Source organism: Dipodomys merriami, unplaced genomic scaffold (assembly GCF_024711535.1).
Source record: "Dipodomys merriami isolate MVZ:Mamm:240054 unplaced genomic scaffold, mDipMer1.0.p SCAF_21, whole genome shotgun sequence".
Lineage (NCBI taxonomy): Eukaryota > Metazoa > Chordata > Mammalia > Rodentia > Heteromyidae > Dipodomys > Dipodomys merriami.
The window spans coordinates 5,095,995-5,240,173 of NW_027203493.1; the positions used below are offsets into that span (position 1 = coordinate 5,095,995).

General features: G+C 35.0%; 14 protein-coding genes and 1 pseudogene across 14 annotated transcripts; 9 read left to right on the forward strand and 6 right to left on the reverse strand.

The window, feature by feature from the left end:
- The first annotated feature begins 7,440 nt into the window (after positions 1–7,440).
- LOC138833639 (olfactory receptor 10AG1-like) lies at positions 7,441–8,397 on the forward strand. The gene has a single exon (XM_070031921.1). It carries the CDS (start codon positions 7,441–7,443, stop codon positions 8,395–8,397), a length of 957 nt encoding a protein of 318 aa, XP_069888022.1.
- An 8,613-nt stretch (positions 8,398–17,010) lies between these two features.
- On the forward strand, positions 17,011–17,991 carry LOC138834177 (olfactory receptor 10AG1-like). The gene has a single exon (XM_070032934.1). The coding sequence runs from the start codon at positions 17,011–17,013 to the stop codon at positions 17,989–17,991; it is 981 nt and encodes a 326-aa protein (XP_069889035.1).
- An 8,291-nt stretch (positions 17,992–26,282) lies between these two features.
- LOC138834178 (olfactory receptor 10AG1-like) lies at positions 26,283–27,248 on the forward strand. Its single transcript, XM_070032935.1, has one exon. The coding sequence runs from the start codon at positions 26,340–26,342 to the stop codon at positions 27,246–27,248; it is 909 nt and encodes a 302-aa protein (XP_069889036.1). The 5' UTR covers positions 26,283–26,339.
- Positions 27,249–34,212: 6,964 nt separating this feature from the next.
- On the forward strand, positions 34,213–35,154 carry LOC138833640 (olfactory receptor 10AG1-like). The gene has a single exon (XM_070031922.1). It carries the CDS (start codon positions 34,213–34,215, stop codon positions 35,152–35,154), a length of 942 nt encoding a protein of 313 aa, XP_069888023.1.
- A 5,705-nt stretch (positions 35,155–40,859) lies between these two features.
- LOC138834179 (olfactory receptor 10AG1-like) lies at positions 40,860–41,831 on the forward strand. Its single transcript, XM_070032936.1, has one exon. The coding sequence runs from the start codon at positions 40,917–40,919 to the stop codon at positions 41,829–41,831; it is 915 nt and encodes a 304-aa protein (XP_069889037.1). The 5' UTR covers positions 40,860–40,916.
- Positions 41,832–45,876: 4,045 nt separating this feature from the next.
- On the forward strand, positions 45,877–50,721 carry LOC138834180 (olfactory receptor 10AG1-like; annotated as a pseudogene).
- A 7,514-nt stretch (positions 50,722–58,235) lies between these two features.
- Positions 58,236–59,180, forward strand: LOC138833641 (olfactory receptor 10AG1-like). Its single transcript, XM_070031924.1, has one exon. The coding sequence runs from the start codon at positions 58,236–58,238 to the stop codon at positions 59,178–59,180; it is 945 nt and encodes a 314-aa protein (XP_069888025.1).
- Positions 59,181–65,442: 6,262 nt separating this feature from the next.
- Positions 65,443–66,378, reverse strand: LOC138833642 (olfactory receptor 5W2-like). The gene has a single exon (XM_070031925.1). It carries the CDS (start codon positions 66,373–66,375, stop codon positions 65,443–65,445), a length of 933 nt encoding a protein of 310 aa, XP_069888026.1. The 5' UTR covers positions 66,376–66,378.
- An 18,461-nt stretch (positions 66,379–84,839) lies between these two features.
- Positions 84,840–85,778, reverse strand: LOC138833643 (olfactory receptor-like protein OLF2). The gene has a single exon (XM_070031926.1). The coding sequence runs from the start codon at positions 85,776–85,778 to the stop codon at positions 84,840–84,842; it is 939 nt and encodes a 312-aa protein (XP_069888027.1).
- Positions 85,779–90,776: 4,998 nt separating this feature from the next.
- Positions 90,777–91,712, reverse strand: LOC138833644 (olfactory receptor 5W2-like). The gene has a single exon (XM_070031927.1). It carries the CDS (start codon positions 91,707–91,709, stop codon positions 90,777–90,779), a length of 933 nt encoding a protein of 310 aa, XP_069888028.1. The 5' UTR covers positions 91,710–91,712.
- Positions 91,713–98,386: 6,674 nt separating this feature from the next.
- Positions 98,387–101,568, reverse strand: LOC138833645 (olfactory receptor 5W2-like). The gene is made up of 2 exons (XM_070031928.1): positions 101,562–101,568; positions 98,387–99,324 (listed from the first exon to the last, which is right to left on the reverse strand). The coding sequence occupies exons 1-2, from the start codon at positions 101,566–101,568 to the stop codon at positions 98,387–98,389; spliced, it is 945 nt and encodes a 314-aa protein (XP_069888029.1).
- A 4,579-nt stretch (positions 101,569–106,147) lies between these two features.
- Or5i1 (olfactory receptor family 5 subfamily I member 1) lies at positions 106,148–107,092 on the reverse strand. The gene has a single exon (XM_070031929.1). It carries the CDS (start codon positions 107,090–107,092, stop codon positions 106,148–106,150), a length of 945 nt encoding a protein of 314 aa, XP_069888030.1.
- A 9,232-nt stretch (positions 107,093–116,324) lies between these two features.
- On the forward strand, positions 116,325–117,257 carry LOC138833647 (olfactory receptor 5W2-like). Its single transcript, XM_070031931.1, has one exon. The coding sequence runs from the start codon at positions 116,325–116,327 to the stop codon at positions 117,255–117,257; it is 933 nt and encodes a 310-aa protein (XP_069888032.1).
- Positions 117,258–125,661: 8,404 nt separating this feature from the next.
- Positions 125,662–126,615, reverse strand: LOC138833648 (olfactory receptor 10AG1-like; the record flags this gene model as incomplete). Its single annotated transcript, XM_070031932.1, has 1 exon — positions 125,662–126,615. A coding segment is annotated over one exon (954 nt), but the record flags the coding sequence as incomplete, so codon positions are not given.
- Positions 126,616–139,042: 12,427 nt separating this feature from the next.
- LOC138834181 (olfactory receptor 10AG1-like) lies at positions 139,043–140,531 on the forward strand. The gene is made up of 2 exons (XM_070032937.1): positions 139,043–139,998; positions 140,519–140,531. Exons 1-2 carry the CDS (start codon positions 139,052–139,054, stop codon positions 140,529–140,531), a joined length of 960 nt encoding a protein of 319 aa, XP_069889038.1. The 5' UTR covers positions 139,043–139,051.
- The last annotated feature ends 3,648 nt before the right edge of the window (positions 140,532–144,179 follow it).

Sequence of the window (144,179 nt, forward strand, 5' to 3'; positions counted from 1 at the left end):
GTCATGGATTATCCTGCTTGGGGCAGAATTATGATCTTAAGATCTTGGTAGCTAGAATTGCAAGCATGAGCCTGGCTTTAAAACAACTTTAGTGGATATTATTGTTATTGTAGTTTTTCTAGTATCTAAAAAAAGTGTTTGGATGATATTCTTGGCCCTTCTCACTTTGTGTTCACCACCTCCTTCCCACTAATTCTTACCCCAAACATTTCCCCCTATTTTACTCCTAGGTCATTCATTTTCTTTTTGATGTTTTCAAGTCTGTATTTTGCTTAAGACAGAGAACATGTGATATTTGTCTCTCTAAAACTGGCTTAATAACATAATTTCCATTTCTACCATTGCTACCTCCTCTTCCTCTTTCTTCTTTTCTTCCTTCTTTTCTTTCTTCTACTTCTCCTTTTCTTTTTTCCTCTACCTATCCCTTTTTATTCTGGGTAGTGAAGATTGAACTCAAGACTTCTTACTTGCTAGGTAGGCATTGTACAATGCTCCTTTTTGCATTGGTTACGTTCAGGGTAGGGTCTCACTTTTTGCATATCCTGGCCTGGACTCTGATTCCCATAACTTTGTTTCCCTCTTCCACTACTGGTTATTAGTTCTGGGGCACTGAATGTAACATTTTATCATCCCTGTAGGTGGGATAATCGTTGCTCCCCACTGCTTGGTGTCATTGATTTAGGTAGGATATCACAGACTTATTGTTTTGCCTGGGATGTCATCAAACCATGATTCTATGTCCCAAGTACCCAGAATTATAAGCTTGAGCTACTAAGTATGATAATGTATGCTGTGTCTTTATGAATTGAATAACACATCACTTTTACATAAGCACATAGTTTTTATAAACATATTTTAGAATAACACATATAATTGTATATAATCATTTATATAATAGTTCATGTAATGATCATTTTATGTAATAATTTATATAATCATCATTTTATAATAATACACATTTTGTAGGAACACTTTATTTTTCTAATAATGCATCATTTTTAGGATTTGTTCAAGTACTAGGCTTGAACTCAGGGCCTTGCACTCTAGTTTGGCTTTTTCTTTGTGCTGAAGACTGATACTCAATCACTTGAGCTATACTTCCAGTTCCAGCTTTTTGCTACTTAGTTGAGATAAGGTTCTCAAGACTTTTCTTCCTGGGATGGATTTGAGTTGTAGTCCTCAGATCTTAGCTCCTCCTTAGTGAACCTGGCTTATTTCTCATAACATGATCATCTCCAGCTCTACCCAATTACCTGAAAATGCCAATCTACTTTTTTGAGGTTGTAATACATTTTTAATTTTATTTTATTGTCAAAGTGATATACAGAGGAGTTAAAGTTGCATATGTAATGAGTACATTTTTTGTCCAATATTGTTACCCCTCCCTCATTTTGAGATTAGATCTTGTTGGGTAATTTACACTAGCCTACAACTTTCAACGTATGTAGAGATTAGGCTGGCCATTCCTTGTAGTCTTCCTTCATCAGTCTCCTGAAGGCCAGGATATCAAATCTGTCAGACCACTCTTATTCATTTGAAATGCATTTAATGTAATTTCTCTACCATTAGCTATAAGAAACAGAGACTCAATATAGTGTACTTTTTTTAAGCTCATGTATTTACCCCATATTTAATTACCTGAAAATAATTTCTTTCCAAAAGTGAATATAGGATTTTAACTCACAAACACTTCAGATTATATATGAACTCTTAATTTCTAAATTGTATTCTTTGGGGCTGGGAATGTGGCTTTGTGGTAGAGTGCTTACCTTGCACGCATGAGGCCCTGGATTCAATTCCTTAGTGCCACATAAGCAGAAAAAGCTGGAAGTGGCACTGTGGCTCAGGTGGTAGAGCGCTAGTCTTGAGCTGACGAGCTGAGGGACAGCGCCCAGGCCCAGAGTTCAGGCCCCACAATTGACTAAATAAATAAATAAATAAATAAATAAATAAATAAATAAATAAATAAATAAATAAATAAATAAATAATTGTATTCTTTGAGGTTAATAAATGATTTTGTTGAATGGTATTTACCAGGGTGAAGGGATTGGGAGTCAGAGAGAGATTTGAGAAAGCTGATACCAGATTGGGAAGAGTAATAAATTTAAGGAATCTGTTTCTAATAGTGTGTGTTAAATGTTTACACAATTATTTAGCTCAATTTAATCATTCTGTGTTGCACAGATATTCCAAAAATTCTGTGTTAGTCTACACAAATATACATATTTTATCAAAATATACATATACATATAAATATAGATATACATATGCATATTGTATCAAACATTTGTTTTATTGTTTAGTATTTCAAATGTAATGCCCCCAGATTTCATACACAGATTCAGACCAGTTTAGTCATTGTGACTAAAAGGTATGTTCTGTATTCTCTAAAGGCAGAGGTGAAGGGGAGAAAGGCAGGGAGGCATGGCCAAGAGACCAGGAGCTTGAGTCCTCAGAGATGCAGATGGCAATGAAGCGCTTATCCAATCAGTGGCAACTTGGATTATTTGCTTAGTCATCATTCCATAGATAGGTTATTCCACTTTAAAATGGAACATGTCCTGAAGAGAAATTAACTTACACTGAGAAAGAGGAACATTCCTACCAAGAACTCACCATAGTTGGCTTAAAAGTAAACATTGAATTTCCAAGGACAAAGAAAGCTGACTCGATTTATTTAAATAAGCTAAATGGTGAATTGTATAAGATCATTCTTTATAAAATTTCTTCACAATGTAAAATAGGTAAGTTGTATTTATTCACTCTGATTATTTTATTAAAGTCTGTTTTTATCTTAAGAAAAGAGACTGTTAATCTACCCTGAGCATCAGGAGCTAGGATATAAGGACACCTGCACTTCCACACTATTCACAAAAGCTAAGACAGGGAAACAATATAGATGCCCCACAATAGATGAGTGGATCAAAAAAAAGTGATACCCATATACAATTGAATTTCACCCAACCATTAGAAAGAATAAAATGTTGTCATTTTCAGGGAAATGATGGAACTAGAACAAAACATGTTAAGTTAGGTGAGCCAAGTTCAGAGCGACAAATGGTGCATGTTCTCCTGATATGTGGGAAATAGATCTAAAAGGCACAGAATATGACAATATACCCAGAATTCTAGATACCCACTCACAGTGGGACTAAAAAGAAGATAGTCTGAGGAGGCAGAATTGCCTGTTCATCTGTATATAAAATAATATACATACAAAAACAAGCTCTAAAGATACGGAAAGAAAGGACATTTTTGCTAATCTTTTTTTTCTTTTCTTGTTCACTCTGTATTCTTTTTGTGCATGCGTGTTTTCCTTTATTGAGATTAATTATATAAATTTCACAAAATTCACAATATTATGGTATATAGTGATACTTAAAGTCACAAACAGATTTTAACCTTTATTGTCATTATCATGGTCTATAAAGCTTATGGTCTCTACAAACATTGACAGTACAGCTATTTTTCCCAAATTGGGTTATATGTACATTTCTTTCCTTTTGCTTACTGTGAGCTGTTCCCTCTTTCTCACATTCCCTCCCTCCCATCGCTGACCCTGAGTTGCTTAGTTCATTTTCATCAATGTCCAGTGCAGCTGAAGGGCCTTTCTGTTGTATTTTTTCCCGTTTCCCTCTGATTCTGTGCCCTCCTCCCAGCTTCCCTCAGATGTGCGCATGTACATACCATATGTGAGGTCAAGAACATGGGGTCATCTAAAAATGATAGGACAAATTACAAAGAGGTCCTTTGTTTCTTGAGTCTTGTTTATTTTGTCATATCTCCTTGCATTTTGATTTTAACATCCACATATCAGGGATACCAAGTGTCATTTGTCTCTCTGATCTTGGCTTACCTCATATTTTTTATATAAAGTGTATTCATGTGTTCATCTGTGTGAGAGTGGAGGAAGGGCACATAATCAGAGGAAAGGGGGGGGGGAAGTGCAGCAGTGGAGCACATTGGCTGCACTGGACATTGATGAAAGAGAATCATGCAACTCATAAGTAGAGATAGGAGATAGGGATGGGAGAGAAAGAGGAATCAGCTGACATTATGCAAAAGGAAATGTACTCATTTCCAAATGTACAGAAAGGTAAACCCGCTATAGATCACCCCTAAAACAAAAATAAAGCAAATTGGAAAAAAAGGAAATAAGGACATTGAAGGAAATAGTCTCTTTCAATTCACATTTATGGTATAAATAGTTTTAATCAAAATATATATCCACTGTACCAATAAAAATAATTTCTAACCCATTATGTAATGATAATCGATATGTATGAATGGACTGAATTTCTTTTAAGATGTGGTTTGCTATTTCTTAAAAATTTCTTGATATTATTGGGAATATCAGTACAATTGTATTGAATTTTTTATAACTTTGAATTTTTATGTACTCTGCCACCACATTGCAGTGTTTGAATTTAGCTATGTTGAAGCTAGCTTGTACATGTCGAGAAAGTTAATAAATCTCTCGGGCTGCTGCTCATCATGTAAAATGTGAATACAATGACAGTTCCTAGTTCTTTCAAAATTCATTCATTGGAAGGAATCAAGTAACATCCTTAACACAGAGTCTGCAACATAGAGATGTTCAGGATAGCTCACCTAGCAGGTGCTATTGATGGTTCTCCACAGCTCTACTTGTCCTGTTCCTGATTTTAATCCACCAATAAAGAGTGGTGGATGAAAACAGTGCCTCCTTTTATGGATTGAGAACAGGCTACTCTAAAATAATATAAAATGTGAACAATATTTTAATGTAACAACAGCACAGGTTGAACTAGTAATCATACTTAAAATGAGCTCCAATGCTGGCACACACACACACACACACACACACACACACACACACACACACACACACACACACACACTTGCTCTGTTAACTTCACTAAGGGTACATAAATCTACTATATCTAATATCCATTTTCAGTTACTCACTGTTCTTTGGTCTATGAGTACTAGAATAAATCCACTTGTTGACATTCATTCAGATAGATCAGACATCTTTATTCCTGCCAGTCAGTATTCAGTCATAAATATTTATGAACCAGTCACTAGTAATGGCATCTCACTACTTCTCAAAATAGAAATCTGAGTGAGATTTTGAAGCCCTGTTATTGTTTTTTCCTTGGAGGAGTGCATTTCATTTTCTATATTTCATTTTCTGAACAGTAAAAATAAAATTACTCTCATATACATATTGACAAGTTTTCTCATATTAGCTGGAACTTTGTAAAGCAATGGTCTGGACACTAAAAACACTGGTAGTTTTCTCTATAAAGGAATACATATATAATACTATATCTGAAACCCATTTGACTTTATTAGTAGTCCTTATGATCAGCAAAGACAGAAACTGTGCCTATATAATTTATCCTGCCATTAATAACCTTAGTATTTGAAGGACAGATGTTAAATAATAAATTATAGGTTATAGATTGATTTATAATCTTATTCAGTCAATCATCCCTACATTATTTACATTAAATTCTAAGAATTTTATAGTTGGTTTTCCATAGGAATGACTTACGGTAAAGAATGTATATGTGTATATATGTATGTATGTATGTATCAACGTATTTATGTGTATACGGAACACTACATAAAGCTGTGAGAAGATGTAAAATGAAAAACTTTCTGACCAAGGCATGGAAATGAGAAGGGAAGAACAAGGCAGGAAGAAAAAGAAAGAACCATGTTAGAAATGGCAAGAAATTATTTTAGGCAATACACAGTTTCAGTTTATAGAAGGAACCATTTGAATTAAAAGCTTTCCCAGAGTCTGAAACCTCCTGTTGGTGACCCTGAGCTGTGAGCCAAGAAGGTGTGGAAGTGACTTTGAGTTACTGTGGGAGATTCCCATCACTCAGGGGGACCCACAGGACTAAGATGCAAGTGAGTAGCAAAGACAGAAGAAAGCAAAAAGCAAAACCAAACCAATAAAAACAAATAAAACTAATAAAACCACTCAAGCTAGTGACGTAGAAATGAGGAGTGTTTGTGTAATTTCAGATTTGGGATGGGGAGAGGATCTTGAGGTCTTAACAGAATTCATGAAGTTTATACTCTGTAATGAGTTATTTTGAATTTGTAATCTGGGAAATCGGAGAATGTATAAAACTCATGACAATGTTGCCTACTGGGATGGAAGCCACACTTTTTAATGAATAAAGGAAAAAAAGACAAATAGATATTCAATGTCATAACTAAGGTCTAGTGTAGTGGAGGAGATACTGAGAACTCTTGTCTAAAACACTTTTAAGTCTTGAAGTGTTAGGCTTAGCCAATACTGTATTAAGCACTACATTTTCTAGCATCTATCAAGAAAAAAAATGCTTAGAATACAAATATATATGACTGTTACCAAAATAACACCTAACAGTTAGTATATTAAATTTTATACAGATATACACATACATGAACACACATTCATACATATGTGTATATGTATATATACTTACAAACAAACACACTTAGATACTTTTCATATCCAGGAATTTATATTAGAGTTAGAGTCAAGGTGCACAAAGTTTTATATTTTGGCTTGCATCATGATTGAACTCAATCATATTTTCCTAATAATTATATATTACATGTAACTATAAAGTTCTAACCATTTCCACCAATGGCTTCATGGCCTAAAATTCAGAATACAAATACACTTGTCAAAGATTTTTGGGGGCTCTGATAAAATTAAGGGCCTATTATAAGAAAATGTCAATTTTACTTTATTTCACATTCTTAACTTCAAGTGAATATATGCTTTATTATATGTTCCAATGTGTGTTTGTATAGCTTATTGAATAAAATTTATCACTGTACTGTAGACAAGATGGTATTGACACCTATTTTCTATTAGTTTCTGAGCATATTTCCAAGGGAGTGAGTGGCCTACCTTTCTGAATCTGGGCAGTTCAGTGCTTATTATACACTTTGGATTTTTAAGATCTGAAAGGCCATTCCCAGGAAATACATCCAGAGAAATGTGAATTACAATATTATAAATGTAAATAAAAGCAGCAAACCATCATATTGATTAGGATAGAGCAGAATTTCTTGTTATAGAATGGCAGAAATTGACAGAAACACCATGTGTTAAGATTATGTGACAACATCGCTTGCTCTTACATTTTGGCTGTTGTCCTTTTACACACACACACACACACACACACACACACACACACACACACACACACACACACACACACTTCAAGTGAGCCAAAGGTCAGATTTTAAAATTACTGTGGTTTATTTTTTTTAACATCCTAGGAATTTACAACATTGAATTTGAAGTGGATCACTAAAAATGTAAAACAAGCCAACAAATACAACTAGACATCAATGTGGCATTAGAGGATTTAAGGCCAGTCATATATCCCACTTTGCAACTGAGTGCAGGGATCCAAATCCTGGAATCATTTTGTTCACAGATGGAGTCTACAATGCAACGCCCCCTACAGGAGAATCATACTTCATTGTTAGAATTCATTTTGACCGGATTTTCTGATGTTCCAAACTTGCAAGGCTTTCTTTTTGGGATCTTTTTGATCATCTACATCATTATTCTGATGGGAAATAGCCTCATTATCACAATAACCACAGTCGATCCTTCTCTTCAGACTCCAATGTACTTTTTTCTCGGAAACTTTTCTTGCTTGGAAATGTGTTATGTGTCGGTTGTCATCCCCAGATTATTACGAGATCTCTGTAGACAAGATAGAAGCATTTCCTTTATGGCCTGTGCTACACAAATGTATTTCTTTTTAATTCTGGGAGTAACTGAATGTTTCATTCTGACTGCAATGGCTTATGACAGGTATGTCGCCATTTGCCACCCACTGCTCTACCCTCTCATCATGAACAGCAGACTGTGCCTCCAACTGGCTGTGGGCTGTTGGACCAGTGGAGTTCCAATACATATCGGTTTCACCTACTGGATGTTCTCTCTACCTTTCTGTGGACATAAACAGTTGAATCACTTTTTCTGTGACATACCTCCAGTCTTGGCTCTAGTATGTGGGAATACATTTATGATTGAGATGGTGATTTATGTAATTGCTCTCATAGTTGTCACTATTCCGTTTACGTTGATACTTGGATCTTATCTGAAAATAATCTTAACCATTGTGAAGCTGCCTTCTGCCAGTGGGAGAGCCAAGGCCTTCTCTACCTGTTCTTCCCACCTCATGGTTGTGGCTTTATTCTTTGGGTCAAGCGCTGTTACTTATTTGAGACCCAAGTCCAGTCATTCTCCAAGAACGGACAAATTCCTTTCTCTCTTTTATACCATTGTGACTCCCATGTTTAATCCCATGATATATTGCTTGCGAAACAAAGATGTGATGGTGGCGTTGAAAAAATTCCTCCTGAAATGGATTGTGTTATGATTCAACACCCATGACTTTGTTTTCGTGTCACAGACTCCATAAATTAATTTTGTGATTATTTTAGTGAATATTTTCATCTGAGTATATTTTTATCTGAAAATAAGGATCTCAGCTTTGTTTTCTTTAGTTTGCCTCAGTGTGAAGGATCAAACCCAGAGCCCTGCAAATTCTAAGAAAGGGTTCTACAGAGCTCTATGTACTTTAGTCCCTAAATACTTTTTTGTTTAATAATATTAGATAAATCCATTAAGTTTACATTAATATAAAGCAATAATTTATGAAACTTAATATATGACACTGAAGTGTCTGAAATAGCATACTGGATTCTTAAATGCCTTTGTAGGTATTTATTTATCTATTTATTTGTATTTTCTTTTTATGCAGTACTGGGGTTTGAACTCATGATCTTGTCCCGGATGCAAAACCTCACCCCAAGGTCATTCATCTTTATGTCTCCAGAAAACTTAAATATATATGTATGTATATATACATACATGTATCCATATGTTAAGTTTTCTGGAGACATGTATGTATATATACATACATATATATTTAAGTTTTCTGGAGACATAAAGGTATATATATATACATACATACATATATATTTAAGTTTTCTGGAGACATAAAGGTATATATATATATATACATATATATACATACATATATGTGTGTATGTATAAATATATACATACATATATAATTTAATTAACTTTAATTTCATAACTTACAAAATAAGAATTAAATTCACATTTTTAGGCAAGAATGTTGAATAAGAAAATATTTAAGTATTAAACATTTCTTTCAGAATTAGTAATTTCTTTGTTATTAGGAAAAAATTATGTATAAAAGGGATCTGTGTCCTCTGTCAATAATATATTTAGTGAGTGTTGTAAATATTGAAATGATACATATTCTTATTAAAATCAATGATTGAAAACTCCTAATTGGAGCACAGGAGTTCTATTTGAAGAAAGGATGATCTTGAACTCTCTCTTACTGGTGAGGCAGATTTGTCAATCCAAATAGTAGAAATTTTGAGCCTTTGTAAATCTTCACAGGATATATTTTTATTGAGACATAGCAATTCTATGAACAGTTCAGAGGGTGCATTACAATAATGTATGTGATGGGTAGGGAGTACACAGGATCATAAATGTTCTCATCTTTTGAAACATTTTATGTGATAGATATTTCATTATCTTTTATATGAAATTTTAATGGCCCCTTTTGCAGCTAGCAGACCACAAGCTATTGAAATTCTGCAGATAGCTCTCATGAGAGAAAGACAGGGCTTAGCTAAGACACCTAACATTTTCTTCTCTTTTGGCAAGGAAGACGTTTAATTATTGAGGAAACAAAAGAGGAAGACATTAAGTATTTTAAGGCATGTTTAGTAAAGGATGAGTTAGAAAGACTGAATTATCAGAACTAAATCTGTCCACATTCTATGGGGAGGAGAACAAAGTGTTTTCAATAATTCTCTGCTTTCTTTGACTCTGGTGGTTTCCCATTAGAGAGGATGACATGTATTTGGTGGATAGGAAGTATCCAAGACCCCCTGGAGTTAGAAGAAATGAATTTTCCCTCTAATGTTCACTTTCATCACTTTCTTGAGTTGGTTAGGTGGCTCTCAAGTACAAAATAGGTAGACACACTGCATGGATATATAGAGAAAACACTTTCAGTTGGCCTCATGAAGGACTAGATCCTAGTTTCATGTTCTTAACAATGAGCCACAACTTTCATAGAGATTTGATTCTCTTTCATTCATTAGCTGAATCTGGCATTAAGAGACACAAGAATGATTGCAAGATAATCAGTGATCAGGGCACTCTGCTTCTGAAAACTCATTAATGTAGATGTTTGTATGGGCTTCTTCCTAGACTTGTTGTAATTTCTTTGAGCTGCAGTTAAGGTTGCATAAAAAATTTGAAGATTTGAAGGAGAACAACTTTTGTTCAACTGTATATATCCATCCAGTCTCTCACAAGTGAACAGTAATGGAGTCCATCTCAAAGACTGAGGTGAATAAAGAAACCTCTGATCTCTTACATCTAGAACTAAGAAAAGTAAATCACCTTATTATTATAGTAGAATCAACAATGATCTAAACAAATAGTTCATCTCTGAATTACAGAGTACTTTGAAAATAAGATATATTTTTAGTGGAAGGGGATTTGTGTTGAAGAAATTAACAGAATGTAATTTTTTATCACTTTCATATTTTTAAGCCATAATTTTCTCTATTCCAGACATTCTGTCCTCCTACTTGCTCAGGAATTCATCAGGACACACAGACACACAAGCCAGCTACACAAATGCTACCCTGCTTTTTCACAGGCTGGTTCAACTTATCTTCACTTTCTTTTTTCTACTTTTTCCAAATCTCATTTTAGCACTGATACCATTTCTCTACCATTGCTCTAAGCTTCCAGTTTTAGTTGTAACAAAATCCTTAAGCCACTATTCTATGCATCGTATGTTATATGCTATTTACATTACTTACAGCTAGCATTTTTCCTTACAATTTATGTAAACACCAGGAATACTGGCATTTACCAGGAGTACTTGGTTGATTGTCTAAAAAATATTTACCAAAAAGGATGAATGAATAAAGTCTATCAATGTCTGGAAGAAGAAAACATGTCATATTCATGTTAAATATAATAACCCAGAGTATTTTTATTTGTTTAATTTTTGGAGATGTATTTTTAAAGGGATGGAATGTGATATTTATAACAAAAAGTTCATTAAAATCATAGAAAATAGCTTGTAATTCTAGCTACTCAAGGGGCTGAGATCTGAGGATGGCAATTCAAAGCCAGTCCAGGGAGGAAAGTCTGTGAGACTCTTACCTTCAGATAACTCCCAGAAAACTGGAAGTTGTGCTGTGGCTCAAAGTGGTAGAGAGCTAGCCTTGAACGATAAAGGTCAGTGACAGTGCCTAGGCCCTGAGTTCAAGCCTCATGACTAAAAAGAAAAAAGCAGAACACTAGAAACTATACTTGTAAATGAAAAATATTTTGAGATTTGTGTGTGTGTGTGTGTGTGTATGTGTGTGTGGTATACTTCTAACTTTATTATTAAAATAAAATAAGTTGGCCAATTAAAACATTTGAAGCATTTATAAAGTCCTATATATAAAACAAATGTATACTCATTATTGCTAGTGATATTACTGACAATAATGACCTCCTCTTTCTGTGTGTGGGGTACTGAGGCTTGTAGTCAGGGTTTTATACTCTCTGTTGGCCTTTTCTGCTCACGACTGGAATGCTTTTCACCAAGAGAACACCCTGTGCTGACATCGTTCCACAAAGGTTTATTTCTAATAACTGATGAACCTCATTGTCACCCACAGTTCATATTATACATTTTAGTTCAGTCTGATGAACCTTGTTCATATTATACATTTTAGTTCATTATTGTATTTAAAAGTTATTTCTTAAGACAAACACTGTTTTCATGCCTGCAATGCTAGCTACTCAGGAGGCTGAGATCTGAGCATCACATTTTGAAGCCAGAGTGGGCAGGAAAGACCATGAGTTCTTTTATTTTTTTGTTTTATTTTTTAAACATTTTTATTATGAAAATAACATACAGAGGAGTTACAATTACATGGGCAAGATAATGAGTACATTTCTTATCAAGCATTGTTGCTTCCTCCTTTGTTTCCCCTTCCTGTCCCTTCCCATATCCTGTCCCCCCCATATCTCTCCCTTCCCCCCACCCTCCCCTCCAAAGTTGTAAAGTTCATTTTTCGACATAAAGACTTATACATCTCATTGTTGCAATGGGTCCACCTGAATCCCTATTTAAACGAGCGGGGAGGATTGGGTGGGAGGGACAGGGGGAGGTTGGGAAGGGATGGGAAGGGGAAACAAAGGAGGAGGCTCCAATGCTTGATAAGAAATGTACTCATTATCTTGCCCATGTAATTGTAACCCCTCTGTACAGTATTTTCACAATTAAAGAAAAAGAGAAGAGAAAAAGAAACAAATGGGGCAATGTCATTCATTCTGATTGAGGCATAGAATTCCATTGTGTGTGTGTGTGTGTGTGTGTGTGTGTGTGTGTGTGTGTGTGTGTGTGTGTGTGTGTATCACATTTTCTTGATCTATTCATCTACTGAGGGGCATCAGGGTTGGTTCCATATCTTAGCTATGGTAAATAATGCTGCAATAAACATCTTTATTTCTAATTAATCACCAAAAAAATCTGGAAGTAGAGCTGTGGCTAAAGTGGTAGAGCATTAACTCTGAGCACAAAAAGCTCAAGGACAATGTGTAGGCCCTGAATTCAAGACCAGAACTGGCAAAAAGTAAGTTACGTATTAAAAAATCAGTATATTTAATGTGCTGCCACATATAGAGCCACATTTATAATGAGTAAATATAAATTGAATAAGAAAATGGTTTCACTGTATTTGATGTTAGTATAATTTGTGGAGGAAGGGAAAAAACAAATTGTTTAAATAGGGATACAGGTGGACCCATTGCAACAATGAGATGCACAAGATGTTATGTCGTAAACAAACTTTACAACCTTGGTGCAGTGGTGGTGGGGGGGAAGGGATGGTAAGGGGAAACAAACGAGGAGGCAACAATGATTGAAGAAATGTACTGGTTACATTTCTCATATAATTGTAACCCCTCTGTACAGTATTTTCACAATTAAAAAATCATTACAAAAAAAAGAAAATTGTAATTTATCTTTCTTAAGACAATAATTTCAATGTGTAAACGGATTTTGGGACAGTAAAACTAGTGCGGAAAAAGAAGTAGTCGCAGGCACTAAGTTGTCTACGTAATTAACCCAGCAACTACAGAGCCCACTTTTCTTTCCTGCAGGTATTTCTCACACTTTCTTCACAGCACTCAACAGTCCACATTAAGCTGATATTATTATTATATTATTATTACTATATATTAGCTAAGAAAAGAAGGTGGTATATTATTCAATCATTTCCCCAATTCTCCATATCTGATTATTGTATGAGACAATGAACCTATGAGTTTGGGCCATGGATGTGGGAGACTTTTTTTGGGAGGGGGTCCGGTTGTGGGGCCTGACCTCTGGGCCTGGGCGCTGTCCCTCAGCTCTTCAGCTCAAGGCTAGCGCTCTACCACTTGAGCCACAGCACCACTTCCAGCTTTTTTCTTTTTCCTTATGTGGTGCTGAGGAATCGAACCCAGTGCCTCAGACATGCAAGGCAAGCACTCTACCACTGAGCCAACTTCCCAGCCCCAGTGGGAGACTTTTTATAGGCAAACCATAAAGATCCTTCCTTCTTGATGATGGAGATGTGAAAGACAAAGGAATGAAAAGGAGACGCAAAGTAGGAAATCCATTCATAAAGAATAAAGATCAAAATTGTACATTTTTGTTATTTATTTATTATGTGCGTGTGTGTGTGTGTGTGTGTGTGTGTGTGTGTGTGTGTGTGTGTGTTGGGTTTGAAGTCATTGCCTAGATGCTGTCCTTGAGGTTTTGTTGTTGTTTTTGTTGTTTTTGCTTCAAGGGTAGCACTTGACCATTGAGCCACAGCTCCACTAGTGGCTTTTTTTGGTGGCTAATTGGAGCTAAGAATCTCTGGATTTTCTGCTACGAACTATGATCCTGTGAGCTCAGTGTTCTCAGTAGTCAGGACTGAAGGTATGAGCCCTGGCAAGCAGCCAAAGTGGTAACAGTTTTGATAGTAGATACATTTTGGTAGGTTAAAGATGCAGAATTTTATTAACCACTGAAACAACTAACTTGCTGCACATAAAAGACAGATATAATAAAAAATATACAAATAATTGAATCAGCTCAAAATGACAGATAACAGAGTATAAGTGAAAGAAAATGGAAGAAATGGAAAATGGTAATATATTGGACTGATACTGATTTCTAAGGATTTAAGCATTCCAATTAAAAGTTGTACATTGATAAAAGTAAATACAACTCAACTAATATGGTTCCAAATTTACCTACTTGATGAATAAATAGGCATGATGTTTCATAATGAGTGAGAATACTTATGTGTATATGTGTACATCATTTGTTATTGTTGCTATTGTTCCTGCCAGTCCTTAGGCTCAAACTTCTGGCTTTTTAGAGTTTACTTGTAGATAAAAGTCTCGTGGGACTTGCCTGTAATGAAAGATTGACTTTAAACCAGGCTTCTCAGACTTCAGCCTTCTGAGTAGCTAGGTTGTGAATGGCCAGTGACCTATATGTGCATGTTTCTACTTGTAGAAGAGTAGAAAATAAGTCATAGCACTATTATGGTTGTTTGCACATTGAATCCACCAATGAAATGTTGACCCTGTATTTCTCAATGTGATTTTTCTCCACTTCTCCACAGAAGGACTTAGTATTCCACAACAGGATAAAAAAATCAGTTGTGTGACAGTTGATACATGAGTATAATGCACTTTGGTACTATTCATAACTATCCCCCTTATATATCCCTGTATCCATATTCTTTGCTTTCTCTTTTCCCCCATTACACCCTTCTCATTTATCATAATTTTCTTGAGAGATCTACACTCCATCGATGAGATAAAACACATTACTGAGTATAGATTGTTCCCCTTTCCAGAGAATGGCATATTCTGTTCTTCTGTATGACTCAATTTTACCTCATTGTGTGTGTGTGTTTGTGTGTGTATATGTATACATATATGTATATACACATGCATATATACATTTATATGTACATATAATATTTTGTTCATTTGTCCATCAAACCTGGTTATTATGAACTATGCTGCCACAAACATTGGTATGGAAGTCTCTAGTGTGTGCTGACTTTGATTTATAACATGTACCTAGATGACAACTGGATCCAATGATAGTACTATCTTTGAAATTTTGAACACCTCTACAGTGAGTACCATTGTGACCAGACTAAATTCCATTTCTATCAGCTGTATTGAAGGATTTATGTTTCTCTCATCCTCTCCAATATTATTATTGTTTGTTTGTTTCTTGATGATATTCATTCAGACTAGATGGACATGGAATCTCAGTGTAGATTTGTATATATTTGAACACCTTTTCAAGTATTTAGCAGATCGTTTATAGTTAAAATAAAAACAGTTAGTTGAGTTGCACAGTTTTTGAGTGTATTAATTTCTCTGGTTAAGTTTTGAGTTTAGTATATATTTTGGATTCTCATCCTCTGTCAGATGAATAGGTATGAATGATTTTCTCCCATGATATAGACTAACCAGCAATTCACTGTGTTGGTTCCTTGGCACTGCAAAAATATTTACCGCATCGAGGAAAACTAGTACTCCTCAAAGATAAGAAAACAAATTCTAAATATTCAAATGCTTCCACCAAGAAATTCAGTTCACTAAAAGGCATGATCATAAGATAGGTAAGAAATAAAATGTCTGAGTGTTACCTTATATTTTAAGAAAAGGAGCACTATAAACTATATTCCATGGAGAGAATTCAGAAAAAACTTGGCCTGTTATGCAGAGTTGATTGTAAAAACAGACTAATTGGGACCACAGACAGTGAGCTATGCAATTTAGATATGACAAGGGAAAAGAGATATCCCCACAGGAAAAACGTATTTCCTCTATAAAGAAGACTAGCTTTGCCCAAATCAAGTAGATTCGTTGGTTAAAAATCATGTAAATTTCTATCGTAATATTTACACTAAAGAAAAGGGAAAGAAACAATATGTGCAAAACTGGAACTAAAAGGTAACACTAAATATGTTAATATTTTTCAGAACTATTAATAAAGTTGAGAATCATAATATGATACAGTATCAGCTATCTAACACCATGATATTTAATAATATGTTCTTAAATATAATTTTCTAATTGACCATTACCACAATTTTCTAATCTACTTGGTTAAAAAGTTAACATCTTTCCAGAAACTGCAATATATAAATGCCTAACCAATTTGTCTGTGGTCAATAATTGTAATGGGTATGTATATATGTATGCATTTTCATTTGTCAAATTCAAACACTGGTGAGGTACTGGTGGCTCATGCCTTTAATCATAGCTTCTCAGGAGACTGAGATCAGAAGATCATAGTTTAAAGCCAGCTTGGACAGGAAAGTCCATGAGAATTCTTTACTCATTAAACACCACAAAGACAAAAGAGCTGCAAATAGTGTAATTCTTTAGGAAGACTAAGACAAAGCCTAACAAAATGAATACTAGGAAATGGGAACTTGCAGTGGGGAGGGTGTTAAGAGGCCTGGGGTAGAAGGATGAATGGGGGAATTGAGTAGCACGCAGGCAAGAATGAATTGTGTATGCCACACAACTGAGAAAAATAAGGGAAGAGGAGGGATGAAGATGTGGAAAGGATGACACGGATCAAGATGCGTTGTATACATGAATTGCATTGTTAAAGGGCAAAAATCAACACATAATTTAAAATAGCAGTATTATTACTAAGAATACGGATGCTCTAACATTTTAAATATATTTTAAAAGTTTTTCTTGATGAAATTGATCTGTTGTTGTATTTCGATGTGTCTATTTCACCTGGTTCCATTTAAAGTCTCCCAGAATAAAGATTTGTATGATGCAGAAGAAAACGTTAAAAATATAAAGAAAAACTCACATTCCAATCCACTTTGCGTACAGAAAAATGCAGTCAAGAAATGTGCGTCTGTGGGAAAGAGACCAATTGGAAGTTACAGGAACAAATTCTACTGTGATGACAGAATTTGTTCTCTTGGGCTTTTCTGATGTACCCCAACTGCATGGGTTTCTCTTTGGAATATTTTTCGTCATCTATATGATTATTGTGTTGGGGAATGGAATCATTATTGTGGTAACCAGAGTGGATCCCTCTCTTCAGACACCCATGTATTTCTTTATCAGCAATTTCTCTTTCCTAGAGATCTGCTATGTGTCCATCACCCTTCCCAGAATGCTCATGGACCTTTGGACCCAGAAGGGAACTATTTCTTTGTATGCCTGTGCTACACAAATGTGTTTCTTCTTGATTCTGGGAGCCACAGAGTGCTTCCTGCTAGCTGTGATGGCCTATGACCGCTATGTGGCCATCTGCCACCCTCTCCACTACCCTCTCATCATGAACCGCAAAGTGTACACTCAGTTGGTTGCTGCCGCCTGGGTCAGTGGAATGCCAGTGCAAGTCGGACAAACGATCCAGATTTTCTCTCTGCCCTTCTGTGACTCTCATCAAATCGATCACTTTTTCTGTGACATTCCTCCCATGCTCAAACTGGCCTGTGGGGACGTGTTCGTGAACGAGCTGGTGGTCTTTGTATTTGCAGTGCTGATCGTCACCGTTCCCTTTATATGCATTTTAGTGTCCTACGTGAGAATTATCTCAACCATTTTGAAGCTGCCATCCAACAGCGGAAGGTCCAAAGCCTTTTCCACTTGCTCTTCTCACCTTATCGTCGTGTTTTTATTCTATGGATCTGCCAGTGTCACCTACCTGAAACCGAAATCCACTCAGTATGAGGGGACGGACAAACTGCTTTCTCTGTTCTATACGATTTTGACACCCATGTTCAATCCCATGATATACAGTCTACGTAACAAAGATGTGAAGGAGGCCCTGAGAAAGTTCTGGCCCAAATTGGCAGCCTGGTGAAGCCATTCAAGTGGCAAAGTTTATTTTTATAGGTCTAATTTGTATATGTGCATATGACTAGAGTGTGATTCAATCTTGATTTCTGTGTGTGAATAAGCTGCTAGAATTAGTTCTTGGGTGGATGTATTCACTGTTAAGATGATTGGATTAATTAATTAAACATGTTATACTTTTTCAAACAGTCAGCCTTTGTCCTCACTGGATTGATAGCGGTATAAAGCTATTAAAGATTACATTATATATGCCATGTTATAATCTAGGCTTATCTTCTAAATGAACATCGTATATTGAGGAGACAAAGTATGTTATGAAAGTGTGAACTCATAAGGTTATATTCACAAGAATTAATTATATGCATATTATTATATGCTTACTGGAATCTTTATGATAATACTATTTTTCTAAACAAAAAATAGAACTGACTACTGATACTCAGATGCTTTCAATAAATCTGATGTATAAGTATCATACATGCAATTATAGTCTTTAGAAAGATAACATTAAATACATATTAATGTTCATAGTACATCTTTAGAAAGATCACATTAAACATACATATTAATGTTCATAGTACATTAGTCCTTACATCCAGGCAATTATTTTCTCTCCCAGGTTGTCTTTTGGGTTAACCTTGAAATTGGCTTTTGCCAATAGGATATTGCCAAACATGAATGATTACTTGGGCATTAGGGGCTTGAGATTTCTATCAATAGAAACCTTAACATTACTTATGCTCCCAAACCCACATTACTCAGGTTGCTGATATCTGAGGATCATGGATTGAGGTCAGCCTAGACAGGAAAAGTTGTGAAAGAATTATTTCCAATTAATTACTAGCAAAAGACACGAGTGGAGCTGTGGCTCAGATGGCAAAGATCTAGCTTTGAGCAAAAAAGCCAAGGGACAGTACCCAGGCCATGAATTTAAACCCCAGGACTGACAACCAAACAAACAACAATGACAACAACAAAAAGAACACTAGATCCATGATAAAGGAGGCACATCACATTACAACATAGACTGATAAAATCAGAACAGACTTAGGATACATTCAGTTTGAAAATTATTTACCAACACGTTTACTAGTTCTTTACCAGATATTGGAATGTGTCACTCACTCTGTTTTCTTAGTTCTGAGTATTGCCCTTGGCACTTGTGTATTCATAGCAAGCATTCTGCTGCTTAAGCTATACCCCAGTCCTTTTATTGTTATGGCTTCTTTGCAGGGGTGGTGCCTGGCTACTGTTGCCTAAATTAACCTCAAATTTATCCTCCCCTTGCCTTTTGCTCCTCAAAAGCTGGGATTACAAGTATGATTCACAACGCCTGGCTCTGATTCAGTTGTTATCAGAGATGCCTATCTGTGTCATGTTTTCTAATTCTTTGCATATGTGAAATTTTGTTCTACAAAATGACTCATTCTTTGAGATAAGTATTTATGTGCTGAAGATGGAAGATACTTATCTTGGAAAAGAAAATCATGACTAATAAAGTAATGACAATATAATATATTTATAGAGTGAATGGATAAATACTTTTGAACTAGCCTTTCTTTAAATACAATTTTCAAAACAGTAACTTATGCAAAGCTTCAAGATTGTATACATGAAGAAAAGACAAAAAGTTATACTATTAAATGTCTTTTCAACGACAGGGGCATAGCTAAAATCACTAAAAACTTGCCAACCCAGCAAAAAGCCCTGAATAATTCTCATTGCTAGTAAAAGAAAATCAATCTTTCTAATATTTCAGTATATATATTTATATATTCTCTGTCTCTATATATTCTCTTTACATATATTATTTTCTGTCTAAGATAGAGTTAAATTCCAGTTTTATATTTGCTTTGTGTGGTCTGAATAACTCCATTAGGAAATTTCTTGATGGTGGAAATGTTAACTATCTTAATAATGATAATAGTTTCACTGGTGTATACATATATACATATATATATCTGCATATGAATGCAGTTATATATATATATATCAGAAAAAGTTGTAAACTAAATATGTGTTCTCTATCCTTATTATATTCAGTTTTACATTAACAAAAATCTTCAAACATCTTCTGAACATTCAATTTGTTTTTTTTTAATTTTTTTATTGTGAAAATACTGTACAGAGGGGTTACAATTACATGGGCAAGATAGTGAGTACATTTCTTATGAAGAATTGTAGCCTCCTCCTTTGTTTACCCTTCCCATCCCTTCCCATCCTCCCTCCCGCCCCAGCAAATCCTCCCCCCCCCCAAGTTGTAAAGTTCATTGTTGACATGACAACTTGTACTTCCCATTGTTGCAACAGGTCCACCTGTATCCTTATTTAAAGGACTTGTTTTTCCCCTTCCCCTCCACATATTATACCAACATCAAATACAGTGAAAGCAGGGGTTATACTGTGGGGGAGGGACATACAAAGCAACAAATAAATCATCTTATAATTGCGTTAGAAACAAATGCATGAAAGAAAAAAACATTTAAAATACATATGTTAGGGTTCATTTTCCTAACATCACCGTATCTGACCTTTTCTGTTTAACTCATACATACACTAGATATTGCAAATAAGGGAAATCATGGGACCTATGTTTCTTTGGTCTTGGCTTACTTCACTTAATATAATTTTTTCCAAGTCTTTCCATTTCCTAACAAATGGGGCAATGTCATTCTTGATGGAATAGGAGAAACCCTAGGTCTCCTTGGCGCAGACCAAAATTTTCTTAATAGAGACCCAGAAACACAACAAATCAAAGAAAGTTTGGACAAATGGGATTGCATGAAGTTGCAGAGCTTCTGCATGGCAAAGGACATAGCTAGCAAGATCAATAGAAAGTCCACAGATTGGGAGAAGATCTTCACTAGCCATACAACAGACAAGGGTCTCATATCTAAAATATACTTGGAACTCAAAAAATTAAACCCCCCAACAACAAATCCTCAAAGAAACAATAAATAAGTGGGCTAATGACTTAAAGAGAAACTTCTCTGAAGAAGAAAGAAGGATGGCCAATAGACACATGAAGAAATGCTCAACCTCCCTAGCCATGAAAGAAATGCAAATCAAAACAACATTGAGATACCACCTCACCCCAGTTAGAATGGCAAAAATCAATAACTCTAATAATAACAGATACTGGAGGGGATGTGGACAGAAGGGAACCTTACTTCATTGTTGGTGGGAGTGTAAACTTGTTCAACCACTTTGGAAAATAGTATGGAGGTTCCTCAAAAGACTCCACGTAGAGCTCTCCTATGTCCCAGCAGTCCCATTTTTGGGCATTTACCCAAATGTTTACAAAGAAGACCACACTAAAACTACCAGCACAACTATGTTTATTGCAGCATTATTTACCATAGCTAAGATCTGGAACCAACCCAGATACCCCTCATGAACATTCACTTTGGAATATGCTGTTTTACATATACAGTGCTAGAAGCCCAGGTGGCAGAGATAGGGAAAAGTCAGTTTGTGTGAAACACCCACAAGACCCCATATCACCAATAAAACCTGAGCATGTTGGATGTACCTATCAGTCTGTATATAAAAATGAGGTCCTATTCGAAACATAACTAAAACCAGAAGTGCTGGAGATGGGCCCAAATGTTAGATCACCAGCATAACAATAACAAGGCCCTGCGATCAAACCCTAATACTGCCACCCCCAAGAAAGAATCAAATTTGAAATATTGGGACATTCAATAAAACTAAAAAAATAACATACATTGCATGCATACTTGATCTCAAAAAGATATAACAATTATTTAATTAAAAGTAGCTGAAGAAAGATGATCCTGGAGAACAATAACTATCTCAGATATAATTCATGGGTAAACCATAATGATTATATATTATTTTAATTAATATAAATTTTATACAAGTGCTCAGTGTGAACATTTGAACCTTTCTTAGTTAGATTTAAAATACAAATAAACCCAATAATTATCCAAACTATTTCATTACAGACAATAAGTTTTGTAAGTGGATCCATTCGATTACAAACAAACAAAGGCTATTAGTAGACATTTTTCGAGATATAGAAAATGTAGCCAGGTGCTCATGGACCACACTTGTGATCTTAGTCACTTGGGAGGCTGAGAATCAGAGGATGGTGGTCCAAAGCCATTCCAGTCAGACCATTTCCTATAGTTCCATACTCATGGTGTTCATATGACCCCATTCCCATGGAGGAAATCTGAGTTCCAGAGGATTCTGTATGATCCTGTGCTCAAAGACCAGCCTAGGTAGAAGAGTTCAGTATGCTCCATCCCCACAGATGCTCTGACAGGGGCTGTGATTCCAGCAATGATGAGAAAGTTGATGGACCAGTGCTTAGGCAATTGCACATAGGCTTTTTAGTTCATGAACAGAGGACAGAATAGCAGGTTACAGCAGCCTTATGATGATCATAGGGCATTATTGCTAAAAAGAAACAGAGGGAAAACTCTGTGGCTCCCAGAATAAGGTAGAAGCAAAATTGTATAGCAGAAAAAAAGAAAGCAAGAAAACAGAGAAGGAGGGAAGGAAGGAAGGAAGGAAGGAAGAAAGGAAGAAAGGAGGAAGGGAGGGAGGGAGGGAAGGAGAGGAGGGAAGGAGATGAGGAAAAGAAAATAAATATTTCCTTACTGGATCGAAATATATGTCAGCATTCTAGGAATAATGACAGACACATGATCAAGGGGAAAAAGCAGCTGATGAATAAATGCTAGAGTGAATTCCATTCTTGTTATCAGAATGTTGATGCCATTCTGCAAAAGGATAATCACAAATGACTAAGAATGTTCTGAAGCAGTTTGCTTGATTGCTGACATATTTTTCAGATGAGAGGATGGAAGAGCCTGGGCATCGTAGTGGGTAGAGCCAGTTGTCCAAATGCAAAAATGTGAGGAATTATGTCTCTGTATTTATGGTAGTTCTGACTCTCCTCAGTTAGCAACAGTGTCCCTATCAAGCACAATGGAGAATGGCCACACGTTCCTCTGAAATCTCACTCCTGTTCTGAGTAGGATTAAAGAAAAATCATCCATTGTGTTCACAGGATTCTAAATAGAAGGGGGTGGCTGACACCATACAATGAAATTCCAAATAATTAATGATCACAGATTTTGACAAATATAACACCATATGGCGAGGCTATAGATGTCTCTCCATCCGTGGACACAGTAACCACACTTTTAGTGGCCCAAAGCATTCAGGAGGAGGATCTTGATGGTTTACAAACTTGTTCTATTTCTTTGACCAGAGTTAAGTGACATTCCCTGGTCTTATGATGAATGTGAAAAACTCCATAAAATTCCGTTGCTTATGGTTTCTTCGTAAACAATCCAGCCATGAAACACTAGAGGAGAGAAAAAATGTAACACATGTAGGCCTTGGTTTATGGCATCTCCTGTGAGATTCTGATCTCCATAAAAGTCTGAAGTCAGTGAGTTTAGGTTAAAGGTGTTGACAGGGAAGTTTTTAAAATGTATTCTCTTCCCTTATAATCTTCTTTGCTAACAAAAATAATAGCTTTATAAATTATTTATATCTTTATACTTTATAACATAATTATTTTATTAGCAAAAATTTATTGCACGAAGATGCTTCATTCTGCTATTTACTGTGTGCTTACAATGTTCTTTAATCTTTTCTTTAGATGCTTATTTAAAATGCTTGTTCAAGCAAGCATCTTGGAGGTGGCTTGTATATTCAATCTGCTGTATTTCCTAAAATCTGAAAAAATAGAGCATGATGTGAAAAAAATTCTAAGTGTTTTTGTCAGCATGAATGACATTCCATAAGAGATAATTCAGGGCAAAATATCTAATTACCCTACATATTAAAAATATCAAATCCAACCTTTCTGTGTGAGAAAGCATATGATACATTGTCTGCATGATCTAGACATATACAAATTAAAGAAAACATAATAGGAAGGCAAATCTACATCAACGCAATGGCCTTAGGTACAATATCTAAAACAGCCTTACTTCTAAAAATAAAATGATATGTAAAATGTATTGTATTACGTGGTATTTCACAGTAATCAAACTCCCTTGTTGTAGGCTGGCTGTATGCCAGGAATAGGCTTCTGAGGAAGATGGGTATAAATAAAGAGCCATGTTGAGAAATAAAGTAGAATGATTGCCAACAATAGCAGTCTTCTAAAAAGTAAGAGATGATGAGAGAAAATGATCCCCAGGGGTAGCTCAAGGATTCATATATGAGGGCACTTGATGTTTAAAGCAAGTAAAGTATCATAGAATCAGTCTTACTTGCTGAGAAAAAGCTTGAGGTTTTTTTGTAAGTTAAATATTACTACATACCTTAAGACTACTTCATGCATTTCTATCAAGGTAAGCACTAAAAGATCTGACTAATTGATCTAAATTAGAACAAAATTAATAAAAGAAAAAAGCACACACTTCATATAATTTGCTGAAATGAGTTAGCTATATAATTCATATCACTTTTCTTCTTTGAAATTAAAGAGTTCTCTTCCAAAAAAGCCTAATGATATTCACAGTGAAAATAATCTAAGATTAACTTGAAAACTAATATAATGAAAATATTAAACTTTTATTTACCAAAGTATGGGGTATGAAGTCAATAAGAATGGTGGTTATGAAAAATAGAAAATATGTATTTAGATTTCTGGGCAAAAGCATTATGAAATATAACAGAAAAATTTTAAGTAAGGCTGACTTATTACAGGGTAATATTAACTAAAGGAGCAAGTGTATGATTTTTGTTTTGCTTGAGATTTTAGTCCTGTCGACTGCTCTGGTATGGTCAGTCTAAGTTACAGTGTTGTTTAATCAAAGTTTTTTTGTTTCTGTTTTTGTTTTTGTTTTTTGGTCATTCATGGGGCTTGAACTCTAGGCCTGAGCGTTGTCCCTCATCTCTTCAGCTCAAGGCTAGCACTCTACCACTTGAGCTACAGCACCACTTCCTGTTTTCTGGTGGTTGATTGGAGATAAGAGTTTCACAGACTTACCTGCCTGGGCTGGCTTTTAACCTCCATCCTCAGATCTCAGCCTCCTGAGTAGCTAGAATTACAGGCATGAGCCACCAGTGCCCAGCAAGTTATTTTTAACAAGTCATTAGGAAAGGAAAATAGAGAAAAGGAGTATCAGTTGATAATAAAGGTAGTATATAAGAATGGAAATTCTTACATGAAAAAGAAAAAAAATACCAAAAAATGGGTGAAAGATTTTTCATATTTGGCTATTAAGTTCAAGGTTAATATTTATCATGTCTTGGAGAGGAGGTCTGCATTGGAATATTTAAAGAAGAATATAACGAAGTATACTTCTTGCTCAAGTGGTAAAAAGCTAAAAACAGAGCTCTACACCTGAGTTCAAAAAGCACCAGCACAAAAATAATTGCATACCTGCCTGGTGCCTATAAGTCTAGCTACTCAGAAGGCTAATATCTGAGGATGTCTATTTGAAGTTAGCCCAGGTAGAATACATCTGTGAGATACTTATGTTCTAATTAATCACAAAAAGCTGAAAGTGTAGCTTTGGCTCACATGGTAGCGCTCTAGCCTTGAGCCTAGAGGTCAAGCCCCAGGACAGGCAAAAAAAGGTAGCATATTAATTAGTGTTTATCAAAATTTTTATAAGAGATGGGAGAATTGCAAAATGTAAAGGAATAATAATGGATCTATTTGTTTCTTCAGAAACAATGAATTAAGAAAATTGACTCTCATTTGGACTGTAAAAGGACAAATTAATACTCAGTATAAATAAGAAAGAAAGCCCAAAGAAAAGCTAAAAATAAAAAAACCCTCTGAACTCAAGGAAGATTAAATATTATGACCAAGGAAGAGAAAAACAGTTTTTAAATTTTATGTTGTTGTAAAATTGCTGTACCGAGGGACTACAGTTACAGAAGTAAGGCAATGAGTACATTACTTGTGGATCATTGTTACCCCTTCCCTTGTTGTTGTCCCTTGAAAAACAATTATTATACACAGGCAAAACCAAGGAAAAGCTTCTACTATAATTCCTAATTTAAGGTGAAGCAATGGAATGGTATTTCTTTATTACGTGTTCGAAATGGTAACATTCCTTTTGCAATATGCTTAGTATAATTGAAACAGACTCTAACGAGGCATATTATAACTTATTTCTTTAAATTGATTGAGTTTAATTTCATAGCATTTTAACCTCTGAGGTTTAAAATCTTATCAGAGACACACAGCCACTCAGTGCTGGAAAGAATAGATTATATAAAGACATTGTACACCCAATTCAGATAATACACAAATCCAATATAATTCAAAGGTGAATTATTAACCCTCTTGGATTTACCAAATCTGCAGATGGAGAGCAAGTTAGAACAGGAAAACCAAGCAATACTTCCATGATGGAATTTGTACTCGTGGGCTTTTCTGACAGTCCCCATCTCCAGTGGATACTTTTTGGGATATTTTTACTTATGTACTTGACAATTCTGTTATGTAACAGCCTCATCATAGTAATTACAAGGACAGATGCCACCCTCCAAACACCGATGTATTTTTTCCTTAGCCATTTTTCCTTTCTGGAAATCTGCTATGTAAATGTCACGGTGCCACGCATGCTCACGGATCTCTGTACCCAAAAGGGAAACATCTCCTTTTTCGCCTGTGCTACCCAGATGTGTTTTGTCCTTATGCTGGGAGGCACTGAATGCCTCCTTTTGACAGTGATGGCCTATGACCGTTACGTGGCCATCTGCAACCCGCTGAACTATGCTCTGGTCATGAGCCACAAGGTCTGCGTGCAGCTGGTGGCCGCCTCGTGGGGCAGTGTCATTCCAGTCGTGATTGGACAAACCTTCCAGATCTTCTCTTTGCCATTCTGTGGGTCTCACCGGATCAATCACTTCATCTGTGACCTACCTCCCGTCCTCAAGCTCGCCTGTGGCGACACTTTCGTGAATGAGATAGCAGTGTACTTGGTCGCAATGGTGTTTGTCACCATTCCCTTTCTGTTGATCATCGTGTCCTATGGCAAAATCATCTCCAACATCCTGAGACTGTCCTCGGCCAAAGGGAGGACTAAAGCCTTCTCCACTTGCTCCTCTCATTTGATAGTGGTGGTCTTATTCTATGGCACTGCTAGTATCACTTATTTACAGCCCAAACCGAACCAATCTGAAGCAATTGGAAAGTTACTGTCTCTTTTCTACACCATCTTGACTCCTACGGTGAACCCCATCATCTACACACTGAGAAACAAGGATATCATGGTGGCTCTGAGAAAACTACTAACTAAGTTACTACCATGAACAAACTATTGGATATTCAGAATTTTTTGTTGTTGTTATTGTTTCATTCTGTGTCTGTTACATAGCCTAAACAGAAAACTTAGCTTCATTCTTGGATTCTTCAGAAACAATTTTGTGTCCGTCAACAACCTTAGGTAAAGGGACCTCTGTTTTATGGAATTTAATTGTGTATCATTAGACTACAGATAAAATCAATAGCCTCTATCTGTTATCAGGTCAATATTTGTATTGTTAAATATTGAATTAAGACACTGTTTGAGTATAAATTTGTCATTGCAAGAACTGAAGGAAATTAAACATAGTTGTACAGTGTATTCCATGGGCGATTTCTTTTCTTTTCTTTTCTTTCTTTCTTTCTTTCTTTCTTTCTTTCTTTCTTTCTTTCTTTTCTTTCTTTCTTTCTTTCTTTCTTTCTTTCTTTCTTTCTTTCTTTCTTTCTTTCTTTCTTTCTTTCTTTCTTTTTTGGTTGTGGGGCTTGAACTCTGGGCCTGGGCACTGTCCCTCAGCATTTCAGCTCAAGGTGAGCTCTCTAACATTGCAGCCACTGTGTTACTTCTGTTTTTCAGGTGATTATTTGGAGACAAGAGTCTCACAGACTTTCTTGCCTTGCCTGGGCGGGCTTTGAAACTGTGATCCTCAGATCTCAGCCTCCTGAGTAGCTAGGATTACAGGCATGAGCCCCCAGCACCTGGCTCACAGGTCGATTTCTTTCCAAGGGTTCACCACATTATAGAGTGTACTTGCACAGAAAAACAAAACAAAACAGCAGACAAACAGGGGCAGATGGAAAGAAACTCAACCTCAGTAAATTTTCAACACTTCCCTTTCTTCTGTATACAGTTTGCAGTCTTGGTTCATATCTGTTGCCCTCTGCAAAAGAATCTCCATGTCTATAAGGTTCAAACCACCAAGAAGGAAGATGGAGTCTAATGTCTCTGTCATGTCATTAGGCCAGGGTAAACCCATTAAAACAAGTGCAAACTGCACAGGAAGAACCTTACTGTTGCCACCAGAGTTTCTTGAATTTTGCACAGCATCTTACTAAAGCTCACAGATCTTATATAGTAGGAAAACTATTTTAATTCACTTTACTGGCATAGTGGTGCTTTTTTGTGGTATTAGAAACTCTGGGGATGGTGGAAGAAAAACTGGGTGTTTAAAATCAGTCTGGGGAAAGACAGTTATTTGCTCTGAAATGAAACAAAACAAGTTAAAATAAAGTAATAAATAAGTATTTAACAAGAAGAGGACAGGAGCATAATTTAAACGTGGGAGGCTTGAACAAGCAAGGTTAGGATGACCTGTATCATCAATAAACAGTACCATAGTAAAAGAAACAAAGGGGAAAAAACACAAAAAAGCTAGCACTTGAACTACACAACTCATCTAAGCAGTTCCAGGGACGGAAACAGATTGTGATTAAAAAAAAAAAAAGGTAGAAAACTAGAGACACCTTGTTAGAAATCTCACACCACAAGTAAGATGAAATATCTCCAGGGCATTTGTAATCCCAAATAAGAAATGGAAGCAAAATCATTCTGAGAGTTCTGCTTATCATTATCACAAACACAGTACAAGGGCTATATTTTAGAATAGACATTTGTCATGGTGGGAAACACTGATGATGGAAACTGTGATGAAAGGAAGTGGATGGAATTTCCTTCAAAAAATCCACATGATATCTTGCAATTCCAGGTTTTAATTCTACTTCACATGAAGAGGAAGAAACACACACACACACACACACACACACACACACACACACACACACACACACACACACACAACTTACATACACAAAACCTCTACCAAAAAATTAACAAAATCTTCAATAAATATTGTACAAATGGCCAAGAAGAAAAAAATCAATAATAACAAGAAAACTGATTACAAGACATTATCATATTATAGGCGTTCATCTCATTGATAATTTTCCTACTGAAAATTCGACTTTAGAAATCAGTATAAACAAAGTGAAATGAATATCCCATTGGGATAAGAACTGGCCTCAATTAAAATAATGATAAAAAAATCTCTAAATGCCAGAAGCAATTGACATTCATTCAATTAAAGTCTGGGAAAGACCAGCTTCTTTGGGTTCACTTTTTCATATATCAGATTGATTCATTCCAAGTTTTTATTTTATTCTAACTATAGTATATTGCAAGAGTTGATTACAATTATGACACAGGAAATCCCATGAATGTATCCAAGCAACCCAGTGTTCAAATAAAAAAAATTAAGAATACAAAGGGAATAGTCTAATACAAGGAGATTGCATTTGGAACCTTAAGTTTATATATGTATATATAAACTTATATAGTCGGAATATATATGCTGATATTATTTTTATTTACTGATATTTATTTATATATAAATATTTATATTTATCTCAATCGCAAGTAAGTATTACCAATTTTGTCAATTTGGTTAATAATTACAAATATGTCTATTTTTGGTAGTCTCACAAAGTATTCTCAACATGTACAATATCCTGTACAATAACCATTGCTGTGTACTTTATTCTACAGAGAGCCTGAAGAGAGAGTATCTTGAGCAGAGTTAAGTGTTACCTTGTTTTTATAAAGAAACCAAATCAATAGATGCCAAAATGATATTTTTAACTGCAAAATCAAATTGCAAATAGGGAATGTCCCTAGGGAAGCCAGAAATACTTTTAAAAGTAGGTCCAGTATCTTTGATGACACAAGTGGCTTCATTTAAAGAAGTCAAAATATCTATGTACAGAACCCCTCAACAATAAGGAAGTATTTAACCTTAATCCATATAAGGCAGGTAAATATAAACTGTTTTGTTTTAATGTATTTAGATTACAATTACTATTTAAGATCTAGTAGAATGCTTTAATTAAATTGTTTTCTACACATCTTTCCTATGTAATGTACAGGTAAGTTTAAAAGAAGTTTAAGGATTCATGTTATTATACAGAAAACATACAATCAGAACTGAACGAAGCATAGATAGCTTTATATATATATATATATATATATATATATATAAGTTTGAGGATTATTACCGTTTCCTCTGAAAATGTTAAGAGTATGAGATAGCAGAGATATTAATTTAGAACTTAAATATCATAGCACTGTTTTATTGCTTTTAACTAATAAAAGACATAAGCATCTAGAGTAGTACATTGAGTGAATTTAAGCTCTTTGAACCTGTTTCTTTCAAGTATAGCATAAAAATAGGATAAATCTCCTTTTAAATGCATTAGTAATTCAATTATTAGAATTTGAAGTTGGACTATAGCAACTCAGGGAGAGCACTCAGCGTCTGAGTTCAAGGCCTAGTAACAGCACACACAAAAAAAATAGCAACTTTTATATGTAGAATGTAATAATTTTACAAACTTTTTTTTTTAATTTTGTTTGATGTGCACTAAGATAATAAGTTTCCTGAGATTGAATGAATTGTGTTGGGCAATTTTCACAATAGCCTAAGTGAAACTTTAATTGAATTTTAGCCCCTTTTTGGAAGAATACTGTTCCACTTCCACAGCACTGTTCATAGAAAACACGCATTGCATAAGATCCAAGTCACCAGGTTGGAAAATATAAGCCAAGATTGGAATTAACTATCAGATCTAAGACAATTTAGGGACAATATTTGAGCAGATTCATATTAGGCCTATGCAAGTTCTTGAGAATTGGTGAGTTCTTGTTTTCCATTGAAGGAGTCTCACTTAAATCCCCATATTGTGAAACTCAATGGAAGACAGAATGAAAGAAAGTAATTTTTCAACAAGTTAATCCATTAAATAAATGGATTTTATTTACAAAATACAAGAGTTAGAGCAATGAAAAAATTAGTGAACATAGTGGAGTATCTCTATTTTTATATAATTATAGCTATGGAATCATTGCTAGTAAACAATCACTATAAAATTGGTCAGAATTTTACCAACATTGCCTGAAGTCTCAAAAATAAAGAATCTTAGAATTGTTAGTTATTTATTATAGTTAATAAAAACAGAGTTAGGATCCAAACCCAAGTCCAATATAGACAAAATATGCATTGAATTAAAATAAGAAGACTATATCCAAATCAAATTATATGTGGCTATTTGGTCTCAATATCTTTTTTTTAATTTGAAAATCTGAAGGTTAGAAATGGATGAAGTGTTTCTTTGTGAGGAAAAACAAAGTGCACAGTTTTGCACAGTTTAATTGGTTAATGGGCTTTATTCTACATATTCCTAGGACACTTTTACCACATAATACCCTCCTTTATTTCCCATATAATATTCTACCAAAAGAGACATTTTTGCCCTTTGCAATTCATAAATTATTCTTTTTATTTTTAGACTCTTCTAGAAATTATTACCTCTATTGAAAAGTGGTGTTGTTCCAAATGAGTGATAGAAATGAAGAGTGAGGAAATGAAGAGTTGAAATGTACAAATATAATTTTACTATATGTTTAAAAATTCTAGAATTAAAAAAATGAAGAATCATTTTAGAAATTTTAATCAAAAAGAAATGATCTTTCCGGGCGCCTGTAATCCTAGCTACTCAGGAGGCTGAGATCTGAGGATCACAGTTCAAAGCCAGCCCAGGCAGGAAAGTCTGTGAAACTCTTATCTCCAATAAACCAACAGAAAACTGGAAGTGATGCTGTGGCTCAAGTGGTAGAGCACTAGCCTTGAGCTGAAGAGCTGAGGGACAACGCTCAGGCCCAGAGTTCAAGCCCCATGACTGACAAAAAAAAAATTAAATTAAATTTAAAAAAAAAGAAATGATCTTTGGAGGTACATGACATATATTTCAAGTTGAAGGACTTTTTTGCATAGTCTTTAAAATTAATCCTTTCTCAGATTTATATTTGCTTATGAAAGAGAAAGAAGTTGAACTTATTTCTTATTTTTATTAGAATAAAGTACCAGCAAAGTCATAATACTGAGGAAAGAGGAAATTGAGAAAGTTGAGCTTGAATATAGTTGTAGTTTTTTTGTTATCCTTTTGGAAGCTTCAGCAAACATCAAGAACAGTGATGGCTTTCTAGATTTATTTTAGAATTGTTTAGCTTTGGGAGCAATTTCATCTCTGCAGATTCCTTTGAAGACAAGGTAAAAGTATAAGAGAAAGGAATGTATATTAATTGAAATTTCTTTATGAGAAAAATTATCTCTAACAAATTCATGAAAAAATAATACATTATCAGTGATAATGGAAAATGAACAGAGGTCAGAAAAAAATCATTGACTTAATGGTGTTTATTCTTGTAGAAGCATTTGGTTTCTTGTATGTTTTGTGTGATAAATAAATACAAAACCATTCCTTTGTGTGACAATGCAAAATCAAAGTTGCTGGCCGTGTATTCCTAGTTGGCCAGTCAATATTAACAGAGTTCCATTAACTACAACTAGACACAGATTAGTAACCATAGAGGAAAGAGCTGGACAAAAGATATTCCACTGGGAAAGAAAGTGAAGTTATTTTACCTTTACCTGAACTGTTCTTCCGTCTTTTAGGCTTTGGGTTACCAGAACTAACTGGCTGGGTTTCTTGAATGATCAGGGATTTAATAATGATCACTTTTTAATTTTGGTTATTTCTCTCAGGAGTAATTGTCTTTTAAAAATACATGAAAGCAAAGAAAAAAAGATTTCATTACTGGGCAGAAATCATAGTGTTGATATTTTGGATTTCATTTACTTTTTAATCAAAATTGGAGTCAGCTTTAGAACCTACTGTTTACTACTATCCAGCTTCTCTAAGTATAGCCTTCACTTTGATATTTAAAAAAAAATGCCTCTAATCCTGTATTTTACAATGATAAATGGTTAACTTTTAATACATTTTAAAGATTATGCAATGTAAATATTGTAACAATGTAAACAATGTGTACATCCCGTATTTTTAAAAAATGGTGTTTGAAGAAGTAGTTATACTTAATCTGATGTAAAGATTATGCAGTGTAAACATGAATCAATGAGGCGGTAAACCATTGACATAGACAATCTTTATCTTTTTAGGAAGCAGTCCAGATAGTTTTAAATGTATGTGAGAAACAGTTCCATAACAAAGTGCCTGTAGAACATGATACAGAGAATCCGTAGAAGGGAAAACAAAAGTGATTCAGAGATTTGATCTGCACAGAGTACTGTTAACTATATAAAATGATGCAACAACTCTGTGATAGAAGATACCCAATCTGAGACACAAATACAACACAACAGATTTTTTTAACAAGCATAAAACACAAGATCTATAAGTAAACGTTTTGTAATTTTGTTTTATTACTAAGATCCAGCTCAGCAGCCATAGGTTAGATAATACTATTGACTTCTACTTGCTTGTATTTTTTCTGCAAAACCTTTTGGAGGACCTTAGAAATCATGAGATTAAACATGTTTTGGGGGTATTGTGAGAATCCAAGTAAGAGTTATAGCAACATCAGTTCAAATTGAAATATGCCCCAGGCTTATTCTCAGGAGAAAATCTATAAAGATCAGTTTTACTTGATCTGAAAGTCAGGACTCAGAGGTTTTCCCAGCCCTCTGTTCACAGACTGTGGTATTTGTAGTTCTGGTAACAAATAGCAGCCTGTCTTACCTGCAGTGCACCTTATGATATTAAAGTAAGGGTTTTTAGTCTAGTTTAGAATAAAACTATATAATAAAAAGTACAAAAATAAATCACAAAGTGTGTTTTATTTCCAGGAATTGCAAATTAGTGCAGTGTGGCCATTGACTTTGTCTGACCTCATCTGTCCAACTGACAAAAATTAATACTGGAAAGATTCTTCAGAAATGTCAGGGAATATATACAGTAATAAAGCCCATGATTTAAAGTAAGGAAATGAGAAGAATGTTAGTAGGGACATTTTTACTTTGGAAACCATGTGATCGGTTCATCCTGATGACAGTGTACATTTAGGGAACAGACTTTTATCCCTAGAAGTAAAGTGACAGAGTTGTGTGACATGTTTCCTTTCTGCAGATGATGCACTATCCAAAACCACCAGAAGAAAATTTAACTACACTAGTGGAATTTGTTCTTTTGGGATTTGCTGATGCCCCTCGTCTTCGGTGGTTTCTATTTGGATTATTCTTTGCCATCTATATGGTCATTTTGTTGGGGAATGGCACCATCTTAATAATAACAAAAGTGGATCCAAACCTCCATACACCCATGTATTATTTCCTTGGGAATTTTTCTTTTTTGGAAATCTGTTATGTATCAACTACACTCCCCAGAATGCTCCTGAATCTTGCGACCCAAAGAAGAAACATCTCTTTAGTTGCTTGTGCTGCACAAATGTGCTTTGTTCTGATATTAGGAGCCACTGAATGTTTCCTTTTGGCTGTGATGGCTTATGACCGGCATGTGGCCATTTGTCAACCTTTACACTACCCTCTACTCATGAACCCTAAGGTCTGCACCCAACTGGTAACTGGGTCCTGGATCAGTGGAATTCCATTCCAAATAGGTCAGACAATCCAGATTTTTTCTGTGACGTTTTGTGGCTCCAACCAAATCAACCACTTCTTCTGTGACATCCCTCCAATACTCGCTCTTGCCTGTGGAGAAATCCTTGTAAATGAAATGATGGTCTATCTAGGGGCTATGCTGTTTCTCTTTGTTCCATTCCTGTTAATCCTTGTCTCTTACAGCAAAATCATCTCTACAATTCTTAAATTGCCATCAGCCACAAGTCGGGCCAAAGCCTTTTCTACCTGTTCATCTCATCTTGCCGTTGTTGGGTTATTCTTTGGATCAAGTATTATTACATATTTAAGACCCAAAAGTGATCATTCAACAGAAATGGACAAAGTGCTTTCTCTGTTCTATACCATTTTGACTCCCATGTTCAATCCCATCATATATACCTTAAGAAACAAAGATGTCATATTGGCACTGAAAAAATTATTTTGTAAATAAAAACTAAAAAGCTATATATGTCTTATATTTGCATGCAACTAATCAAAGTATAAAAAGCCTGTTTTTTAGCTATATTTTAACTATCTATATAATTGTTTCCAGATTAAATAACATATGCTATTGAAAGTTGTTTAAATTAATTCAAATTAAATTAATTTACACTAATGTAAATTAAATTAAGGAAAAGATGAATGTGACTAAACAGATACTTGTTTGAATAGCACTCTGTAATATTTCAATGAAACACCAATCACAAGAGATCAGGGCCCTTTTAATTGACTCAGTAGTAACAAAGACTCTAAGATGTAATTTGCTGAATATTATGTAATGAATTTTCTAGATTTAAGGCAACTATATTAAAAATAGGTAAGTTATAGAAACAAAAGACAGAGAAACACATTTTCATTAGACAATGGCAATTTATAGATAACTCTTCTTAATAAAGGGTCTCATTTGGGGGTATTTAGCTAGTGATGATATAACCATAGCAGCAAAGATTAACCATGATTAAGATATTTATAGAACAGGATATGTGACTGAGGTTCTACTTTTGACAGAGCATTCACCTTTGAACATACAACAGTGCTGTCATCGTGATGTAGTTGTACATTCATGTTGGTGAGCCCACATCCAAGCCCTATGTACATCATCATGTTTTGCTGTGATAATTGTTTTATGAGTCCATGGTAACCATGGAAAGACTTAGCTAGTGTTATCAGTTAGTGACACTAACTAATGATAGTATAAACAAACACACACACAAACAAACACACACACACATACACACACCCCTTTTTGAGGCTCTTCTTTCAGTCTGCATTTAGATGTGGTACAGATATCGTCAGTGTATTTGACCATTTTGAAGAAATATTTACATATTTATGTATGACTCTCAAAGTTAACTTTCACTCTCTTCAACTCCATTCCTTCCAAATCTGTGAATATTTTGTCAAGCCAAAATTTTCAGCCAATGGATGAACACACATACACATAGATTGTTATAACAGCAATATTTCACCAATTAACCAATCATACTAATGATTTTAAAATGGAAAATATGGAATAAAATGCAAGATCAAGCCGAAGGAGAGGAATATTGAACATCAGAAATCAGTATAATCAAAATGTAGAATATAAGTATAATCAACAGTGAAACAATCTGGTACCTGACCTACTTTTGTATTTATTTTGCACTTACTAATTCTTTTACTACACTTACAATAGAATATACTGCATTTTGTTAGTCATTCTGGGGGGGTCCGGTCATGGGGCCTGAACTCTGGGCCTGGGCACTGTCCCTCAGCTCTTCAGCTCAAGGCTAGCACTCTACTGCTTGAGCCACAGCACCACTTCCGGCTTTTTTTTCTGCTTATGTGGTGCTGAGGAATCGAACCCAGGGTCTCATGCATGCAAGGCAAGCACTCTACCACTGAGCCACCTTCTCAGCCCCTTGTTAGTCATTCTGAAATCATTTTACAAATCTTTGTGATAGTAGTGTAGGATTTTTCTATTTTCTAACCTGCCTAATTTCTAAGCATGAATTTGCTCATATCATCCTATTCTTTTTAAAGAATGGCAGCAGGAACATGTTTTGGATCCAAACACATTGCCTGAACCTAAAATGCATGTTTTAAGAAAAGAAAATGAGGCTATATTTGATGATTTACTCTGGTAATTATGCATGAAATGCAGTGATGAATCTTTTGGAGGCTAGTTTATGAAGGCAAGAATGAGGATGAGAGACAGTGAGAGAGATGAGAGTCTGATCAAGATTTTGTGTATATTATATATATATATATGTATATATATGTGTGTGTATATATATGAGTAGATAATAAATTTATATATATCAATATTTAATATACAGTTTATACACACATATATACAATAGATAAGAAATATATATATATACAATTGATATATAATATATATACAACATATATACAATTTATACACTTATATATAATATATACACTACATGTGTATATATATATATATATATATATGTTAAATGAAACTCCTTTGTAAAAGTAATTGATGTTAATTTAGAAATGAAAATTAAAATCAAACCCCAGTGACAAGAATTTGTGATCTCACCTATGTGGGAGACATGGGTAAGAGAATGGCCAATAGCTGGGCCCCCACTAAAATACATTATTCTATCTGAAAAAATAATTAAAGCAAAGTCCTGTGGGTGTGCAAGAAATGATAGAGCAATGGCTTGCCAAGGGCAAGGGTCCAATTTTCAAAACCAGTTCCATTTTTCCAGTGTGCACTTTCAGGGGAAAAAATAAGATTTACATTGAAGAGAACACTCTTAGGAATCCTGCACACATAGGAATTTTTGCCTGTTTAGAGACTATGTATTTCTGAACTTGTCAATATTTATATTGCTCAGTAATTACAACTTAAAATTTTTAAATTTAAATGTTTAGATATTTTTACTTTATTTTTGTTTGGATTAACCTACTTTTTTGGTAGAAATAATAATTGTCTTCAGTTAAAATGTGACAGGCCCTAGAGGCTTAGGCCTTTAGTCCTAACTACTCAGGAAACTGAGATCTGAGGATAATAGTCTAAGCCAGCCCAGGAAGAAAAATCCAATGACACTCCAATTAAGCAGCGAAAAGCCAGAAGCAGATGTGTGGCTCAAGTGGTAGACGGCCAACTTTAATTAAAAAAAGACAAGCAGGACTGTAAAACCCCAGTTCAAGCACCAGGACAGGCATATATTAACAAGTGACATAAGATAGGATTTTTATCTCCATGGTAGAGAATACTTCACACTATAGGGAATATTTACTACAATGTTTTGGCCTCTATTTCAATAAAGATAAACCCTTAACTTTTGAAAAACAAAGTTCTTCATATTTTTATCTTTCACTGAAATCATGCATTAGCATTCAGTAAATTCAAAGAAGATGAAGTAATTTTTGCACATATTAGATTTAGTATTTTCATTTTTAGCATCAGAAATAAAATAAAATTAGAGAAAAAAGTGCAAAGAATCTTTTGTGGTTAATTTTCTTAAATTCAAAATATTCAGTGCTCTTATATTGCTTTAGTATTCTGCAACTTTTAATTGAGAGGAAATTAAAAATTAAAAATTACTTCAAAAATGGGCTAATATATTAAAGATAATTTACTGGCACCAATGACTCATTCCTGTAATCTTAGTTATTCAGAAGTCTGAGATGTAGAGGATCACAGTTTGAGGCCAATTTGTGTAGAAAAATCATTAACTAACCAGAAAGCAGCCACATTGGAAACCTGGCTTAGGTGAAAAAGTGCCATGTAGGAAACAAGCCAAGGAAACATATGATCCTGAGTTAAAAATCAGGTACTAGATAATCGAGATTAAAGTGTATAGAAATCTAATTATATATTGAAAGAGCAAAGCATTACATGTTCATTATTAAAGTGGTTATGCCACCTTGCTATGATTAAGCAAACTTTTGTGTATTTAAAACTAAGATCCATAATAAAGAATCTGAAAATATTAGGGAAGTGTTAACATGTTAACATTTTAAAATGTTAAAACCTTTCCCTTTTTCTTTAGTGTCATCCCTTGTAGAATATAACAGTCAAGATTATCTTCTTTAGTTTCCTATGTTCAGTATTATTTCTGAAATTTATTATGAATATCAGCACTATGTCTATTTTGATGATAAATACTTAATTCACTTCACATTTTTCATGAGATATACCTATCCAAACATTAGATATTTGAATAAAAACAAAAGCTGTTATATTTCACTGTATTACCCAGTGATTTTCTTTCCTAGAGATACAAAGAAATGTTTTTAACAATGACCCAAACTCAGAAAACCCAGGAAGATTGCTAGTGTTGCTAAAGGGAAAACTTATGACAATATTGTGTTGAGAATGTAAGAACAATTGACATGAAGTAATAGCAACATGTTACTATTTTGCTTTTAGTTTTCTTTAATATTTACAATAACATTCATATTTAATATTTATAATATTCAATATTTACAATATTAGTTCATTTTATGAATGAAAAGCTAAAACTCCTTTGATGAAAATAAAGAAGTACAACACCCACATGTGTGCATTAAGTGGTAGAGCACTTGCCAATCATTCACATGACCCTTAGTTCAAACACCGCCATCACTTTCTCAGTGGCGTAGATCAGTGTGAATTAAGAAAAATAAAGCAGATAGCAATCTGCGTTGACTTAAGGGTCTTAAATGTAAGAACTTGCTGGAGTTTGACTTTTTTGTTCAAGAAAATAAGATTAAACTTGTGAGCAGTATTTCACTGCAATCTCCCTGGTTGTGAGTGTGCATGTATGTCAGTGAGGAGCTGAAGAGAATGACGGATCTTCAGACACAACGCACTTTTGACAATTGAACCAGAATGTTTACAAAATGTAAGCAAAGCCCTCACCATTGAATTGATGCACCAGAGATGATCATCCCTAGGAGATGACCGGCCCCAAGGGGAGACTGATGATTTAAGAACCAAGGATAGTTGAAGCAAGTATAAAACCTGTAGAATGAGAGTCAAAGAAATTACACTTCTAAAATTAAATCTCATAATCCACTTGACTAACATTCTTTTGGACTGCTTCATGCAAATTCATGAAGGTAAGCTATTTGGCTGATCTTATAAAGGTTGCAAAGAAATCATGAAACTGTTCTTTATCTGGAAATGAGAGAATTATCCATACATTTTTATGCTCTTAACATTTTTAACTACAAAGTTAGCTACTATTAGTCATGTGTGAAAGAATGATAATGGCAGTAATGATGACAATCATTTATAATAAATTTGAAAATTATGCTAGAAATTTGGAAATAGGGATGCTTAAAAACATTCATCATTGCAGATATTAAGTGAAAAGCATGTGCTGAGTAGATGGTAAACACACAAAAAAGGAGAAAATACATATCTGGTTTGGACAGTGGGGAACAGACACTGAGAAATTGTTATAGGAATCGTCAAGCTGGTCTTACTTCTGCATATTTGATGAAACTAAATAAACTAGGGAGAGGAGCAAAAAAAAAACCACTAGACTGACTTTTTGGCTTGGTTTATATTTTATTCCTGCTGCTATGCATTGTCCATGTGAGTTTAATAGAAAAGTTAAAGATCAGCATCTTGGGATACATGTTCTCACATTTATCATGAAGTTTTGGAGATATATAGAAGATAAAGCAATTCTATTTGCTCTACCTATTTCCTCACAAAAAAAACAAAAATTGATTTAGGGAATTAATTCTCATCTGAAATATCAAAAAGCACACTTAAAATTTATTGCCCAAAAGAGAGGAAGTAAAGTTGAAGGGAAAGGCTCAGTATTGTAAAAGAGTGTATACTGGATACCATGAAGAGAAAAAGAGTATAATATGACAAAAAAAAGCTGCTTACATGATTTCAAACAAAAGAATGAAATAATCAGTTCTTATTATGCACAAATGTGCTTTGAAATAAAACTAACAATTTGCATTTCTCAATACTTTTAGCAGCATTATGATAACTTTATGAAACACAATGAATATATACAATAAATCACACATAATAAATAAGATTTAGTATAGTAAATATTTTACTTATATTTTAGTTCAGAGAACTATAGTGATCAACATAAATGAAGAGAATGGAAATATATCCACACACCTGAGTCTGATACTACACTAGGGCTACAGAATTGTAAAGTTGAACTAATTATCAATCTTGAATTCACCACACCTGCAGATGGAGAGACAATTAAAACAGAAAGATCCAATACCACTGCAATGATGGAATTTGTTCTCGTGGGGTTTTCTGATAGTCCCCATCTCCAGTGGGTTCTCTTTGCAGTGTTTTTGCTCATGTATGTGACCATTCTGATATGCAACAGTATCATCATTTTACTAATTAGATATGACCCTCACATTCAGACACCCATGTATTTTTTCCTGAGCCATTTTTCCTTTTTGGATATCTGTTATGTGACCGTCACCATCCCAAGATTGCTCATGGATATTTTTTCCCAAAAAGGAAACATCTCTTTGCTTTCCTGCGCAGCACAAATGTTCTTTGTCCTTGTTCTTGGAGGGACAGAGTGTCTCCTGCTGACAGCCATGGCCTATGACCGCTATGTGGCCATCTGCCACCCTCTGAACTACGCTCTGGTCATGAACCACAAGGTGTGCGTGCAGCTGGTGGCCGCCTCTTGGATCAGTGGAATTCCGGTTGAAATTGGACAAACCTACCAGATTTTCTCTTTGCCTTTCTGTGGGTCTAACAGGATCAATCACTTCTTCTGTGACATCCCTCCGCTACTCAGTCTTGCTTGTGGGGACACGCTGCTGAATGAGATCGCTGTCTACATCGTGGCGGTGGTGTTTGTCATGCTGCCCTTTCTGCTCATCATTGCCTCTTACACTAAAATCGTCTCCAACATCCTGAAGATGTCCTCAGCCAGAGGGAGGGTGAAAGCCTTCTCCACCTGCTCATCTCACTTGACAGTTGTGGTCCTATTCTATGGGACAGCCAGTATCACTTACTTACAACCCAAAAGGAATCAGTCTGAAGGGGTAGGGAAGCTGCTGTCTCTTTTTTATACTATTTTGACCCCAGCTTTGAATCCCGTTATTTACACCCTGAGGAACAAGGACATCATGCAGGCACTGAGGAAAGTTCTAGGGAAGTTATTAAGAAAGGACTGATGCTTGAAGCTCGATCTCCTTCAAGGTTTCTCACATAGCAAAAGCAGAAAATGGAGCAGAGTTCCTACGACCTTCAAGAATTTTAACCACAACCAAGATCTTCTGAATGGAGGGTTGTTCTGCCGGGATTAGTTAAGGGCTCCCGGTAGAGTCAGAATACAAATTAAATCACTTTTTTCAGTTTATCATTTTTAAGTCATTGTTATCAAGGAGTGTCATTTCAACAAATCAGCTCATCAGTACAATTTAACTTTATCAGGGCCACCCCCTCCAAGTTCTCCCCCAACATTTTCTATCATCTTTTTTTGAGTCAATCTTTCCATTCTGGCTAATGGACACAATCACAGAGGATATTATGGGCTTCTTATATGTCCTCTTTCTTCCTAGCATTTGCTTTAGATCCTATGTTTGTATTTAGCCAATAAAAAAAGTGTGAAGTGTAAAGTTAGCTAAAATAAGGATAACAGGCCAGACTTGTTTTACTTTTCTTTTTATGAAGTTCTGTTCCTTTTTTACTATTTTTTTTATATTTTCCAATTTCCGCCTCTGTCTTTATTCTTGTCCACTTAAAGCTATAAATCCTCAGTGTGTTTGATCTGCTATTATTCCTGACCTCACCATTTTCTTGCCATTTCAAACCTCCTATTTATACTTTTTGGTAATATCTATTTAGCCTTTGAAATCTACAATATTCACCATATACCATATAAATCATTGGTTAATGGATGAAATTCTGGTTCTTCAAATGTATATGTATATATGTATATGTAGTATATATAGTATATATGTATATAAAACATATGTATATATGTATATATAGTATATATGTATATAAAACATATGTATATAATATAAATGCATATATACATGCATATATACATGTATGAATAGGCATATATAGTATACATACTATATATATTCTGCATTCTGAAAATAGAAATCTAATATTTGAAAGGAAAAAATATTTGTAACTATAAGTGCAATTTTAAAATAAGTTCACCAAGGCTTTTACTCATAATATAATAGACAAATGTTATGAAATAGGCACTCTCAAAACCATAGGCAAAAACAGGGTGATTCTATCAAAGACTAAAAAAAACCAAGAGCCAATAACTGGGAAAAATTGGAAGGATCCATATTGTTATAAAACCATCAATACTTATGGCTTCCTTGAAACCTTGATTTTGTCACTGGCTCAGAGAACAATCAGTGATACTCTTCAATGATGTTAGTTCATCCAATTTGTGGTTAATTTGTTAAAGTAAATGTAGCAAAAATAATTAGCCATGGAAAATATCCTCTCATAAAAGTCTTGGATTCCAATGATCCATAATAAATTTAGTGTCATACTTGGCTAAGTTCATATGTCAAGCTTTGCTATTTGTTTCATTTTGGATGAATAATTTGACATTTGTTTCTTCTGATACAAAACAAAATTCATATATTGTATACTTTAATTCTTTATAAATATAAATAAGTTTGTATTTCTGGTTTCGGGAAGTTTTTTAAAAGAGTTTTTGTCTCTGTTCTTAAACTGATTGGTAAATTAGAAGCAAGAAAAGTAACTCCATAGTGAATTAGAATAGATTAAAGTACTCAAGTTCATATGCACCTTCCCAAACTGCTCACCCACCCAGGAAAAAAATGATCTTAGTAGTACTACTGGGGAAATTTCCACTATCCCCAAAGCTAAGAAAATATACATACCAAAATATCAATGAAGTTAATAGAATAAATATCACAGAACATATCTAAGTTACTTATAAATAAAACACATTTTACTATATATGTACACGTATCATTAAAATGAAGGAAAAATAAACATAGTCCATGGTAAATTGTAGTGTTTTCATCTGAAGAAATCAACTAGAATAAAGGAGTGCTTTCACAAAACATTTTATTTAACACAAGAGATGGTTCAGAGAGACAATGAAAAGTTTGATCCAAACATCAGGGATTGGAGTTGAACTCAACACCGTATTTGAAGTATTTCCTTTGTTCCCAGCATGCAAACCTGCATCCTTTGATAAAATCTCTTTTTGGAATGTTCTGAGATTAAGAAGGATTAAGGGGAAGTCTAAGCTCTCTAGTTCACATAAAAACTGGATTGTTCCTTCTTTTGTATTTTCTTATGCTAAAAGCATTTTGATGTTCTTAGATAAAAAATAAAACATGTCAACTGGCAAAATTCTATGTATGGCTAGCTTGGGGAGAAAATTTGTTGAGTGAATAGAGGTGCATGCTTATACAATGTTCATGTTAAGCATATTGATGTAGATGTTTTGTGATTTAAATATTACATTTGCATACTAATTGTATTTAGTAGAACCAATGTAGAAGAAATATCATACTCTCAGTTATGAATTGTAACACATCATGTGTAGGTAGGTTCTGGAAGAGATGTTTTATAGTGTAGGCTATATGTATAATTCTGTAACATCAATAGAGTGTGGTATTTATCTCTTATTAAATATTTACTAGGGATAATAGGTGATGTGATTTTCAACATTATGGTAAATAAGTGATTCAATGTTGTCCCTAATCAGTGTATTAAACCAAAGTACTGTGCCAGTAATCATCATAAACTTACAAGTCAGTTTTAAAAATACCATCTAGATGGCACCAGTGGCTCACACCTGTAATCTTAGAAATTTGGGATTCTGAGATCATGGTTTGAATCCAACCCAGACAGGAAAGTCCATGAACCTCTTATCTCCAATTAAGCATGGGAAATTCACAAGTGGATCTGTGGCTTAAAGTGGTAGAGCACTAGCCATGAGCATAACAGTTCAGGGACACTCCCCAGGCCCCGAGATAAAGCCCCACAACCACCATCACCACTAACAAGAAAGCTAACCAATCATAAAGAGAAAATGTCTGGTTAAGTAGTTACAGAAGAAAAATGTCCAAAAGTAAGAAGATATCCATTTATTGTTTTGGTAAATAAGATATTACACAAATTAAAATGATGATAACTGCTTTTAACCACAGAAATTTGCCAAAATTAGAAAACCCTTCATTTCAAACATGGACAAGCACAAGGACTACCTTGAAATAACCTCGTATCTGTAGATAGTACAGCTACTGTGAAGAACAATCTATACAATAAATATACAAACACCCAATCATTGAGCTGCAAGCACCATGTTTGCCTTTTACTAATAATGAGATTATGTGTTTTTAAAAGAAGACACATGTAGCAAGCAGACAACAAGTGAAATGAGTTCATGTATTTACAGATGAAATAAAAAGTATACAAGAATGAAAACTGAAATTATTAAAGTTCATAAATCAGTATAATATATCTGGTGACTAAAACGGCAATGGACAAATAGCAATTTCAGATTAAATAAATATGTATGGGGATTGTTTTGCTCTATTCATCTAAAGAATAAAAAAATTTGAAACACCAATTCATGCATGTGTATACACGTACAAATGCTTCTTTGTATCAAATTATTTTAACAATGAAGTGTAACAACTATTTATATCATACTTGTATTTCATAAAGTATTAATAGTGATTATAAGTAGATGCAGATTTTGGGCTACTGTCATTAGGCTATAATTTTTATCTCTCCACACACCAAGAAATGGCTAAATTAGGAAAAGGATATTCAGAGAAACATTTGTTTTAAATAATCATGGGAGATGGCTTGTATTTTCAGTCTGCTATGTCACTTTCCCCAGACCTGGGTAAATAGTATGATGAATTTTTAATATTTGCAGAGCTTTATCAGAAGGCACTATATGTTTTTATTTTAATCAAAGCTAACTCAGGAACAAAAAGGGCTAATTTTGTGATGAACATTCACCATTCTAAATATTAAAGATGAGAACATGACATATATGTGTACCTCAACATGTATGCCTTTTCTACTTCTCTATGTATGAATTTAAAAAAATTAGTAGAAAGGAATTCCATATAAATGGAAGGGCCTAGGTTGTTATAGCTAGAACGATTGTCAATGTTTTCTTGCAATTAATACTAGACAGTGAGTAAATGATAATTCAATGCCCCTCCAATAGTATCTGCTTATCCCACAATGAGTATTGAAGAAAAGGGTGGGCCTACTGCTTCCTGTTTGAAATAGACAAATAGATAAAGAGTTCATAACTGTTGTCATAATATTCAATGAACACTTGTGAAAATGGAACCGTGTAACTTCAGGGACGTGTGAGTTAAGAGATGGGGAAGAATGATGGATGGAGTGACATTGCTCAAGATACATTTTTCTCCCAAACTGTCATGATTAATGGAAACGCTTTGGTACAGCTCCTTTAAGAGAATAAAAATATCTAATAAAAAATAAAAGGTATGGGAGAAAAAAAGAAAATGAACCAGAATAATTGCCATTGCAACCTGTATTCTAGAAATTAAATTGGAACATGAGGTGAAATCCCCCCTATGTTAAGAGAAGTTGGTGTTAGAAACAAACATAATTATTGCATGGTCTAAGCGACTTCCTGAGAGGAGTTTAAAAAATTATAGGCCAGAACAAAGACATTTTTTATGGAAATCTGTCAAGGTAAGATATAATTGTACAGTGGAACTACTTTACTTTAGGATATTTCTAAATTCAAGAACAAAATCTATCAATGAATTGGAAATGCTGAGCATTTAACATCATTGTTGTATCTAATTGTATTTTCAGCTACAAACCTAAATGAAATTTCATCTCTATGATAATGGCATTACTAATAAATTGATATAGAAATGCAGAATTATGAAAATATTTGTAAATTTTTGCTTATCATGTTACTAATCCAAAAGCATCCACTGATGGGGCTAAATGGTGGGCAGGTGTCATAGAGTTTTAGATAACAGGAAAGAATTTTGGTGAAAAAACATTCAGATTATATTTTGGGGCTTATCTATAAGGTTTAAGTGACTAATTTTGAATGATTTTTCTGTGAAGAATTACAAGACTATAATATTGACTTCATGTTATTAGTCTCATTGTTTTCACTGGAAACTAGTATAATCACCTTAAACTATATTTATGGGAAACTAGAGAAAGGAGCCATATTTGGTTGCACAGGAATCAGATGAGAAAGAACTTCCTCACATGCTTAAGAAGGGAGAAATGAAGATTAATGTGATATAAGTCATATTTATTGTTTATAGTGTGTGCTATCATGTTTATGGTACTAGAAATGCATTCCAGATCCTCTCATATGCCAGACAACATCTACCAATGAGCTATATTCTCAAGTGAATTAATAATTTTAGTTTGTTGGAAAGTAGGGATTGAGTGGAAAATGTAATAGGCATGTTGTAATTAATGTTTTACATATTTAGAATTTTATGGAAAAAATTCATGAAGTAGGACAATAATGACAAGGAAGATGTTTCATCAATAACAAAGAATTAGGTTAAGAATGTTGGTCTTTATTAGAGTTTAAGACCTACAACTCAAATCTCATTATAGATAAGAATCAAAGCATTGCTTTACCTCCCATGCTCCTGGATTGGAAAGATTAACATCAGGAAAATGGCAATACTTCCCAAGGCTATCTACAAATTCAACGCAATACCTATCAAAATTCCAACCTCATTCTTCAAGGAAATAGAAGAGGCAATCCAAAAATTCATATGGAACAATAAAAGACCCCGAATAGCAAAAACGCTCCTCAACGGAAAGAACACTGCTGGAGGAATATCAATACCAAACTTCAAACTCTACTATAAAGCCATAGTAATCAAAACAGCTTGGTATTGGCATAATAACAGACCTCAGGACCAATGGAATAGAATTGAAAACCCAGAAATGAACCTACAGACCTATAGCCATCTAATCTTCGATAAGGGAGCTAAAACAATAGAATGGAAGAAAGACAACCTCTTCAGTAAATGGTGCTGGCAAAATTGGTTAACTACATGTAGAAAACTAAAGCTAGATCCTTATATATCACCCTGCACCAGAATCAACTCCAAATGGATCAAAGACCTTGAACTCAAAGCAGACACTCTGAAAACATTACAGGATGGAATAGGAGAAAACCTAGGTCTCCTTGGCTCAGGCCAAAATTTTTTAAATAGAGACCCGGAAACACAACAAATCAAAGAAAGGTTGGACAAATGGGATTTCATAAAGTTGCAGAGCTTTTGCAGGGCAAATGACATAGCTAGCAAGATCAATAGAAAGCCCATGGATTGGGAGAAGATCTTTACTAGCCATACAACGGACAAGGGTCTCATATCTAAAATATACTTGGAACTCAAAAAATTAAACCCCCCAACAACAAATCCTCAAAGAAACAACTGCCCAATAAATAAGTGGGCGAAAGACTTAAAGAGAAACTTCTCTGAAGAAGAAAGAAGGATGGCCAATAGACACATGAAGAAATGTTCAACATCCCTAGCCATAAAAGAAATGCAAATCAAAACAACATTGAGATATCACCTCACCCCAGTTAGAACGGCAAAAATCAAGAACTCTAACAACAACAGATGCTGGAGGGGATGTGGACAGAAAGAACCTTACTTCATTGTTGGTGGGAACGTAAACTTGTTCAACCACTTTGGAAAGCAGTATGGAGGTTCCTCAAAAGACTTCACATAGATCTCCCCTATGACCCAGCAATCCCACTTTTGGGCATTTACCCAAATGTTTACAAACAAGACCACACTAAAGCTACCAGCACAACAATGTTTATTGCAGCATTATTTACCATAGCTAACATATGGAACCAACCCAGATGTCCCTCAGCCGATGAATGGATCAAGAAAATGTGGTATATATACACAATGGAATTCTATGCCTCCATCAGAAAGAATGACATTGCCCCATTTGTTAGGAAATGGAAAAACTTGGAAAAAAATTATATTAAGTGAAGTAAGCCAGGCCCAAAGAAACATAGGTCCCATGGTTTCCCTTATTTGCAATATCTAGTATATGTATGAGTCAAGAGGAAAAGGTCAAATAATGTGAGGTCAGGAAAATGAACCCTTAGATATGTATTTTAATGTTTTTTTCTTTCATGCATTTGTTTCTAACGCATTTATAAGATTATCTCTTTGTTGCTTTGTATGTCCCTCCCCCACAGTATAACCCCTGCTTTCACTATATTTGATGTCAGTATAACTTGTGGAGGAGATGGGGAAAAACCAGTTGTTTAAGGATACAGGTGGATCTGTTGCAACAATGAGAAGTACAAGTTGTCATGTCCAAAACGAGCTTTATAACGTCGGTGCGGGGGGAGGGGGGGGAGAGGAGGGAAGGAGAAGGATTGGGATTGGGGGGGAGGGGGGAGGCTGGGAAGGGATGTGAAGGGTAAACCAAAGGAGGAGGGTGCAATGCTTGGTAAGAAATGTACGCATTATCCTGCCCATGTAATTGTAACCCCTCTGTACAGTATGTTCACAAATAAAATAAATTTAAATTAAAAAAAGCATTGCTTTAAGGAAAATGCTGTCAATGCAAGCAGATAGAATACAATTAACACAGAGAAAATAACATGAACCCAGAAAGAGAATAGAAAAGTTCTGAGATACAATTCCTTTATTAAGGCTGAATACATAAGATAGTAGGTCTTCATAATATGCTCCAATTGATGTGATATCTTTCCTATAATTTTAACTCTAGTAAAAATACTACATTCATTTTTCTGAATTGGTATCCACTGCTTTTCAATTCATTCTTGAAGTTCCAAATCTTGTCACATAACAGAAAGAAGACAAATAGTGGGAGTAATTTAATAGATAACATCAGTTACTTGTACATCCAGTTCAGGCAACAGATGTCAATGTTGTTCACAATGCGATAGAATTAACAAACTTGTATTTACCACATCCACAGCTGGAGAGAAAACCAAAGCAGAAAAATCCAATGCCACTATATCTATGGAATTTGTTCTCTTGGGTTTCTCTGACAGATCTGATCTCCAGTGGATTCTGTTCGGGATATTTTCATTCATTTATTTGACTATTCTGATGTGCAACAGCATTATACTAATAACAAAAGCTGATTTTGCTCTCCACACTCCCATGTATTTTTTCTTTAGCTATTTATCATTTTTGGAAATCTGTTATGTCACAGCCACTATCCCAAGAATGCTCAGGAACCTTCATACCCAAAGAGGAAATATTTCTTTTTTTGCACGTGCAGCACAAATGTTCTTTGTCCTTACTCTAGGAAGCACTGAGCTCCTGCTGACAGCCATGGCCTATGACCGCTACGTGGTCATCTGTGACCCTCTACTCTATGGTCATGAACCACAAGGTCTGTGTGCATTGTTGATGGGAGTGTAAACTTGTTCAACCACTTTGGAAAGCAGTATGGAGTTTCCTAAAAGAAACCACATAAGGGCTGGGAAAGTGGCTCAGCGGTATAGTGCTTGCCTTGCATACATGAGACCCTGGGTTCGATTCCTCAGCACCATATAAGCAGAAAAAGCCAGTAGTGGAATTCCAGTCCAAATTGTCCAAATATGCCAGATTTTCTCTTTACCTTTTTGTGGGTCTAACAAAATAAATAACTTCTTCTGTGACTTCCCCCAAGTTTTCAAACTTGCTTGTGGTGATACTTTTAAGAATGAGATAGAAAGCCTACTTTATGGTAGTGGTGTTCATGGTGGTTCCTTTTCTGTTGATTATTGTTTCCTATGAAAAAATTATCTCCAGCATTCTGAAGATATCATCAGGCAGAGGGGGGTCCAAAGCTTTCTCCACATGCTGATCTCACTTGATAGTTGTTACCTTATTCTATGGAACAGTTGGTATCACTTACTTACATCAGAAAGCAGACTCATGCGGAGGAAGTGGAAAGCTGCTGTCTCTTTTTTACAATGTTTTTATTCCAACCTTCAATCCCATCATTTACAATCCGAGGAACAAGGATATCAACTCAGCGCTGAGAAAACTCCTGTTATTAATATCATGGGAATAGCAGAAAGCTCATTCAACTGTATGAAAAAAAATTCATGCTTGGTTTTGTTGTTGTTTTAATGTAGGTAAAGCAGAGCAAATCCTTTCAGGTTCTTTCTTGTGTACTTCAACACTGATAAAAACATATCATGTTAACAAAGTACATTATCCTAATGGATTTTTACTCATAGAGTTTGATTAAGGGCCAGGTGCAATTAGCATAAAATTAATTTAATAACAGATCATTTTAAAATGTTTTCGTGCAGTAATAGGGTTTGAAATCAGAACATGAAATTCACTTAGTTTGTCTGTATGGTTCTAGCATGTTAACCATGCATTCTACCTTGTTTTGGGCTAGTTGTTTTGGAGATTACCTATGTATCTATGTATCTTTGTATGTGTATGTATATGTATGCAGCATGGATGCATATATGTATACATATATGTATGTATGTATCAATCTATTTATTTACATACATGCTATTCTTCCAAAATATATACCTATCAAATTTGACTTGATTTGGAGAAAACTATCCTTCTAGGTAGATTTAAATATGAATTTTGAAGAACAGATTATCACATTCACCACACCACATGCATAACGCCTTATAAAGGCAAAGGGCAAGGTTTAAAAAACCAACACAGAGGATATCAGGTGAAGGAGAAGGAAAAGGTTTGGATGATGAAGCTACAATATATAAAAAGTAAAAGTCATTAAAACCCAGAGAACTTAATCTTCTGAGACATTACAACCACAGCACCACTACTGGCTTTTTTTGCTTATATGGTGCTGAGGAATCGAACCCAGGGTCTCATGTATGCAAGGCAAGCACTATACCGCTGAGCCACTTTCCCAGCCCTTATGTGGTTTCTTTTAGGAAACTCCATACTGCTTTCCAAAGTGGTTGAACAAGTTTACACTCCCATCAACAATGCAGTAGGGTTCCCTTTTGCCCACATCCCCTCCAGCATCTGTTGTTATTAGATTTTTTTATTGTGAAAATACTGTACAGAGGGGTTACAATTACATGGGCAAGATAATGAGTACATTTCTTATCAAGCATTGTTGCCTCCTCCTTTGTTTCCCATTCCCATCCCTTCCCATCCCCCATCCCCTTACCCAATCCTCCTTCCCCCACCAAAGTTGTAAAGTTCATTTTTTCACATAAAGATTTGTACATCTCATTGTTGAAATGGGTCCACCTGTATCCCTATTTAAACGATTTGATTTTTCCCTTCCTTTCCACAAATTATACCAACATCAAATACAGTGAAAGCAGGGGTTATACACTGGGGGAGGGACATACAAAGCAACAAAGAAATTATCTTATAAATATGTTAGAAACAATCGCATGAAAGAAAAAATATTTGAATACTTATCTTGGGGTTCATTTCGCCTAACATCAACTTATCTGACCTTTTCTGCTTCTCTCAGACATATACTAGTTATTGCAAATAAGGGAAATCATGGGACCTATGTTTCTTTGGGCCTGGCTTACTTCACTTAATATAATTTTTTCCAAGTCTTTCCATTTCCTAACAAATGGGGCAATGTCATTCTTTCTGATGGAAGCATAGAATTCCATTGTGTATATATAACACGTTTTCTTGATCCATTCATCTACTGAAGGGCATCTAGGTGGGTTCCAAATCTTAGCTATGGTAAATAATACTGCAATAAATATAGTTGTGCTGGTAGCTTTAGTGTGGTCTTGTTTGTGAACATTTGGGTAAATGCCAAAAAGTGGGATTGCTGGGTCATAGGGGATCTCTATGTGGAGTCTTTTGAGGAACCTCCATATTGCTTTCCAAAGTGGTTGAACAAGTTTACACTCCTACCAACAATGCAGTAAGGTTCCCTTCTGTCCACATCCCCTTCAGCATCTGTTGTTATTAGAGTTCTTGATTATAGCTATTCTAACTGGGGTGAGGTGGAATCTCAATGTTGTTTTGATTTGCATTTCTTTTATGGCTAGAGAAGTTGAGCATTTCTTCATGTGTTTATTGGCCATTCCTGTTTCCTCTTCAGAGAAGTCTCTCTTTAAGTCTTTAGCCCACTTATTTATTGGGCAGTTGTTTAATTGAGGATTTGTTGTTGGGGGAATTTAACTTTTTAGGTTTTAAGTAAATTTTAGATATGAGGGCCTTGTCTGTTTTATAGCTAGTGAAGATCTTCTCCCAGTCTGTGGGATTTCTATGGATCAAGAAAATGTGGTTTATACGTACAATGGAATTCTATGCCTCCATATAAGAATGACACCACCCATTTGCTAGAAAATTGGAAAGACTTGGAAAAACTTATATTAAGTGAAGTAAGCCAGGCCCAAAGAAATATAGCTCTCATAGTTTCCCTTATTTGCAATAATTAGTATACATATAGAATAATCTTATTAGTTGAGCAGAAAAGCTCAAAAGCTATGTACATATGACCATATAAGATGATACTAAGCAAAATGAACCCCAAGATTTGGACACAAGAGGTTTTTTTGTTGTTTTTGTTTTGATCTTTTTTGTCGGTGAATTTCTGCTTTTTGTGCCTCTGGAAGTAAATATCATCTAATATTTGTTATTGTATGCAAATCAATGTATGTATGAATAAATTTATAGGACATTCTTTCGAAAATTAATTATTAATATCTTTAAACAATGGTTCAAAGAGTGTCCAATTCAATAATCTCAGGCATAGTGTTCACATAACAAAAGAACTATATTAAGAATGACTGCAGGCCTTCGGAGATTTTTCTTTGAAATATCTCAAATGTAAAATACTTTAACCAAATGGATACAAACATGGAAACAGCATCTCTGGTCCAAGTGGCCTAGCTAAAAATATGTCTTCATCTAAGATAGTTTGGTTGAAAAAGGAAATAGATCATAATAAATAAATGATAACAGAAAGCTGATTTTCCTATAGTTCAATGCCCAGGTAGAAGAATTAACAAGAATCTGTATGAAATGTAGAGGGAAGAAAGGGATTAAAACCAACATTTTTGAGTTTGAATATTCTCCAGTAAATTTTAGCTTACACTTAAGTGGCTTGTTTTCTCAAGGGCATTCATGTTCCTGCCCAGATAAGGTAGAGTTGGGGAATGTGAAGCAATGCAAACTAGATTCCACATTAGTCAGAATTATGAAACTGGGTAGAATTACTTTTACATATAAAAACAAAATTTTTACATATGTAAATGTATGTAATATAGTTTATACTTTATATATAGTTTATATATATATATATATTTTTTTTTTTGGTCCGGTCATGGGGCCTGGACGCTGTCCCTCAGCTCTTTAGCTCAAGGCTAACGCACTACCACTTGAGCCACGGTGCCACTTCCGGTTTTTTCTTTTTTGCTTACGTGCTGCTGAGGAATCAAACCCAGGGCCTCGTGCATGCAAGGCAAGCGCTCTACCACTGAGCCACCTTCCCAGCCCATAGTTTATATTTTGGTTTGCAAAAATTATAAATATACACATATATACTATAGGATTATATGTGCTATATAAAAAAATGTATTATAGCCAGGTGCTGGTGGCTCATGCCTGTAATCTTAGCTATTCAGGAGGCTGAGACCTGAGGATCATCAAATCCAGCCTAGGCAGGAACATCTGTGACACTCTTATCTCCAATTAACCACCAGAAAACTAGAAGTGGCACTGTGGCTAAAGGGGTAGAGCACTAGCCTTGGGCTGACTGACAAAAAAAGGTATTATAAACATATCTAACTGGTAGTCAATAACAATATATATACAATTTTATAGATGGTTCGATATTTTTAATGACTGTACAGATTTGTTATTAGATGTTGTACACATTAAATATTTCCATGTTCCCATTTTATAATTTAAAACTATCTAGCTGGGAAATGGTGGCTTAAGTCTGTAATCTTAGCTACTCAGGAAGCTAAGATCTTTGCATTTTTTGCATATGTGTTGACTGAAAGTATTATGAAACTTTATTTTATTACTTTTATATTCCATCATAAGAGGTCCTTGACTGCAAACTCAAGAAGTAACTAAGTAAAACTGTATGTCAGGACAACAGAAGATTAATAACAAAAATGCAAAATCTTAGGTGGGTTCACCTGGTGCTTAGGTAAAGATTATGTCTAGTAGACTTTCTTCCAAATTGGCCCAAACTTGTTACTAAATGTCATGTGAGAAATTGTTCCTGGACATGCTGTGTGTGTGTGTGTGTGTGTGTGTGTGTGTGTGTATGTGTGTGTGTGTGTGTGTGTGTGTGTATTTAGTACAGCTCAGAAGAAAGAGAGAATATTTCTTTCTTCTTCTTTAGTCTGGAGTGTGACCTAGAGGAGGAAGGCTCATATTTAAGAAGAGAGTATTCAGCAAAGAGCTCTGGACATCTTGTCAAGCTCTAATGAAAAAAAAGAGGGAGAAAAATTCAAAAGCAATGTCATGATCAGATAGCATCATGATTATTATTTGTTGTACCAAACTTTTTGAATGGCAGGAAGAAGGATGGTTGCTTTCCAATTAGAAGGTGTTGTGGGAGAGGAATTTATCCCTAGAGTAGAGAGCACATTCTACTTAAATAACTGTTCTGACTACAGAATATGTTTCAAATAAAGGTAAAATCCTAACTCAAGGAAATAAACCAACCTATTTCTCAATATCTGTCTTTAATTAATCATTAAAGGTAAGAAATATAATTAACTTCACTCTGAAGATAATGGGAAAAATACTTTTACAAGTACCAAAAATATTTTACATGTAATTTTTCCATGTACATTTTAACTTACTTTTTAGCAGCACCAATAAGAAGAAATCACAGAAAAATTGAAAAGTGTTTTTTATTGTTGTGTTGTTAATTTAAAATTTTTGTTTTAGATTACCCTGTTACAGAATTAATATTCAATATTCTTAGATCATATGAGAGTATATTGTAACATCCTATTTATCACACAAGCTGATACCTTAAAACTAATATAATGAGCATCAATATCTTTATCATACTATGTGTTAATACTTATTCAATGATAATTATGTGTTATGAATAGATATAAGCAATTCACATATTATAACTGATGATCATCTCTTATAAATATTCAATTGTATGCAATGTACAAGAAAAATACAGACTGGGATACTTTTTAAGAAGGCAGCCACTGCCTCCTATTAAATGTGTTTCTGTTGATTAGAATTGGGATCTCTGATTAATGAATCTGAAATTATAAAAGAAAAATGATATGTTTTAATGATTTTTTCATAAAGACATTTGACAACATAAAAATTTGTGTATGCATAAATTTGTGTCTATTTTGTTGCCCACCTTGAATTTTATTTCATAGACTTACTCTGCAAATAAGGAGCATGAAATTTGTGCACAATTGATGCTTTAAATAATTAACATCACAATAAATACACCAAAATTACTCTTTCAAAATACATATGAGAAAAATAAACATGATGTATTTGAATAAAAACAAAAGAGATAAATATTTTCTTGAATATCCTTTATTATTAAAACAGTAATATAAAATTATTTTGGATTTTTAGGCAGAAAAGTTCCCAAAGTTCAGACACTACCAGAAACATTAAAACATTTGAGTAAGCATTTTACAGAAGATCATGATTAGAATATGATATCTATCGGGATATATTTGTGTCATTAGTATTTCTTTCTTTGCATACTGTTTTATGTGGAGAAACCCACTAATATTTATCAAGTTGTACTTGTATTGCACAAAAGAATGTTTGAGGGGCTGGGAAGGTGGCTCAGTAGTACAGCGCTTGCCTTGCATGCATGAGGCCCTGGGTTTGATTCCTCAGCACCCCATAAGCAAAAAGAAAAAAGCCAGAAGTGGCGCTATGGCTCAAGTTGTAGAGCACTAGCCTTGAGTTGAAGAGCTGAGGGACAGCGTCCAGGCCCAGAGTTCAGGCCCCACAACTGGACCAAAAAAAAAAAAAAAAAAACCAGAATGTTTGACACTGTCAATCAAAGAAATAGAAATGCAAGAGAAACAAAAGATTTTGGTACATTGAGAATGGAAAGATGTATTGACAAAGTTTTTATTTTCTTACTAATGTTTGAATAAATTGTTTAACTCAATTTAGAAATATATGTTTCCTTTAATCACTGGAATTTGACAGATTGAAGTTACAATGAGGAAAGAGCCTAAATACTATCAGATATAATAGAAGAATGACCAAAAAAAGGCCACTACTGGGTTAGAGGCCAGGGCTTCGTTAATTAAATGTGAGGACTTCATGGATGCTAGTCCAAAAGGAAATGATAGACAGAACACATAAAGCAGTGAGTTTTATCCTCATCCATATATTAAGCTCTAGATTTAGGAAAACAAGTAAATCAACATGTTAAAAAAGGTAAAATTGTTAGATGATTAAAACAAACACATTCTATGCCTTAAAGCCATAATTCAATAATGTCATAGTATTTTAATACATTTTAATTTTAGAGACTCAGTATATATGTATATATACCTATATGTGTATGTGTATATGAATGTATGTATGGTATTTATATATATACAAGTATAGTTTATATAATATGTGTGTGTGCTGGTGATAGGGCTTAAAATCATTGCATGGACAATGTCCTTGAGCTGTTTTGCTTAAGGCTAGTGCTCTACCACTTGAGACACAGCTCCATACCTGAATTTTTGGTAGTTAATAGGACATAAGAGTCACTTGGACTTTTCATGCCAGTCTGGCTTCAAACCATAATGTTCAACTCTCAGCCTCCTGATTAACTAATATTACAGGCATTAGCCAGTGCCTTCTGGATAAAATATTTCCATAATTAAACAAAAAATCAGATTTTGTTTTATATGTTGTTTATGTGAAAATATATTGTGGTATATCTCATTATGTGGACAAAGATGTTAAAAGACATTCAGACGAAATTTGTCATCATAAACTTATTAGTGCAGTAAGTCAGGTCCTGAGAGACAAAGGATACATGTTTTCCCTTCTATGTAGAAGCTAGATTTAGCTTATAAACTCATAAGTAAAATACTTCGGGTAGTATGCAAGTGTATACCACAGTACTAACTGAAATACGGTAGATTCAAGGAAGAACGTAACAAGTAGGGCAATTCCATTGTAAGGCAAAGTGGAAGTTCTATGAAGTAAACGAGGGTACTTGGAAGTGGTGGGGTGAGGTCAGATGAAAAAGGGTAGAGGAATGAAGAAGACAAGAAGGAGAGAATACAGTTCAAGAATTAATGGATATCCTACAAAATTAAGCATAGTGAGGAAAAGGTGGGTAAGGATGAGATACATGAGAATACTACCATTCACTGAGAGGCACATATTAAGAAACTGCTTTGGTAAATGGCAATGCCTTTGTACAACCACTTAAAGATTAATAACAACAACAATAATAATAATGATTAAAGATCTATTTGGATCCCCAAACACACTTCACTACAGCCTCAAAGTACATGGAAGCTCTAGACTTATAACACCAGAGAACTGGGAAATTTGGAAATTGTTTATACATGAGAAAAAACAGCTAAGGTAAGAGTGTAATTCCTCCTTGTGATTCCTTCACTACCACAGATGGTGCTCGGGGATTTCAAAGAGGAAGACAATGTGTCCGCAGTAAAACAATTTGTCCTTCTGGGATTCTCTGACCTCCCAAGCCTCCAAGGGTTTCTGTTTGGGGCCTTTGTCATTGTTTATGTGGTTATCTTATTTGGAAATGGCCTCATCATCATAATCACTAGGCTTGACCCTGCACTGCAGAAACCCATGTATTTTTTCCTGGCAAATTTTTCTACCTTGGAAATCTGTTATGTGTCTGTCATTATCCCAAGAATTCTGTTCAACCTTTGGACTCAGAAAAGAAGCATTTCTCTGTTGGACTGCGCCTCCCAGATGTGTTTCTTCCTTATGCTGGCAGCCACTGAGTGCTTTCTCCTGGCTGTGATGTCCTATGACCGCTACGTGGCCATCTGCAGCCCTCTCCACTATCCTCTAATCATGAACCCAAAGAAGTGCATCCAACTGGCAGCCGGAGCCTGGCTCGGGGGAATCCCAGTCCAGATAGGACAGACCTGTCAAATATTCTCTCTGCATTTCTGTAGTTCTAACAAAATCACCCACTTCTTCTGTGACATACCTCCCATCCTCAAGCTAGCCTGCGGGGACACTTTGGTGCATGAGCTGTCTGTTTATGCAGTAGCCATGTTGTTCGTTGCAGTCCCTTTCATGCTGATAATTGCCTCTTACAGCAAAATTATTGCCACTGTTCTGAGGCTGCCGACCACCACTGGACGTGCTAAGGCCTTCTCCACCTGTTCTTCCCACCTGCTCGTTGTAATTCTCTTTTATGGATCTGCTAGCATTACCTACTTCAGGCCCAAATCCAACCATTCTGCCGGAACTGACAGGTTGCTCTCTCTTTTCTACACCATCGTGACGCCCATCTTCAATCCCATGATATATACCCTTAGGAACAAGGATGTGATTGAAGCACTGAGAAAATTATTACTGAAAATATAGGGCTATGGTGGGGCACTGGTGGCTCATGCCTATAATCCTAACTACACAAGAGGCTGAGATCTGAGGATCATGGTTCAAAGCCAGCTTGGACAGGAAAGTCCTTGAAACTCTTATCTCTAATTAACCACCAGAAAACCAGTAGTGGGGCTGGGGCTCAAAGTGGTAAATGCTTGCTAGCCTTGAGCAGAAAAGCTCAGGTAAGGACCTAAGGCTGAGTTCCAACCCCTTGACCAACAAAAAAATTGGGTTCATGCATGGCTGAATTGCTAGTCACACTCACCAGAGAAAAGCATTCTGAATCTGTACCTTCACCATTTAAGATGGTGTTCACTTCAAGTTTATTGCATATTTTTGTTAATTTTAAATACTAGCATGAAATTCACTTTGCTCAGGAAATTAAACTATAGCCAATATAAACTATAGCCAACATTCTTGTTCATGAAAGAGGTTATATTATGCATAATATCTTCCATGTAAAAAGTCTATGAGCAGAATTCAGTCAGGAGAGATTCGTTACTTAAAAATATGATATGATATTTACTGAATAATTTCATGCATCTTCACATTTACATTCACTGTAAGTCTATAGTTCCGAAATATAATGCGGCATACTATGTGAGTATCAAATATTTTGAGTGATTGATTAAGTGCGTGAACTGATTCATGAGTATGGCTGTGCTTTACATCATTCATAGAAAAGCCTAAAGGTTTTAAGATATCAATAAACATGCTTTGCATGTTTTCATTAAAATTGCGAATTTGTATGCTCCATTCACTGTACTAGAAGAAAAATGGATATGGATTTTTTCTAGTTTTAATCACTGGCTTGTTAGAGCACTAGATACCAGAAAATATATTCAATCAAAATCACATCTAAACCCATCAATTACTACCAACACAATAGAAGATTTATGTCAGTTGGAAAACCTGCCAAATAAATATCACCTATTTCACAGGAATTTTGCAATAGTCACACTAATTTATCCTCCATATACCACCAAGTTTTATTCATGGCATGTATGAATATAATAATTATTTGAGTGTACATTTAGAGATGAATTCATTATCAATATAGTACTTCCTACTCTGTTACATTAACCTAATAAAATAGAAAGAAGAAAGGAATGCTTCAGACATGCAATGACACATGTGGAAATGAAAAGTCAGTAAAAGAATTCAGTTTCTGTTTTCTAGTCTGATTGGGCTATAATTTTGGGGGTACCATCTAGAAATCATCAACAAATAAATTTTACCTGCTATTCACTAGGAAAACCAGGATATTTATCCTCTAACCTTAAGAAACAGAATTTTTCTACAATGTCAATTGACCAAGTAATTTGATTCCACAAGAAAACAGAGCTCTGCTAGTCTCTCTTTTTGTTATTGTTTTTAAGGACAGGTCACTTTATCCATTGCTCCTCACAGCAGAAAATATTGTCCACACATTTTAAATTTTTCACACTATTTTTAGATAGTCAGTGAAATTATTTTGTGGAATGTAAATTTTACTGACATTTTCATCATGGGTAGACATAGGTAATAATTTTGCTGAAACTTCTGTAAACATAATTTTTGACTTTTCCCATTGCAAACATACAGCAAGCAGTCAACAATGGAATATAGAAAACCACTATGGCATATACAGATTGAGAAACTACTTGTCCTTGAAAAAATATTCCTTGTCATTTTGGGAAGCGTGCAAGATCCTAGGGAACAGATGGTAAGGGGAAACAAAGGAGGAGGCAACAATGCTTGATAAGAAATGTACTCATTACCTTGCTCATGTAATTGTAACCCCTCTGTATGGTATTTTCACAATAAAAATTAAAAAATAAAAGAACAAATGTCACAAATAAAAAGATCAACAAATACAATCTAAAAATAAAAAAGACTTAGACAGTGAATAGGTTTATAGGTTTAATATGCATGAGGAGAACAGATTTGGTCACAAGAAAAGGTATCAGATAACAGTGTTGCAATTTCTAAGTTTTCAAAGGTTCTAACTTGATTTAAAGCCTAAATAAAACACTAAAATTAAGCATACTAATGAAGTATCCTATAATTTTTGTCTGCTTTGCAATACTGGGGTTCAACTCCTGGATTCATCGTTTCCAATTAAGCATTTTACCACTTGATCCATATAGAGAACTTTTAAGCTTTAATCAATTAATTAATTTGCTATTGCAGAGTTGATATACAAAGGGTTACAGTTAAATGAGTCAGGTAATGAGTACAATTCTTTTTGATCCATGTCTCCCTTTTCTTCATACTCTCCCAGTTTTTTCTTCCCATCCTCACCCACAAGATGTACAGCTCATTTTCCATGGTGTCTAGTGAGTACCAATGTTGTATTTCTTCACCCTTTCTCCCACCTTTTCCTTGCTTCTCCAAACACAAACAAGACCAAAGTAAAAGAAAACAAAAACAGCAACAACAGCAACTAAAAACAAATCCCTTGTTTCCTTTTTTTGGAGTTCATTTCATAAAATACTATTTTATATGATCACACACACATAGCTCTTGAACCATTGTCATCCACTCCTACACATACCTTTCTTTTGCCTCTGTGTGAATGTCTAGAATCCTATGTAATGTATCATGTCCCAGTGTGTATATATAAAAATAAATACCTAGGAATTAACCCAAGATATGAAGGACTTCTATTGTGAAAACTTTAAAATTCTGTAAAGAGAAATTGAATCCTCTTCAAGGAAACAGAAAAATCTAGTATTCCATTGAACAACAGCAAACCCACCCTGTTTTCCATGTTAGACTCAGTAGCTTAGTCCCCGATAATCAAACTTTCTCAGTCTCTTCTATCTCCTAGTCTTCTCCTTCTTTCCTTCTTGGATAATAACTGTAACTGTTTTTTGTGTGTCAGTTGTGGGGCATGAACTCTGGGCCTGGGAGCTGTCATTCAGCTCTTCAGCTCAAAGTGAGTGCTCTACTACTTAAGCCACAGCAACACTTTCCATTTTCTGAGTGTTTTATTGGGGATAAGAGTCTCACAGACTTTCTTGCCTGGGATGGCTTTATACTGTGATCCTTAGATCTTAGTCTCCTGAGTAGCTAGGATTACAGGTGTGAGCCACCAGCGCCCAGCTTTCTTGGATAATAATCTACTCTCTTGGATAGTAATCTACTCTCAACTTTCCTGAGATCATCTTTCATATTAGACTCATCTTACTGAGATCACATGGTGTTTTTCTTTCTATTTTTGGCTTATTTCACTTAACTATCTCCATATCCATCCACTTTAACCTAAAACAGCATTTCATTCTTTTTTTTTTTTTTGTCAGTCGTGGGGCTTGAACTCTGGGCCTGAGTGCTGTCCCTCAGCTCTTCAGCTCAAGGTGAGCACTCTACCACTTGAGCTACAGCACCACTTCCGGTTTTCTGGTGGTTTATTGGAGATAGGAGTCTCACTGTCTCTTCTGCCCGGGCTGGCTTTGAACCGCGATCCTCAGATCTCAGCCTCCTGAGTAGCTAGGATTACAGGCGTGAGCCACCAGCGCCCAGCTTTTCATTCTTTTTTTGATATATATTTTTTATTGTAAAGATACTGTACAGAGGGGTTACAGTTACATAAGCAAGGTAATGAGTCCATTTCCTATCGAGCATTGTTACACCCTCTTTTATACTTCATCTACCATCCCTTTCCTCTCCATCTCCCTCTCCATCTCCTCCCTCCCCTCAACCCTCCCCATGCAAAGTTGTAAAGTTCATTTTCAACATACAATCTTGTACATCTCATTGTTACAATGGGTCATCCTGTATTCTTATTGCAGCATTTTGTTATTTCTTTTCCCCTCCCCAAATTAGAAAAAAATGTATATACAAGATGTAGGTCACTGGAATCAAATACAGTGACAACAGAGATTGTATCATGGGAGAAGAACATACAAATAAACAAAAAATCCATATAGTACATTATAAGTACATTAAGAAGAACAGCAACAAAAATAAAACATCTTGTGTCCTTATGTAGGGGTTCATTTCACTTAGCATCAGGTTATATGGTCGAATGTCCATAGCTTTTGACCTCTTCTGCTTGTCCTAGACATATACTAGTTATTGCAGACAAAGGAAACCATAGGACCTATGTTTCTTTGAGTGTGTCTTACTTAGTACCATTCTTTTTAAAATTATGTTCCTATTTTCTTTAAGTAGTGGCACAAAGTAGTTACCATTCAACAAATCAGTTATCAGTACAGTGCATCTTGATTAATGTCACCCTTTCAATATTCTGCCCAAACCATCCCCTCAACTTTTTTCATTTCAAGGTATCCATTGAACATTATGTCTACATTGCCATCCTTCCACTTCATTTCTCTACTACCCTCCTCTTTTCTCCCCCCCAACACATATCTTTCAAATGCCAATTTCCTGGTACTTAATTTGTTGGACTTTTCTAAGGAATTAAAGTTTAAATTCTCCCGAAAAATACCATAATTTGGTTAACACAATTGTGTGCACTCAGTATTCTATTATTTATGGCTGAATAGTATGCCATTGTATGTATGTGTCATCTTTTTATCTATCCAACATTTGTTTTCCTTTTATGTGCATGTGAATATTGATGAAATGATTAATTGTATGAAAATGTCAATTTGACATAGTAGGTATTTTTCCTTTGAATCTATACCCAGTGGTAACATAGCTAGATCATATTCTAGATCTATTTGATGATAAGTTTTAGGAAACTCAATACTGTTCTACATAGTGACTATATTAATTTACATTCTCATCAACATTACTCGAAGCATCTCTTTTCCCTACATCTTCCCTACATCTTGACACTTTCTCATTGTGAGAATAACCATACTTACTAGAGTGCGGTGATAGGCACTATAGTTTATATCTCTCTTTTATATAGATGAAGTCTTAGATGGTTTTATACATATACAAATACTGTTTCCTTGTCATTTTATTATACAAAAGTTTTACCAGCCAGAACAAAAAAAATTGTTGATATAGACAATATGTAATATTTATTCTCTTTACATAGTCATGGATGATATTTAATTGGGTAATAATATTTGTTGGTGGTAATTGGTTGACCTTAAATTAGGTTGTAATTTGACAGACTATAAGAAAAGGAAATGGTGAAGATTTCATAAATACTCTAAGATCGACCATATCTAGGCATTTTGTCCCATAATTCTGAAGAATCACAAGATAGAAGTGTCACTACCATCTAAGTTAGTTACCATTTGATTCAAGAAATACCAGAACAATCATTCCAGAAAAGGCATTTTCTGCTTTGCAAATTCAAGAAGTTATAATTAGTCAAATGAATTTACTCTGTTTGAGTGCTTAATTAATTTCCATTACTACTAATAAAATACAAGATTTAGTAATAAACTACTGGATATGCCATTAACCATGAAGCATGTAAGTGTATTGAATGGGATTAAAAACCCTCAATACATCTTAGTTCAAGTGAAATAATATTAAATAATAGAAACAATGAAATGTCACAAATAAAAAAAAAGCAGATATGAACCAGGCGCTGATGGTTCACACCTGTAATCCTAGCTACTCAGGAGGCTGAGATCTGAGGATCATGGTTCAAAGCCAGCCCGAGCACAAAAGTCTATGAAAATCTTATCTCCAATAAACCACCAGAAACCTGGAAGTAGTGCTGTGGCTCAAGTGGTAGAGTGCTATCCTTGAGCTGAAGAGCTGAGTGACAGTGGCCAGACCCAGATTTCAAGCCCCACAACTGACAAAAAAAAAGCAGATATGAAAACATACACAGGCTGATATGTACATGCATGCAAACATGTTATCATATGGTGTACACAGGAGAGGATTGTAATGGGGTAGATTTTTCAAACCACTAACCTACAGCTTAACAAAATAAATCCCAGGAAGTTGGAACAGGTGTTGTTGAGAGGGGGAAAAAATGGTGACAAGAAGGAGGGTAGAGGACAAACAAATGGAGAGAGGAAATGTGGACATATATATGCATAATAGCATAATAGTCAATGTACATATGTGAAAACAGACCCAGCAACATTAAGGGACAGGGAGGAATGGGAGAGATGTGGGGTAATGAATGAAAGGGAGGGCATTGTTCGAGTATATAAACTGACACCTCAAATTAAACCCCGACTACTTAAAGGTAATTTTAAAAATTTTCAGAAAAGCCATGGTAACTGAATAATATACATGGATTTCTGTATGTATGCTATAGCAACATAAACACAGTGTGTACTATGATATATTAACTATACTATGATATCTGAAATACAATATCTTAAATACACCTTTTATTTCTCAGCTTTAACACAGCCTCTTTCACATCCTTGTTCCGTAGACTATAAATCAGAGGGTTCAGCATGGGTATCACGAGGGTGTAAAACAAAGAGGTCATTTTGTCTTGATCTAGGGAGTAGGAGGAACTTGGTCGAAAATACATGAAGAGCACAGTTCCCTGGAAAATGGCCACTGCGGTCAAGTGAGAGGTACAAGTGGAGAAAGCTTTGAACCTGCCCTCAGCAGATCTAATTTTTAACACTGATAAAATAATATAACAGTAAGAGATGAGGACTCCTGAGATGGTGCTCACCTCGATGAAGCCAAAAATGATGAATAATACCAACTCATTGACCTCGATGTCAGAACAAGAGAGGAGGTAAAGTGGAGGCAAATCACAGAAGAAATGATTGATCTCATTAGACCCACAGAAACATAAGCGGAATGCCAGTGTGGTGTGGATCAGGGCATCTGCCATCCCCACCAGGTAAACTCCAGCCACGAGCAGAGTGCACACCCTACTGGACATGTTCACCGTGTAGAGCAGAGGGTTGCTGATGGCCTTGTACCGGTCGAAAGCCATCACTGCCAGCAGCATGCACTCAGCATCCGCAAAGATGCAGAAGATCAAGAACTGCAGAGCGCAGCCCAGGAAAGGAATTGATTTGTTCTTGCCAAATATGTCCACCAGCATCTTGGGCCCAATGGCCGTGGAGTAGCAGATATCACAGAAAGAGAGGTGACTGAGGAAGAAGTACATGGGTGTGTGAAGCTGGGAGTCCACTTGGATTAAAGTGATCATTCCAAGATTTGCCAGAATATTAATGAGATAGACAAGTATAAAGGTGACAAACAAAATCACTTTTGTCTCAGGAGTATTGGTAATCCCCAAGAACACGAATTCATTCCACGAGGAGCAATTTCTCCTATCCATTTCTCTTTTCTCTTGCCTGAATATTTGGGAAAAGTAAGAACAAAATTAATTTAGGTGGATGACTATTACAATCTCGTTATATAAAGCTATATTTTAATCTCAGGAAATATCTGTGTTTAAAAACATATTATACCAGGTACAGGTCGCTCATTCTTGTAATCGTAGCTTTTAAGAGGCTGAGATCTGAGGATCATAGTTTTCTCAGGCAAGAAAGATTATGAAATTCTTTTTTTTATTGGTTATGGGGCTTGAACTCTGGGCCTGGGTGCTGTCCCTCATCTCTTCAGCTCAAGGCTAGCACTCTACCACTTAAGCCACAGCACCACTTCAGAAGACTATGAATTTCTTATGTCCAATGAGCCACCAAAATTTTGAAAGTGGAGCAATGGCTCACGTGGTAGAGTGCCTCCATTAAGAATGACTTTACAACTTGGGGAGGGGAAGGGAGGAGTTGGAGAGGTGGGGAGGAAAGGGATGGCAGGGGAAAAACAAAGGAGTAGGTAACACTCAATAGGAAATGTACTCATTAGCTTACTCATGCAACTATAACCTCTCTGAACAGTATCTTTACAATAAAAAATGTAATAAAAATGTTTAGAAAAAAGAAAAAACCTCTATGAGACAGTACCCAGGCTCTGCATTTAAGCCCCAGTACCATCATTTAAAAAAAGAAAAAAAGAATAGATTGCATCTCATATTGATAATGACAAGAAAAAAATTAAAAATCTAAAATGTGTTAGAGAAAATAATGTAAATCTAAATACCACTTCAGTTATGTGACTTTCTACAAATTCTTTAATTTTTCTCTGTCATGACTGTTTCCTGTGTCAGAAATTTTTTAAATTTTACTAGCATTTCAATGTACTTTAAAACTAAAATAAAATAAATATTATATAGAGACTATCCTACAGACAAATTACTGAGGTTTAAAAATATTCATGTGAACATAAATAATTATTGAACTTATGCTACTTCTTGAAAATATGATTGGTTTAAAGGGCTGATATATTAGTTCTAGAGTCACTGAACCTATCAATGCCAAATAATTATAAATATTATACTGTAATTAACCTTTTATTTAGTATTAACCTATCTTTTATTTAGTATTTTATATGATAGGAACAACTTCTTCATTATATTTTGTCCTAGAAATGAATTGTGATTTTACCACCTATTCATTGTGGAAGGCTAGGTCTGAAGTTTGGTTTTCCTGATCAGAGAAAAATCAGCATGAGGGGCTAGGAAGGTGACTCAGTGGTAGAGTGCTTGCCTTGCATGCATGAGGCCCTGGGTTTGATTCCTCAGTACCATGTAAGCAGAAAAAGCCCAAAGTGGCGCTGTGGCTCAAGTGGTAGAGCACAGTCTTGAGCTGAAGAGCTGAGGGACAATGCCCAGGCCGATTTCAGGCCCATGACTGACAAAAGAAAGCAAAACAAAAAAAGAAAAATCATCATGAAAAGTGGTAAAACACCCACATACTGAAAATATAATTTGTAGTATCTCTTTTCAAACATGGAAACAGCATAAAGATAAATGATCCAGACTTGTGTATTTTTTTCTTTGTATGTATGTATTGCTCAGTGTTTTCATGCATCTTCACAGTGTTTGACAATGTAAGGGATCGGTAATAGTGAGCATTTACTCAGCCTAAGTAAAAATAAAGTTATTTGCACATAGTGAAATGTGAACCTAATTGTTACTTTCAATTAGGAAAGAAACAAACATTTAAATCCATGTTTGTGCATGCACAGTCATAAAGAGACAAAAGACTACCTTATAAACCCAGATTCAAATGTCATTTATGGAAATGTCTAGGTCTGCTTAGACTCATCCAATCTCAGGAAGAAACGGGTTTCATTAAGATGATTTCAGAATTTATTCAGCTGTGTCCAACAGTTAACCTAAAGGACTTAGAAATCTTTTTTACTCCTCAAAAGGCATTTTTAAAAAATCTAATATATTTAAGTTTGGAAATTCAACAACTTACCTGAGATTAGCAGCTCCTTGTCAGTTGGACATTAACCAGGAAGCATTCTATTATATCAGTTAGCATTTGGGACTTATAACTGCTTCTGTTTCCCCTGGGGCTTTGGTATGACACAAATGTGATAATTACATTTTAGGTTCTACGTTTTCCACTTTGTACAAAATAAATAGTAAGATTTGACTTTAAAAATTATTAGAAAATATTAATTATGCCAAAGGGCTTTATTGTGATATTTCTATGCATGCATGTAATGAATTTTGAGTCTATTACTTTTTCTTATCCCTCTCTTTTTTCTTTTTCTTTCTTTTTTTTTTTTAAGTCGTGGGGCTTGAACTCTGGGCCTGTGGGCTGTCCTTCAGCTCTTCAGCTCAAGGCAAGCGCTCTAACACTTGAGCCACAGCTCCACTTCCGGTTTTCTGGTGGTTTATTGGAGATAAGAGTCTCACAGACTTCCCTGCCCAGGCTGGCTTTTGAACCATGATTCTCAGATCTCAGTCTCCTGAGTAGCCAAAATTACAGGCGTGAGCCCCTGGAATCCAGCTCTCTCCTTTTTAAATATTTTACTCAGTTTCAGTATTCTCTTTTCTCACAGGCTTGTAAGTACTTCAAGCATATTCAATTTCTTCCTGGAGCTTTACCTTCTCTTTTCATCTTCCCATGTTCCTTCTGGTTCCCAGAAACAGCAAGAGTTCTTGAGTTCAAGTCTGAGTGCCAACACACACACACACACACACACACACACACACACACACACACACACACACACACACACAGAGCCTAGAATATGAACACAAATATTCATTGAGGCACTACAGTCCCCAATTTGCTCATGTTATTTACATTCATTTTTTATAATTATAGGGCTTAATTCTAGACTATTATTCACAAAACAATGTCAAGATGAAAGGGGAAACTAAATTTGCAGTACAAAATGTACAGCTAGCCGAGCATCAATTGCTCATGCCCATAATAGTAATCAGGAAGCTGAGATCTGAGGATCTCAGTCTGAAGCCAGGCCAAGCAAAAAATTCTCCATGAGACTTTTATTTCTGAATAACCATTCAAAAACTAAAAGTGGTGTGGCTCAAGTGGGTAAAGCACTAGCGTTGAGCAAAAAAAAAAAAAGGCTCAGGGAAAGCGCCCAGGCCCTGAGATCAAGCCCACAACTGCAGAAAAATCAATAAACTTATAGATAGCCTACACATAGCATTCTATATGATAGAAACTACATCAACTTTCTTAGCAGAATCTAAGGATATTCAAATCCTTCTCATGTTTAAACACTACATAACTCCTCCTATTTTTATTATTTCTCCAATTTTAAAAGTTCTCTCCTTTAACTGCCTCGTTACTATCTTTGCTAACAATTTGTATTGAGATAAAAGATGCAAGCTGTAAAATTTGCATCCTTAAACACTTCTTTGGATTTTGGTCTATTGATAAGGTGATGCAGTTTTTACCACCACTTACTTCCAGAACATATTTTATTATGTAACCAAAAGCTGTCTCCAAAACTTTTCCCTCCCCCATGCCTAGAAAACTACTTTCTGATTCTCTCTTCCCATATTCTAGACATCATACTTAAAATGTCATACAATAAGTGGTTTTCAGTGTCAGTAGTCTATCTCTTTGTGGACTGTTCTTAAGGTTTTCCATATTGAGCATATTTCACAATTTCTCTCTCCTTAAGGATTCGTTGTTTCATTTTATGTATGAGATTTTTGCTTTTTCATTTATTGGTTTTGGGACACGAGGTTTTCTCTCTTCTTTAGATGTTGTAAGTGTTGAAATGATCGTTCACATCAATAGAGATGTAAAAGGCTAGATTCTTCATCCAGAATTATTTCCTCTCCCTATCTCCTGCCATCATGCCAATATTAACTTGAGGTTTACATCACATTCTACAGATATAATATGCTTTTCACTGTGTGTTATTGGAGATGAGAACTAGGATTTTGGCATTGCAGGCAAACACTCTGACTGAACATTGCTGTAAGTTCAGCTCACTCAATTATAATTATAGTTTATATGGTAATATAATACATTTAAATCACTAAGAATAAAGGTCACCATTGCCCTTTTATATTATCTATAATCATGTTAACCCAATTTAAAAATTGCTTACTGCAATTTTTAAACAAAGGTAGTGATACATTAGAGTTTTCAGCATATTTTCTGTTCACGTAGGCAATATCTGTAAGGTCGAGTCCATTTGAAAGCATGAATCATAAATGTTCGAGCAATTTAAATGTCAAGGTTTATATTTGTAAAAAATACCTTTGTTTGGATGGAGTTTTGTTGCAAAATTGGGACATACTGGAGGGTTTAATTCTTTTTTATACAATAGATATCAAATACCATGAAATTCTCCAGATTCTTTGAATCTTCGTGTACCAGCTTTGTGTCTCCTGTGATTTGACTGCAGTAAATGGATATAGATAATAACTTTTGCACAATATGCTAATAGAAATGCCAGTCTCTCTTCTACATGTGTGTTGAGTACACCTTAAGTCAGCAGCTTTTATAAATTTCAGCACAGGCAAAAACGAAAATACACGACATATATACCCAGCTGTTTAAAGGTTAAAAACTAAGAATGCTAAGGAAAATGCATGCATACAAACATCTATCTGTCTGTCTGTCTGTCTACTTATCTATTATCTATCTAGCTCCATTTTACTGCAGGCATGTGTTGAGTAGTTTTGGTTGACCAGGTTCATCCCGTGTGAGATCTATATTACCACAAACCCAGAAACCACTTGTATATATGACTATGTACTGAAACTGTGGGTAACATCAAACAAGATACACCTTTAGTTCTTTAAGTTGACACCCCCCAAGTCTACTGTCACAGTGATGGAAAGAAGGCTTATATAACAATGGATGAATTCTGTGTTCCACAATTATGTGAGTATTGTGTATACACATTGCAGAAATCAAAATAATTCTGTTAATAACTTGTAGAAAAATATCAGTAGCGACTTATGTTCAATGTTTTTTATTAACTAGAAGAGAAAGTAGGAAACAACCTGCTTAATTTGTTTATTATTTGTTTATTTTATTTTTTATTTTAATATTGTTATTTTATAAAACTGGAGATTGGACTCATAGCCTCACACTACATAGGAAAAATTTCTACCCCATTCCATATCCCTAATCATTTTCGATTTACGTTATTTTCAGATAGGGTCTGGCACTAACTATGCCTACACTAGCCTTGAAAAAATTATTCTACTACCTTAAAATCTTAAGTAACTGGAACCACAATCTTAAGTAACAGGAACCACTATTGTTTACATCCAGGTCCAGCTTTGAGACAGGATTAACTAATGTTGACATGTACTGGTCATGAGCTGATATTACCCAGGCACCATCTCTTGGAGTAGTTAGTACAACAGGCATGTACTATGCCCAAGGATCCGTTTTTTTTTTTTTTGTTTGTTTTGTTTTTTTTGTCAGTCCTGCGCCTGGAGCAGGCACTCTACCACTTGAGCCACAGCGCCACTTAAAGTTTTCTGGTGGTTTACTGGAGATAAGAGTCTCACAGACTTTCCTGCCCAGGCTGGCTTTGAACCTGTATCCTCAGATCTCAGCTTCTTGAGTAACTAGGATTAAAGGCTTTAGCCACCAGTGCCTGGTTCTTGGATCCATAATTGTATGGAGAGTTTTCCTCTTAAGATTTATAAGAGTTTATAGGACACTATTCTATCATCTAAGCACCATCAAAGGTCACATCTTTGTTACCAAAGTAGTATGCATATGTCTACTGAATCAGACAAAAGCTACTCACGCTCAGAATATGAGATACATTAAAGACCAATGGTGAGTTGAGGGTCTAAGAACAGAAATTCTTTACATTAAATATCACATTTCATTCCCATCAGATGTACCTACAAAATGCATGCTGTATCATCTCTAATTATACTGAATATATCTGGAATATGTTCTAAAGAACTTGATTCTGCAAATTTAATTTGCCCAAAGTTAAATATTTTTATATGTGAAAATATGACAATATCTTTCCAAGGATGTCTTTACAAATAAAATCTTAAAGTAATATTCTATTTAATATAAATTTAAATAAAATGATATTTTATTACTCTGAAGAGTATATTTATAATTCTTTTAAAGATTTATACTTTTACATGTGAAAAATAATGGAAAATTCTTTTAAAAAATTATAGTACTCCAGAGGTAGACAGGAAATAATAAAATTATTGTGTACCCAGATTTTGCACAGGGAAAGCTTGGGGAAAATTCTCTGAATTACTCACATTTGCTTGAACTGCAAAATATGTAAATCAGGGTAATGCACTGATCAGCATAGATTGATAAAAATTCACAAACTGTATCCTGTGGATAAATGGTTCTAGATAATATAATAATTATGTATACTAATCATTTATCATGAATCTCATTTAAAGCTCCAAAAATTTATTGTTGTACATTTTCTCATAATATTTACTATGGAAATATTAATGGTGCAAATACTTATTTTGGGTTTTATAGCATTTGAGAGATAACACAACTTTTGATATCTTTTGCAGTTATTTATGACCTATATTACTCAGGTTGTATATATAAATATATATATATATGTTCAATTTATACTTTGAATTTTTTTATTTTTCTTTATTTTTTTATTGTGAAAATAGTGTACAGAGGGGTTAAAATTACATGGGCAAGATAATGAGTACATTTCTTATCAAGCATTGTAGCCTCCTCCTTTGTGTATCCTTCCCATCTCTTCCCAGCCTCCCACCCCCCCCACACAATCTCCCCCCCCACCAAAGTTGTAAAATTCGTTTTCAACATGATAACTTGTATTTCTCATTTTTGCAACGGATCCACCTGTATCCTTATTTAAACGACTTGTTTTTCCCCTTCCCTTCCACAAATTATACTGACATCAAATACAGTGAAAGCAGGGTATGGAGGGACATACAAAGCAACAAAGAAATAATGTTAGAAATGTGTTAGAAACAAATGCATGAAAGAAAAAAAAGCATTTAAATACATATCTTAGGGTTCATTTTGAAACATCACCTTATCTGAACTTTTCTGCTTGACTCAGACATATACTAGATATTGCAAATAAGGGAAACCATGGGACCTATGTTTCTTTGGGCTTGGCTTACTTCACTTAATATAAGTTTTTCCAAGTCTTTCCATTTCTTAACAAATGGGGCAATGTCATTCTTTCTGATGGAGGCATAGAATTCCATTGTATATATATACCATGTTTTCTTGATCCATTCATCTACTGAGGGGCATCTGGGTTGGTTCCATATCTTAGCTATGGTAAATAATGCTGCAATAAACATAGTTGTGCTGGTAGCTTTAATGTGGTCATGTTTATAAACATTTGGGTAAATGCCCAAAAGTGAGATTGCTGGGTCATAGGGGAGGTCTATGTGGAGTGTTTTGAGGAACCTACATACTACTTTCTAAACTGGTTGAACAAGTTTACATTCCCACCAACAATGAAGTAAGGTTCCCTTCTGTCCACATCCTCTCCAGCATCTGTTATTAGAGTTCTTGATTTTTGCCATTCTAACTGGGGTGAGGTGGTTATCTCAATGTTGTTTTGATTTGCATTTCTTTTATGGCTAGGGATGTTGAGCATTTATTCATATGTCTGTTGGCCATCCTTCTTTCTTCTTCAGAAAAGTTTCTCTTCAAGTCTTTAGCCCACTTATTTATTGGGCAGTTGTTTCTGTGAGGATGTGTTGTTGGGGGATTTAATTTTTTGAGTTCCAAGTATATTTTAGATATGAGACCCTTGTCCATTGTATAGCTAGTGAAGATCTTCCCCCAATCCGTGAGTTTTCTATTGATCTTGCTAGCTATGTCCTTTGCCATGCAGAAACTCTGCAACTTCATGCAATCCCATTTGTCCAACCTTTCTTTGATTTGTTGTGTTTCCGGGTCTCTATTCAGAAAATTTCGGCCTGCACCAAGGAGACCTAGGGTTTCTCCTATTCCATCCTGTAATGTTTTCACAGTGTCTGCTTTGACTCCGAGGTCTTTGATCCATTTGGTGTTGATTCTGGTACAGGGTGATATATAAGGATCTAGCTTTAGTTTTCTACAATTAGTTAACCAATTTTGCCAGCAACATTTACTGAAGAGTCTGTCTTTCTTCCATTCTATTTTTTTAGCTCCCTTATCAAAGATTAGGTGGCTATAGGTCTGTAGGTTCATTTCTGGGTTTTCAATTCTATTCCATTGGTCCTGAGGTCTGTTCTTGTACCAGTAACAAGCTGTTTTGATTACTATGGCTTTATAGTGGAGTTTCGAAATTTGGTATTGATATTCCTCCAGCAGTATTCTTCCCGTTGAGGAGTGCTTTTGCTATTCGGGGTCTTTTATTGTTCCATATGCATTTTTGGATTGCCTCTTCTATTTCCTTGAAGAATGAGGTTGGAATTTTGATAGGCATTGTATTGAATTTGTAGATACCCTTGGGAAGTATTGCCATTTTCACGATGTTAATCTTTCCAATCCAGGAGCATGGGAGGTTTTCCCATTTTCTAAGTTCTGTTTTGATTTCCTTTTTCAGGTTTTCATCATAGAGGTCTTTCACTTCTTTGGTTAAGTTAATTCCTAGGTATTTTATTTTTTGTGGGGCTATTACAAATAGAGTTGCTTTCCTAATTTCAGTCACACTTTTCTCATTGATGGCATACAGAAAAGCCATTGATTTTGGGGGGTTAATTTTATACCCTGCTACTTTGCCAAAGTTTTGAATCAGCTTGGGTAATTTGGGAGTGGAGCCTATGGGATTCTTTAAATACAAGATCATGTCATCTGCAAAGAGGGAGAGTATTATTTCTTCTTTCCCTATTTGGATCCCCTTTATTTCTGCATCTTGTCTTATTGCTGTAGCTAGGAATTCTAATACTAGGTTGAAGAGGAGTGGAGAGAGTGGACATCCTTGTCTTATTCCTGAGTTAAGAGGAAATGGCTTTAGTTTTTCTCCATTGAGTATAATGCTGGCTGTAGGTTTGTCATATACAGCCTTTATGGTATTGAAGAATGTTCCGTGGATTCCTAATTTTTCCAAAACCTTCATCATAAAGGGGTGTTGGATCTTGTCAAATGCTTTTTCTGTATCTACTGAGATAACCATGTGGTTCTTATCCTTGCTCCTGTTGATGTGATGAATAATATTAATTGATTTGCGTGTATTGAACCAGCTTTGCATCCCTGAAATGAATCCTGTTTGATCATGGTGTATGATTTTTTTGGGTGAATTGTTGAAGTCGATTGGCCAAAATTTTGTTGAGAAGTTTTGCATCAATGTTTATCAAAGAAATGGGTCTATAGTTCTCTTTCTTTGATGAGTCCCTGCCTGGTTTTGGGATAAGGGTTATGATGGCTTCATAGAATGTGTTCGGTAGTGAACTTTATCTTTCAATTTCATTGAAGAGTTGGAGGAGTATTGGTGTGAGCTCTGCTTTGAAGGCCTTGTAGAATTCTGCAGTAAAACCATCTGGTCCTGGACTTTTCTTAGCTGGGATGTCTCTTATTGCTGTTTCTATTTCAATGCTTGATATGGGCGTGTTAAGATGGTTTAACTCATCTTGGTTTAGTTTTGGCATGTCAATATTTGCTAGGAAAAGGTCCATTTCTGACAAGTTCTTAAACTTATTAGCATAAAGTTTTGAGAAGTATTCCCTTATAATGTTCTGAATCTTGGTTGTTTCTGTGGTGATGTTTCCATTCTCATCTCTGAGTTTATTTATTTGGGTGTGTTCCCTTTTTCTGATAAGTTTTGCTAAGGGTCTGTCAATTTTGTTAATTTTTTCGAAGAACCAACTCTTTGTTTTGTTGATTCTTTCTATAGTTTTTTTGGATTCTAATTCATTTAATTCTGATTTAATTTTAATTATTTCTTTCCATCTACTGGATTGGGGTATATCTTGCTGCTCTTTTTCAAGGAGGTTCAGATGTCTCATTAAATTGTTGGTTTCAGATATCTCCAATTTGTTGATGTAGGAACTCAGAGCTATAAACTTGCCTCTGAGTACTGCCTTTGCTGTTTCTCAGAGGAGCTGGTAATTTGTGTGCTCATTTTTGTTGAATAGCATGAACATTTGAATTTCCTTTCTAATCTCTTCCTTGACCCACTCGTGATTCAGCAGTGTGTTGTTCAGCCTCCATGTGTTACCGGACTTTCTTTGGTGGCTTTTGGAGTTGAGTTCTAATTTTATTCCCTTGTGGTCAGAGAGAATGCAAGGTATAACATCAATGTTTCTGAATTTGGACAAGTTTTCTTTGTGGCCTAAAATGTGGTCTATTTTAGAAAATTTTCCATGTGCTGCTGAGAAAAACGTGTATTTTGATGCTGCTGGGTGAAATATTCGGTAGATGTTTGTTAAATCTAGTTGATCTATGCAGCTGTTTAGATCTGCGGTTTCTCTGTTAAGTTTTTGCCAAGTTGATCTTTGTAGTTGGGAGAGTGGTGTGTTAAAATCCCAACAATTAATGTCTTTGGATGTATGTGGGATTTGAGGGAAAGTTGTGTTTCTTGGATAAATTTGGATGCTCCATTGTCTGGCAAATGGATATTTAGAATTGTAATATCCTCCTGAAGGCGAGATCCTTTAATTAGTATGTAGCGACCTTCTTTATCTCTTCTCACAAATTTTAATTTGAAATCTATTTTATCTGATATTAGGATTGTAACTCCTGCCTGTTTATGGGGGCCATTTGCTTGGTAGATTTTGTTCCAGCCTTTAACATTGAAAATGTGTTTGTTTTTATGGGTAAGATGTGACTCCTGAAGGCAGCAGATAGAAGGATCTTGTTTTTTAATCCAACTAGACAGAATCTAATTGGTTTCCCTTTATAGGTGATTAATTTTTTCTCCTTGAGAGTTTTAAGGATCTTTTCCTTGGTCTGAATTGATCCTGTGTGGATTATAATGTGAAGGTGGTATGTCCTATTCTGGTCTGGTCTATTTGAAGTTCTAAAAGCTTCTTATATTTGAATAGGCCTATCTTTTTGCACGTTTGGGAAGTTCTCTGCTAGGATCCTATTAAACAAATTCCCTAGACCATTAACTTCTGTTTCTAGGTGCTCCTCTACACCCATTATCCTTAGATCAGGCCTTCTGATGGTGTCTTCTAAGTGTTGGATAGATCTATCATATTTCTTGGACTTGTCTTGGATGGTTATATGTTCTTTCTCTATAATATCTAGGCTGTCTTCAATCCCCGAGATTCAATCTTCTGCATGGTCTAACCTGCTGTCAATACTTTCTACTTTGTTTTTTATTTCTTTTCCTTCTAGTTGGTCAGCTTTGATGGCTTCAAATTCTTTGTTGAAGCTTTGTTTTAGATCTTGTATGAACTTCTTTACTTCCTTAATTTGGTGTTCAGTGTTTATTCTCAAATCACTTAGTTGATTGGTTATGGTTTCCTTGGACTCCCATTCCTTCTGTTGGGTTCCATTCAGCATTCCCTTTGTGGGCTCCCTGACTTCCTTCAGCTCTTTGTTAATGGATTCCATGAATGCCTTTAGTGATGTTTGTGTATTCTCATCCTGCTCTCAATTCCTGTATAACTCTTTGCTTAGCTTTGTCATGTTCATGCCATTCCTGTTGTTCTCTTAGAGTTTTCTCAGCCTGCTCACACCATTCCTGCCTTTCTCTTTGAGTATTCTCAAGCTGCTCATGCAAATCCTGTATCAGTTTTTGAGTAGCTTCCTCACGCTCATGATATTCCTGTATAAACCTTTGGATTGCCTCCTCTCTCTTTTCCTATCACACTCACACAGAGTCCTTTGTATGTTTTCAATCTTTTCATTTATCATGTTTGCAAGAAGTGTTTGTAGAGCTGTTTGGGAACTCTCCTCTCTATTATTCATTATCTGTTCTGTCCCCTGATTATCATGAGTGGGAGTTGAGGTACCTGGACTTGCCATTTTTCTTGTGTTTTTCCAGCTTACTTTGCCCATTTGGGATGAAAATAACACCAGTTTTGTGCTAGAACACTTACTTTAGGCAAGCATCAACCAAAGTCTGTATTTGCACAGTCAATAGTCTGCAGATACAAACTAGTTCAACAGATAACATCAAACAATTATATATTAATGGGCTACGAACCACAAAGAAGAATTTGGTAAACCAGAAATTATTAGGGTTAGGAAGAGATGTGGGTAAAATATAGGAATAGAGTGATGTGGGAAGCCACAGGGAGAGTTAACTTACTAATTCCTAATCTCAAAGCAGGAAATACATTGGATAGGATGAAAGGAGAGAGAGAGAGAAAAAGAAGAAAGAGAAAGGGAACAAAAAGAGACCAGAAAAAATAGAAAGGTAAAAATTAAAAATATTATAGAGAATCAAAAACAAACTATTCAGAGAAGAACTTGAATATAATGAGAGAAGGGGAGGGGTATAAAAACTTAAAAATAAAAATACTTAAAATATTATATAGGTATAAAGAGGTAGTACTGATATTAAGGAATTTAAGTCTCAGAGGTTTTGAATTGAGTAATAAATTTGTGGATTAAGTGTGTACACAATGGGGAATAAGGTCTAATAATCGACTATGGGTTTATCTGAGGATGTACAGAACAACAATTAAGTCACATAAAGAAGAATGAAAGAGAAGAAAAGGTGAAAAGAATAAGAAAGAAAGAAAAAAGATCAGAAGTTCAGTAGAGCTAAATAAATAACAAAAAGAATTTTTTTAAAAAAGAAAGAAAAAAGAAAAGAAAAACGCACACACACATGTACCCCTAAAATAAAATTTATATAAGGAAAAAAAAGTTACTAGAAAACAATTTTTTCAAAAAAAAGGTAAAAATTAAAAAAAGTTTTAGAAAAGAAAAAAAATTTTTAATAAAAGGTACAAATAAAAAGAAAAAAAAGTTCTTTGGTTTTTTTGGAAGGGATGGGAAAAATCCTGTATCTCCCTTGTGTCCATAACCAGCCTCTTGTTGGAGTCTCTGGTCTGCTTGTGGTCCTGTGGCTTGGTTGGTTTCTTAAGGCAGTTTGTTTGAACAGGCAGAAAAATGCTCTGTTTTACCCAGGATTTTGCGATCCTCCTCCCAGGTTAGTTCAATGGGAGGGAGATCTGCTTTGAGTATCACAAAAGAGGGAAATGGCTTTTTCGTTAAGTTTGGAGATGCTGTGATGAGGCTATGTTCTGGGTAGAGTTGAGGCCTTTCAGCAAACAGTAGCTTTTCCCAGGGGCTAGTTTGTGAGAAACTCACAGAGCCCAGCCTGGAGCCATTCTCAAGGTTTCTGTTTACTGAATTTCAATTGATTGTCAAGGCTGCTTAAGGGAGGGGCAGCCTCTGGCTCTGATTACCCAGTGAAGAAAGCCACTCCTAGGGCTGGCACCCCAGCTGGGTGACTTTTCCCTGGGTGGAGCTGAGTCTGGCAGGTCAGTTAGGTTCTTGTGACCTGCTAAATGACTCTAGTTTTCTTCCAAGACCTGAGTTGGAGCTAGCAGCTCCTCCGAGCTTTGTCGGTATCCAAGATGGAGATCTCCGGTACTGGGGGGGGGGAGGGAGGGATGGCCTTTCCTTCTCTGCTCCCTGAGAAGGAGTGGGGACATCAGGCTTCTACTCACGCCGAGTCTTGGTTCCTGGGTTGTCTCTGGTCTGCGAACTGTAGGATGAAGATGTCCACTCCTTGTCGGTTCTTGCTGGTGTTGAGTAGAATCTGCTCACCTGCTGTGTCTGGCTCCTTCATCCTGGACTCTCTGTGATTCAGGTATGGTGGGTTTGGCCACCGAGGCCACCGCTGTCGCCGGGGCGGCGGCAGCTGCTGGCAAGAGCTCAGATCTGTCTCCTTGCCTGGATTTTCCCTCTCTGGCCTAACTCTCTGTCCTGTGATGGCACACTTGGTGTGATTCTCTGGCTTAGGACTGTTCACTGGAACTCTAAAACTGCTTTCTATGTGAGACCTTGTTTAGCCTCCAGCTTCTCCTCTGCCATCTTTCCGGAACCCCCTATACTTTGAAAATTTAAACAAATAATCTTGTTTTCAAAATGATTATATGATGCTCCCTAGGAATCTTTGGGTAACTGTTCATTAAATTGCAATTCCAAGTTATTTGGTTTTATATTAGCATAAAAGTGAGCTCTGCATTACATTGCAATGGTTAACAAGATATAGACTATATATACAAACATACTGACTTAGTATGTTATGCTAATAACCTTTAAGGTTATCAAGAAGTTGAAACATGTTTTCAGAAGCTGGGAAGGGTCAAGGGAAGAAGTAGGGTAAAAAATGGAGAGAGAAAGGGTGGGTGAATGCAATCCTTATATTCAATGTGCATATGTAAAAATTGTACCAGGATGCTTGAGAGGATGAGCAGGGATGGGAGAGAGAAGGGAGAATATTGGCAGTGCTAACCTAGTTCAAAATGTGTTGTATTCATAAACTGACCATTTGCATTGAAACCACTGTACAACACCTTTGAAATAAAAACAACATATATAAATAAAAAGGAAAATTTCAGATAACATTTGGAATCTGTAGTTTACTTGAGCAAGCAGTTCTTTGTCAGTGGGAAACTTTTTATTATATCAGGCAGCATTTAAATCTCTGCCTCTACCTCCTTTGGGCTTTGTTGTTATGCAAACATGGTCATTACATTTCTCGTGTGGCATTTTCCCCTACTCAAACAAAAACCTATATAGTAAAGGCTTAACTCTATTTTTTATTAGAAAATATCAATTATGCCAAAGAAATTCATTGTTATATTTCTATTCATGCATGTAATGAATTTTTGGGTGATTTACTTCAAAAAAAAGTTTCTCTCCTTTTTTAAAAAGTATTTTATTGGGTTTCAGTGTTTTACTATTGTGAAGACATACAAATAGTTCATTCAATTTCAAATTCCAGCTTCTTTTCCTCTCCCATTTTGCTGGTTCCTACAAAAAATAATAATTTTTTTTGAGTCCAAGCCTAGAATCAACACACACACACACACACACACACACACACACACACACACACACACACACACACACACACACACAGAGCTAGTCTATAAATACTGCAACATTACATTCCCCCAATTGCTTCTATTAGTCATTCCTTCTCATAATTTTTATTTCTAGAGAGTTTAATTCTTGAATTTTGTTTACAAAGTAATCTTTATTGAGGTGAAACTGGAGACTAAATTCATAAGCATATGGCATATAGATTTTCTGCATATTTTCTATAAAACAGAAACTATGTCAACCATTTTTTTTGTCAGTAATGGGGCCTGAACTCAGGGCCTGGGCACTGTCCATCAGCTCTTCAGATCAAGCTTAGCACTCTACCACTTGAGCCACAGCACCACTTCTAGCGTTTTCAGCTTATGTGGTGCTGAGGAATCAAACCCAGGGCCTCATGCATGCAAGGCAAGCACTCTACCACTAAGACGCCTTCCCAGCCCCTATGTCAACCTTTTAAACCAAAGAAGAACCATGTTTAAATAACAAAGAACAGTTCTGTGTTCATCATTTCTCCAATTTTTGAAGTTCTGTCCTTCAACTGCCTAGTTCCTATTTTATTTATTTATTTATTTATTTTTGTCAGTCATGGTCTTCAGCTCTGGGCCTGGGCACTGTCCCTCAGCTCTTCAGCTCATGGCTGTAATCCTAACTACTCAGGAGGCTGAGATCTGAGGATCATGGTTCAAAGCCAGCCCTAGCAGGAAAGTCTGTGAGACACTTATCTCCAATAAAACACCAGAAAACTGGAAGTGGCACTGTGGCTCAAGTAGTAGAGTTCTAGCATTGAGCTGAAAAGCTGTTAAGTGTGGAGGCACATGTAGAGAAGGTTTTGTGCCTGCCCTGGCTTGATTTCATCTTAATGATGTGTAAGCCTTCTAAAACTCAAAGCTCAGGGAAACACTCCACCAAAATGGCCCATCCTTGCATTTCCACTCTGAAATTATACAATTGGACGTTGGTTGTCTCAAGAAGACATATTTTAAGGTACAACCTAATAACTCCAGTATAAGGTGGTCATTCTTGATTATTGTCTAAACTGTTGTAAGCAATGAAAAATAACTAGATCGTCATGTCTTGCTAACCTCTCATCAAAGTGTTGGAAATGGCTGTTTTTAAGTGTTTTGTCATTCCACAGTTTGATTCCTCTCTTACCTACTTGCAACCAAATTCATAGAAAAGACTCACAAATACAACAGACAATATTTTTAACTCTTTGGTCAAAAAATTACTATGACCAAGATCATTCTTTGTTTAATATTGCTTTGTAGACTGAATTATTTGTTTCTGCTTTATATTTTCTTTTTAAAACTTTGTAATTATTGTCTATGAGAACTCTGAAGATATATAATGTTTAATAAGATGATCTGATCTAGTGGTTGACCCTGGAGTTAAAGTAAGTTGAGTCACAAAGATACTCGAGGCATCCTTGTTGCTCTGATAAGAATGAAAAGTCTCAGATACTGACTCTCAACTTTGGGTCATTTCACTCATCATTGCTCTCCACCAGGGATCAAATAAGACCAGCAATTGGGACAAAGCTATCTCAATGACAGACATCCCCGGTCAAACTGCACAACTGTTGATGAATGGCATTTTCAGGGAAATTCCCTGAGAAAAGTAGGATATCAAATACCATATTTCCAGAAATGGCCCTTTCACTTCCCAAGGCTCTTGCTGAGAAGCCAAAAGAAGGTGACTGAGACAAGAACGGGACAGTAAATGCTCTAAGAAAATGAAGTTTTCTTAAATACACTGGAAGCTAGGCAGATTAGTGTTCTCTGTAAAGCTTTCATCCAGTGCAAATCCAAGGAGCCTGTACTGAACTTTCTGGTTTAGTGCTGTGGATAATTAGTGTGTGCTACTGACAGAAAAACAGAGTGCAGAATGTAAGAATCACTAGTCCATCCATGTAGCTACTGGTAGACCATCAACCAATCTTCTGAGCATTGCTATTTCTCCATTTGCTCTGGTGAACACTATCTGTTATTATTCTATCTCTCATGTTAGTCTCTCTCTTAGTATGATTATCTTTGTTTGTACTCCTGTTAGGTAATGTCAGTACAACTTGCATCTTACACATGGTCTCAGGGTATTGTTTTTAGTCTTGCAGCAACTTAGGCTGCCAATAGGAGAAATGGTTCAATCAAAGTATTATTATAATAATAACAAGAAGTGTATGAACTAATGTGAATATTATAATATACTATCGCATTACGGAATATTTCAGTTACTCAAACATAAGTGATTGCCATTGTGTTTAGTCCTTTTGTTGATGTCAATTTTCCAGGTACACAGAGAACAATATAAATGAAATTCTATTGCAAATATTTTATTCGGTTTTTGCATGGAACATATAAAATTCATATGAAATGTTTTCTTTACCATTGAAACTGTATAGTTTGAGCATTTCAGTTGCTTGTATTTTGACTATCATGCAGCAATAATATAAGAAATACAATGCAATGAACTCATCAAAGATGGTAGGATCTGTTTATTAGTGATCATTTATAAGTGTCCACACCTTCCACCACCAACTTCTATTTGTACAGTTCTTCCTAGATATAGATGGCATCATATCTTCTCTCCATTGTGAAGGAAAGATAAGGAAGGTCTCTGGAATGCTTCTCAGTATCAAGGTTCAATTACATTGAAGCTGGTAAACATCAGATCTGGCTGAACTTACTGATTCTCTTGATCTTCTATTTCAACAGAATGGTGACGTATTGGAGGTCCAAGAAGTTATTAATATCATTTACTACTTGTATCTAATATTTTATTCCATTCTAGGCCAAAGGTAAGAGACAAATTTCATTCAAGATAAACCTATCATTATGAAACTAAGAGAAGAGAGGTATGTTGTTGGTTTTTATTCTGTTAAATTTAAAAATCCTCCCTATAACCTTAGATTGGTAAGGGCTGCTACTTGGTTTACTCAATAACCACTCTGAATGACATGCTGGATTTGAAGATTGTAAGGAACCCAAAAATCATTTCAACAAGGCAAGAAGGACCATTACATTATAGATTGAGAGTACACCTTAAGAGACTCCTTGTTAATTCTTACATATTTGCTGCTTGTTCGTTCTGGACATGCATAAGCTGGTATTATTGTATAAGGAAGGAATCAAGAATTAGCTTTGCTTTTAAAAATTAGCTTCCTCTACAATAAACAGGTTAACTAAATCCATGCTCCCTGAAGAATAAATAAGTGTAAGTTGAGTGCAAAGCACTTGCTATATCTCATTATTTGTCACTGGGATTTATTAATCCATGAAAGAAGGGAAGCAGAGGAGGATACCCTGAAAAAGGGTAAAAAGAAGCTCTTTCTAATGTTGTTGTTTCTTTAGAAAAATATTAAGACCAGTAACTGCTGTTCCATTCACCAAATTTAGGCACACTAAAAATGGATGGGAAACATCTAGAAGGTTGAATAGGTGAGAACCTATTTCAAAATACCGAATTTATTCTCAGATATCTCCCATCCCTATGGGATAGAAAGAAAACTTTACCTGGGACACCATTTACTGCTGATTGCTTTTCTGAGAGCTCCTTTAACATCCTTATTTCGTAAGCTATAGATCAGTGGGTTTAACATAGGGATCATTACAGTATAGAAAACAGATGCCATTTTGTCTGTATCCATTGAGTAACTTGAGCTAGGTCGGAAATACATGAATAGGAGTGTGCCGTGAAATATAGCCACCGCTATTAGGTGTGAGGCACAGGTAGAGAAGGCTTTATGTCTGCCCTGGGGTGACTTCATCTTAAAGATGGTAGCTAGGATATAGATGTAGGAGAAGAGGATAGTGACAATACTGCATCCCACAACACAGCCAATGAATGTGAACATCACTATCTCATTGATGGAGGTATCTGAGCAGGAGAGAGCTAGCAAGGGTGGGATGTCACAGAAGAAATGGTTGATCACATTGGACTTACAGAAGGATAATCGAAATGTGCAGCAAGTGTGGATGGCTGAATCCACCAGGCCTACACCATAAGCAACAGCTACCAGCTGGGTGCAGATCCTTCTGGACATTGTAATTGTATATCGAAGTGGATTGCAAATGGCAGCATATCGATCATAGGCCATGACAGCTAACATGAGACATTCTACATCTGCAAAGGCTCCAAAAAAGTACATCTGAATGGCACATAAATTATATGGTATCCTCTTTTGCTCAGATAAGAAATCAACCATCATCTTGGGAGAAACAGTGGAGGAATAGCACACATCAGAGAAAGACAGGTTGCTCAGGAAATAATACATAGGTGTGTGAAGTCTGGAGTCCCTGTGAATCAGCAGGATCATCCCTAGATTGGCAATCACAGTGATACCATAAACAAGGAGAAAAAACACAAAGAGCCCTTGCTGAACATCCTGTCTCTCAGAAAGCCCTAAGAATACAAAGTCCATAAACAAAGTATAATTCTCAATGATCATGGCTGAGATATGGAATTGCCTGGATGTGAAACAAGAAAAGCGAAATAGAGGGTTACATTTTATTCAATTCATAGTTGAATTCAGGTCTTTTTTTTACCTGTGCTATTTTTAAAATGGAGAATACTGCCATTGTTTAAAGCAAATTATTTCTACTTTAAATATATCACATTTAATATTAATAAATATGATGAAATGGATATTTCTTAGTTTCCTTAGTGCTGGACAGATGTTTTAGCCTACATTAAATCAACATTGTTATTGCTATTCCTATGCAAAATTGGAGCCCTGACGATTTTGCTATTTATTTTGATTTTTGGATGCACTCAGAGGTCAAGGAAATAGCTCTTACAGTTAGTTGTGTCAAATAACTTAGGTCTTCAGACAAGTTCCTTGGTTTTTATTTTCCATTTTGCAGACTTGTTTGTTTACCTAGTAATAGAAATTGGTGGTCTAAAAAAAGTACCAATAATCAATCTCTTGCTAATTCCCTCCCCATCTAAAAATACTGAAGTACACAAGCTTAGCTATACTCTGCTCTCACATTCACATAAAGCATGGTTTGCCCCTGTAAAGCATCCATGAGCTCCGCAAGGCTGGGGAGAGGATCACCTGTGATGCAGAACCCATTGTAATGAAAAAGTTAGTACTGGCTGGAGATGGAGGTAGAAGAGTATGTAGTACTAACAAACGCAGATATACAGACAAGCTTATGCCAGAATTTACCATGTCCATGTGACTGTCTGAAAGACACACACACACACACACACACACACACACACACACACACACACGCGCGCACACACACACACACACACACACACACACACACACACACATGCTCATATATTATACATGTGTCCCTCAGATCTGTGGCTTTATGAAAAATGTAGAGAAGAAAAGAAAGGAAAGAATAAAAATCAGATTAGCAATATAGTAATCAAAGTACAGGTCTTCCAAACTTTGAGTAAATGTATTTAAATAGTTCTCCAACTCTGCAAAAATAACATTTTCTTAAACAATCTAGGATTCTTTTTAAAACTACATAAAATTTCAGGTAAAGTATTATAGATGGTAAATGATCTTTAACCACCTCATGAAGACATATTATCATTTACTATAATCCATTCTATTTTAATTACAATTTCAAAACTAAATGAAGTAATTAAAATAAATGAACATACTATATTTTATAATGTCATGTAACGTTAACTTAACAATTTTGAAAGCCTTTTATTGTAAAGATTATATACAGATGGGTTATGTAAGTCAGATAATGAATACATTTCTAATGAAAGCATACCAGTAAGAAAAATAAAGAAACAGGTATCACCAATCAGAAAAATAGAGTAAATTATCAGTACCTTATCTGGAAGTCAAGATAGTTTTATCTGAAGCAGCTCTCTTTCTATATGAAGGTTCAGCTTTGTTGCCTGAATCACCTGGTTTATATCTATCTGTATGCCTGGTCCCTGGTGGTTGAACAAATAACCTCTCAGGAATAAATAACAGATATAATTACATGGCTTAATGTCTGGTATTTCCTACCAGTATGGGGGTTGAGAGTGAAATAAAGACCTTTTAATTTCATTTTATAAAACTCATGCACAGTCTAATTGCCCCAAACACATCACACTTGCATAATTTAGAAAATGACTCCAGTTTTCTGTATCCATTAATATCATTTTGCAAGTCCCTAAGTAGGCATATGTTTGTTTATGGTTTTAAGGACAGGGTCTCTCAATCTTCTTATCTTAGCCTCTCTCATATTGAGATTAGAGTATTTTATTTTAAAGAAATAAGTATGAAACTTATAGATACATTCCCTAAAATAAAAAAGAACACCAATTTTTGTTACAATAACAAAAATGAACAATTTTTCAATTGCACAGGAAAAACTAGATTTTATTCTCATTGAAAATTTTTTCATTTCATCCATAATTTGCATATAAATAAATACAGTGACTAGAGACAAAAGCAGTAAGGTCCTATTTATTGTATTTATGCATTTACCCTTTAGAAATGTCCTTTGAGTCCTAATCCATTTTTCATACAGCAAAATGACTGGTTGTAAGTAAAAACATGCAAACTCAAGAGTTTCTTTGAAGAAACAGCCCATATGCTTTGATCAGAATGCATTGCACTCATAATGACTCATAGTGAATTTCTTGAGTTTGTACACTTGTATTTGTAAACCAAAGCCAAATCTCAACCAGAATGGCAAGTTGGAAAAATTGCACATCGTATTGTCAGTTAATTTCTTTTAGGCCAACCTAGCATTCAAGTACTATTAATGTCAGTATTAGTAGAAAGTGAATTAAGGCCATTGCAATGCAGACTCACAAAAAGAGAAAAGGAAAAACAATTGCTCCTTGAAATTATTAAAATTGATAGCCTGGGATCTTTAAAGATGGAAATCTGTAATTTTATTGTATGTCAATCTTCATGGTACTCTTACCAGACTAACATCTTATGCAATAGTTGTTATCTGTTGATTGATATTTCAACAAAATATACAATGATCATATACATCAGCTATGTGCATTGAGTCTAATGTCGTTGAACCACTGTAATAAATCCCATAGATAAAAACATGTGCAAGAAAAAAATCTTTAAGAAGGGAGAAAATGTATCAGTTTATGCATCTCAAAATTATATATAGAGAGATTCATATCTTCTAATACTCTAAATTTATATTTTCTAATACTTTAATTGGAGTACAAGTAATCGGTGTTGCAGGTTTCAGTATTATTTGTTGTGACAAGGGTTTTCCCTATGTTTCTACAAAGTTGGAATATTCACTGAAACAGAAATACTTTCTTTACCTTGGTAAAAGTAAAATTTATTGAGACTTTTAATAGCTTTGATAATCCATCATTGCTTTGGTATAAGTAAAATATTTATACCAAATATTCCCAAATATTCATCTAGGAAACTAAGTATTGACATATTTCTACCAGGTTAACTGAAAAAATAGGTGTTTTGCAAGAGCTTTATTAATTCTCTGATGTAAATTTGGATGAGGAAGAGCTGGTTTTGTGCACCTTTTTATATTACTGCTGAAAGCCACTGGTTTCCAAACCTTCAAGGGCTTTTCTGTCTCTGGGATGCCTCATTTCCACAAGTTACCCTAAGTTTAAGTAGTATACAAATTTTAACTTGAAATTATTCCTGTGCCCAGAGTCTGGACCAAAAGTAAAATATAAAGAGCATTTCAGAGATTGCACCTGAGCATTATCATAAATTCACACATATTGCGATTGGTTAGTTACAGAGCCAAAAACTACATAGAAGTGAAATCACTCCATTTGTATTCTTTATGTCTATCACTATTTTTCTTATGTGAGATTCTAACATCCTATTGAATGTGATCATAGTTTTATCATTTTTATGGCTATGTAACATACTGATAAGCGAGCATACCATTTGCTCTTTAATAAAATTCAAATAATTTTGTTGTGATCATATTGCAAGCTTTTGGCTTGGGGCAAAAATTAAGGAATGAAACTTTGGGTTCACAAGATACACACAAAACACATAAAAACATTTATTCATGCACACATTTATGTATATAATTACATGGCAATATAATAGACAAATAGACAATGATATAGCACATATAATAGATAATCCCAATAATAGCAAGTATCAATATAAAGGATGTAAGATATAATAAAGAGTATATATGAATTACCATGACAGTATAATCAAAAGATGGCATTTGGAAAAGGGTCTCATAGACTGTGTGATGGGATTCCCCCCTTTTTAAAATAGGTGTGAATTCCTTTATACAGTGCTGATGTAAAGATACACTGATTCACTACTCTCACCTATGAGGTCATTGACCATTATCAACCTATCTAACCAATGTATTTATTCAGCCTATCAGCAGTAAAGAACACTCTGTTCACAATAGATAGATAGATAGATAGATAGACAGACAGATAGACATATATAGATTTATAGATGTTTAAAAGTGTGGGATTTTAGGAAACTGTAAAATAATTGCATGCAGTAATTTAGTTTGAAACACTGATTACTAAAGTAAAATATTTGAGACAATTTAAAATAATTTGAAACAACAGTAAATGAGTGTGTGTATAAATATATATGTATATATATTCCTATTATGTAGCCATTTTTCTCAATCTTTGTGGAGCCTTTTTCACACCCTAATTTTGTAAGCTATAAATCATTGTATTCAGTCTGGAAATAAAAAGAGTATATAGCAATGTTTTCTCATTCTGAACAGTAGGAAGAACTTGGCCAAAATACACAAATAATATAGTTCTTTAAAAACTTGCAACTAGAGTTTAGTGAGAGTCAAAAGTTAGAGAAAGTTGAAATAACAATGAGAGAAAAGGGCTCCTCGAATGTTACTTGAACCAAGAAAATGAAATTTAGCGAATAACTAACTCACTGACTTGTGAACTTAAGCAAGACAAATCACAAGGCTTTCACAAAGGAGATGACTAATCACATTAGACCCACAGAAGCAAAAGGAAAGCCAGTATCACAGCATCAAGGATCTGGTGGTCCCTACATGTAAACTCCAGCTAGTAGGCAGAAGTATACTATAGAGGAAATATACATAGAGGAAGCAAAGGCTATCAAAGGCTATCACTGCCATTGACAACCACTCAACATCTTTAAATATGCAGAAGATGTCTATGTATAGAACAAAACAAAATAAAAGGTTTTGATTTGTTCTTACCAAGTACATCTAACAGCATCTCTGGGACCAAACGTAGTGGAAGAACAGGTATCTGAGAAAGAGATAGGGCTGAAAAAAATATTCACTGTTCAATTTTGATATGGTTGGGTTATTAAGAGTCACTGGATATTTAACAAATAATATAGTTATAATGTTGGGGTCTTCTTATTCTTGCACATATTATATCAGATAATTTACAAGATGTGACATAAGATTCACCTGTGCCATAAAATTTTGCAAAAACAATCACCAACATAAATATCCATGATGGGCACATAACATTTATTTTAAAACCACCTTTTATTCTTCAGCTTTCCCAGGGCCTCTTTCACATCCTTGTTCCTTAGGCTATAAATCAGAGGGTTCAGCATGGGAATCACAAGGATATAAAACAAAGACGTCATTTTGTCTTGGTCCAGGGAGTAAGAAGTACTAGGCCGGAAATACATGAACAGCATGGTCCCCTGGAAAATTGCCACTGCGGTTAAGTGAGAGGCGCAGGTGGAGAAAGCTTTGAACCTGCCCTCAGCAGAGCGGATCTTCAAGACTGATGAGATGATGTAACAGTAAGAGACAAGCACTCCTGAAATGGTGCTTAGTTCAATGAAACCAAAAAGAGAGAATAAAACCAGTTCATTGACTTGTGTATCAGAACAGGAAAGGAGTAAAAGTGGAGGTAAATCACAGAAGAAGTGATTAATCACATTAGAACCACAGAAACAGAGACAGAATGCCAGCACTGTGTGTATCAATCCGTCTGTTGTTCCCACCACATAAACTCCAACCAGAAGTCGGGAGCGCACCTTGCTGGACATTTCTACTGCATACAGCAGGGGGTCGCTGATGGCCTTGTAGCGGTCAAAGGCCATCACTGCCAGCAGCATGCACTCGGCATCTATAAAGATACAGACAAGCAGGAACTGCAGGGCACAGCCAACGAATGGAATTGAGGTGTTTTTCACAAGCAGGTCCACCAGCATCTTGGGTCCAACGGCAGTGGAATAGCAGAGGTCAGAGAAGGAGAGGTGGCTGAGGAAAATGTACATAGGTGTGCGAAGCTGGGAGTCCATCCTGATTAAGGTGATCATGCCAAGGTTTGTCAAGAGAGTGAGGAAGTAAACCAGGAAAAACACAGCGAAGAGAACCAGTTTCATGCCAGGGTGACTGGTGATTCCCAGGAGAAGGAATTCACGAAAATAGGTGCAATTGCCACTCTCCATTCTGCTTCTTTCTGGGTCTGGTGGTTTACACGCTCACCCAAACAACGATAGATTTGCTAGGCACAGAAAAATCCTCACTCATGAATCGGAACCTAATTGCATTCTGTAAATTGCTTGTTTGTACACTAAAAAAAAAGCCTTACCAGAGACCACTGTTCCTTTGAACAGAAACTTGTGCGGGAAGAATAGTTTGGAAGGGGACTGAAGGAAGGAAGGTTCGGTGACTCTGACAAAGATGTATTGTACACTTCGTAAATGGACAAGTTAAGCTGTAATCTCCTTGTACATCTACATCTAAATCAAGTAACAACTAAAAGTAAAATAGACACCATAATGTCAATTATTTCTTCTGTAGGAGGGAAGGTGACTGGAGAGGGTAAAGAAAAAAAAGAGTATGGTCTAAATGCTTCCTCTATGTGTGAAAATTAAACAATGAAGCTTGCTGTAATTGGTTTAAGAAAGGAGGAGGAAAGGAAGGCGTCAAAGAAGGTGCATTTTATGCATGTATGGCCATGCCAATATAAAACCCATTTGCCAAATTAATTGATGTTAATAAAATGTGAAAAAGAGGTTTTATAAACAAAACTCTAATGCATAAAGTCGATTTTTCTCTGAAGTGAAATGTGTGCATTATCCTTAAATACGTGATTTTTGAATATCTCCATGACTGATGATATTTATTTTGTATGTATTTTTTAATTGTAAACATATTATACACAGGGGTTACAGTTACTTGAGTAAGGTAAAGAGTACATTTCCTATTGAGCATTGTTACCACCTCCCCAACTGAGTGATGATAGTTAATCTGTACCATTGATAGTTAGGTAGATGAGCCCCAGATCCCAAACTGTAAGTAGGGAATGTCAGATTTAAGACAGGATTTCATATCCTTACCAAAAATAAAATCTTTGTTACATAACTTGTTGTTCTTACACCATATTCCCTGGGTTATTCAATATGTATTTTAAAACAAGTTTATAACTTACCTTCACTTACGTATCAGTTAATAAATGAAAATTATTATAGTCCACTTTGGAGTGTTCCTAGGGATTACTGTAAAACAAAACATGTTTTATTGAGCCATTCTATCAGCCATCAAAGAAGGCATAAAAAGTAGGAAAACAGATTAAAACAAATACATTTGCATATTCCTGACTCGAATGTTTTACTTAACTGAAAAAGGAAAAGATGGTAAATATTTTGGAGCTATTTTGCCTTTTGTTCTTGTGTTTCCTTCCTGTGTGTCATGCTGGGAATCTATGTGCCACTTCGTTATTATTAGAAAACTGGACTGCATTTTGTGATTATCCATGAAGACTGGGAATGCCCCTGGTCATCTATTATTACAATAAATATGATTTGTACTCTATGTGACAGGAATGATATATATCAGTTTCTGCAACATGTGATATCTATTGTACATACATTAAAAAAGCAATTATATTTGCAGATAATGCATGGATAATAGTTATTTTAAAAGTTGTTTGTTTTAGATTTTATTAAAATAAAAATAATGATATAGTTACAATCCCTATACAAAGAAAAAGGCATTCAAATTCAGAGAATTTAAAGGAAAGGATCACTGATAACCAGGGAATATCAAATATAGCAAACTAAGTAGTCAGGAGTAAGCTATTAATTTATTGCTTCTTCAACTTGATTTCTCAGATTTCAAAGAGGCAATGTAACATTTTGTTTTTTGTCATTCTTTGCTTACAGCTCTTCTGAATCTTACCTGACACGATACCTTTGTCCATCCTTGGTGAATGAACAAACATAGGTCACATTTATTTTAAAATGATGCCTATTGGGACTTAAATTTTTTAAGCATCTACATTCCCTCTTTTCTATAAACACAACTAATTAGTTTCAACTTCCCTCAGGCTTTGTTGTTACCGAAATGTGATTACATTTCTCTTGTGAATACTAGAGTATCTTCAGCAAATATTACTCTTTCTTTTTATTATTTTTGGTACCATTCCTGGCGATTAAATTAAGGACTGGGCACTGTCTCTCAGCTTTTATGCTCCAGGCTAGAACTCTACCACTAAACCCATAATTCTACTTCTACCTTTTGGATTATTAACTAGAGATAAGAGTTTCATGGACTTCCTGCCTGGGCTGGCATTTAACTGAACATCTCAGTTTCTTGAGAAGCTAGGATTACAGATGTTAACCACTGGTGTAGAACTAATCTGTAGTTGTTATTGTCCTCAAATGGATCTATACCAAAGTGAAAGCAGTGTCTTTTTTTAAATCTATCCATCTATCTATCTATCTATCTATCTATCTATCTATCTATCTATCTATCTATCTATCTATCTATCTATCTATCACCTATCTATTAATCTATCTATGCCAGTTATTGGCGCTTGAACCCAGGGCCTACCAACACTGCTTAGATGTTGGCACCCTAATACACCCAAACAACAGTTCTACTTTTGACTTTTTTGATTGTTAGAGATCAGACTCACAGATTTTTCTACCCAGGCTGGCTTCAAATCATGATCCTCAGTTTTCAACCACCTGAGTATATAGGAGTAAAGGCATGAACCACCACAACCTGCTACAAGTCAATTTTATAGTGTAAAATATTAATTTACACTACTAAGTATACAACTCTTGTCCAACTGAAATACATTGAATGTAATGTAACTCAAATAACCCTCCTATCCACCATTCCCACTATTTTATATCATTCATCCTTTTTTCCACTTTTGAAGCACTTTCCTTCACTTCTCTAACAGTTAATATGTTTACTTGCAGTGCTAGGAATTAAACCTAGGTCCTTATGGAAAGTAGACAAGTAATTTATCATAGAGCTATTTTTCTAGCCTTTCTATATGTCATATCTACCCATGTATATAGTTCATAGTCCATGAAATTCTAACATTTAAAGCTAAGGCTTTTTTATTTTTAGTATATGAACTACACAGAGAAGCCTTTTCCACTGTCTGCATCCAGAACCTTTATGTTCATCTAAATTAGAAATATATCCTCACAGGTGGACACTATCTCTGTCCATTGCTTCCCAGTCACTGGCAAACACTACTTTCTCCTAATTTATTTATCTGTTCTACGTATCAAATATAAACAGAATCATGTAATATGTAAAATTCCCTTCTTTTATTTTTTGCTTTGAGTATTTTTGTTTTTGACTATAACAGTATTCTCATTTGTCATTTGATGAGCATCAATGTGATATTAGCTTTTTTGGCTTGTGGGAGTCAAAACGTTGGGGACGTTCTTGCCTAGATGGCAACTTTCTCACACAGCACTGAATTGTTTTCTCCCCACCCCCAGATTCCCTCCGTATTACATATGGGGTCCATGTCAGACTCTTTGCACTTAGCTCTCATATTTTTAGTTATTATTAGTTTATTCATACAGAATTTTTAAAATTGTATTCAAGATATATTTGGTGATTTTTTTGTGTCTCTATACTCTCTGCTTAATCTAAATCAATACTCCAGATAATTGTTCAGTAAATCAGATCCCTGGATAGCCTCTTCATAGTAGATACTAGTGAGTCAATAGTGGACATTTACATTTGATTTAGACATGTATTTTTTGTAACAGGATGATTTGTTTAACTTTGTATATATATATATATATATATATATATATATATATATATATATATATATATAAAAGAGTCAAGTGCTACATTTTACTAAAGATAATTTTATTTGCCACTATCTATAATTCTTAGCAAAAGTGAGAATTATTAGAAGGCTAAATTTTGCATATTCAGCAAGTAACAAGAAAATTCTCCATATTCCTTGAATCTTGACCTAGTAATATGATATTTCTTTGTTTTTATAGTGAAAGCAGGGGTTATACTGTGGGGGAGGGACATACAAAGTAACAAAGAAATCATCTTATAAGTGTGTTAGAAACAAATGCATGAAAGAAAAAACGTTTAAATACATAGCTAAGGGTTCATTTTCCTAACATGACATTATCTGACCTTTTCTGTTTGACTCATTCATATACTAGATATTGCAAATAAGGGAAACCATGGGACTTATGTTTCTTTGGGCTTGGCTTACTTCACTTAATATAAGTTTTTCCAAGGCTTTCCATTTCCTAACAAATAGGGCAATGTCATTCTTTCTGATGGAGGCATAGAATTCCATTGTGTATATATACCATGTTTTCTTGATCCATTCATCTACAGAGGGGCATCTGGGCTGGTTCCATATCTTAGCTATGGTAAATAATGCTGCAATAAACATAGTTGTGCTGGTAGCTTTAGTGTGGTCTTGTTTGTGATCATTTGGGTAAATGCCCAAAAGTGGTATTGCTGGGAGAAACCCTAGGTCTCCTTGGCGCAGGCCAAAATTTTCTTAATACAGGCCCAGAAGCACAGCAAATCAAAGAAAGGTTGGACAAATGGGATTGCATGAAGTTGCAGAGCTTCTGCATGGCAAAGGACATAGCTAGCAAGATCAATAGAAAGCCTACGGATTGGGAGAAGATCTTCACTAGCCATACAACAGACAGGGGTCTCATATCCAAAATATACTTGGAATTCAAAAAATTAAATCTCCCAACCACAAATCCTCAATGAAATAACTGCCCAATAAATAAGTGGACTAAAGCCTTAAAGAGAAACTTCTCTGAAGAAGAAAGAAGGATGGCCAATAGACACATGAAGAAATGCTCAACCTCCCTAGCCATAAAAGAAATGGAAATCAAAGCAACATTGAGATACCACCTCACTCCAGTTAGAATGGCAAAAATCAAGAACTCTAGTAACAACAGATGCTGGAGGAGATGTGGACAGAAGGGAACCTTACCGCATTATTGGTGGGAGTGTAAACTTGTTCAACCACCTTGGAAAGCAGTATGGAGGTTCCTCAAAAGACTTCACATAGAGCTCCCCTATGATATTTCTTTTGACAGGATTACTATCAATGGACCCAGCATCAGCTTTGCTTTAGAATTGCTACCTCCTCTTGTTGAAACGACTGCATCCTAACATAATGGCCCTTCTTTCCTCTTTATGACTTTTGATTATCTGAGATGCAAGCCTAATTCCTGCTAATTTCCTTTTTTAAATTTTATTTTATTTTGTTGTACAGTTGATGGACAGAGGGGTTACAGTTACATGAGTAGAGTACTATGTACATTTCTTGTCCAACATTGTTACTCCCTCCCATGTTTTTCTCCCATTTTCCCTCCCAGCCCCTTAGACTGCTCCCACCCCCCAGGTTGTAAAGTTCATGAGTATCACTGGTGCATTGGTTCACCCTTTGTCCTTTGTTTAACCATTTTGTTATTTCCTTCCCCATCCCTAAATCAGATGAGGTAAATACAAGACACAAGGTACCAATATCAAACACATGACTACACGGTATATTCCCATGGAATATTTTATTCCCTCCCTCATTCTAATGTTAGTCTAAGTATATCCTTTAAGGTGAGGTGAAGCCAGCTTGAAAAACACAGAACTGGATACAGATCTTTAATCAATTCTCTTAATGACATAATCTATTCCATTTATATTTAAGGTATTGATATATAATTTCTTACTATATAATTCTGATTATATACTATATAATATCTTGTTACCATGAAACATCTTTCTTTCCTTTTTCTGTTTTCCTTCCTTTTTCCTTTATATCTTTCTTTGTTTTGTTTTCTTTCTTTTCTGTCTGGTTCATTTCTTTGCTCCTTAAAATTTATTATATTATTGTACATTTATACCTTGCTAGCTTTTTATATTATGGATCTTTGCTATCAGGCCTAGAAAAAAATCTGTTGATTATTAAAAAAAATTATAAAAGTGATAGCCACAGGGCAAATTTATAAAAAGAAGTGGAGAAACAATTAAAAGTAGATGAAACAAAAAGTATTCTTCAAAGAACATAGGTACCATGGTTTCCCTTATTTGCAATTACTAGTATATGTCTGAGACAAGCAGAAACAGTCAGATAAGTTGATGTTAGGCAAAATGAACCCCAAGATAAGGATTCAAATGGTTTTTTTCTTTCTTGCTTTTGTTTCTAACATATTTATAAGATGATTTCTTTGTTGCTTTGTGTGTCCCTCCCCCATGGTATAACCCTTGCTTTCACTGTATTTGATGTTGGTATAATTTGTGGAGGGGAAGGGAAAAAACAAATTGTTTTAATAGGGATATTGGTGGATCCATTACAATAATGAGATGTACAAGATGTTATGTTGAAAAACGAACTTTAAAACTTTGGCTGGGGGAGGGAGTAGGAGGGTGAAATGGGAAGTGATGGTAAGGGGAAACAACGCAGGAGGCAACAATGCTGGATAAGAAATGTACTCATTACCCTGCCAATGTAATTGTAACCCCTCCTTATGGTATTTTCACAATAAAAAATTTTAAAAATAGAAATGTACTCATTACCTTGCCCATGTAATTGTAACCCCTCTGTATGGTTTTTTCACTAAATAAATAAATAAATATTCTTCAGAGGCACAAATCCCCACCTACACTTCAAAGTTTTGATATTCCATATTACATTTCCCTTTATTTCCCATATCTTAACATAACCAATCTAAATATTGTTATTTGAAAACTGTGGATATGTTTCATATTTTACATATTTTGTATAGTTTTGTTTCTCATGCATTACATCATACAGCTTTATGTAGGTTAAATCACGGCATTTGTGCAGAAGGTGTCTATATTTAACTATTTAAAACCGTCTTCTATTTTTAATTTTTTCTAGGGCCTGTTTCACATCCTTGTTCCGAAGGCTATAAATCAGAGGGTTCAACATAGGTATCACAAGAGTATAAAATAGAGAGGTCATTTTGTCTTGATCTAGAGAATAGGAAGAACTCGGTCGAAAATATGTGAAGAGTAGAGTTCCTTGGAAAATCGCCACTGCGGTCAAATGGGAGGTGCAGGTAGAGAAAGCTTTGAACCTGCCCTCAGCAGAGTGGATCTTCAAGACTGACAAGATGATGTAAAAATAGGAGATAAGAACTCCTGAAATGGTACTCAGTTCAAGGAAACCATAAATAGTGAATAATATCAGCACATTGACTTTGATGTCAGAACAAGAGAGGAGGTAAAGTGGAGGCAAATCACAGAAGAAATGATTGATCTCATTAGACCCACAGAAACATAAGCGGAATGCCAGTGTGGTGTGGATCAGGGCATCTGCCATCCCCACCAGGTAAACTCCAGCCACGAGCAGAGTGCACACCCTACTGGACATGTTCACCGTGTAGAGCAGAGGGTTGCTGATGGCCTTGTACCGGTCGAAAGCCATCACCGCCAGCAGCACACACTCCGAATCCGCAAAGGTACAGGAGATGAAGAATTGCAGAGCACAGCCCAGGAAAGGAATTGATTTGTTTTTGCCAAATATGTCCACCAGCATCTTGGGCCCAATAGCCGTGGAGTAACAGAGGTCACAGAAAGAGAGGTGACTGAGGAAGAAGTACATGGGTGTGTGAAGCTGGGAGTCCACTCGGATCAAAATGATCATCCCGAGGTTTCCAAGCAGGTTGATGAGGTAAACAAGCAGAAAAATGGCAAATAGGGGCGCCCTCATCTTAGGGTTGTTCGTAATTCCCATGAAAATAAATTCAGTCTGCATGGAGCAATTTCCCTTGTCCATTCTTCCTTTGTTTTCCTTAGACTTTTGAGAAAAATGATAGGAAAGAATGATAGATATGCACTTCGCTATTATGACTATCAGCAGTGTAATTTTAAGGCAGAATAAAATTTATTTAGAGTAATGTGTATTGCATGAAAATTCCCTAGTTGTCTATGCTTAGACGGATTTCTTTCTTTTTTTTTTTTTTTTGGTCGGTCGTGGGGCTTGAACTCTGGGCCTGGACACTGTCCCTCAGCTCTTCAGCTCAAGGCGAGCGCTCTACCACTTGAGCTACAACGCCACTTCTAGTTGCCTATGCTTAGGAACCAAGTGAAATATTTGTTTATCTGGGCCCAGAAAGATGGTAGATTAGATTTGATGACAAAGACTGGTGGTATTGTATTTTTTAAGTAATGGATAATTTAAAAAATAGATTTCTTTAATGGGCATGCAACTGTTTAAATATACTAGAAGCCACTGAATTATTCAAATAAAAGAAAATTGCCTACTCATATATAATTTATGAAAAACCATGCTTTACCTCAAAATAACGAATGATTGACATCTGAGCTAAGTGTGAAAGTTTGATGTAAAGATACATATCATTCTTGGGGCTGGGAAGGTGGCTCAGTGGTAGAGCCCTTGCTTTGCATGCCTGAGGCCCTGGGTTGGATTCCTCAGCACCACATAAACAAAAAAAGAAAAAAGCCAGCAGTGGCACTGTGGCTCAAGTGGTAGAGCACTAGCCCTGAGCTGAAGAGCTGAGGTACAGCACCCAGGCCCAGAGTTCAGGCCCAACGACCGGACCCCCCCAAAAAAGCTACATATCATTCTTTAGATATTCAAATCATGCAAGTCTTAATTTTCAAGGTCCAAGGTTCTTACTTTTCTTACCTTTACAGGGAAATTTGAATGTAAAGAGTCTCACTTGCTCTTCAAAATAATACGGAACAAATACAGATGATAGATTGATAGGCTGAAAGTTACAGGAATGTGCTTTTCTGTACACAAATAATATTTGGTTATTATATTTCTGAAAAAGCATGACTGGAACAGACCTTCTGCGTTTATACTAACAGTGATCACCAACTGATAGTGAGATATTCACAAAAAGAGTATCAAGTTAGTTTTAGAAATACAGATCACAATTCCCAATTAATAAAAGTGCTGTTATTTTTCTCAGTCCATGGGTCTTTGGTGTTTAATGAGATAGGAAATAAGTTACATGTACTCTTTCTTTAAAAATCTTTTATAGCTCTGCCACCATAATCCTTACCTATTTGTAACCGATGTCTGTACCAAAGGTTGAATCTTCTGGCCAATGAAGTATGCTAAAAACAAAACAACATCAACAAAATTTAACCCATACATTTGTCTTGCATTGAATTTATATTGTCTCCATAACTAATACATATCTGAGACAAGCAGAAAAGGTCAAATAAGATGATGTTAAGCAAAATGAACCCCAAGATAAGGACACAAGTGGTTTTAACTTTCTTGCTATTGTTTCTATAAGGTACCATGTGATTTTTTGGTGCTTTGTATGTCCTTCCCTGACATTATAACCCCTGTTTTCACTCTATTTGATGTTGGTATAATTTGGGGACAACAAATTTAAACAAATTGTTTAAATAGGGATACAGGTTAACCCATTGCAACACTGAGATGTACAAGACATTATGTGGAAAAACAAACTTTACAATATAGGAGGGTTGTGGAGGGGGATGTGGGGAATGTCGTTGTACATATGGGAGGGAAGGGATGGTAGGGGAAAAACAAAAAAGGAGGCAACAATGCTTGATAAGAAATGTACTCATTGCCTTGCTCATGGGATTGTAACCCCTCTGCATGGTACTTTCACAATAAAAAACTTATAAAAACAACAAGAAAAGAAACGCCAAAGAAATTGAGTTCTGATGAAAGCCAATGAACTTTCTGAATATGTGTTTCTCCTTCTTGTATATGTGTGAATTTGTGTGCATGTTTCATGTATGTGTAGGCATGCATGGCTATTTGTTCAAATGACAACTAGAATGTTTGTGATATTTTACATTAAGTTAGTGTGGTGTGTTTCTCACAAGGAGATTTATTAACATACATTATTATCTGCAATATGGTCATTGAATATTTTGTAATAATACTTTCAATCCCTTAAATTTATGAATATACAGGATTAATGTAAAACAATAAAGGCTTTCCTATATAACTAGTCTAGCGTAGAATATTAAAATGTTATGCTAGAGATAATAATAGGTTCTGTCACTCTGCATCCAAGTGTCATTTTTAGTCATGATACACAGAAATATATTTCACTGGTTGTCTAGGTAGGCATATAGATATCATTGATGACTTTTTCTTTTTTTCTGTAAAGATATATTTTTATATTTTTCCCTGTGATTTTTAATCTGGAGATTCAGTAACCTACCTGACATAAGTTCTTCAGTGATGACTTAATACTATAGTGCTAGCATTTTATTTTTTACAAATAGCCTTTGGGAGTCATAGTTTTGAAGTAATTTCCCTCAGGAGTTTTGTGAGAATAATTATAATTCTGGGCTTAAATTTCCTCTTGTGAAAACCTCATAACTTTAATAAATGTTGAGATTTAATAATTTTACTATAACTGTTGCTGGAAGATTGCTGGAATAAAAGTTTCATATATTTGTTGAGTTACAGTTTAATCTCCTTTCTTCAAAGTAGAAGTCCAATTATCTTTTTTTTGCCTCATTTTTGTAGGAGAATATCATTTAAATTCTACAAAAGTGATCTATACAACTGGGAATGGGAAGCCTTGAACCTTGAAAATTAATACTTGTATGATGTGAATACCTCATTAGGGAGGGGGTAACAAGTTCAACAAGAAATGAACTCATTGCCTTACTTATGTAATTGGACCACTTTGTACATCACCTTGACAGTAAAATTAAAAAATCAAGAGGAAGAAATGTACTCAAGCTTTGCCCTGTTGACTTATACCTGTAATCCTAGCTACTCAGAAGGCTCAGATATGAGGATTGAAGGTCAAAGTAACCCTGGGAAGAAGCCCCCCAGAGACTCTTATCTTCCATTAATCATCAGAAAAGCAGAAGTGAGGCTGTGGCTCGATGTGATAGAGCATTAGCCTTGAGCTAAAGAGCTCAGAGACAGCTAGGAGTCCTAGGTGGACTCCTAACAGTTCAAGCCCCCCACAGCTGACCAAATAAAAATGTACTCACTAGTGACTTATGAATTGGTAAGCTCTCTGTACTTCACATTCATAATACCAATTTAAAAAAATGAGGAAGATAATCGAAAAATTAAATAAATAAATAATTCTACGAATTGTTAATTTTATATGATCCATCCATTCTATTACTGATTTCCCGATTCATAACATTATAGACAGAAACATTAGACATTATTCTAATGATTTGAGATTAGCTAACTCTTGTCTTAGGGTCTAGTATTTGATCTGGGCTTGAGAAAAATATCATTCTGAAGTTATTTGCTGATACATTATGTTTGTATGGAAGGTCAACTTGGTTTAAAGTACAGTTCAAGTCCAATGTTTCCTTCATTTTTCTATCTGGCTGATATTTCTCATGTTTAAAGAAGAACATTGAAATTCCCAACTATAATATCTCACTTATTTTTTTTACTGTGCCTTTATATCTTTAGCACTTTCAGGGTTAGCTGTATATGAATTTAAAATGGTTATACACCCTTCCTTTATCATAATAAAATGGTTATTTTATATCTTTTGACAAATTTGATTAAAAGTCTATTATTACTGATATAAACAAGTGTAACTATGTTCGTTTTCATTTGTATTTTTCTTTGTGTTGGATATCTTCTTTTTCTGTCTAGGATTATCCTTTTTGGTCATTATGATTATCTGTGCAAGCTACTGTGTCCCTTTCACATAAAAATTTAATCTTTATACAAAGTAATTAGTAACAGACAAGAATTTATAAATGCAATTTTATTGATTTTTGATTTTATGGTTGTATAAAGATCCATTCCTCTTTTGGTGTGTGATTGTTGATATTTGAATCCTCACTTTTTGATGCATATAACCAGTACATTGTTTTTGCTTATTATTCTGAGACAAAAAACTTTCTGTTCGCACAAATGGCTTACTCTGATAACAATTTAACTTTAATTGAATATGCAGAGTATATTTTACCAATTTAATTTTATCATGATTTCAGTTCTTAAAAAATTGTCAAGGGAAGAAGGGTAGACAAATTAAGAGAAGAAGTCTGGAACAATGCAATCAATAATCCAATGTGTAACTTACAAAAGTAAAAAGTGAGAGAAGGGATGGGTTGGGACAGATGGGTAAGAATATTGAAAGGGATGACAAGGATTAAGATGCACTGTTTTTATAAATTGCTTTGTTGAATGACAATTACTTTGTGTAACTATTTACAGATAATTAAGAAAGACAAAGGAAGAATTCAGAAAAAAATATTGTGGCTTTTGTGTGTGTGTGTGTGTGAGAGAGTGGTATGATTGTTAACTCTTGTGTTTTTTAATCCATAATGGTCTTTAAAACTACTCCATTTTTAAAAAGACTTTGTTGCTGGCTCTCATATATTGACTGTTTTTATTCATTCAGAATTCCAAATGTATCATTTCAATTATGTCTTCCCCACAAAATTTCTGATTAAAAATTTCCTGATATATTTATTATAGATCTTTTGTCTGTACTAATTCCCCTTTCCCTTTCTACTTTCAAAATTCTTTCTTATATTTGTATAATTACATTATGTAACCCAGTAATGTACATTTTCACTCATCATATTTGATGCCTCCACTAATCCTATTATTCAATAGCATTCTGGGAGTTTCATTGTTCTATCTCCATTCATAGAGGCAACCTATTTTGATATCTTTCATCCAACATTCTCTTTTCCAAGTCATGAGTTCAATCTCCAATGTGCGCGTGTGCACACCCACACCCCCCCCACACACACATCACTTACTAAGGAATGACAATTATGGATAAAGTGGAGGTTTCAGAAAATTCTGATTGCATTAAATATGTAACATGAATTCGTCTTTACTAGTTGAGGTACATTGGAAGTTTACTAGCCTATTAAGGCTAGTAAAAAACCTGAGGGGATAAATACAGAATATTATCTGTAGAATTAGTATTTCAAGCTAACTAGCAGCTCAGCCGATGATAGCAACTCTGGGGGAATCTAGTAAAAAAGCAGAGCAGATATTGCATAGATCATTGGTCTAAACTAAGTCCAAATTTTCCATTGGCATTACCTATTGAACTTTAAAAACACTAGCACATGATAGATTAATCTCTTACGTGGAAGCAGTTCTATTTTCTGATAGGTTCTCTCACATTTAGTGATATGATAGATTGAGTACTAAATGACAGTAGTATAGAAAAAGATTTCTGTGTGCTGTGTACTGATACTGAGATGTAATGATTCAAATCTGTATTCAGACAGATCACAACTAACCTGCTCTGTGTTATTGTCTACAACCTGGGTTGAGAACGATGAAATTAAATTTCATAGTTATATATATATTTTTTGTAGTTCAGGGGGATAGTGCTCACTTTCTATCAAAGGAAACATTCAAGAGAATATTTCCAGAAAAGATTTTGAGGCTAATTTAAAGTAACACGGAGGGAAGAGGTGAAACTATTCAAAAAGAAATGCATGTATCACCTGACTTATGTAACTGTAACCCCTTTGTACATCACCTTTATAATAACAATTAAAAAATAAAAGTGACCCCAAAGTGATCTTTGTTTTATTTCATAGATTTTTAACAATTGCACTGTGGATACATTTACACTGGTATTTCCAGCAAAAAGCTTTTAAATATTTATGGTAATGAAAGAAAAATTATGTATCCAAAGAGTATTTCTTCTGGAAAGTACATTTTGGAAGACTATACAAACTCCAAATTCAGTCTTCTAATACTAGTCTCTATGTTATGCTTTACCATAAGACATAGGTAGGAAAAGACACATTAGTAGCTCCTTCTATTTCTGAGATGCTAGAAAAGGATGTCCCATCTTTTCATAAATACTTAGGTGTATTAAAATAAGAATAAAGGAAAAATGCAATTATCTTTTATTATAGTTAACTTGTATTCCTATTCTCTTTTAAAGAAATGTTCTGTAAACAATTTGAAGGAACTGATTATACAAAATGATCAAAATTACTAAACTAACCTTAAAATTGAGTTTTATTTCCAAATATACTTGCCTGTCACCAACTTATTGTACAGCATACCTTTTAAATGCTATACAATGTTGTAAACTATGTATAATGAAAGTAACTGTGTAAAGTATCCAGGCATTATCCACAATACATAATTGTATTGACCCTGCTATCACTTAAAAAATAGAATACTCTCTATTCTTTTAAAGATTGACTGAAGTGATAAAAGAATAAGAAATATCCCTAGTGTGACACTCATTATCCAGGCAAATACTTAGTATATAAACTAAGGTAATCTAATTGTCTTCTTTATCTTGTAATATACAACTATGTGTTTCATTCCACATATGTATGAACACTTGAACATTTTCTAGAGTATTTACTTAGCCCGTAAGATACCATGATCTAATCTATTTAGACAAACATCTCTCCCAGCTAGCAAAGAAAGAACTACCAAACACTGCAAAATCTTTAGTTGTTTTTTTTTTTGACATTTTTAATGTTTATTTATGTGTTGGCAAAAAAGCATAGTTAGGTGTATTAAAAAAACACAACATCCATGTCTGATAAACTGTCTGGTGTGGGTAGCTGTGTATTTGCTGTTCAAGTTGTTATAAAATCCCAGTTTCAAGAGTTTGTAATTGGAGAATCAGAAGAATCCTCACTAGGTAACTTCTCATGAAGAATCTACCTTAAATTTTAGAGCCTTCTTGGCTGCGTCTTTCACGTCTCTATTTCTCAAGCTGTAAATCAACGGATTCAGCACTGGGATGAAAATGGTGTAGAAGACTGAGATGATTTTATCGGTGTTGGGAGAATACAGGGAGCTGGGCCTGGAGTAAATGAAGAGCAAAGTGCCCTGATAGATGGCCACAGAAGTCAGGTGCGAGGCACAGGTGGAGAAGGTTTTCTTCCTCCCGCTGGTAGAGCGGATCTTTAGGACCGAGAGGAGAATGAACGTGTAGGAGATGATGATGATGATGAAGCAGGTGATTTCCACGGAACTGCCATACGTGGAGAGGAGCCACTCGTTAACCGAGGTGTCTGAGCAGGACAGCTTAAGTAGGGGAGGGAGGTCACAGAAGAAATGATTAATGACATTTTTGTCACAGTATTTCAAGATAAAGGCAAAAGACATGTGGACCAGGGAGCTCATGTTGCCTCCAAGGTATGACAAAGCAATCAACCGTATGCAGAGGCCCCGAGACATCACCACGGTGTACAGTAAGGGGTTACAGATGGCGACGTAGCGGTCGTAGGCCATGGCAGCTAAGATAAAGGATTCTGTGTCTGCAAACGTGCAGAAAAAATAAAACTGCAAGGCACATCCATAGTAGGAAATAGATTTGGTCGACGAGAGGAAATTGGTGAGCATTTTGGGGACAATGACCGAGGAATAGCAAAGGTCTACGAAGGAGAGGTTGCTGAGGAAAAAATACATGGGAGTCTGCAGGCGAGGGTCCGTTCTAATTAGAAACATCAGTCCCAGGTTCCCTACTAGGATCATGCCGTACAGGGTGAGAAACACCAGGAAGAAAACCACCTGAAGCGCAGGGCATGATGGAAAACCTAACAGGATAAATTCCGTGACCAAGGTGTAGTTTCCATCTGTAAATGTCATGTCATGCATAGTTTTCCTCCGGGAGGATTCTGGTGCCCTAAAATGTTATGTCGATAATAAAAAGACAATGATTAGATAGAAGGTTATTTCATTGTTTTTGAAATAAGCAAAGACCTAAAGTCCCTATATTTAAAATTCATGCAAATACGAGAGAGAGAGAGAGAGAGAGAGAGAGAGAGAGAGAGAGAGAGAGAGAGAGAGAGAGAGAGAGAGATTTTAGAAGATAGTTGCAATCGGATTTCATGGTTGTGTGTCTGGTTTGACTTATTTGACTAATAATTGTTTCTCTGACTGGATTGAGTTGCTAGGGACATTTAATGATTTGGGCAACAGTCTTGTACCACAAACACAAAACAACATCTGACATAGAGGATTAAAGGAAGATAATATATGTGTGTGTCTGTATATCTGTGTACAACAGCATTGTAATGATAATGTTAGCACAACTTTCTTTTTCATTCCAAGACTTGATATAAAGTAGTGTGATCTATTGCTCAATAATGGAGTAGGCAAACAAAATACTTGCTACATAAATATGTAATTATTCACATTGTTAGATATAAAACAGGACAGGTGGTACTTGTAGACTACAAACTAATTTTTGCAAATATAAGCTCCAAGTGTCATTTTAGTAGGAAGTAATTGAGGATAATTTCATAAATCCTGCTTGCATACTAAATATACCTGACAAAATTATTATTTATTTTTCTACCCTTAGCTTCTAGAAAATACTCACTGCCCATTAATTGACTGTTTGAGTAACATTCACTTAACATTTAATTCTGAGTTACAACTAAACCAAATGAAATGATATCTTTACTAATAAAGAACAAATAAAAATGACTGAAATATGTTTTATGACAGTACAAGTCAGTTGAGTCTGAGTCATCTATCATCCACACTTTCTGAGGTAGAAATACATAAATAACTAAGGAAATAAAGCTATGTTAGGTTGGTTCCTTAGAAAAACAGGAATAATTTAATGTTTTATGAATGTGCTTCCATGTATATAAAAATATATTATACGAAGGTCAATGGTCAGACTTTGGCTTTTGAATCTTTCAAACTCTCAGTGATGCAACCACATTCAAGCACACAATGGTGATGATTAGAATAGTTAGCTCAAGGTGCTCTCATGATTGATTGCTTGATAATAGTAAAGGGATTACATCAGAATGGGGATTAGATCATTTATTCCCATTTTTATAATGCCACTTCCTTAGAGTCAGTATTCCTTTCATTTGTGTAATTAAATATAAATTTAAGTTTATAGGAAACAGCATCTCTGTATAGATTAACTCAAGTGAATTATAAACTCATTCATCCATTTATTTACTTGACTATCTTTCCAGTGTCATTTTTGTGGAGAGAATGACATCTTTTTTGTTAATAAAAACATTACTTTTCATTGTTAAGCATTTTACCTAACATTACCTTATAATTGAAGTCATCTGTCAAAGTTTTTTAAATTGTAGCTCCCCCTTTATATGATATTGTGTGAAACATGATATTCTAGACAAATCTTTGCAAGTCACTTAGCTGTCATCAGAGAAGATAACAAAATTTTGATAGGATTATTACCATTATCACCTTTTCCTTATAGGTTAAGACATTAGGAAACACAGAATTGGACACAATTAGAATGTGACAGAAACACGATTAGAATCAAAGCCTGACTTCAAAATTTCAAGACTAATTGGACTTTCTATTATTAATTCCTTATTTTGTATTATGACATTGATGCATAGATTGATATTCAAAGCCCATGAAGATAGTAGTTGACAAGTTATGACTCAATGTCAGATGTCTCCTAAATCAAGATATTGTGAAGAAGCATAAGGTTGTTGGAATATTAATAGTGTCCCCATTCTCAGATGTCTGAGCTGCCTGAGGCTGACGATAACATGAAGAAAGGACTTCCATGTTTCCTGTAAAAAGCAGAATATACATGCTTGCAAACTTAAAATTGATCATTCTTTGTAACAGTTTAAGAAAAGGCTATATAAAGGGAAGAGAAGGCAGAGGATAATACAAGTCTCTTAAAAGGAGCATTAACCAAAGATTTTCTTTAAACCATGATTCACTAACTTCTTCCCAAATATAGAAGAGAATCAAGTTATAAAATAAATTCAAACTATCAAGTTGGCAGCACTGTGAACCTTCTCACTTGTGACAAACAGCATATTTCAAGAAATATAGCTCAGATACAATTCCTGTGGAATGTCTATCAGAAAGTGATTGGAGATGTATGGGCTAGTGGATGCCACAGTAAATGATAAATGTATTTCACCACCTATTGGGAACTGAATCCATAATTTTTGCTCTAAGATCCACAAAAACATATTCTTCACACTGTGAAAACCACCTAACTCCCACACCGGTTACTTACCAATGCAGAAAATGATTTCCATTTACCTAGAATAATTTTATCAGAAGAACCAAGGGCTTTTACCTGCATTCTTCTGTCACTGGGGACCTAATAATCAAGATTGCAAACACTCTTCTTGTCAAGGATTGTCCCGGGAATAGTGAACAGAGTTGTTTCCATTGGGATTTCTTTTCACAGACTCATTGGTAATTATTGTTGTTGTGCTGTCAGTGTTAATTTCAAAAGATAATTTTCAGTCTCAGTAATATTGGGACTGCTTTTCTTTCTTTTATTTGAGGAGGGTGGCGGTTGTGGGGCTTGAACTGTGGGCCTGGGAACTATCCTTGAAATGTTCAGCTCAAGGCTAGTGCTCTGTTAACTGGAGATAAGAGTCTCATGGACATTCCTTCCTGTGCTGGCTTTGAACCTCAATCTTGACATCTAAATAGCTAGGATTACAGGCATGAGCCACCCGTGCCCAGCTGGGGCTGCTTTTAATCATGCTTGAAGCCTTAACAAGGTCTCTTCTTGTTTGGAGGGTTAGTTCAACTAACTCTTTGTAGATAATTCCATAATATTTAAAGATATGACCCTCCATCCAAATTATTTTTGTTTGTCTGTTGTTTTTTTTTGTTAGTCATGGGGCCTTAACTCTGGGCCTGGGCGCTGTCCCTCAGCTCTTCAGCTCAAGGCTAGTGCTCTACCATTTTGAGCCACAGTGCCACTTCCAGCTTTTTCTGCTTATGTGGTGCTGAGGAATCGAACCCAGGGCCTCATGCATGCAAGACAAGTACTCTACCACTGAGCCACTTTCCCAGCCCCCCAAATTATTTTTGTAAAGCACATGGAAATTCAAAAATGTTACATTTATTTTTAGTACTGAGTACTTATAAATTGTTTTTAAAATGCTGATGGAGTCACTGAAACCATATTTAATATTTGGCATCAGTACTTGTCTAGGAAAGAGAGGACTTAATATATAAGTACCTGAAATCAGAGAGTATCCCAACAGCTACAAGGCTATCCCATTTAGTAAATCAGCTTAATCCCAATCAATTACTTGCTTAAGTGACTCATCTCAGGCTACAGTTGTAATTATTACTATTTTCTTCCCTTTACCTCCACTGCCAAAGCATTTTGGAATGCTATGCTCATTTATCTACCTAAACTATCACTCAGATTGGACTTGTCAAACCTTTATTTTGATGAGATTATGATGTTAGTTTTTCCATCTTTATAATTATCGGTATAGACTGCAGAAAGGACATATCCATTCAGAGGTGATCCGAAGAGCTTCAGGCCTATGGATGAAAAACAGTATATGGAGTTGTCAATAATAACTTTATGGGCAGTTACATAGTATAGGAATGTCAGAAACAGAAATAGGAGGAAAATCGAACAGACAAAGAGCTTCCTCTTCAACATAAAAGGTCAGATAACAGCGTAGAACAGAATCCAAAAGAACCAAAACAAACAAAAAACAGATAAGAAAAACAAAAACAAACAAAAAAGCATTGAATGGTTGGGAGCCAGTGGCTCACACCTGTAATCCTAGCTACTCAGGAGACTGATACTTGAGGATTGAGGTTCAAAGTCAGCCTTGGTGGGAAAGTCCATGAGACTCTTATCTCCAATAAACCACCAGAAAACCTGAAGTGGTGCTGTAGCTCAAGTGGTAGAGCACTAGCCATGAGCTGAAGAACTCAGGGACAAAGCCCAGGCCCAGGTCCAGAGTTCAAGTTCTGAGTCTATTCTCCCATAGTTCTGAAATCAAAGATACTAACTTATTGATGGACCAGACAAAATACAAGATACAATTGAATTACAATTGAAATAATTTTCTGGACACGTCAAACAAGAGAAATCTAATGATAACCATAACTTGTACTGAAGAAACAGTCAAAGCAAGAGGTCTCTGATTTGACTATTTGTCAAAACATACAGTAAAGAAAAGATCATTATCAACTATGAAAAGCACAAAGTAGACTGAAGCAATCATCAACCAAGACAAACATTAAAAATTACTAGTGATATCTAGATACAATTAAAAGCACAATTAAATTACACAAATACAATTAAAAACACATTAGAATTAAAGGTTTGAAAGTGCAATTTTTAAAGCTCAAAATAGTTGCTTTAAAATTCAAAGAGTGTATTTTAAGACACTCACAAATGGGTCAACTCTTCTGAGCATTTCTGTCATGATTTCTAAATATTTTATCAATGAGTAATTTCAAAATATGTCAAATACAACAGATGACAAATACAAAGAATGAAAGAAAAATCAGAATAGATTACAGCAACAACAGAACAGATCAAGAAAAAATAATCTGTCAACATAGAGGCAGGCTGTGTGGAAATATCCATGCAAGGATTATAAATAGAAAATAATATAAGGGTATTCTATGGAATACATTTGACAACAATTAGACTGTTAGCACTTATTTACATCATAGAAGCTAAAGGAAGAAGGACAGGAAGAGAAGGAAAGGTTATTTATAAATAATGGCTAAAAAGCAATGACCTATAGGGAAAGGTGTAAATAGTCATGTACAGAAAACTGAAGATAATGACACCAAGATATGTATTAATCAAAAAGTTACTAGTATCTATTGCAAGTGACTGAGACCAGTAGAATGTCCAAATAGGATATTTTAATACTCCTATAAATGTCCTGGGCTATACTCATTTGGCACATTGCAAAAAATCAACTGGAGGGGATTATAACTTACACAGTTAGTGACTTTTTGTCAGTCTTGGGGGCTGAACTCTGGACATGGGCACTGTCCCTCAGCATTTCAGCTCAAGGCTAGTGCTCTACCACTTGGGCCACAGCACTAATTCCGGTATTTCTGCTTATATGGTACTGAGGAATGGAACCCAGGGCCTCATGCATGCAAGGCAAACACTCTACCACTGAGCCAATTTCCCAGCTCCCAGTTAGTGATTTTTTTGATCCATTGGTTTCCTACAGAATTTGCATTTGTAAACTAAATGGACTTTAAAATACTGGCATTGTGCTGGGACTGTGGCTTAGTTTTAGAGTGCTTGCCTCATATGCATGAAGCCCTGTGTTCGAATCCTCAGTACCAAATACACAGGAAAAGCTGGAAGTGGCCCTGTGACTCAACTGAGATTGCTATCTTTGAGCAAAAGAGCAGGGACAGTGCTCAGGCCCTGAGTTCAAGCCCCATGACCAACAAAAAAATAAAAAATGCAGGCCTTCCCAGAACCTGATACTTGTAAGTATCTGTTCTCCTCAGTCGTTGATTCATGTCTTCCCATTCTTTCTGATAGAAACTTGGACCTACACCAAGTATCACAGCTTTCATGACTCTCATGTAAGGGTTTGGCTCCTTTAACATGACATACCTCTAAGGGCTTCTGTGGCTTTGAAGTCCTTGATAATTCTAGGACAGAGGATTTGTGATATTCTCTCTTGTAGCAGGCATCACTATAGGACTGGAGAATGCAGCCCAGATGTGAGTGTAGACAATTCCCTAGATACTCTCCTCTCCAAACTTTCTCAGAGTGTGTCAGTAAATCTCAGCTTCATTGATGAATATAGAATAGGATTTTAAAAAATTCCTCTACAGCTAGTGTCTGGTTCATCTTTGTCATTCTTCAGATACTTACAAAATACTTCAGATCCTACAATTCTGGGATCCACCAAAATCAAATATAGAAGTTTGGCCAAATGAATTTGTGCAGCATCTAAAAATCTCAGACTAGATAGCTTGTTTCCTTCTACATGAGGCTATTATTGTTGAGAGAAAGATATGTGTCTTATTCATGCCTAGAAAACAATAAAAAGATTTTTACATATTAAGATATGTAGGAACACATTCTTTATAGAAAAGAAGATAAATCTCTAGAAAATTGTCTCCAAAAAATGGAGAAATGAGATCCACCTGTTAAGAGAAATTAAACTACTAATAAAAAAATCACAGATGGCATGAAGTTGATACAAGAAGTTGAAAATTCGAAGAAGAAAAATAAAAAGGAATTTTATTCATTTATTCATTCATTCATTTATTTATTTATTTTTGTCGGTCATGGGCCCTGAACTCTGGGCCTGGGCACTGTGCCTCAGCTCTTCAGCTCAAGGCGGGTACTCTACCACTTGAGCCACAGTGCCACTTCGGGCTTTTCTGCTTATGTGGTCATGAGGAATCAAACCCTGGGTCTCATGCATTTAAGGCAAGCTCTCTACCTCTGAGCTACCTTCCCAGCCCCAGAAAAATTATTTTTTAAAGAGTATTAGACAAAAGGCATAGGACTGAAAAATATTATAGTAGAACAGAAAAATTCAATAGAACATTTCTACAGGTTAGATAACATGATTCATATTTCCATTGACCTTCATGTGTATAATGTGATTAGGCATAATTTTATTTATAATATGAGAAGAAAAAAATGTGCAATTATCATTTATACTAGTCAAACAGTAGAAGTAGTAAACCATACTGGCAACCAAATGATTATATATATATATATATATATATATATATATATATATATATATATACACACACATACATATATATGTGTGTGTGGAGATGTATATAAAGAAATATCATTATAAAGAAATATCATTTAGTTATAGAAGGATTTTCTGATTACATGCAATCACAGCAAGAGGCAAACTTTATATGTTTTCATGTAAATGAAGATGACTGTTAGAGAAGGCCATATATTTTATTGTATATTCTTCTCTGTGTGTGTTGTACATAGCCTCAGAAATATATTATTGTTTTCAAATAATATTAAGGGGAAGATAAAGGAATGTCCCTGAGAATAGGTGAGGATTTCTTGAGTAGGAGAATAAAAATGTTCTGGAATTAGATCATGACATTGACTGCACAAGTTGATGAAAGAACGACAAACAAATGGAGTATTCATTTTTAAATGACAAATACTTAGTATATTTATTATATCCTATATAAAATAAACTAATTCTATTCACAGATGTTCATGGACAAGATTTAAAAGTGAAAGAATAAATGGACCACAGGAAGGGATTGAAAATGACTAAATGAGCAAATTTAGAACTTAACAAAATTTCTGCCTTAATTAGAGAAGGGAATTTGATTTTTATCTTATAGTCAGGAAAGTAATTAACCACTTTCTTCATCACCTGGATTAATTTGGTTGTAAGCATGAAGATGTTCAACTTTCTAAAATTGTCATCCTATTTGCAGAAGACAATATAGGCACAAGAACTTAATTAATCACAACAAGACCTGAGGGAAATTGCTCCAGAGGTCCAAGTCTCAAATGAAACCTGGTAAAATAAAATGTTCCCTGCCTCATGTTCACTAACCAAAGACTGGCCATCACAGGTAGGAACCTGACCAAGACAAAAATGTAGGAAAATTACTTAAGAACTGAGAAATTTCAAAATGAACTATTGTTTTCTGTGGTGAATTTAATATTCATGTTGAAATGGATATTGTTTTTCTTTCTGAATTGGAAGAGTCTGACTCAATTTAATAATATCCAAAAAGTAAACTTCAATTATTTTTTGTTTTCTCTAGTATTATAGAAAGTCTTTCTATTTCTTTAATTAATTTCTTTAATTGGATTGGCATATATAAATTTAATGGGATTGCTGTTTGATGTCAAATAACATAATCAGCTCATACTTTGTAAGAATACTCAGATTCAATTTTATTTGAGTCACCATAAAGAACTTTGTTATGTCTAAGAAGCACTGACAAATATCTGTCATTCACATTCTAATTTTCTTAATAATTGTCATCTAATTTACACAGATAATTTGAACAATTTTTAACAACTTTTAAATTTTCATCTAATTTTCATAAATAAATATGTGTATATTTAAAAATATTTATTGTTGGGCTGGGAAGTTGGCTCAGTGGTAGAGCACTTGCCTTGCATGCATGAGGCCCTGGGTTCGATTCCTCAGCACTGCATAAGCAGAAAAAGCCAGAAGTGTGCTGTGGCTTAAGTGGAAGAGAGCTAGCCTTGAGCTGAAGAGCCGAGGGACAGTGCCCAGGCCCAGAGTTCAGGCCCACGACCGGACCCCCAAAAAAATTATTGTCCTCTCATTTAAAAATGTTTAATGTAAGACTATTTAAAATTGATTTTGATGCAAATATGTGATAAAAAAAACCTTTATTGTGTTTCTTTATAGCATTCGTGTTTGGTCAGAAAAAAGAAAAAACATCCGTGGGCACAAAACCACTTCTACAAAGAGGTAATGATTATTGTGAAAAATATAGTAATTTTCAAAGAAAGTTGATAAAACTCATTTCAACCTGTATCAAATATTAAAGAAGACAAATAATAATAAGAGGTCTGAGTAACTATTAATCTTTAATAGTCAGTGATGGACTATATGCTTCTAAAATAATACAAAAGTTTTTTTAAATGATTATGATGTTTTGATAAAATCATACAATCCTTTGGGTGTCATGACAAACACCCTGACACATAGCAATACAGAATACTATTATATAACCTTGACCTTTTCTATTTATGTTTATTTCATATTAGTTTGAAGATTACCTAAAACTTTAGTTTACCCAAGTCTACATAAGTCACTCAGATTAGGGAATTTGCAAAAGATAAGAAATCTAAAAAATCAGTTACTCCATAATCGCAGGAGGTCTCAATCAAAGTCTCTTGACTGCTGGCCTGGGAAATTTATTATTTAAAAAATGTTTAAGTGGATAGCAATGTTTATTCAAATGTCATACAGATGAGTAATCATTAACAAAAAATGACAAGACACAACATGTACTCTGGTTACAGACACATTTTTATTTTGGTAGACATGAAAAATATAAACCTATTATTTTCTCAATCATTCTCTCAGAATTGTAGGCAAGATAAAGAAGAATGGACAAAGGAAATTGTTCCACATTGACTGACTTCATTCTAATGGGAATTTCCAATCAGCCTGAGGTGAAAATGATTCTGTTTGTTGTGTTTTTACTTGTCTACATCATCAATCTTCTTGGAAACCTCGGGATGATCACTTTGATCCGAGTGGACTCCCAGCTTCACACACCCATGTACTTCTTCCTCAGTCACCTCTCCTTCTGTGACCTTTGCTACTCCACGGCCATTGGGCCCAAGATGCTGGTGGACATATTTGGCAAGAACAAATCAATTCCTTTCCTGGGCTGTGCTCTGCAGTTCTTTATTGGCTGTACCTTTGTAGATTCTGAGTGCATGCTCCTGGCAGTGATGGCCTTTGATCGGTACAAAGCCATCAGCAACCCCCTGCTCTATGCAGTGAATATGTCCAGTAGTGTGTGCACCTTGCTTGTGGCTGGAGTTTACCTGGTGGGAGTGGCAGATGCCCTGATACATACTACCTTAACATTCCACTTGTGCTTCTGTGGGTCCAATGAGATCGACCATTTCTTTTGTGATATCCCTCCCATCTTAGTACTGTCTTGTTCAGATACACAAGTCAATGAGTTAGCAATATTCATCATTTTTGGTTTCATTGAACTGAGCACCATCTCAGGAGTCCTCATCTCCTACTGTTACATCATCTTATCTGTGATCAAGATCCGTTCTTCTGAGGGCAGGTTCAAAGCTTTCTCCACCTGTGCTTCCCACTTAACAGCAGTGGCGATTTTCCAGGGAACTGTGCTCTTCATGTATTTCCGGCCGAGTTCTTCCTACTCCCTAGATCAAGACAAAATGACCTCTTTGTTTTACACCCTTGTGATACCCATGCTGAACCCTCTGATTTACAGCCTAAGGAACAAGGATGTGAAAGAGGCTGTGTTAAAGCTGAGGAATAAATGTTGTTTTTAAGTATTTATATTGAGCACCTACCTTTCTCAAATGCTCCTAGTTAACCTTTTCTTTCTAAAATTTTATAAGAAAAACAAAACTATATGAGATGTTTTATTTTAACGATATAAGTATTGGTATAATTAATGTCCAATAGTAAAAAAAGCATATCATAATTCTCCAGTCCTGTCACATTCCAACATGTATTATGACAAATATGTAAATTTCTCCTAGGAAAAAAAGCTGAAGTACAAAATACAATTGACTTTAACCTTCATTCCTTTTGCCCTTTCTTGAGGCAGGACCTTGGTATGAAGCCTATGGTGACAGAGAATTTAGGATTCCCCCTCTTCCACCTCCAAATTATTTCTTTTTTTAAAAATGTTTTTTATTGTGAAAATACTGTACAGTTACATGAGCAAGGTAATGAGTACATTTCTTGTCAAGCATTGTTGCCTCCTCCTTTGTTTTTCCTCTACCATCCCTTCTCTCCCACCTTCCCAACTACACTCCCCCCTCCGCCTAAATTGTGAAGTTCCTTTTTCAACATAGTGCCTTCTACATCTCATTGTTGCAATGGGTCAACCTGTATCCCTATTTAAACATTTTGTTTTTACCCTTCCCATCCCCAAATTAAACTGACATTAAATACAGTGAAAACAGGGGTTATACCGAGGGGAGGGACATACAAAGCAACAAAAAAGATCACATGATACCTTATAAATACATTAGAAACAATAGCAAAAAAGAAAAAACCATTCATGTCCCTATATTGGGGTTCATTTCACTTAACTTCATCTTATCTAGTCATATGTACATAGCTTTTGACCTTTTCTTCTTGTCCCAGACATATACTAGTTATTGCAAATTTTTAATTTGGCAAGCTATTGGGAAGATTTTTTTTAGAAGATTTAAAAATGACAAAGCGAACTCTGGGCAGATTTGCTATAATATGCCTTATATCTTAAGATATATCTGGTGTAAGATGTACTAGAGCAAATCATACTATTTTAGGGATCTATACTAGCCAAGTTACTCAAACATGAATCATTTCCTATTTAGTGTCTCCAAACCACACCCCCTTAACACCAACCAGTGATTTATGACACTTTATTTGCCAAGTACAATATTTTCAATGACTATGTGTGGTGAGTTACTATTACAGTCAGTCTTCTATATTTTGATCCTTTCTTTAATCCTGACGACTAAAATCTCTAAACAGAAGCATAATATAACAATGTGTCTATGGGTAGCACAGAAAGTAGACAGATATACAGTGGTTAGGGGCTATATAGTGCAGGATAGAACAGAATGATAATATTGTTCATGTGAACGAAAGGTTTTGAATTTAAGTCATGTCCATTAACTTCTGATCTCCTGTGTCAAGTGTTGCTCTCTCTTTAGAAGAAAATGATGAAGGAGCTCCTGCTCATGGCTTATGAATCACTGTGGCTCACCTTTACAAGGTTAGTCTTCCTTTCTGACCATAGCAGTCCTCTCTGTAAAATGGCCATCAATCTCTACTTATCTAATTTTTTTACTTGTCTTTTTCTTTCTCTGTGAATTATCATCCCTCTGCAATATCTCTGCCTTTATGCTCTTTATTTTGTGCACAGAAGAATTGCAGGGCGTCTGTAGGCTTTAACGTTCAAAAATACTAATAACAGTGAGGAATATCACAACCCTATTAACTGACTTATTATCACATTTCTTGGGTACAGATCTATAGTCATTCCTTGCATGTGGATAAACAACTATTAGCACTTAGATAATTAAAAATCAAAACCTTCACACATTATTCTCTGCATTAAGAAGTGAGCAATGTTGAAATTAACTTGACATATGAAAACTTGGACATTATATAACCTTGTTTCTTACAAATTAATGAGGAAAGAAAAGAGAATTTGTGTCCTGTTCTCTAAAATCGTCTGGAAATATTTTTCATGCTATGAATAAAAATACCATATGAGTCCTACATCCCATTTGTAGATTCATATCCAAGAAAAAAGTGAGTCATCATGTTCAACTTGACACATATAAAAATTTACAATAATTTTATTTTGCATTAGCATAACATCAAATATTGTCACCTTGTTAAATCAAGTGTTGGAAATAAAGATATATTAATGTAGCCCATATTTTAAGATTTTCATCTCTAACACTATCTTTTGTAAATATTTGGATTTGCCTTTACAGCATAAAAATAATCATGTACAAAAATAATGCAAAGTTATTTCTGGCTGACAAAAATTTATGACATCTCAAAAGAAGAACTAAAATTATCTAAATAAAACCTACTACTTTGACACAATTAAGTATAATGAATATGATTTTCTAATGGCATTTTTCTAATAACTTACAAACATCATTCTATATGAAAATACACCACTGTGTAATTAAAGTTGGCAGTATAATGTTTAATAATAGCCAACTTAAGCTCAGATTCTAAATTAGTATAAAGTTTGGGAAAAGGTAGTCTGTGAACTTTGAAATAGCAGTGTGTTTAAGAAGCAAACATTAGTTAACTTCCTTTTTTTCTCCTTTTTTTTGTCTAAGACTACTCATTGGCTGGCTCTCTACCCTCTGAACCACATCTCCAACCCCCTATTTAGCTTCTTGATAAAAGCTACAGTACAAATAAACCTTAAAAACATTACACTGAATGAAAGAAATCATGACCAGAAAGCTACTTTCTGAATTATAATGTTTATACAAAGAGTTCACAAAGCTTTGTATACAGAAAATAGCTTACAGTTGGCCAGTCACCAAGTTAGGATAATAGGAGACTCTTTTTATTATTATTTTTTAACTTCTTTGTTTATTATTGTCAAGGTGATGTACAGAGGGGTTAAGTACATTTCTTGTCAAACTTGTTACCTCTTCCCTCAATTTTCTCCTTTCCCTCCCCTCCAACCTTCAATCCTCCCAAATTGTACAGATCATTTCCAATATTTTATTTTGTGTATATTGCTGGTGCATTGGTTCCTCCTCCTCCCTTTTGTCCTTTATTTTTTATTGCAATAAAAGTTCTCTAGAGCTAAGAAAAATATTAAACAACAATGTAAATCTTATGACATGATTTTTTTACTTTAATTGTAAAAAGAAGAAAGGAAAGAAGCTAAAACTGAGATCTGACTACACAAAATGTAACCTTGGGGGAATCTGACATCTCTCAAGTCAGGAGAGAATTAATATGAAAAAATCTAAATGTGACCAAGGACAATTGCACATTCTCCACTTATATTAATGAAGTAAATAATGGCCAGAAAGCTGACAAGAGAATAGGAAGGCATTCGTTTCTTGCGGTTTACGTGTGGAAAATGTTTAGCAATCAGTTATGGTGGCTGGAGCTTTGCCTCATTAGTATCTCAGACAGGATTACATTGGTGTGTTTGCATTGACACCGTCATGAAAAACACAAATGGATAAGGGTTATAAAAAAGGTATTTAGACAAATGAAACAAGCAGCAACACACACACACACACACATATACACACATACACACACACACACACACACACACACACACACACACACACACACACACACAGAGCAAGACAGGTTGTATTCCTGTTAATTCCCAGGTGAGAGTTAAGAAGAAAGAAGAAATCATGACTAGCAGTCCTTAAATAACTGCTATATTCCAGTACTTTCTGTCTTTTTGACTGGCTTAATTATAATTAACTATATTAAATTATTACTGAGACATGTTTCTAGTAAAAATAACTACTGTACAGAATCTTAAAATCAGTCAGATATTTGTTTTCAAAAGTGATTCACTTAGTTTTATTATTAGAAATTGATAATTACATGGCTTTAGGATTTAAAATAAACATTTTCTTTATGAATTCTAGATACCAGTATCGACATTTATGTAATGTGGTTGCTAACAGCATATTAGTGTATATGATACTGTTTATCAAATATATAATAATGAAATATATAATCTATGAAAGCAGTTAGCATTTTGTAAGGACTTCATAATAATCTTCATAACCATCTTAATCTTCATAATCACCTTCATAACCACACTCTTTTTTTTAAAATCCTTTTGTCTTTCAAATTCATTCATACTTTTTTGTAAACAAACAAGTGAGTATAAGGAAATATGTACATATACAGTTACTGATTTCATTACGGGAGTTTAGATCCAGGATTTCCAGCTTGTTGAGCTAACACTTTATATTTGAGCTACTCTCATGCACTATTTTTGTTTCCCTTTCCTGATGTTAAGGCTTAAACTCAGGGCCTCATATTGCCTCAGATTGTTTAATGATCCTTTAGCCACTTGAGTCAACAGCAGGGCTTTTTGATAGCTATCTTGAGATGGAGCCTCATAGACATTTTTCCTCAGCGGATTTAGAATCACAGGCTATTAAGGCACTAGCACCAGGCTTTATTATCTTTTAGAAAAAGAATATTGGTAACTTTATTCTGTCTGGTCTTCAACACAAGCAGCTGACATGTGGTTGTGTAATACAATACACAGAATGAAAGATGTTTAATCATATAAATAATGGTACATAAAATTATTTCTTCAACTAAAATGTTACAAATGATAGTATGAGCATTTGTATATAACCCAGAAAACACAATTACTTATTTAAAAAATATATGCACATGCATTATTCATATTTTCTAACTGATGTGTTTATTAATAAACTTTAATCTTAAAAACCCTATTGTATCTAGAAATACGATTTTGCTTAGATTACTCTACCTTAAAACAAGCTGTCTTGGGCTGGGAAGGTAGCTCAGCGGTAGAGTGCATGCCTTGCAAGCATGAGGCCCTGGGTTCGATTCCTCAGCACCACATAAACAGAAAAAGCCGGAAGTGGCGCTGTGGCTCCAGTGGTAGAGCACTAGCCTTGAGCTAAAGAGCTGAGGGACAGTGCCCTGGCCCAGAGTTAATGCCCATGACCAGCAAAAAAAAAAAAAAACAAGCTGTCTTAGCTGTCATGTAATATTTAGAAGTTTGAGCACAGGAGTATGTGAATGCTCATATTTGTATTTGTGGGATTTCTTAGACATTTAGCAATTAAAACAAAATACTTATGCTGGGTTACTGCAGTAAAAATAAGAAACATTGGTATAATGGGGACTATTTAACACTTTATATTGAGTATAATATTAGAAATCAAAACATATATGAGCAAAAGAATAATCAAAATTCAGGCATAAAATTCAATGCATCTCCTACAAAAGTAAGAAAATTGAGGGAAGGGATTGGGTTAAGAGGAATGGGGGAGAATGCAGAAAGAAGTGATGGTGAATATGAATTATCGTATTCATAAACTACTTTGCCAAATGGCAATTCCTTTGTACAACTATTTAAAGATAATAAATAAAAATATGAAAATATAGAAATAAAGAAAATTTAGGGATCCTGTATGTATTTCTCAATAACCCTATTTTATATAGATTTCCACACATTCTGGGATTGGACCTGACACTTATCTGTGATAAATTGCTGGAAATGCAAGGTCTATGAAAGGAGAGAGCTATAAAACGTAAATAATTAAAGAAACACAATAATATAGCCTGGTTGATAGTGCCTCATCCAAAAAGTAAATTGCTCAATTCAATTTTGTTTTCTTTGTGTTCTACTATGTACTTTGTATTTCCTTGGTGATTTTTGTCTTTTCATTAAAACAACTTTCAATAGATGAGGCTTGAAATTGTGCATAAGCCTTCATATTTTACTGCATTATTTAAATCCATAGAGAACTCGCATAAAATAAAATTTAAACAATAATAGGATAGGCTGTCAGAAATTTAAAATCATAAGTTATAAAATATTGCCAATAATATTAGAAGCAAACTTATACACTATTAGTGGACATATAAATTAATACAAACACTATGGAAGTCAGTATGGAATTTTTCCCAAACAATTACAAATGGAACTGCCATATAATCCAAGGATATCAGTCTATGATGTATTTCTGTCTTAATATAAGTCATGATACAATACAGCTATGTGCACACACATTTGGCTCAGCATAATAGCCAAGCTGTGGAAGCAGTCAAGATGCCCTGTAAGTGATGAATGGATATATACAATGAAGTACTATTCAGTCATAATGAAGAATGCAATTATATTGTTTGCAGGGAAATGAATGAAGCTGTTGGTAAAGTGAAACAAGCTAGGTTCAAGAAGACAAAGTTTCCATGACCTTTTCATATGTGTGTGCTAGGCCTATAAGATAAACACATGTATAAACAGACTTAAGCTAATATTTACATGTATCCAGAGAGCATGACTGTAATTGTGGGAATGTCTGAACCTGTTAGAAGTTGGGGAAGGAAAGAGAACATTAGAAGTCAAAGAATTGCTGAAATATAGTGCACCTAGAAAATGAAGGTGAGGAAACAAAACCTACTGAAAGTTCTTGAGCAAGAGGAGGGAAGGGGGTTGGGAAGACTGAGAGTAAGTGAAGGGATAATGTGAACAAAATATGTGGAAAACCATGGTTAAAACCCTATGAACAAGCTAGGCACTGGTAGCTCACGCTTGTAATCCTAGCTACTCAGGAGATTGAGATCTGAGGATCGCAGTTCAAAGCCAGCCCAGGCATGATAGTCTGTGAGATTCTTACCTCCGCAGTGGCACTGTGGCTCAAGTGGAAGACCCCTTGCCTTGAGCTGATGAGCTGAGGGACAGCGCCCAGGCCCAGAGTTCAAGCTTCATGAAACAGAAAAACAAAACAAAAACAAAACCCTATGAACAATTAGCATTAACTAAAAAAATGAATGGCAGGAATGGGAAACAGTTAGAGAGGAGTGGGCAAAAGTTTAAGGAGAGTTTAAAAATGATTGAAAAATACTTGAGAAAACCTGTTTAAAAATGGAACCACAAGGTTGTTGCAATTGATAGGCCAACTGAGGGAGATAAGGGCCAAGTGGGAGAGTGGTTAAGTCTGATCAAGGTACATTATAGATAAACATGGGCATGTAAAAATGCAAGTCCCGTGTACAATTAATTGACGCTAATGAAAACTGTGAAAAGAAATACCCATTTCCTCATAGAATGACATCAGCAAAACAGTAAAACAGCTCATCACCAGGTTAGATGCTTCCAGGAAAAAAATATAATTTTGCTCCAATTCACACATAATAGTTGTTCTCCATGCAGCCTTGGGGCTTGAGTAAGGAGGCAGTGGGAACACAGTGGATCTAAGAATCAGATGATGGCTTTCATATGTGCAGCTCCACATACATGGGAGTCACCTTATCCCAGCTCTGGCTTCCAGGTTTGGAAATGTTCTATCCATGAAGAACGTGGTTTTCATGACTTTTTGACCTTTAGTCCACTAACAAAACCCCTCCTCCCCATGGACTGAAGAAACTATGCAGAGGAATACCTAGGCAGTGAAAGTCAGCCATGTGGATGTGGGTCTCAGCAGAGAACAAGCCAATCCTGTGACCACGCCCACTTCCTTTTCAAGGTGTGGTCCAAGAATAGTGTCCTTCATCCGAACATCCGGAGGAGACTTCCCATGCAGTGCTACATTGCTAGACCTTGCTGGCCTGCACCTCTTCAAACAAACACCAAAGGATGTATAACACATGATGCGGACACCTCTCACTTGCAGATTGAATCATCCTGAAATAACTTTGAACGCATTCCTTCACCTTAAAGTTATTACATTTTATTTTATAAATAGGAGGTCATACAGACGATATTCAGGTAGTGTTTAGAAATAGCTGAAAAATGAACTTATTTAGTACAATAGCTCAGGAGAAAATCGAAACTATCAGAGTGTTGTGAGTGTTGTTACACCCATGTATATCCACATGTAGTTAGTAGGGAAAGGGTCCGTGGATGTTCATGTACTTTTTTGTGTGTAACAATGGAAGAATTTGTCATACATAGTTAGCCTCATCATCAAAATAAATACAGTTCAATGCTTGCTGAAGGTAAAAAACACAAAAAACAATAATACTAGAATTTTCCAATGATTTGTAGTAGTATAAACCATTTATTCTATGAATTTACATATTTTATTATTTGCTCAGTCCATATTATTTACTAAACTATTATTACTACTATGCACATAGTATAAAATAAAAAAGAACAGCAACATAGAAGGGTATGTCATTTAGGTAAGTTTTCATTAAACTCAAACAACAAGGCATAATTTTTGCATATGTCCTGTGCATTTACAGGGAAAGCATAACATGTTGAAATTTTATTTATAAAAAATATTCTCTTTAGGCCTAAATAACATTGGAGAGCTAGAGTTGGTATACTATATAGTCTGGCTGAGTAATTTCAGAATAAGGTTTCAATATATAAAAAATATATGGTAAGTTGCATGGCATTCCATTCTGAGTTGAGAATGTAATGTTTCCCTTATAACTATGAAAAGACAAGATGGTAGGTGACATCAACCCTTTTAGATTCCAAGTCAATGTATGACACTATGTTTTAAGGAATAATTTTCTCAATGCTGCAATCACCTCCTTGTTCCTCAGGCTATATATCAGCGGATTCATCATGGGAGTAACAATGGTATAGAAAAGAGATAGCAATCTGTCAGTTCCTGCAGAATGATTAGATTTGGGCCTGAAATAGGTAATGCTAGCAGACCCATAAAATAAAACTACAACTATCAGGTGAGAAGAGCAGGTGGAGAAGGCCTTGCCCCGTCCTTGGGCTGTTGGCAACCTTAGAATGGTGGAAATGATTTTGCTGTAAGAAGCAAGGATCAGCAGAAAAGGAACTGCAGCCACTAACATGACCACTACATAGACAGACAGTTCGTGTACAGATGTGTCTCCACATGCCAGTTTCATAATGGGGGGTATGTCACAGAAGAAGTGGTCGATGTGGTTAGATTGGCAGAAATGTAGGGAGAATATCTGGCAGGTCTGTCCTATCTGTACTGGAATTCCACTGAGCCAGGATCCAGTGGCTAGCTGAATGCATTTCATCGGGGTCATGATCAGAGGATAGTGGAGAGGGTGACAGATGGCCACGTAGCGGTCATAGGACATCACAGCCAGGAGGAAGCACTCAGTGGTTCCTAGGATGAGGAAAATGCACAACTGGATGGCACAGGCCAGCAGAGGCATGGTTCGGTCCTGAGTCCAAATGTTAACCAGAATCACAGGCAGAGTGACCGATACATAGCAGATTTCCAGGAAAGAAAAATTAGCCAGGAAAAAATACATGGGTTTCTGTAGGGCAGGGTTAAGTCTGGTAATTATAATTATGAGGCTATTCCCGAGAAGGATGATTATGTAAATAATGAAGAACACTCCAGATAGGAACCCTTGGAGGTTTGGAAGGTCAGAGAAGCCCAGTAGGAGAAATTGCTTCACTGTGGAAACATTGTCCTCAGGTTTGATAGCTTCAGGGAACATCTGTGGAAATGATTTAATCAGAAGTACAATTCACTTCTCTGTTCTCAGTGCTTATTTTTACAAGTATGATCCAAGGAAAGTACATTGTTTATCTTGTATTTGCTTGCTAGACTGGAGTGCTAAATGCTCTAAAATTATAATACCTTGTTTTATCACATCTATAATTTGGGTGCTCTAAAATTATAACTTGTTTTTCTCCATTAATCACTAATGATATGGAAAATGTGAGTCTTCTTTCATCCTTTCAAAATATTATCTTTACTTTTAAGGAGATATATCAAATTATACTATTTATTTAGAACATCCAACTCTCCCAGACTGAAAATCAATGTTCAATACAGCAATCAGTCCTTCATTTTTACTGTTATTCCTCAATTCAGTTTTCTATTAGCATCAACACCAAATTTATTTCAGTGTTCAAATAAATATTTTATATGGCATCTCATATTTTGTTAAAAGAATACACCTAATTTTGACTATAAAAACAGGGGTTATACCGTGGGAGAGGGACATACAAAGCAACAAAGAAATCATCTTATAAATATGTTAGAAACAATAGCAAGAAAGAAAAAACATTTGAGTCCTTATCTTGGGTTTCATTTCACCTAACATCAACGTATCTGACCATTTCTGCTTGTCTCAGACATATACTAGTTATTGTAAATAAGAGAAACCATGGGACCTACGTTTCTTAACTTCATATAATTTCCAACTCTTTCCATTTCCTAACAAATGGGACAATGTCATTCTTTCTGATGGAGGCATAGAATTCCATTGTGTATATATACCACATTTTCTTGATCCATTCATCTACTGAAGGGCATCTGGGTTGGTTCCATATCTTAGCTATGGTAAATATTGCTGCAATAAACATAGTTGTGCTTTAGTATGGTCTTGTGTGTGATCATTCAGGTAAATGCCCAAAAGTGGGATTGCTAGATCATAGGGGAGCTCTATGTGGCGTCTTTTGAGGAATCTCCATACTACTTTCCCAAGTGGTTGAACAAGTTTACACTGCCACCAACAATGCAGTAGGGTTCCCTTCTATCCACATCCCCTCCAGGATCTGTTGTTATTAGAGTTCTTGATTATAGCCATTCTAACTGGGGTGAGGTGGTATCTCAGTTGTTTTCACTGTACTTGATGTTGGTATAATTTGGGGAGGGGAAGGGAAAAAACAAATTGTTTAAATAGGGATACAAGTGGAATTGTACAATGAGTTGTACAAGTCGTTGTGTTGAAAAATGAACTTTACAACTTTGGCGGGGGATATGGGAGGGCAGGGATGGTAAGGGGAAACAAAAAAGGAGGCAACAATGCTTGATAAGAAATGTACTCATTACCTTGCTCATGTAATTGTAACCCCTCTGTACGGTATTTTCACAATAAATAACTTATTAATAATAAATTTTTGAAAAGATAGGATTTTAGAAGAACATTATAAAAAATAAAACATTAAAACATGGACCAGTTATTACAAAAAGTTTGACTATAATTCTGCTTGAGTATTTCCAATGTATGGTTCAATTTTAATGTTTGGCAAAAATGGACCATTTATTATTACAAATTCTATTATTTAGTATTATTTTAATAAATAATATTGTTATTATATAACAATAACAAAAATATTATATCTTACTCAATACGGTATTAAGTATTCACCTAAATTAAATTGTTTGCATTACAATGTAATGTCTAGGAAGTTAGCAAGGATAACCTATTAGGTTTTACAGAAGCAAGAATAGTAAATCTTCCACATTTTCTTTCAAGGTAGCTCAGAAAGCAATTCTAACTAGAACACGTACACCTGAATTATGTGTTTATCATGGAGAACTAGTATATCTACAACTTATCTCTTTGTCCTAAATCAATACTTTTCTCATAATTACTGCTTTTTGCTTACCTTATTTATCTCATTTTGTCATTTCCATTGTGTGGGTATATGTGGGTTCATGTACATGACTCTATTGGAGTGTTATTTATAGATTTTTATTACACTTCTTATTGTTACTGGATAAATATCTCTAGAGTTAGAGTATAAATTTATTTTGCTTTCACTGTTTTATTTGTAGTACTGGACACATTCTTTCACAGAATTTAATCTATCAGCATCCTGTTAAAATTGAGTCTTTAAATTATTTTCTTCAGTGAAGTAATCCTCAAGTTGTAATACTTTTTAGCTAAATTAAGGCCTCACTCTTAGGTTCAGATTAAGCTGGTTTTACCTGTGCATCAGCATGCATGATTTTAGGGTTGGCTTGTCCAAGTCAGGAGATGTGGGAACTGTTGTCACTGCATTCATAAACATGAAGAAGTGGCTTTTCCTGAATCTCAGTACCGTCAAGGTCACATCCATATTATGGGATAAATGGTTTGAAATTAAAAGGAACTAATAATATAAAGGAGACACTCCTGCAACCATGCATTACGACTGTTAAAATCTGGACATGCATCAACTTATTAGCTTCAAATACTCATATACACATGCACATATATAAGCCTACAAATATATATTCATATACATATGCATATACACAAGAGTCAGCTACAATGTATTTATAGGTTGCATATCTGAAGAAGTTTCTGTTTTTGAATATTATATTGTCCTTTAGATTTTGCTAGACAAAAAACAAATGTTCTTAAACTCTCCCATAATTTTGTTAATGTGTTGATTAACATTTTGATTTTAGGGACTGTTTAAATGCTATATCTTCATCTCATCTAGGAGAGATAGGGGGTTAGTAGAGAGAGAAGAAATAGGAAATTAATTCTTTCTATGAAAAAGAATTTTGAATTCATGCTCTATGAAGTCATGATATAAAGTATGTCCATATTTTAGCATTGCAAAATACATGCATGTATTGTCATATAAAAAGGTAGCAAATGAACATGCTCTTATGATTTCAAAAATGACCACAAATCAGTAATTAATGAGGTTATTGTGAAGTTACTATTTCAACTTTAAAAAAAGTATCTTAAATATTAAACTGTCCTCTGATATTTTAATATATTTTAATTATATTTTAATCACACTCATTTCAATGATTCAATATAGATAATATATGGATTATTCAATATAGATAATATATATGCACAATATTTGAAACAGGATAGACTTTGAATATAGAAGAGTAGATTAGAAACTAATTTCAATAACACTCATTATAATTGTGCTCATTAGTTATATGCAATTGCTTTTATGAATTATCTCCAGACTTCATATGTACAAAATAATTAAATGTAAGATAAAGACATAGTAATAAATTAATATTTCACTGATATTAATGACAAAATGATGTTCATCTATGAGCTTTTTATTTCATAAAGTATTTATAATTTGGGAGTCATGTGACCATGTATTGATAATATTGATAAAACATAATATTGATCTATATCAGTTTTTAGAAACTGGAAACATAAATGATTTTCTTTAAATTTTCTGTAATTGGATGATATTATACAATCCAAACCTACAGTTAACTGCAGAACTAAACTTGTTTTAGACAGAATGAGGTCACGCTTACCTATTTCAACCAGGATTAAATGAAATACTTAGCCTTTATTGACTTCATAAAGTATGTAAAAGTAAAAAGATTTGTTTTAAGATCAGGCAAATTGCGTTACGTGAAATGGTATCTTAAATGTATTTTTGTGAGAACAAAAGATGTTCTTTATGTACAAAGTCTTCTTTGCCCTGGGGATCACCAACTCCTATCCCATGTCACCTTCTAATTGAACTAGGCCATTCTGCCTGTCACTCAGGGAGTTTGGCACCACAACCAAAATGTGTATAGCCCTAATATTAGCTTTATTATTTCTCAACCTTGCTTTTTCCTTGTGATCAAAAAAGTCAGGGAAGGAGTGGGTTGAAGTGGAAGACGAGAATGTTGGCACTGATCAAGAAGCATTGTATTCATAAACTGGTTGGTTAAACAGTGACTCTTGTATATTAGTGCTTTAAAAATAATTAAACCAAATATATAAAAACAGACCTTCAAAATATGAGCATCCAATTAAAATACCCTTTAATATGATGAAATTATGCAATATCTTAAACTAGAATCACTGAACACTGAGATATCAGTGTTGTAAATTAGTCCAAACAGTTTTCTGATCTCCAACATGAAGTTTTTACTCCACAAACACACGCTAGCCAGGCTGAGACTATCATCCCCCAGAATATGGATGAGGAGATGAAGTAACATACAGGCACTCTTACTTATTCCCTTTTAGGTATACAAACTGCACAATTCTCACATACCTCTTCCTGTAGACTTTAATCACTAGTATGTACCAAGCTGGAAGAAAGGTGACAAAAGGTTAATGCCCTGAAGAACTGCCACAAACCCAGGTAGGACTCACTATTTCCTTTAATAACAGTCCTCAGCTGTTTAAGTATAAGTTGAAAGTAGGAACTATATCAAATGAGCAATCCAGGACTATATCCAGAATTCACTATCCTCATTCATTTTCAATGCCTATTACATAATAAGTAAAGATGTGTTCCACCCACAGAAACAGGTGGACACATGCTTACAAAATTCATTGGCAGACCATGTGTACTGAAGTCTCAGGAAACAGGAATAGATGGATATAGGTTGCAATATTAATGAATGGATAAAAATGTATCTTAGGAGTATCATGCACACATATCAATAGCTGTCTTCATTCAAGGGTCAGATATTTAATCACTTATTTTGATTCTACTTCATTGTTCTTTCAACTGTTAATATGTAATTGTAGCAGCATTCATAAGAGTTTTAATCTGAGTTTTAATAAAGTTTAAACATGTTAGACAACTTCCATTTGATTATCTATTTGTTTGTTTGGATTATATTAGTTTTATTAGGTGTGTTGCATCTCTACATGTGATTATTTGACTCATTTATATCTTTTGGTAGGTTGTTGATCCAAATATTTTGTATATTCTTCTATTCAGATCTTTCTTCCTTTAAAGTCAGGATTTGGTAATTCATTGTATAATTCTGCTCACTTTTTTCTATATGAGTGATTTTTAATTGTTTCCTGGTCTGTATTTTCATTCTTTCCAAAGTGTCAATATATGAACAAATACTTTATATTTTGATGCATATGTATATTATTTAATGGATTATATCTTGGAAATTTACAGCTCTTGTCTAGTCGAAGTCACAAAGAATAACTCCTATATTTCATAACAATACTATAGGATGAACTTTTAATTCTATTCTAATGTTAATTATGAGTCATTTTTGTATAAGTATGAATTTTAAGATATACTAGTTTCTCCATATGTACATGGTGATGTGTGTGCATGTTTTCAATTCTTCCAAAGTAATTTTTATAAAATTTTCATTACTGGTGTCAAATGTTCTCAAGTCAAAAATAATAATATCATCAAACTTACTCAATTGTAGAATAGGTTGGGAAAAGTGATAAAATATGACAAATTTTCCAGTTGCAGCCATTCAAAAAATCCAGAAAACACTCACATTCTACTACATTTTAGAGGATGGCCAACCATACCATCTCTCAGCTACAATGGGATCTGCCAACAATGTGCAGACCATAAAGATGGGCAGCAATGTATTCACTGCTAAAACCAGGTTACTTAAAATTTTCTATCATCCTTATCAAAACTAAAAACTACATCACTGGGAAGCATTAATAAAAGAACACTATTCAAGTGATCCTTTCCTTTCCATATTAAATGTATGAGTTCAGAACAGAATGCAAACAATACTGGAATGGGACACAAAAACTACCTGGATAAATCCCCATGTATTTGCAGTGATCTGATAGACTGAGTCAAAGAGTAAGTGTGCAACACAATCCAGAGAAGTCAAGAGAGGTAACCCGCAGGTCTAATAAGTTATTATTTATTTTGTTTTTATTTGAAAAAAATGCTAAAAATACAGTTATATAAGTCAGGCAAAGAGTAAAAATGAAGGTTTTAAAATGGTTTTTATTACAAAGGTGTGTACTGAAGGGTTACAGCTGCATAAGTCATGTAATGAACACATTTCTTTTTGAACAGTGTTACTACTTCCCTCCTTTTCTCCCAGTAATTTTTCCTTCTCCACTCTCCTTCCTTGCAAGTTGCATAGTTTATTTGCAACATAGTGTCTAGTGAGGATCACTGCTGAGTTAGTTCAACCTTTGTCTATCCATTTCTGTACTTCTTGCCTAAAGATTTTAAAATTTGAAAACATCTTGCTAGTTGCCCTCACCTATATCAGCAAAGAGTCAAAGATTTTCCTGCCTCCACACATGTAAGCTGAACTTCACCAGTGGTCTGTGGAATTACATTGATCAATGCGATTATAGAGGGCAAGTCAGTCTTCTAGGTATAAAAAAGATAATTAAAAGTTTCTTTTAACAAAAATTGCCATGCAGAAACCCCAACAACTAAAAAGCACAAGGATCAGGGACTCAACAATGATAAACAAAGTAATAATAACTGTGATTGGGGATCAGTAGAATGTAGAATTCCTTTCATTTTCATTTTAATTTTTTTCTTTAATTTTTAAGTTGCTGTTTTTCCATAAAGTATTTCATATGTACAAAGAAGCTGTAAAGCGTGATAATGTACAAAGAAGACAGCAGAAAAAATTCATAAGCAATGGAAATGCTTGTTTTGGAGTGAATTATCAGAGATGACCAGAACCTTCTACTTCTGTACAGCCCTAATTTTCAGACCAGAAATATTTTCCAGGTGGACTAGTTGAAGGGATACTAGCATACTTTTTCCTTCTGCTAAAGTTTGTTTAATAGGACAAAAGTTTATATTTGGATATTAGAAGACAGACAACACTAAAAATTATATCACAGAATAAGATATCACTCATTAACAGGTTTTGAATGGGAGAATTTTATTTCTAGCTATTCATCTAACAAAGTATAGTGCAATTATATTAAATGTCTATGAGCATATATATATATATATATATATATATATATATATATATATATATATATATGAGCTAACTATTAAATGCAAAGGACAATAATCCAGTCAATACATGGGGGAAATTAACAGAATAGAAACTTTTTGAAAGAAGAACAAACAGCCAATGAATACATGAAGAAATGATCGACATCCTTAAAATGAAGTAAAAAGGAAAAGTATAGATGACAGAGCATGTGTCTATTTGATTACGTAGGTATGAATGATAAATAATTTCATTTTATACTCATTACAATTGAGTTAAGCTTGAACTGATCCTCACCCTGCTATGCTTAAGAGTTTATTTTTTGTTAAGTTTTGTTTTCTTACACTCAACTGCCGTAAATGATAGCAAAGAGAGTCTGGGCTGCTCTCATGGAAGCTCTAATGGCAATTTGGTTTCTTCTCTTCCTGCTTGCTATGCCCTGATGTGCAATGGTACCGAAGGGTTTGCTGGAAATTTGCCTGTCCTTTCCGTTTGCATATCTGAATGTGAGGAAATTAGATTTCTTGTCCAGTGCTTCGTCCTTGGTTCCACCTGCTGAAGAATAATGAGGCTTGCTGGCCAGTGCACGTATGGATAAGAGAGAGTCACACTGATGATCCAAGCATAGGCTCTGCAGCCCTAAAAATCTTGTATCAGCATCTTCAATGGCTGAAAATTTGAATTGTTTTCCCTAGATTAAGCAGTGAGTTTTCACATGTTAATATGTGATTTTTTATTTCACAAAGAGTAAGCAATTGTATTGTTGTGAACATTCACTGTCCCCAGATATTTCTTCAATCAAGTCCGGTGCTCTACCACTTGAGCCACACCTCAACATCTTATTTTTTATATATTTTTATTGTAAAAATATTGTACAGAGGGGTTACAGTTACATGAGCAAGGCAATGAGTACATTTCCTGTCAAGCATTGTTTTTCCTCCTTTTTCCCCTACCATCCCTTTCCTTCCCTCCTCACCATCCCAACTCCCCCTGCCAAAATTGTAAAGTTCATTTTCAACATAGTGTCTTGTACATCTCATTGTTACAATGAGACAACCTGTATCCTTGTTTCAGTATTTTGTTATTTACCTTCCCCTCCCCAAATTAGAAAAGCGTATATACAAGATGCAGGGCATCAATATCAAATGCAGTGATAACAGGGGTTATACCATGGGGGAGGAACATACAAGAGAAAAAAATCACATAGTACATTTTAAATATCTTTCAAAAAACAGAAAAATGAAAAAAAAACCACTTGTGTACCTATCTTGGGGTTCATCTCACTTAACATCATCTTATCTGGTCATATATACATAGCTATTGACCTTTTCTGCTTGTCCTAAACTTATACTAGTTATTGCAAATAAGGGAAACCATGGGAACTATGTTGCTTTCGGCCTTAATATAATTTTTTCCAAGTCTTTCCATTTCCTAACAAATGGGGCAATGTTATGCTTTCTGATGGAGTTATAGAATTTCATTGTATACTCATCTACTGAGGGGCATCTGGGTTGGTTCTATATCTGAGCTATGGTAAATAATGCTGCTATAAACATTGTCATGCTGGTAGCTTTAGTATAGCCTTGTTTGTGATAATTTGGGTAAATGTCTAAAAGTGGGATTACTGGGTCATAGGGGACTTCTATATGGAGTCTGTTGAGGAATCTCTATACTGCTTTCCAAAGTAGTTCAACATCTTATTTTTGATGACCATTAAAAAAATGGAAGGGAGTCTGGAAATTTAAAGAGAAGTAGTATGGCTACATGGATTTTTTTTTCTTTCTGTCCTTCCTTCCTTTCTTTCTTCTTTCTCTTTGTCTCTCTGAACTAACCTTCCCAAATGGCATGCAGAATTATTCAGTTCAATTAGACTGTTGCACAATGAGGAGTACCTAAGGGAAAGAAATTGTGAGTATATAAAGAACATTAGTTCTGACAAGAGAATCCATTTCAGACTAACTTTTCTTCCACATCAAATGAAGGAAATTGATTAATATAAAAGAAATCTTCATTCACCTTTCTTTTCTTTGTCTGAAACCAGGAAAAAAATGAAAAGGTGTTCTATTAAGTCTCCATCGAAATCAGTAAGCAGGAACTATTTTTGTCTAAGATAGGTTTATTTTTATAAGCATTTGTATGATTGGCATCAATAACTAATATTTCAATTTATCAAGCTTACAAAAATAACATTATTGATTGGTAAAGTCAGATTTCTTTTTACTTTCCTAGATTTATTGTAAATTCACATGATAACAAAGTACATACTCTTGCTATATTGAACCAATATATTAAATGTAAGCATTTATGTTCAACATAATTATCATATGATATTAACATTTTATTGATTGATAATTAGGTGTTGAATATCTATTTATACATATATCAAGGGTGAGTAGAGTATTTTATTCAAGCACAATTTTGTATAGTAAATGACAAAATACTGAATGGGTCTTGCTTATACTTTATTTATCAAAGATGTGTGGGAGTATTGATTATTGTCCCTGTATTTCTGTCTAGATTGAATTGAGTACGAATGGGCACTGGATAAAATGTGATGAAAGTTCTATAGGATAACAGCAAAAGGAGCAGTTTCGTGTCATCTTACATAGCATATTAGTACTGTAATTTTTTGGGTTTTGATTTGTGGCCCTTTTACACAAACAATTACAGCATGTTTGGCAGAAGTATCTACTTGTCGTTTTGCTTTGTTTTTCTTTGTACCAGATATGCAAAACTTCCAATTACAAGACGCTGTGAAATCTTTTAATGTGTTGTGCCTCCTGTAATGAGTAAAGTAAGAGACCCTGGGCCATTTATTTCCTCATCGCCCCAGTCATTTGAGTTCACAATCCTTTGTCGCAGCTTTACTTTTCAAATAACCGCATGATAGTGTTTCCTGTGTTAGGTACTTGGCTGGGTAATAATGCCAGGCCAGAACTTCTTGCTTCTAAGTAGACTATTAGACTTCACCCCATTTCTCTCTGACTCCATCTCCCAGTCCACTGTCCTCACTTCTTCTATGATATCATGCTACAACATTGTATTTTTATAATTGTTGTTTTAGAGGTGTTATACAGTGAGGTTACCTTTACGTATATCAGGTGATAAGTGTGTTTCTTTCCTTTTGCTTAGTATCATCGGTTCCCTCCTTCTCTCCTATTCCCTCCCTCCCATTTCTGTCCGTGAGTTTCATGGTTCACTTTCATCAATGTCCATGCAGCTGATGGGCCCCAGTGCAGACTTTTTCATGGCTTTCCACTGATTCTATGCCCTCCTCCCACTTTCCCTCAGATGTGTATGTGCATATACCATATATAAGGTAAAGAATACAGAATCATCTAAAAACCCTCAGGAAAACTAAGAAGGAGTCTTTTGTTTCCCTATTTTGGGAGTTCTTTTCAATATGTGTGTTATTTTATATAAAATGAAGGAATGCTTGGGCATTAAAATTTGGTGCTTTTCTCCTAAGATTAACCTGTGTAAGGGCATCTTGCTTCCTGTTTACTTTGTCGTATCTCCTTGCATTTTAAGTCTAACATTGGCATATCCAGGAGAACATATGGGTCTATCTCTCTGATCTTGGCTTACCTCACTCAACATGATTTGTTCTAGTTTCATCTATTTACCACTATGATGTTTTTTTTTAAAGTCTCTGAACTTCAAATGTAATTGAGAGAATTTTTATAATCAATGAATATTATGCATATTTGTAATAATACGTTTTGCTATAACCATTTAGCATTTGTTTACTATGCTACCTCCCTATTGGTGTCTATTTCTGACCTCTGGCCAATCAGCTTTACATTCATAGGACTGTACTCTCTTTGAACAGGTTTTGCCCTATCAACTTCCAAATTACTTACCATGTACTATGGATTTTTTTTTCCTCACAGCCAGTGCAATGAGACGAAATCTACTATGGTAAAAACGAATAAAACTACAGCCTCTCACTCCCTGAAACTACAGCCCTTCATTCCTTGAAACTACAGGCCCTCACCCCCACCCAGGCATCTCCTTGAACAGACACACAGACACACCAGTAAGCTTTATTTCATATGAAGTTGTATGTGGGCTGTGTTGTGACTTTGAAAGACTATTAATGACTAGGAAAATGGTATTTGACTCATTAATATTCATCCAATTATAGAATAAATCAAATTTTGTGAGGCAATATGCCCCTTGTGCATTGCAAATTATATGTAGAGATTACCAAAAGAAAGATGTAATGGGTATAGAGAAAAACCAAAAGGAAGATATAATGGGTATGGAGAAAAGACAGAATGACAATAAATCATCACACACTTAAACACAGATACAAGCTTGAGTAAATGTACACACTGAAAATGATTGAATGGAGTGAAAGAGGTCAGGATAAGCAACTATAAATGAACAGTTGAATGATTGAAGGCAGTCCCAGAGAGGAGCTGTGGTTAATGCTTATTTCATATAATAAAATCATATAATTCAATTCTATGCATTGTTTGCAAATTGGTTTTTAAACTTCCTAAACCTGAAACATCTTCATATCTTACAGTAAAACATGTTCTCTCCCATTATAAAATCTAAATTATGTCCATATATTTCATACATATTACATATACTGAAATAAACTTTAATACTTAAGAAAAATAATATAATAATTTAGCTCTAGATATGATTTCTTCATAATAAAATTGCCTAAATTTACTTAGATTCAAAGCAAAAACATTGTAAAAAGCAGAGCAATAGAGATAAAAGACCAACTGCATTCATCTCAAAGTTTAAGTTGATACCTACAAGATTTACTTGAACAGGAAAATAAATTTTGAATTAATAATAACAGAAAAGCCAAGTGCTGATGGCTCACCCTTGTAATCCTGGATACCCAGAAGGCTGAGATCTGAGAATAGAGGGTTAAAGCCAATCCAAGCCGGGAAGTCCATGACTCTTATTTCCAAAAAACTACTCAGAATAAGCTCAAAATGGATCTGTGGCTCAAGTGGTAGAATGGGAGACTTGAAAAAAAGAAATTCAGGGACAGAGCCCAGGCCAGGCCCTGAATTCAAGCCCTAGAACTAGCACAAATAATAATAATAATAATAATAATAATAATAATAATAATAATAATAATAAGAAGAAGAAGAAGAAGAAGAAGAAGAAGAAGAAGAAGAAGAAGAAGAAGAAGAAATAGAAAAAATGGTGAAGACAGATTCATGCCACGTTAAAGAAAGAAATCATTGCTATATTGAAAATTGATTCCGATTTTGGCATTTGGGAATTGAGATAAATACCAAATTTAAAATAATATGATATCCTATAAACAACATATAAACATTGTATAAACGTTCTAGGTCACATGTCTAAGAAGGGCCACATGTTTTCTGTGCAGATTTCTATTACTGAGTTCTACAGTCAAACAATTTTATATAACAAAAATTGATGTTTACATTCCTAAAGAGAATTGGAAAAACAACACTGAGCTCTAACTTTAGATTATGCAGAATTAAGCAATGACCATGAACTGATTTGCCTGTCTGATGAAATCATTCCCACAGATGGAACTTGTAGAGGTAAATACTGAAAACAATGTCTCCATACTGAAGCAATTTGTCCTCCTGGGATTCTCTGACTTTCCAGGTCTCCAAGCATTCTTCTCTGGGGTGTTCACCATTGTTTACCTAATCATCTTAATTGGGAACAGTCTTATAATTATGATAACCAGATTTGACCCTGCACTGAAGAAGCCTATGTATTTTTTCCTGGCACACTTTTCTTCCATGGAAATCTGTTATGTGTCAATCATTCTTCCAAGGGTTCTGTTGAGCATTTGGACTCAGGATGGGACCATATATCTTCTGCACTGTGCCACTCAAATGTGCTTCTTCCTTGTATTGTCAACTGCTGAAAGTCTCCTCCTCACTGTGATGTCCTATGACCGCTATGTGGCCATCTGTAACCCTTTCCACTATTCTCTCCTCCTGAACCCCAAGAAGTGTGTTCAGCTGGTCATTGGCTCCTGGCTCAGTGGTATGCCCATCCAGATAGGACAAACATGTCAAATATTTGCTCTGGATTTCTGTAGTTCTCATCAAATTGACCACTTCTTTTGTGACATGTCCCTCATCATCAGGCTAGCCTGTGTGGACACTTCTCTGCAAGAACTGTCTGTCTATGTAGTAGTTATTTTGGCTGGTGGCATCCCCTTCATATTAATCATTGTTTCCTACAGCAAAATCATTTCCACCTTTCTGAGGCTGCCAAAAGACAAAGGACCTTCTAAAGCATTCTCCACATGTTTCTCCTACCTGATGGTTGTGGTTTTATTTTATCGGTCTGCTACCATTACCTACTTAAGACCAAAGTCCATAAATTCTTCAACAATGGAGAGATTGCTCTCTCTTTTCTATACTGTGGTGACCCCCATGTTCAACCCATTGATATACAGTCTTAGGAACAAAGAGGTAATTGCAGCACTCAGAAAATTGTTCCTTGGGCTGGGAAGGTGGCTCAGTGGTAGAGCGCTTGCCTTGCATGCTCGAGCCCCTGGGTTCCATTACTCAGCACCACATAAGCAGAAAGTAAAAGGCCGGAAGTGGCGTTGTGGCTCAAGTGGTAGAGCGCTAGCCTTGAGCTGAAGAGCTGAGGGACAGTGCCCAGGCCCAGAGTTCAGGCCCCATGAACGGACCAAAAAAAAAGAAAAAAAAGAAAATTGTTCCTTAGAAGATAGTTCCATGGTTTAAATGAATGTGTTTATTCATCGATTTATCAAAGAAACCTTTCAAATGTCCACATTTTCATGTTGAAATGGTAAGCATTTCAACTTATGATAGAATTTGTTGTATATTTAAACCAAACATTTATTTTGAGTTAACTGTCTTATTCTTATGGTAGGGAAAGTCACCTAGCCACAATAAATACATGCTTAAATTTATGCTTTCTTACCAAATACAATTGCTATGTATTTCACATTACCCATGCAAACACATTGTCAGAATTTTAAATACTATGTCTTGTGGTTTTAGATTAATGAAATGATTTCACCTAAATTCCCACAAATGTATTTGCCTATATAATTTTTTGTGATCCTACAATACAAAAAGAAGTCACCAGTGATGTTTAAATACTAAGTGTTCATTGAACAACTACACTGATATGTATTTTAGGAAAATTCATTGCTACAGAACTCTGGAAAAATCTAGTAACTTGTTTTCAAATTGTTAAGCATAAGATTACACATATGTGTGTGTGTGTGTGTGTATATATATATATATATATATATATATATATATATATTTCACTGATTATGAGTCAGACTACAATTATTGATAATACTAAGAAGGAAGAAAAATGCTATAACTGTAGTTTTAACCCACTATCTTCCTATGGCAGCACTTGATAGAACTCACCTGTTCTATATGGCTCAAGTGTTTTCCCTTTTCAAGTTTTCCTTCCATTTTGCTATTGTCATTGTATTTTACTTTTTAAAAATATTCCAGCTCTTTATTAACATGAATCCACACAGCTAATGATATGTACTAAAATTTATGAGTAAAATAAGAGCCAAATGCAAATGGCAATGTTTTATCTCTAGATTACTTAAATTTTACAGTTGCACTGAATTAGTTTTTCTAAACTTTCTATCAATTAGTTGATATTTTGTTGTCTAGTTTGTCTATTATCTAGTTTATTGGTTTCTTACAAAATGGATAATATAGAAATAAACTATTATCTAGTATACTATTTTATTACTGTTAGTTATCTATTCATTTATCTAAAGTTACCATACACTAACTATTTAAAAAGTGTTTAAAATTATGAAGTCTTCAAGCAGATATTATCAAGAATACTACCAAGAACTAGTGGCACATGACAATAATCCTGTCTATTTAGGAGGCTGAGAACTGAGGATTATAGTTCAAAACTAGCCTACACAGAACAGTCTTTTCAACTCATTTCTAATTAACTATTGAGAATCTGAAGTGGAGCTGTGATTCAAGTAGAACACTAGTTTTGAGTGCAAAATATATGGATCAGAGCCAAGGCTCTGAGTTCAAGCCCCATGCCCAGATCATCATTGGGGGACAAATGCCATTCAACTTCTCCCTATTAGCTTGAAATAACTTTTTAATCTGCACTTGGGTCACCATTCAGCTATTTTTTTACACAGCTCCTAGGGATGGCTTTTGCCAAAAGGAAAACAAAACAGAACATTTATGAAAGGGAAGAACTGGGATGGTCTCAGGATAGAGCAGAATCCCACAGTAATAATGGCTCTTAAACTCTGAGTAAGAATTACTCAGACTCTTTTTGAGATTTAGATTCTAGTGTTTGTGCTTTTTAAAATTTCTTTAGCTATTACCTGTCATTTTACTATTTCTTTCCCTAAAGTAGCAATTCACATACAACTCCTCACAGCCATATACCAATGATTTCATTTCTGGTTTGTGAGAATACTGTAAACTAGTGCTTGTCATCATTCTATCATCTTGAAACCCCTCTCTATATATTTTACACTTTGCTGAACTACCCAAAATCAAAACATACATATATATGTATACATATATATATATTATTTATATGTATACATATATACATAAAGGTGTACACATATATAGAAAGAATTATAAAATATCATTGGATATTTATATACTTGGGGATTTTGTAACATGATAGAGTGATACAAAAGTGAGTCCCAAGAGTATATCACTTATTCCAGGTTAAATACATAAAATAAGTATGAAGTAAATCAAATCAATTGGACAAAATTAAAACAACTGGACAAAATAATGACCAAATTAGTCCCCAGATAAAAGGCTGTAAGTCATACCTTATCTTGTCCAGATTTCTTTAAATGGCTTCCAAATCCTTCTCTACTAACTTTTGCCTTATAGTCTGAAAAATGTTCACATTTGCTTATCTTGTCCAGATTTCTTTAAATGGCTTCCAAATCCTTCTCTACTAACTTTTGCCTTATAGTCTGAAAAATGTTCACATTTGCCTGTTTCATAACCCTTTTAGCTTTGATTTCCATTTATCTCATTCTTACAACAAAACATTGCTAAACTGCCTCTCTCTCATTAAACATATTCCTGACTCCTCAAGAAAAATGTTTCATAAGAACATTTGTTTCAAATGTATTCTTCAAATGTTATATCTTCAGCTGGGTGCTGGTGGCTCATGCCTATAATTCTAGTTACTCAGGGGGCTGAGATTTGATGATCATTGTTGAAAGCCAGCCAAGGCAGAACGGAAACCTTAGCCAGTCAAGGCAGGATAATAGAAACATTAGCAAATACACATTGTCAAAATTCAACCACTACCCAGATACCAAGTATTTCCATGTTAAGGTGTGAGAGCTGTGTCTTGAAGTCAACCTCAGAAGACAAGTCTTGAAGATTCTAAAAACCAATTAACCACTTAAAAGCCAGAATTGGAAACTTGGCTCAAATAGTAGAAAGCAAGCCATAACTGAAAATATCCAGCAATAACTCAAGGCTCAGAATTCAAGACCCAGCATACCCCCCATCTCCCCCCCTCTGTCACACACACACACACACACACACACACACACACACACACACACACATGCGCGCACGCACACACACACAATTAATTGCAATAAAATGCCATCAGGATAAGCCAATGACAAAATTTAGAAGCCCCAGGACTCAGAAAGTAATATTACTTGACAAATATTGCAAGTCAAAAATCAATTCTGTTTTCATGAACTTCAGCCATTTGTTTCCTAATCTATTTTTAACTGAATTGAATAGTCCTTCAAATAAGAAAGTACAGTGTGGATATTAAAATAAATTATAAAGAGTTTAAAGAAGTGTGAAGAATACATGTATGAGTCAAGACTTAATGAATAAATCTAGTATATATAAGTATAGTTACAAATAATAGTTTTAAGGCAAAATATATGTGCAAATAACATAATCAGAGTTTAAATATATTCATGCAAATAACAGTATTTCTCCCTCAGTTGATGAAATTGATGTACATGAGGATAAAATGAAAAATAATAATGAATAAAAATAAAAATGAAAAATAATAATGGCTATTTAATTATTTATATTGATGAGAAGACAGTAAAGACAAAGAATGAATTGTATACATAAGATTTTATTCTAAGCTCATAAGTTCATTTCCAACATCGTGTCTTGTGGGCATTGCTCTTGCATTGGTTCACCCTTTAGCTTTTGTTTCTCCATTTTTTTATTCTCCTTCCCTTACCCAAATCAGGAAAACCTATATACAAGACACAGGGAACAAGAACCAAACAGTGACTACACGTGATAAACCAAAGGGAAAAAGAAAAAAAATCATACAATGCATTAAAATCATCATCATCATCATCATCATCATCATCATCATCATCATCATCATCATCATCATCATCATTATCATCAACCACCACCACCACAACAACAACAACAAAAACAACAAAACTCTTTTTATTAAATTTTTTATTGTGAAAATACCATACAGAGGGGGTACAATTACATGGGCAAGGTAATGATTACATTTCTTACCAAGCATTGTTGCCTCCTCCTTTATTTCCCCTTACCATCACTGCCCTCCCATCTCCCCCTCACCCCCGTCACCCTGCCAAAGTTGAAAAGTTGGTTTTTCAACATAACGACTTGTACATCTCATTGTTGCAATGGGTCCACCTGTATC

Bases quoted from the DNA above. Each gene is read 5' to 3' on its own strand.
- LOC138834177 (XM_070032934.1), top strand. From the start codon at position 17,011: ATGCAGTCAAGAAATGTGCGTCTGTGGGAAAGAGACCAATTGGAAGTT.
- LOC138834181 (XM_070032937.1), top strand. From the start codon at position 139,052: ATGGAACTTGTAGAGGTAAATACTGAAAACAATGTCTCCATACTGAAG.
- LOC138833647 (XM_070031931.1), top strand. From the start codon at position 116,325: ATGGACAAAGGAAATTGTTCCACATTGACTGACTTCATTCTAATGGGA.
- LOC138833640 (XM_070031922.1), top strand. From the start codon at position 34,213: ATGATGCACTATCCAAAACCACCAGAAGAAAATTTAACTACACTAGTG.
- LOC138833641 (XM_070031924.1), top strand. From the start codon at position 58,236: ATGGTGCTCGGGGATTTCAAAGAGGAAGACAATGTGTCCGCAGTAAAA.
- LOC138833643 (XM_070031926.1), bottom strand. From the start codon at position 85,778: ATGATCATTGAGAATTATACTTTGTTTATGGACTTTGTATTCTTAGGG.
- Or5i1 (XM_070031929.1), bottom strand. From the start codon at position 107,092: ATGACATTTACAGATGGAAACTACACCTTGGTCACGGAATTTATCCTG.
- LOC138833642 (XM_070031925.1), bottom strand. From the start codon at position 66,375: ATGGATAGGAGAAATTGCTCCTCGTGGAATGAATTCGTGTTCTTGGGG.
- LOC138834178 (XM_070032935.1), top strand. From the start codon at position 26,340: ATGATGGAATTTGTACTCGTGGGCTTTTCTGACAGTCCCCATCTCCAG.
- LOC138834179 (XM_070032936.1), top strand. From the start codon at position 40,917: ATGATGGAATTTGTTCTCGTGGGGTTTTCTGATAGTCCCCATCTCCAG.
- LOC138833644 (XM_070031927.1), bottom strand. From the start codon at position 91,709: ATGGAGAGTGGCAATTGCACCTATTTTCGTGAATTCCTTCTCCTGGGA.
- LOC138833639 (XM_070031921.1), top strand. From the start codon at position 7,441: ATGGAGTCTACAATGCAACGCCCCCTACAGGAGAATCATACTTCATTG.